This window comes from Neoarius graeffei, chromosome 10 (genome assembly GCF_027579695.1).
Source record: "Neoarius graeffei isolate fNeoGra1 chromosome 10, fNeoGra1.pri, whole genome shotgun sequence".
NCBI classification, from domain to species: domain Eukaryota; kingdom Metazoa; phylum Chordata; class Actinopteri; order Siluriformes; family Ariidae; genus Neoarius; species Neoarius graeffei.
Window position 1 is genome coordinate 58,839,167 of NC_083578.1, and position 104,792 is coordinate 58,943,958.

At 41.9% G+C, this 104,792-nt stretch overlaps 2 protein-coding genes and 1 pseudogene across 2 annotated transcripts; all 3 read left to right on the plus strand.

Moving 5' to 3' along the window:
• Positions 1–729: 729 nt before the first annotated feature.
• gid8a (GID complex subunit 8 homolog a (S. cerevisiae)) lies at positions 730–36,394 on the plus strand. The gene is made up of 5 exons (XM_060931950.1): positions 730–806; positions 1,361–1,510; positions 14,869–15,065; positions 26,223–26,420; positions 34,885–36,394. The coding sequence occupies exons 2-5, from the start codon at positions 1,390–1,392 to the stop codon at positions 35,056–35,058; spliced, it is 690 nt and encodes a 229-aa protein (XP_060787933.1). The 5' UTR covers positions 730–806; positions 1,361–1,389; the 3' UTR covers positions 35,059–36,394.
• Positions 36,395–55,688: 19,294 nt separating this feature from the next.
• slc17a9a (solute carrier family 17 member 9a) lies at positions 55,689–81,334 on the plus strand. Its single transcript, XM_060931952.1, has 13 exons — positions 55,689–55,907; positions 65,446–65,643; positions 68,482–68,621; positions 70,826–70,925; positions 71,139–71,263; positions 71,568–71,673; positions 71,763–71,859; positions 71,987–72,074; positions 74,663–74,697; positions 79,365–79,480; positions 79,709–79,764; positions 79,951–79,980; positions 80,591–81,334. Exons 1-13 carry the CDS (start codon positions 55,792–55,794, stop codon positions 80,758–80,760), a joined length of 1,377 nt encoding a protein of 458 aa, XP_060787935.1. The 5' UTR covers positions 55,689–55,791; the 3' UTR covers positions 80,761–81,334.
• A 2,754-nt stretch (positions 81,335–84,088) lies between these two features.
• Positions 84,089–89,204, plus strand: LOC132893532 (uncharacterized; annotated as a pseudogene).
• The last annotated feature ends 15,588 nt before the right edge of the window (positions 89,205–104,792 follow it).

A 104,792-nucleotide genomic window follows, 5' to 3' on the forward strand; every position in this document is an offset into this window, starting at 1 on the left:
AAAAAACAGGAAAAGAGAGTGTATAATAATAATAATGGCATTTTTTCATGGTATATCAGATATATTCCACTTAGTTAACATGATACTTAACTCATTTTCAACTTGTTCAATATCATGCTAGCTGAATGGAATATATCTGATATACCACTCAACACCAGCAAATATTATTTAAATATGTCACTCAGATCCGCGATGTATTTTGTATGAAAGTAAAACACTTGTGTCAATGTATATATTATATTATGGCAGCATGGTGGCGTAGTGGTTAGCGCTGTCGCCTCACAGCAAGAAGGTCCGGGTTTGAGCCCCATGGCCAGCGAGGGCCTTTCTGTGCGGAGTTTGCATGTTGTCCGCGTGGGTTTCCTCCGGGTGCTCCGGTTTCCGCCAAAGACATGCAGGTTAGGTTAACTGGTGACTCTAAATTGACCGTGAGTGTGAATGGTTGTCTGTGATGTGTCAGCCCTGTGATGACCTGGCGACTTGTCCAGGGTGTACCCTGCCTTTCGCCCATAGTCGGCTGGGATAGGCTCCAGCTTGCCTGCGACCCTGTAGAACAGGATAAAGCGGCTAGAGATAATGAGATGAGATTATATACTCTATGACTGGTTAGAACGTTATTATTCAGTGTGAGTGAGAATAAAGTAGTTCACAAACAACGGATTTGGCAACCTGAACAGCTTTGCCACAGCAACCATGACGTCACTGTTCTGGCCAATCACAAAGCTCCTCTGAAATCTCGTTCTGAACGCCTTATTGTATCGCGTGATTTCAGTCTCAGGCCCACTACCGTCGCCAATACTTATTTTGTAAGTATTTTATCATAAATGAATGTCTTTTATATATTTAGACAACAGAAGCGGACTGTTATCAGGATTATTCATCTGCATGTGCATTTTGCTTCAAGCCTTTTGGGCTTTTTTGTGTCGTTTCAGTGACAGTCGTTTTAAGTTTCAGGCTCGATTGTTTTGATTCCTCTTGAGGCCGCCATTATTTTGGTCACTACTGAGAATAATATCAAACGGGTAGCTTTGTCGCAAATGCATGTTAAAAAGCATTTAAACGCTTCTGGGCGATACCGGTTTAGTTTTTAATGTAAAACTGATTGTCCTGAAGTGAAGTGTCGTTAACCTGCGTTTAACTGCACAACGATACGAGGCTGAAAACACCGCGAAAATACGAAACGCTGCTGCAGCTGCGCTTTCATTCGTTCATTCACTGCTGACCAACTGTTGCATGTCCCTGGCAGGAAAGCCAAGCTGTCTCAGGTCCTTTAAAGGGTGTCCTATAGTTTAAAGCAGAAGCGTTTCTTTTTCAAGATGGCTGTTTTATCTTAGTGCATTGTCTTTCGACTTAAATGCAGTTTTTTCGGAGAAACCACTCCACGGATCCATGATGAGTTATGCGGAAAAGCCTGAAGATGTCACCAAGGAGGAGTGGATGGAGAAACTGAATAATGTGCACATCCAGAGAGCAGATATGAACCGCCTCATCATGAACTATTTAGTAACTGGTATGTAAGTTTTTCATTTGATTATGGGTCTGTCTCAGAAACTGCGTACTGTGGGGGAACCCCACTAAATATACTCAGTCAACAAACTATACGGTTTTGAATGATGAAAGAAATAATACAGATAAAACTAAATCTTTGATGTGAATACTCTGCAGAATTTGGCAAAAATTCTGCAAGTTTGTGGAAAAATGATCTGGGACATGATAAATGGTTGACTACATCACATTCCCTTAAAAAGGTTGTAGTCCACTGAAAAGTCTACAGTTATCACTAATTGTATTTTAAGTTGTAACTTTATACACCCAAGGATTGGTGTGCTCACAGAATAATCATAACCGTAATAAAACATCATGCAAAATATTTGATCACCGTTGTAACTCCATTTTCCACAAACCCAAAACCAATACGATCGTGTGTTTTGATCTAAACGGAAAGCCTCAGGGTCAAGGTCACTACCTCACCAACAGTGGTAACTTAAAATCACTACGCCATATAAAAATTTAGTTATAAATCTACAATTTTGTTTTTTAAAACGAAAGTTGAAAGTTAGGTGTAGAATATGTTTCTTACAGAATGTTACGATGGTAGCTGGTCTTGTATGAATTTCTGAGCTATAAAATGAGTTGTGGTCTATTTTTTACCGTAGCGTGTTATTTGTGTGCGGGGAAGGACACACATTAACAATTTGCATGTGTAGAATGGAATTTTCCACTCCAGCAGTTAGAAGTTGATCGTGCGGTCTTTCTGTTATGCAAGTGATCTGTTCGGACGTTATCATTGAAAAGGTGAGTTTTGACAGTTTTATTTTGTTTTAGTCTTGCAGTATAAGGCAATAGAATGTTTGTTTGTTTCTTTTTCATCTTACTTTCATATTTCGTAGTGTTTGTGTATTTTTGGCCAATATTTTGCAACCATGGTCAATTTAGATCGAACTTTTGATAGAATCTACGGCCAGTCATTTTGCCCCGCCCCCGCCTCGCGCTCCGTCTGGTGCGGTAGTGATGTCCCGTTGCTCGCACGCCGCAGCAGAGACCCGCGCGACCTTCAGCTGGTACAATTGCTGTTCTTTTACCACCGCCGTTATTCTCATCTTTCCGGTGTGTTCTTGATTTTTCCATTGTGTCCTATTTCGCCATATCAAATACCCAAAATGTATCATATTATTCATATTTAACTGAGTAATCAATTCAGTCATCATAACTTGGAATTTTTAACCCAAGCACTCAAAAAGAGGAAATTTATTCAATATTTTCACTCATCTGTGAAGGAGAGGCTTTAATTCTTCATGATGATATTTTATATGTAAATCAATTTTACAAAAGCATTTGAATTGTAATCAAAAAAACTTTCCACAGTGGAGGCCAGATAAAGCAAGATACTATCTTTATTCTTATTAAACATGAAACATTCTTATTATTCAAAAGAAACATTAAGTGTTGGGTAAATGCAAAAAAAAAAAAAGTAAAATTAGAAAATTTATTTTTTGACCATAATGTCCCAAATGAGAGACCAGTTTCTGAGACGGACCCTTATATTCACATTTGTGTGTAGGAATTTGTCTAGATTAATTTTAATATACAAGATGTGTCATGGACTTGTTTATATCCATGGAAATAGTTACTTATGTCCTCATGATAATACTGGAGTCAGTACCTGTTCAAGTCATAATTTTAAATTCAAACAACATAAGGTTGTGTGTTTTTATTCTTTTTCCCTAGAACCGTTAGACTTTGGAACCATCTGCCGAGAACTACTAAGAAAGTAGTTCTTTAGAGACGTTTAAAGTTAAGGCTCTTCAGTACTTAAGTGATTTAATTTGTCATGGTAGTTCTGGGGCTGTCCACTTTCTGCCCAGTTTCTACTAAAATGCTTAAAATGCGAAAATGCGAAAAATTAACATTTTGTTAATCAGTCCTTGAAAAAAAATCTCCCAGTCTTACTTGCCCACTGGGCAAGCAGCACCCGAAACATACTCACCTGAAAAACAATTCCACTTGCCCAGAGCTTTATTTTATTTTGGAGAGGACAGAATGCAATTGATTTTTTTTTTTTTAAATGTAAGTGAAGCAGCATAATTATCATAAATCCACAAAACCGTAACACCAATATATGCAGACACATTCAGAAAGAAAAGTTCTAGTAGTAGAGGAATTAATAATTTAGGGTATATTAAGCTGTAGAGTTTTGAAAGGGTATAATAATAATGCTGGAGCTTTGTTTCTGTTATCAAAGGAACACGGTCCTGTGCAAAGTGTCACTGTGGAACCAGAGTGTAGAAATGAACCTACAGTTCAAGAGAGTTCTACACACACTGAACTTTACAACAGCTGCACGCATGTGTAATGGAAATAAATAGACTAAGGCAGGAAAAACTATTTTGGATCAAATTCTTACTGTCCGTTACACACTGATCAACCCGTGTGACTCAGCTGTGCCTTTGAATCAAGAATAAATGAAGAGGGAACTGAACATTAACTGTTTATTGAAATAATAATAATAATAATAATAATAATTATTATTATTATTATTATTATTATATATTATAACTATAGCTACAACTGGAATGTGCTGATTCTGTTAGTGTTTGTAATTATTGTACCATCCACCATTAGATAAAATTAAAATAAAATCTTACAATATTGTTTGAAAGTCTAGATCGATATATTTTATTTTACAAATAATAACACCAGATATTGTTTTAACAGTAATAAGCATCACTGTATAAATGACAAAGTGCAGATAGCTGTGTAACTAAATGTCCTTGGGGTTGCTGAGACATGGACGAGTGGGAATAAGATCTAGCCCACAGTTCAAGTCAAAGCTCTTTGAGAGTAAATGCTTTGGCTCTTGCAACATTCTTTTTCCAAAAGCTGGTGTCGGGGGGGGAGTCTTTACACAAAGCAGGTTTTCTTGCTTCTGTAGTTTTTTAAAACTGTTCTTCCATGTTGAGATTTTTCGGGAAAAAGAATGTATATTCCAACATGTAGCTAACGCTAGGCCACAAATCTGCACCGTCACTCCAGTCATTTTGAGGAATTTTGTACGGATCATAACCGCTAATAAACTCTGATTTCCGTCTATATCTATCCTGTGCTTCTTTCTGACAAAGATTGTCCAAGTAATCCAGTAGTAGAGCTGCTTTTTTTAGCTGTGGTTTTCTTCGGACAACAGCAGCGGACGCTGGAGATCTCTGCTTGGCTTCAGTATGTGAACAGCCAATCAGCGGGTCCCGTATGTGTTTACGATTTTTATGACACGATTTACAACCAATGGGAGACACCCTTTGTCGGCTGTCCACCAATTACAGGCTCCCGTGCCACAATGGCGGTATGTTGATATAATTTTTATTTTCTAAATATTTATCATTTCATATATTTTGTAACTATCAAAACAATTAGAAAATCGTAATACATACATACATACATACATACATACTGGTTAGAGGTAAGGAACATTATTCAGTGATATCGTTTATTATTAACTCCAATCGTGATATAAAAGTTCCAAGTTTGACACCTGCCTGCTTCAACCGCACTGCTGGCACATGATGTCCTTGACCCTCGTCGCCCTTAGCCAATTGGTATAATTACGTCATTACGTGGACCCCTCTGAGCTGAGCTTTTCCAGTACACTCAAATACATGCATACTTGGACAAATTATAACCAAAAACAAGGAAATTTGAATGATTTCCTCAAAATATTTTTCTACTTGTATATATTGTCATGTTGACGAATAAAACTTTTTAACGTGTTTCCCGTGAAACGAGACGAGCTACTTTAGACTGGTTCTCTGCTCTCTTGGCGCCTGTGTTGCTTAGCACTAATGGCAATCGTCCGATCAGACGACAAAAGTTAAAGTTTTACTCGTCCTTGCACAGACTTTATTAGTCCGAAACGATCGGACATGGGGGTTTTCGAGCATTGTTAATCATTTATTGCTGTTTGTATTAATTTCTAGTTTTGTAGTTTGTCAATTGCCTGTTGACATTTATTGGTATTGTGACCACATGAAAATCCAGGTCAAAAGTCGCATGTCATTCCTCGAGCCAAAATATAAAATGTCTACTCAGATTATAATATGTGGTAGATATTTACAACAAACTGCAAAAAAAAATTCTGAATGGAATAGAAAAATCTGAATGTTTCAAGCATGTAATGTTTTAATTAGTGATGCACCGATGTGAAAATTGTGGCCGATAACCGATAGTAACACTGCTGTTATGGCCGATACCGATATTTACCGATGTCGATATCTCTGTACAGAAAACACATTTTTGATAGTCAAACAAAGAGCAGAGTTATTTTCCAAAACACATTTTTAAAATTTTATTTATTTTCAGAAATTACTGATACATTGTACATCAGTTCATAACTAAAGTACAGTAGTAGGCCTTAAATGGCCATAGCCAAAAGAATAAAAAAGGTAAAATGTGAAAATGGAGCCAGAACAAACAGGACTGAACAGACACTGGTTTTTGCAGTCTTGTGAACTGTAAGTACAGAAGTACTTTTTAAAACTGCCATGTACTTTAGAGTTAAGCCTAAACCTTGGCCTTTCCCAGCTTTGAAAGCAGACGAATGTTGTGCTTAACAAACAGGAGCATTTCTGCTCTCTCTGTACCGATCCTATTTCTCTTTTCACTGATAACATTTGAAGCGGCAGAGAAGAGACGTTCACTATCCACGCTAGTACATGGAGCAGACAGGTACTTGCGTGCCACTGGGGCAAGGGCAGGGAAGCGGCTCATGTTGCTTTGCCAGTACTGCAGCGGGCTCACGTTTCGGGGGATGGTGGGCTCACTCAGGTAACCATGCACCTAAAAGAAATCTAGACAAGTGTATGAATATACATCTCTGGCAAATCATCAGGAAATTATTATTCAACATTTGTATTCATGACACCAAATGAAATAAAATAACTGTTCATTCACCTACCCAATCACTGGCCAGCCCAGTAGACCCATTACAGACCTATCACTGAATTTTAGACTAGACAGACTGCACATAACAATTTTCAATACGGTTCACTTACTTCCAGTTACACTGGCTGCATAATAATCACCATAAATGAAAACTCACACAAACTTGCATTCGAAAGTTAGCTGACAAGTCTGTCAGTGATGGTCAAACAAAACCGCTAACTTTAACGGTAGCCATCTAATCGTTCATTTAACATTACGTTAGCTGCTAACATTTCAATGTGACTCCGTGTCTCAAATCGCGCACTTGAACATTTCAAACACTATGTTTCAGTGCATAGTACGTTCACACTGACAACCACAGCGAAACTACGGTCATCAATCTAAATGTTTGTTTGAGTTGGCGATTTAAACGGTGGTTACGTCCGTCACCTCCGCCAAGTGTTATAAAGCAGTGATCCATTTGGGACAACACTGAACGTGGAAAATGCACAGCAAGTTCTCAGTGCACACTGTGCACTACATTGCAGTGCGCGATTTGAGACACAGCCATGACTACTGCGGTCTGTAACCAGAAATGTTTATACTGCTTTACAATTTTATGTGCAAAGAGCCCAATGAGATGCACCCATGTTAGCCGTGGCATGCACCAGCAATCCTAAAAGTTCAATAATAACTATGGACTGCAATTCTTCATTAGATTTGACCATCAATAAATGATCTGATCGCACAAAGAAATATGAAATACTTCATTTGAATAAAAGACTATTAAAAGATTCTGATTCAAATAGTATAGTAACCTAGCCTACCTGCAAACTCGTTGGACCTGTTGCCTGTTCATCCTGCTCCTTTTCCTCCAGAATTTCATTGAACATGTCCAGGAACGAATGCCCTTCACTTGGCGTACACATCCTCTTTTTTTTTGTGGTTCACCTTCTAGCTCAGCGTCTTCTGCCTCTGGTGTAGGCCCATCTGTGGCACCGGCGCTGGTCGTCGCTGATGCTGTCATCTTGTCCACTTCTTTCTCTAGCTTGTTTTTCGCAGCTTGCTTGAGATCTGCGTCAAAGTAGCGATCTTTATACCTGGGGTCCAGGATTGTTGCCAAGTAGTAGATTTGCTCGGAAAAAGTGGTTTCAAATCTCTTGTTCACGGCTTCAAGCAGTGCAGACTTGGTTGTTTTCACCCCACTGTTGGTTTCAGCTGTCTTGTTCAGAAAACGCTTGAGTGCCACAACAGACGGGATCACGTCAGCAGCTGTAGCTGTATGCGAGCTAATCTCTCTCGTCAATTCTTCAAACGGTGCCAGGAGTGTGGTCATTTTCTCAATGAGACTCCACTGGTTTGTGTCAAGAGATACAGGCAGTCCGTGGTCAGAATCATACATGACCAGTGCGCGCTTCTGTTCCAGGAGAGATGTCATCATCAGGAATGTGCTATTCCAGCGCGTCGGAATGTCCTGTTGTGGCCTCTTGGTCTTCATTCCCATCTCTCTCTGGATGTCTCTCAGCCGAGAGGTAGCAAGGGGGGAGCTTTTGAAATGTCCAATTATTTTTCTCGCTATAGTCAAAGAGTCAACGATGCTTCGCTGGCTTAGTACCGCATCGTGTACTGCTAACTGCCCCAGATGAGCCATACAGCCTAGGCTTTTAACACCACACTCCTCCATCGCCTTCACCATGTTGCGTGCATTGTCTCGAAGCACGACATGCACATTTTCTTTCTGGATTCTCCATTCAGTAAGCATGCCGTCAAACGCACCGGCTATGGCGGTACCTGGAATAAAAGATTAAAAAAACCCCGTTTAATTAAACACAAGGGTTGTTTGTATCGTTTGGGTAGTGTCTAGCTGAGCTACTCTAGTAGTAACTGGTAAGCAGATTAGCATCCTCTGCTTGCTAGCAGCTAACGTAAGCAGTCGTACACAATTATAACGTTGAAACAAGGTAATAACATACCTACCTGTATGCGAGCCGGGGAATTCTTGGGCATGTAACAAGGCTCTCTTCATCTCAAAGTTTTCATTGATCCACTGAGCCGTGAGACTCAACATGCTTGTTTGATTGAGGTCGGAACTCCAGATATCCGTTGTAAAACTGATGTCATTGACATTGCTGTCGAGTAACTTGTGGACATGGGTGGCTACGATATCATGTAAGGCAGGCAGGGCGACATCCGCAAAGTAACGACGACTTGGCTTGTCATAGCGGGGCTCAGCGACCTCAAGCATGTTACTGAATCCTTCGTCTTCCACTACTGAAAATGGTTGGTCATCAACAGCGATCATCTTTGTTATTGCCATGGTCAATGCCTGTTGTTTTGGGTAGTTCTTGTGGAGTTTCTTGGTCTTTTCCAGCGCTTGATCTATGGGGCTGACTGGTGCAGCTGCTGTAGCGTTAGCAGCAGCTTTCTTCCGCTGCTTGTTAGCATTAGCTAGTTTCTCATATGGAGCACTTGCATGTGACGTCACATCCGCTCCAGATTGTAGACAAATGCCATCTTGTCGGTTAAACGGCATATTTCCGCCGTCTTTCCGACACTGACTTTCATTATTTTTCGCCGAAATCTTCAAATATTACCGTGCCACAATGCCGGAGAGTTGCATGGCATATAAATGCCACAACAGGAGAGGTCAGAAAATGGGAAGTTAGTTTCATAGGCTGCCACGGGACCCTGACAGGCGCGCAGAATGGATTGCTGCTATCGGCCGGGCTGATCCAAACAACAAGAACAAGGCATGGGTACCGACTGGAAGGAACGATCACTGGCGCCTGTGCAGTGACCATTTCATCTCAGGTTCGTCATGTATTTATTTCAGTATATCCATGTGGTTATTTGCAGCATAAGTTTATGACTTGCTCTAATAAAAAATTCCGGGAAGTGGGAGCCTGAGAAAAGGGTTGGGGCGGGGTGGATTGGGTCTTTAGTGGTGTGGTACGAAAAAAAACAGTAAAGAACTTTATAAGAATTTACCACTGTCTTAGTAGTAAATCCTTATAAATATAAGGATAAATCCTTATAAGGATTTATAAATAAATATATATGCCATGTATGATTCAACCATAATCGGCTGGTCAGTGCTATGCTAGATACTACTGATATATCTAGCATCAGTTCTAGTGCTCAATACTTAAGTGACTTACCTGTCCAATGAGGATTGTTATTTTCTTCTTTACAAGATGCCACATCTTAGGGGGGCTGACAAATCCTGAATTTCTGTAAAGATAACTGTCCAAAGATTTATAAGCACGCAGTGCTTCATCACTAAACAGCGAGGGAAAGTTGATGAGGTAATTATACACGTCCAGGTATTCTACCTCCGGCAGTTCCATATCCACTGACACGGTCGTGAAAACTACGTCCGGTAAGCCATAAGGGTCACTAATCTGTAGATCGTTTATTTTAGACATATATCTAGTTATCTGTTCATTAGAAAAATGAGCCGTGTAATCCGTCGGTTGAAATTGATCCATTCTGTACACGAGTGCAGCAGTATTCAGCTGTGTTGTTTGCCGACAAGATGGCGGCTGTTAACTTTCCGGTCACGTGACTGCAAGATCTCTATTCTTTGTAGGCTTCGGGATGCTTGTTTTTTAAGTGGGTTATCAAATTGGTTGTATTAAACAATTTGACATGAACTCCCCCTCGCATCACCCGGCCCTCACACTCATTGCATACAGCATAGCGAGGATCCTCTTCAGACACTTTGAAGAATGCCCAGACAGACGACATCGTTGCTCCCTCGTCAAAGTCAAACTGACTTTTTGACTGTTTTTGGTGCCTTGAGTATGTGACGTGTAAATGCGCTCGTTCAAAAACAAACATCCCCGCCCCCACACTCGCATCTAAGGCTACATCCACACGACAACGGCAACGAGATGTTATTTAAAAATATATCGCGTCCAAATGGGCAACGATCAGTAAAATATCTGGTCCATATGGCAACGCAACGCTTGCTGAAAACGATGCAATACACATGCCACACCTCTAGGGGCGCTGTAAGACGGTCCCTTCGGAGACACCAGAACAATAGAAGAAGTAAGGACGCATGGGCATTAACTATTATGCGCGAGACTTCATATTAGCCACAAAGTCAGGAAAATCTGTTCGTAAAATTACATTATAATGACCAAATACAATGAAAAGTATTTTTCCAGTCTCACCTGTGAAAGGTAATCCCATGTGATCCCGTTTGGACGGTACAGTTAAACGCAGCTAATCTTTATTCTCCGCTTTGACCTATCCAATATGGCGGCGAGGATGACGTATGATTCTACGCGGAAGGCGGCGTCTTTAATGGTCCGGAATAAATTGAATGCTACACGTTGATGGATTAATTTGTTGTTTCTCACCTGTGAAAGGTAATCCCATGTGATCTCGTTTGGACGGTAAACCTGTTGGTACAGTTAAACGCAGCACATGAATCTTTATTCTCCGCTTTGACCTGTCCAATATGGCGGCGAGGATGACGTATGATTCTACGCGGAAGGCGGCGTCTTTAATGGTCCGGAATAAATTGAATGCTACACGTTGATGGATTAATTTGCTCTTCTGCGCCCTTTTTGAGGAATGTATTGTAGGACTTACTATAAACCAACATCTGAAGAGGTGAGATCGCTCCTTTTTTTCCCTATTTTTGCTGGCGGGATTGACTCTGCCCTAAGGGCAGAGTCTCTCTCTCACTTTGCACCATTACACAATAAATATTCACAGTGAAAATATTTTGTAAGCGCGTTTCATGAACCAAGTTATAGGATTTGTTGACAACTCGCATCGAGTTCGTTACATTTCTACCCGGCGTGAAGCACTGACAGTCATGTGGTTGTGACGTCATCGTAAACAAATCCGTTCTACTCATCCAGACGACTTCACAACGGCAATGTTGCCAGATCTTTCCACTCTGGAACCCGTTCTCAAAAAGATTGCGTTTTGGGCACCCAAAACGCCGGTGCCGTGTGGACGCCAGGCCTAAACGATAAGCAATTGTATCGGAGTCACCTGAATCCGTTGCCGTGTGGACAGGGCCTAAGTGCCCTAAGCCTACATACACGTCAAACACACGGGAATGGTTATCGGCCTGTTCACATCGGCCCTATTTTGACATCGGAACGATACCGATGTGTAAAAAAAAAAAAAAGACCATATCGGCCGATATTATATCTGCGGCCGATATATTGTGCACCACTAGTTTTAATCTGCTGGGAATTGAATTCTGGTCTAATTCTGTTTATTGCAATCTGATTCCAAATACTCTATAAACATTCCATTCTGTTATGAATCTGAAAAATTATAAATCGCAGCGCACGTATTTTTTTTTAAGTACGTCAACAACGTTACACAAAGATCAATACATAACAGTTGCAAATGTCACTTATTTCCACAGGGTGTCGATAATGGTGGACACTGGTAAAAGTGATCACCATTATCGACACCTCACGTGACTTCTCAAACGTGCGTTTAGATATAAAATGGCGACTGTCAAATGAAAGAGAAACAATGTAGGTTTCGACAAGGAGATCATGAAATATCAGTGAATTTGATAAGTAAAAACATGTCCATGATCTTTCCACCATGCTTACCTGCGATTGATGTCTGGGTTTTCCTTAAATTGCTGATGGCGCTAAAAAAATTTCATCTCTGGTAACAAGCTGTCATCAGATGACAAGCTCAAAGGGCGGGGGGTGTCTTCTGGTTGGTCGATTAACCAATAATAACTGTTAGAACTGAAACTGACCTTTTTGTTAAAAAAAAAATTGGTAAATCTGAAAAGGTGTCTAATTATGGACTGTCGATAATTGTAGCTGCCGCTCTAGTAGTTTTTGTTTAATAGTCAGTGTGATGTTGAATGACTTTTACCGACTTAATAAAGATGAGAAATGAGAATTATGCATATTCTGCCACAATTATGCATATACTTTAATACTTTATCGCTGCTGTGAATTGGCCTTGGAAAACCCTTTACGTGGCAAAATGTTAATATTTGCTTCTTCATATAGTAAGCATAGTTGAACTGAAATAGGTTTCTCTTTTGCATGCATCATAGCTACAGATAAAATTCAAGCCCTGTTGCCCCAAAAGTGAAAAATGAGAACAATTCCTTTAAATATTATGCTCCAGTTCTACTGAAAGGCGTCCTGCATGCCTGTCTTTATTACCTAATGTACTTATGGAAAAACATTTACTACCAAATTTTCAAGAATTATACACTAGGAAATGAATCATCCACAAAAAGAAATGCATCTTCCACATCACCTGAGCTAAAAGTCGCTCATGGCATTTAAATCCATTTAAACTAAATTTTAGACAAAGAATTGCTGATTAATTTAGTCAGTTCTGTTGGTTAATTTTTTATTAAGGCCTTTTTTTTTTTTTTTTTAAGGTGGTTTAAACATTTTAAAACTTTGTTCGACGATGTTTGTGCAGTGTGTGTAATCATGTCTTTGCATTGATGTGATGATCAGGAGTACCTCAGACATTTTGACAGCTGGTATCTGGTCAGAAACAGACTTGATTATGTGCATGTCCACATGTTTCACTGTGGAATGTAACAAACCAAAAATGTGATCAAATCGTGAGAAAAGCACAGTTGGGTAGCAATTGTTTCGGCAGTGTATTTTTATTTCTGTATTAAACTGGCTAATTACATGTTCTCTTTACAGGCAGACCACCAAGACTACTAGTGCATCTCAAAAAATTAGAATACCATGAAAAAGTTCCTTTTTTTTCATAATTTAATTCAAAAAGGTAAACTTTCATATATTCTATATTCATTACATGTAAAGTGAAATATTTAAAGCCTTTTTTGTTTTAATTTTGATGATTATGGCTTATAGCTCATGAAAATCAGAAATCCAGTATCTCAAATTATTAGAATATTCCCTAAGATCAATCAAAAAAAGGATTTACAATCCAGAAATGTCCAACTTCTGAAAAATATATTAATTTATACACTCAATACTTGGTTGGGGCTCCTTTACCATGAATTACTGTATCAATGCGGTGTGGCATGGAGGTGATCAGTCTGCGGCACTGCTGAGGTGTTATTGAAGCCCAGGTTGCTTTGATAGTGGCCTTCAGCATATCTGTATTTTTGGGTTGGGTGTTTCTCATCTTCCTCTTGACAATACCCCATAGATTCTCTATCTATCTGGTTCAGGTCAGGCAAGTTGGCTGGCCAATCAAACACAGTAATATCATGGTCAGCAAACCATTTGGTAGTAGTTTTGGCACTGTGCTAAGTCCTGCTGGAAAAGGAAATCAGCATCTCCAAAAAGCTTGTCAGCAGATGGAAGCATGAAGCGCTCTAAAATCTCCTGGTAGATGGCTGTGTTGACTTTGGACTTGATAAAATACAGTGGACCAACACCAGCAGATGACATGGCACCCCAAATCATCACAGACTGTGGAAACTTCACACGGCTTCAAGCACCTTGGATTCTGTGCCTCTCCACTCTTCCTCCAGACTCTAGAACCGTGATTTCCAAATTAAATGCAAAATGTACTTTCATCTGAAAAGAGGACTTTGGACCACTGAGCAACAGTCCATTTCTTTCTCTCCTTAGCCCAGATAAGACACTTCTGACATTGTCTCTGGCTCAGGAGTAGCTTGATATTAGGAATGTGAAAGTTGTATCCCCTTTTTTGAAGATGTCTGTTCGTGATGGGTCTTGATACACTGACACCAGCCTCAGTCCACTCCTTGTGAAGCTCTCCCAAGTTCTTGAATCAACTTTTCTTGACAATCCTCTCAAGACTGCGGCCATCCCTGTTGCTTGTGCACCTTTTCCAGCCACCCTTTTCAGCAATGACCTTTTGTGGCTTACCCTCCTTGTGGAGGGCATCAGTGATCATCTTCTGGACAACAGTCAAGTCAGCAGTCTTCCCCATGATTGTGGTTGTGTGTACTGAACTAGACCGAGAGATACACTGTGTTCATACTGTTTTACTCAAACTCGAAATGAAAAATTCTAATATTTTGAGATGGGTTTTTTTTGTTTTTGTACTGTATGCCATACTGATTAAAATTAAAACAGAAAAATGCTTGAAAAATTTTAGTTTGTGTAATGAGTCTATAATATATAACTTTCATTTTCTTAAATAACTGATGGAAAATATTGAACTTTTTCACAATATTCTAATTTTTTGAGATGCACTAGTATGCAAAGCTACTCTATAAAATTAATTCCATGTCATTTTGGTAAAATAGTTTTCTTAAAGTAAAGGTTCTAAAAAAAAAAACCTAGGTTTTTATGACAGAATTCCATCATAGTGACAGCTGGCGACTTTTACAGACCACCACGCACATATGAAGTGTTTGAGTTAATAATTTCCACTGTGACTGAAAACCTTACACTATATCATCAAACTGCATTCATGTGACGTGATTTTTTTTTTTTTTAAAAGAATAAATTCCAACTAGATTTATCTGTTTGTTTTTCACAGAGGGTTTTAAGGAGGCTGCAGAGAAGTTCCGGATGGAATCGGGCATTGAGCCCAGTGTGGATCTGGACTCGCTGGATGAGAGGATAAAGATCAGGGAGATGATTCTGAAAGGGCAGATTCAGGAAGCCATCTCTCTCATTAACAGCCTTCATCCAGAACTCTTGGACACCAACCGATATCTGTACTTCCATCTTCAGGTAAGCATGCTGTCGTTTATCATTAACAACATACAGGGATGAGAATTTTCCGACGATCGGCGGATTTCCGACTTTTTCAGACCAAAATGATCGTTTTTGAGCGTGCGCGCGCAACATTAAGGTCTGCATCACGCATCTTAGAATGTGCGCACGCGAGGGAGACTGTGTGCAGTGTTGCCAGATACTGCTAACGTTTTCCATCCCAAAATATGTTCCAAACCCGCCAAAATGCACTTAAAACCGCCCAATGTGGCAACACTGCCTGTGTGCTTGTTCATGTAGCGCATGCCAGACAAAGAGCATCCTGATTGGGTTACTCAGCAAAATAAGCCAATCAACTTTCAGTGTGGGCGGGCTTTTATCTCTTTTCTCGAGGACCGGAGTTTTCAGCTGAGTCAGTGCAGCCTACAGGATCGGCATGGCAGAGAGAGCGTACGTTCGCCCCAAAAAACCAAAGTACAAAACCCACTTCAGCTCAGATTACACAAAAGAATCTCCCTGTCTAATAATAATCTCCCTGTCTAATAATAATCATCTCCCTGTCTAATAATAAAGAAAATAAATAAATAAAAAAAATAGCCAAAAATCATTAGCCCCTGGGCCCTGCCCCCCTGGAACCCCTAGGCCATGGTTTTTTCAGACTTTTTAAATATTTTTCATTCTCATCCCTGAACATACTTAAGGCTGAATACAGAGCATCTTTACTAGGCCTGTCGCAATATTCGATATACTGACTTATCGTATGGTAAATGAAAATGAACTCTTTTTTTTTTTTTTTTTTTTTAACCCCAGTATTGGCATTTATGCGCTGTACATCTACATAGGGAAGTCACCAGAGTATTAGTTTGACCCATTGACTGAATAAAACACCGCACTGTTTTCTGTCGTCTCGCGCAGCTCTCTGTTGGAGGCAGGGCCTCCCAGCATGCAACAGTTATCCAGCCAGGGTATCCACTGAATGGGGGAAAAGACAACAACACGTTGCTCTGTTGTAAAGAACATAGGCGTAGAATTGGGTATGGATGGGTCCCTACCAATATTTCTGATTGAAGAAAAAAAAAAAGTCACACTCCGTGCGCGGTACACAAATGGTTACTGTAGGTTTCCACTGGGCGAAACGCCACACAAAATTCGCTCATGAATATTCGCTCTGGGGGCTTGGTCGCAAAAACAGCAAGCATGTTTGGCTACCATGTCAATTAGCAAGTGCGGTTGCAGTGCAGTGACTGGCTGCTAGCGAGCAAGCTAGCAAACTGTCCTTGAGGAATGTAACATTAGCTTGTAAAATGAATCAGTTAACAACAGTTCGTATTCAGTGTATAAAAATGACGACAACATATGAATATGACTGTTTTCTAAGTTTGTGTGGCATGTAAATAACAATCCGACTTGATACTGACAACTGGTGTTCATTAAGGTCACAAAGGCATTATTAAATCATATCAAATTGTGCTAATGTTGGCTAATATTGCATCGAGTCTTACTTGTGATGTGCCTGTAAACTTTAGCAGCCCGCTAACCCTTAATTTGAAGTGCTTCAGTTAAGACCTGCAGCATGCCCTGACCGAGTTCGTGTAACATGACACATGTAAACAACAATCCAATGGTGATGTGGACATTGTTCATGGCCCAGACACCTTTTAATCAAATAAAACATTTTCACGTAATCAGCATAACAGCCTCCGCCTTCTTGATCAGAAATTTTTGGTTACTCCCGCCTCTCTTTTGAAAACATCGCATACAGAGTCCATACATACGCTGAACTGATTGGTTTTTGAATCAGAATCAGAAACACATTTATTGCCAGGTATGTGGGGACACACGAGGAATTTGACTCCGGTTCACTTGGCTCTCATAGTACAAAACAGATAAAAAGCGTATACACAAACAAGCAAACAACAGCAAAAATAGGTGCATAGTGCAAAGTAATCCAGGTAAGTCAAGTATGGAATAGTTAAATAAATATAAAGTATACATTGTGCACAGAATGACGGTATAAGTGTTCATATATTTTACAAGTGATATTACTGATATATGAATCTGGATTTTAGCTGTTCATCACAGAAAGGATTTCCCTTTTGGTGCAGTATGGTGCATAGTGCAAAGATGAATAGTAAATTTAAATAAGTATAAATATAATATAAGTAACAGTGAGCACAGAATGACAGTATGAGTGTGCAGATATTTTGCAAGTGATATTACTGATATATGAATCTGGATTTTAGCTGTTTATCACAGAGACAGCCTGAGGGAAGAAACTGTTCTTGTGTCTGGTTGTTTTTGCATACAGTGATCTATATCGCCTCCCTGAGGGGAGAAGATTAAACAGATTGTGACCAGGGTGTGATGGGTCCGCAGAGATGTTACCTGCCCGTTTCCTGACTCTGGACAAGTATAAGTCTTGGATGGAGGGCAGGTTGACACCAATTTTCTCTGCAGACCTTATTGTCCGTTGCAGCCTGCTGTTCTCCTGTTTGGTGACCGATCCAAACCAAACCGATATGCATTATATTTCTAATGTATAACGCACGAATCAATGCCATGGTGTGTGTGTGTGTGTGTGTGTGTGTATACACGTATATAATCTCAAATACATGTCATATATGAGTGATTCCACGCTTATGGGTACTGAAATGGGGACATGAACTTATTCACCTAAAACCATTTCTTTTTTTACCATCAGGTCACAAAACATGTAATCTTTAATGAATATGTTAAAAGATAACTTTAATTTTCTGAGATGTAATAAAAACATTTATATGCCAAAGTCAAGCCTATGAGTTCCAAAATGATGTCTGTTACATTACTTCTGTTACGATTGTCCATCTCGCGTCTGTTACAAATTAATTACAATCTAGCTATATACCATGTTAATCTTATTGAAAGAATGTGTATGTTTATTCTACTACACGTTTATTAATTATATTTGCTAAAACATCACCTTCCTATGTTTCAAAAAGTAATTCTACATTGTTAAAATTGAGAATATATATGTCCACAACACTTCTGTTACATTCTGACTTTGGCATATAAATATGTTTTTATTACATCTCAGAAAATTAAAGTTATCTTTTAACATATCGTTCATTAAAGATTACATGTTTTGTGACCTGATGGTAAAAAAAAAGAAATCGTTTTAGGTGAATTTTTAAAAATAAGTTCATGTCCCCATTTCAGTACCCATAAGCGTGGAATCACTCATGTGTGTATCTTTTATAAATGGGGTTAGCTTATCTAATGTAGCATGTTGGGGAGAATCATGGTATCATATCTATATTTCTGATAAAATTTTAGGTATGATACCATGCATAACTCTCCTATTTATTGCTCATTTCATAGGGGGACGGGAATTGCTGGCATGTGCCGCGCGGGAGCGTCTACCCAAATTTTTTAGGCCGAGATGAACTTATACAGTGGTGCTTGAAGGATTGTGGACCCTTCTAGAATTTTCTATATTTCTGCATAAATATGACCTAAAACCTCATCAGATTTTCACAAGTCCTGAAAGTAGATAAAAAGAACCCAGTTAAACAAATGAGACAAAAATATTGTACTTGGTCATTTATTTATTGAGGAAAATGATCCAATTTTACATATCTGTGAGTGGCAAAAGTATGTGAACCTCTAGGATTAGCAGTTCATTTGAAGGTGAAATTAGAGTCCGGTGTTTTCAATCAATGGGATGCCAATCAGGTGTGAGTGGGCACCCTGTTTTATTTAAAGAACAGGGATCTATCAAAGTCTGATCTTCACAACACATGTTTGTGGAAGTGTGTCATGGCACGAACAAAGGAGATTTCTGAGGACCTCAGAAAAAGCGTTGTTGATGCTCATCAGGCTGGAAAAGGTTACAAAACCATCTGTAAAGAGTTTGGACTCCACCAATCCACAGTCAGACAGATTGTGTAGAAATGGAGGAAATTCAAGACCATTGTTACTTTCCCCAGGAGTGGTTGACCAACAAGATCACTCCAAGATCAAGGCATGTAATAGTCAGTGAGGTCACAAAAGACCCCAGGGTAACTTCTAAGCAACTGAGGGCCTCTCTCACATTGGCTAATGTTAATGTTCATCAGGAGAACACTGAACAACAATGGTGTGCATGGCAGAGCTGCAAGGAGAAAGCCACTGCTTTCCAAAAAGAACATTACTGCTTGTCTGCAGTTTGCTAAAGATCACGTGGACAAGCCAGAAGGCTATTGGAAAGATGTTTTGTGGATGGATGAGACCAAAATAGAACTTTTTGGCTTAAATGAGAAGCATTATGTTTGGAGAAAGGAAAACACTGCATTCCAGCATAAGAACCTTATCCCATCTGTGAAACATGGTGGTGGTAGTATCATGGTTTGGGCCTGTTTTGCTGCACCTGGGCCAGGACAACTTGCCATCATTGATGGAACAATGAATTCTGAATTATACCAGCGAATTCTAAAGGAAAATGTCAGGACATCTGTCTATGAACTGAATCTTAAAGGGTGGATCATGCAGCAAGACAACGACCCTAAGCACACAAGTCGTTCCACCAAAGAATGGTTAAAGAAGAATAAAGTTAATGTTTTGGAATGGCCAAGTCAAAGTCCTGACCTTAATCCAATTGAAATGTTGTGGAAGGACCTGAAGCGAGCAGTTCATGTGAGGAAACCCACCAACATCCCAGAGTTGAAGCTGTTCTGTACGGAGGAATGGGCTAAAATTCCTCCAAGCCGGTGTGCAGAACTGATCAACAGTTACCGGAAACGTTTAGTTGCAGTTATTGCTGCACAAGGGGGTCACACCAGATACTGAAAGCAAAGGTTCACATACTTTTGCCACTCACAGGTATGTAATATTTGGATCATTTTCCTCAATAAATAAATGACTAAGTATAATATTTTTGTCTCATTTGTTTAACTGGGTTCTCTTTATCTACTTTTAGGACTTGTGTGAAAATCTGATGATGTTTTAGGTCATATTTATGCAGAAATATAGAAAATTCTAAAGGGTTCACAAACTTTCAAGCACCACTGTAGTTTTTGATTTAAAAAAAATTTCCAATATGTAATGCCAATTGTACATGCCTGTTCTTTAATTCAAAATCACCATCTTGATCTTCAAATTGACCATATGGTATCTGTATTACATTACACAACATCCTGTCCAGATAAAACCTAGTTAGTACACACACCAGTTGAAAGGGAAGTGATAAGTGATGTTGAATGTTGCCTGCTTAATATGCAGGACCTCCTGCTACTATGATAACAACAGAAGAAAGCTTAAGAGAATTGTATGATAGAACTTTTTTCTAGTTTGCACTTCATTTTAAAGGATTAGAGTATTCAAAGACATGAATAGCAAAAATGCAGAAATATAATACTGTAGAGCTCGTTTATATTAAAAGGTGCATTGATTTGTTGAAATCATCAAATGTGAATTGATTAAAAACAAGTCTCTTGTACCATATTAATCATTTTCACCTGGTAGTCCACCAAGAAGGGGAATTTATTTCCAAATAAATTGCAATTTTTTGCTGATAAAATTGATGGTTTTGGGGTAAAAAAAAAAATAGCCAAAAATCATTAGCTCCCATCCCCTGGGCCCCCACCAGGGCTCTGCCCCTGGGCCCCGCTGGGTGCCTGCGGTCCCCAAACCCCCGGCTTTTTTTCCAGACTTTTTAAATATTTTTCATTCTCATCCCTGCATTAGGAAAAGGTCAGTTTCCATAAGATATGAATGTTTTTATTTTATTCAATATATTGAATATATGAAAATTTGAATTATTAATGGAACTGTAAATAACTATGAATTTTAATCGACATTTTTTTAGAAAAACAAGTCATGTTGACAATGAGTAATAACCCGTCCCCGTAAAATGTAGATATTATTTTGAATTAATGCAATACACACATTGATTTTGATACATATTGTTCTATATAATAGTGTTTTTATTTCAATAAGTATTAAAATGGGCATCAGGTGTCTTAATTAACTACAGCTCAGATTACAGGAAATGGGGTGTGTAAGGTCTCATTTTGAAAAAAAATTCCCCGGGAGGTGTCCCCCCGGACCCCCCCTTATTACAGATTTTCTGCTTTTTTTTCATCAGCACCCACTCTCATCCCTGATTTATATATTTTTTATGTTCCACTGTTGAATTGAATAAGTTGACTTTTTAATTAAAGTTTACTGTTCTTTGAAAGTGTGTATTTGCATGATTTTTTTTTTTTACTAGTGGCATAAAATTGTCTTGAAAAGATGGCAACAATAATATCGTTTATCACAATTTCTGAGACAATATATCGTCCAACAAAATTTATCGTGACAGGCCTAATCTTTACAAAGCGTAGTACTGAAATGAGCTTTGAAAATAGCTTTCCGAGAGGAGTATGAAACAAAGAAAATATTTGTATATTGTGGGGGTTTGTTGGCAAGCGTCTTGTATTTTATTTTAAGAACTGAGATGAAACTCAGCTAAAGAAATTGAAAGAAGACTGGGCCAACAATTCTCCAAAACAATGTGAGACTGATGGGCTCTGACAGGAAATGTTTTCATCAGGTGGTGGTTGTTAAAGATGGTTCTTTATTTTTTTCGCAGTCCGGTTTCCATCAAATCCTGCGCTCTGATTGGCTGGCGAGCGGGTCCGTATCCTATGATATGGACCCTGGTTATGGACCTCTGGCGACTCGCTTGTTCACAACAACAAATGTAGTAGCATTTTTTTTTTTTGTCAACATTTATCTTTTTTTTTGTAAGATTTATTTATAAGATTGGCAAAAATGTATAAGATTTTTGATAGCATTTCTCAGGAGAATAGCATTAATTTTACAGCATGGATAGCGATAATGACCGTGTTCACAGCGAAAGCGAGTTTTACTACCCTGAGGAAGAAGAAATAAAGAAAACATTTCAGGAGAAAGCTAAAAACCTGTAACTGTTGCTAACACCGAGCAAAAACATGGCTGAATCCTGAATGACTCCTATTTGTATAAATAGGGGACTACATGGGTGACAAAATGGAGTGTTGTTTTTTTTTTTTTTCCTGCCATGGAAGTGCACTTGTATACCGAGGAGGAAGCCATTTGCATTACAGCCGTGAATGAGGATTCAAAATGGTGTCTCGCCTCGGCTCGGGTTTCCCTTTCGGGCGCTCTCGTTTTCTGTTAGAATTTGGTAAAAAAAAAAATTTAAATATATTATTTACCAGCTTAAGGTCGGTCCGTATGGTGAAATACCGTGACCTCGGTCAGTACTTTCAAGACCTCAGTCACGGTATTTCACAACACGGCCCTCCCAGCTGGTAAATAACGTGTATATGTATGTTACTGAATTGTAGGGTGTACTTATTTTGTCCCACCTGGCTTCCAAATGTTGTTTTACTTTTTTGGGGGAAATGACGAGTGAAATCTGTTTATAGAAGTTGGTGAGGACTACGTAATTGTTATTTAGGCCCTGATGAATAAAAATTTAGAATTGATGGTGTACTTTCTTTTTCCTACGACTGTATAAATTTCTTCCTTGTATGGTCATTTGCTTCACAAAAAAATCACTCGTTTCAAAGCTTAGTAGTTTAAAAAAATTATATATATAATCACTTACATGCCCAGAGAAAGGATATTACACGGATATTACACCACCATGCAGTGTTTTTTATATTGTATAGACAGCCACAAAAAAAAAAAAATACGGAAGTTGATCAAAAGAATTTAAATTTTGAACTTGTTCGACATTGACAGTGCGTGTCTTGTCCGTGGGAAAACACTGGGAGTGACATCGGAGTGAAATATCAGAAAAGATGTCCCTCAGATTCATGATGTACTAGTGCATCTCAAAAAATTAGAATACCATGAAAAAGTTCCTTTTTTTCATAATTTAATTCAAAAAGGTAAACTTTCATATATTCTATATTCATTACATGTAAAGTGAAATATTTAAAGCCTTTTTTGTTTTAATTTTGATGATTATGGCTTATAGCTCATGAAAATCAGAAATCTCTCGTCTCTCGTCTCTCGTCTTCTTCCGCTTTATCCGGGACCGGGTCGCGGAGGCAGCAGTCTAAGCAGGGAAGCCCAAACTTCCCTTTCCCCAGACACCTCGGCCAGCTCCTCGGGAAGAACACCGAGGCGTTCCCAGGCCAGCCGAGAGACATAGTCCCTCCAGCGTGTCCTGGGTCTTCCCCGGGGCCTCCTCCCGGGGGGACATGCCTGGAACACCTCCCCAGGGAGGCGTCCAGGAGGCATCCGAAAAAGATGCCCGAGCCACCTCAGCTGGTTCCTCTCGATGTGGAGCAGCAGCGGCTCTACTCCGAGCTCCTCCCGAGTGACTGTGCTTCTCACCCTATCTCTAAGGGAGCGCCCAGCCACCCTGCGAAGGAAACTCATTTCGGCCGCTTGTATCCGCGATCTTGTTCTTTCGGTCATTACCCAAAGCTCATGACCATAGGTGAGAGTCGGAACGTAGATCGACCGGTAAATTGAGAGCTTCGCCTTTTGGCTCAGCTCCTTCTTCACCACAACGGACCGGTAAAGCGACCGCATCACTGCGGAGGCTGCACCGATCCGCCTGTCGATCTCACGCTCCATCCTTCCCTCACTCGTGAACAAGATCCCGAGATACTTAAACTCCTCCACTTGAGGCAGAACTTCTCCACCAACCTGGAGAGGGCAAGCCACCCTTTTCCGGTCGAGAACCATGGCCTCGGACTTGGAGGTGCTGATTCTCATCCCAGCCGCTTCACACTCGACTGCAAACCGCCCCAGTGCATGCTGAAGGTCCTGGTTTGAAGAAGCCAACAGGACAACATCATCCGCAAAAAGCAGAGATGAAATCCTGTGGTTCCCAAACAGGATTCCTTCTGGCCCCTGGCTGCGCCTAGAAATTCTGTCCATAAAAATTATGAACAGAACCGGTGACAAAGGGCAGCCCTGCCGGAGTCCAACATGCACTGGGAACAGGTCTGACTTACTGCCGGCAATGCGAACCAGACTCCTGCTCCGTTCGTACAGGGACCGGACAGCCCTTAGCAAAGAGCCCCGAACCCCATACTCCCGAAGCACCCCCCACAGAATACTACGGGGGACACGGTCGAATGCCTTCTCCAGATCCACAAAGCACATGTGGACTGGTTGGGCAAACTCCCATGAACCCTCGAGCACCCTATGAAGGGTATAGAGCTGGTCCAGTGTTCCGCGACCAGGACGAAAACCGCATTGTTCCTCCTGGATCCGAGGTTCGACTATTGGTCGAATTCTCCTCTCCAGTACCCTGGAGTAAACCTTCCCTGGGAGGCTGAGAAGTGTGATTCCCCTATAATTGGGGCACACTCTCCGGTCCCCTTTCTTAAAAAGAGGGACCACCACCCCAGTCTGCCACTCCAGAGGCACTGTCCCTGACCGCCACGCGATGTTGCAGAGGCGTGTCAACCAAGACAGCCCCACAACATCCAGAGACTTGAGATACTCAGGGCGGATCTCATCCACCCCCGGTGCCTTGCCACCGAGGAGCTTGCAAACCACCTCAGTGACTTCGGCTTGGGTAATGGACGAGTCCACCTCTGAGTCATCAGCCTCAGTCTCCTCAGAAAATCAGAAATCCAGTATCTCAAATTATTAGAATATTCCCTAAGATCAATCAAAAAAAGGATTTACAATCCAGAAATGTCCAACTTCTGAAAAATATATTAATTTATACACTCAATACTTGGTTGGGGCTCCTTTACCATGAATTACTGTATCAATGCGGTGTGGCATGGAGGTGATCAGTCTGTGGCACTGCTGAGGTGTTATTGAAGCCCAGGTTGCTTTGATAGTGGCCTTCAGCGTATCTGTATTTTTGGGTTGGGTGTTTCTCATCTTCCTCTTGACAATACCCCATAGATTCTCTATCTATCTGGTTCAGGTCAGGCAAGTTGGCTGGCCAATCAAACACAGTCATATCATGGTCAGCAAACCATTTGGTAGTAGTTTTGGCACTGTGGGTAGGTGCTAAGTCCTGCTGGAAAAGGAAATCAGCATCTCCAAAAAGCTCGTCAACAGATGGAAGCATGAAGCGCTCTAAAATCTCCTGGTAGATGGCTGTGTTGACTTTGGACTTGATAAAATACAGTGGACCAACACTAGCAGATGACATGGCACCCCAAATCATCACAGACTGTGGAAACTTCACACTGGGCTTCAAACACCTTGGATTCTGTGCCTCTCCACTCTTCTTCCAGACTCTAGAACCGTGATTTCCAAATTAAATGCAAAATGTACTTTCATCTGAAAAGAGGACTTTGGACCACTGAGCAACAGTCCATTTCTTTCTCTCCTTAGCCCAGATAAGACACTTCTGACACTGTCTCTGGCTCAGGAGTAGCTTGATATTAGGAATGTGAAAGTTGTATCCCCTTTCTTGAAGATGTCTGTTCGTGATGGGTCTTGATACACTGACACCAGCCTCAGTCCATTCCTTGTGAAGCTCTCCCAAGTTCTTGAATCAACTTTTCTTGACAATCCTCTCAAGACTGCGGCCATCCCTGTTGCTTGTGCACCCTTTTCAGCAATGACCTTTTGTGGCTTACCCTCCTTGTGGAGGGCATCAGTGATCATCTTCTGGACAACAGTCAAGTCAGCAGTCTTCCCCATGATTGTGGTTGTGTGTACTGAACTAGACCGAGAGATACACTGTGTTCATACTGTTTTACTCAAACTCGAAATGAAAAATTCTAATATTTTGAGGTTTTTTTTTAATGTTTTTGTACTGTATGCCATACTGATTAAAATTAAAATAGAAAAATGCTTGAAACATTTTAGTTTGTGTAATGAGTCTATAATATATAACATTTTCACTTTCTTAAATAATTGATGGAAAATATTGAACTTTTTCACAATATTCTAATTTTTTGAGATGCACTAGTATGTCGTACGAAAAATGCAAGGTTTTTTAACACAAGATGAGCTTCATCTCTTCAAGTCATCGTGTGATTTTTCTTATGTAGACACCATGCGCAAACAAAAAATGCCCTCACGAGTGAAGAGATTGGAAAATATGTCACAATAGAGCTGTTATTGGCCAATACTCAAGGTTTCAGGGTCAGAAAAAGTGACATCAGGCCATCTCTAATTTAGAGCTGTGAAAGTGGAGATAGGGGACAGTGGCCTTGATTTATGTCTGAAATACTGAAATATTTTCATCTCTTGCAGCAGCAGCATTTGATTGAGTTGATCCGTCTGCGGGAGACTGAGGCTGCATTGGAGTTTGCACAGTCACAACTGGCTGAACAAGGTGAGGAGAGCAGAGAGTGTCTGACTGAGATGGAGAGAACTCTGGCTCTGCTTGCTTTTGACAACCCTGAAGAGTCACCTTTCGGAGATCTTCTTAACATGATGCAGCGACAGAAGGTGAGGGGTGTGTGTGGGTGGGTAGGTAGATAGATAGGTAATATACGCCGTATGGCCAAAAGTATGTTCTCATCATTGGAACTAAAAGGCCCAAACACGGTGCAGTATGACAGTACCCTCATACACAAACCTAAGTTTATAAGACATGCTTTGCCAAGATTGGAGTGGGAGAACTCTAGTGACTTTTTCACAGAACCTTGACTTCAACCCCACTGAACACCTTTTAGAATAATTTTGGAATGCTCTACTGCACCCCAGGACCAGCTAGTGGCCTAGTGGTAGCGTGTCCGCCTCTCGATCGGGAGATCGTGAGTTCTATTCACGGTTGGGTCATACCAAAGACCATCATAAAAATGGTACCTACTACCATCTGGCAAGGCACGCTGCAATAGAGATGCAAGTGGGGAGTTAAACTCTCGTGGTTACCAGAGGACTAGCCCCCCACTGTAACCCTAACTATGTAATAGGCGAGTGGCCGAGGGCTGCGGAAACGGAGATCGGCGCCGCCTGATGCGCCACACGGCGCGGGAAGGACTTTAACTTTTAACTAACTACTGCACCCCAGACCTCCTCACTCATCATTAGTGCTCAATCACACTAATGCTCTTACAGATGAAATGGGTAGTTCGCCACAGACACTTTCCAAAATCTACTGGAAAGCCTTCCCAATAGAGTGGAGGTTATTATAACAGCAAAGTGGAATGAGATGTTCAACAAGCATGTGTGTGTGATGGTCAGATGTCCACAGGTGCCCCCCATTATTTAAAGGAACAACACTAAACAGTTGACTGCCTAGCTCTTCTATAAGCAGAGTCTCCTATTTCCTCATTATTTCTCTTAAACCCTAATTCCAAAAAAAAAAGTTAGGAAGCTGTGTATGTAAATAAAAACAGAATGTGGTGATTTGCAAATCAGAGAAACTCTGTTTCATTGAAAAATGGTACAAAGACAACATAATCCTATTTGAAACTGAGAAATTTTGTTTTGTTTTTTTTTTGAAAAAAATATCTGCTTATTTGGAAATTGATGCCAGCAACACGTTTCAAAAAAAGTTGGGACAGGGGCGTATTTACCACTGTGTCGCATCACCTCTACTTTTAATAACACTCTGTAAATGTTTGGGGAACTGAGGAGACCAATTGCTGTAGTTTTGAAAGAGAAATGTCCCATTCTTGCCTGATATACAATTTCAGTTGCTCAACAGTTCAGGGTCTCTGTAGCGCGGACAATGAGTGGGTGGAGCACAGAGGACGGCAGGACAACGTTTGGAGGTAGTGACAACGTATTTATTAGTAAACTTTTCAGTCTAAATATTCGCAGCACACAGACACACACTCAGCCTCCAATCCCGGGTCGCGCTCTCTCTGCTCTCTCTCAGCCTCCTAAAATAGGGAGCGGTTTACTGGGGAAACACACACAAAACACAGGTTAATTACAGTCAGGTGTAGCGAATCTGCCACTCACCTTCCCCGGCTCCACCCTCCTGTCACAGACCGATGCTTGACCACGCCCCCGCTGCCACATACCCCCACCGCCCGACTCAGGCCGGGCGCCCGTCCGGCCCGCAGCCGACTCCCTCTCCCGTCAAGGGGGGGGGAAGTCCGCCACGACCATCTGCGCCCCCGGCCTGTGGACCACCTTGAAGTTGAAGGGTTGGAGTGCCAGATACCAACGGGTGATCCGCGCGTTGGCATCCTTCATGCGGTGGAGCCACTGGAGGGGCGCGTGGTCCGAACAGAGGGTGAAAGAGCGCCCCAGCAGGTAGTAATGGAGGGCGAGGACCGCCCACTTGATCGCCAGGCACTCTTTCTCAATGGTGCTGTAGCGCCCCTCACGCACTGACAGCTTGCGGCTGATGTATAGGACTGGGCGGTCCTCCCCCTCCACCTGCTGGGACAAAACGGCCCCCAGCCCTCTGTCCGACGCATCCGTCTGCAACAAAAAAGGGAGAGAGAAGTCAGGGGAGTGTAAGAGTGGCCCCCCACACAGTGCAGCCTTTACCTCAGAGAAAGCCCGCTGGCACTGCTCCGTCCACTGGACCGGATCTGGCGCCCCCTTTTTAGTGAGGTCAGTCAGCGGGCTGGTGACGTCCGAATAATTAGGTATAAACCTACGATAGTAGCCAGCCAGCCCCAGGAACTGCCTCACCCCCTTTTTGGTCTTGGGCCTCGGGCAGGCCGCAATCGCTGCCGTCTTATTAATTTGGGGACGCACCTGCCCGTTGCCCAAGTGGAAGCCCAGATACCGTACTTCCACCCGCCCAATCGCACACTTCTTCGGGTTGGCAGTGAGCCCCGCCCGCCTCAGCGACCTAAGGACGGCCCTCAGGTGTTGCAGGTGCCGCTGCCAGTCATTGCTATAAATGATGTCGTCTAGGTACGCGGCCGCATAGGTAGCGTGCGGCCGGAGGACCCGGTCCATCAGCCGCTGAAACGTAGCGGGCGCCCCAAACAGCCCAAACGGAAGTGTGACGAACTGGTGTAAGCCGAACGGTGTGGAAAAGGCCGTTTTCTCTCGGGATAATGGAGTCAAGGGGATCTGCCAATATCCCTTCGTCAAATCCAGTGTCGAGTAAAAGCGAGCCGTGCCTAGTCGATCGAGCAGCTCATCAATACGAGGCATTGGGTACGCGTCGAATTTAGACACCGCGTTGACTTTCCTATAGTCCACACAGAACCGGACCGACCCGTCGGCCTTGGGAACCAAGACCACCGGGCTGCTCCAGTCACTGTGGGACTCCTCGACGATGCCCATTTCGAGCATGGCCTGAAGTTCTTCCCGAACCACCTTTTTTTTGTGTTCGGGTAATCTATAAGGGCGGCTACGCACTACCACCCCCGGGGGCGTCTCTATGTGGTGTTCTATGAGGTTCGTGCGACCGGGCAGGGGCGAGAACACCTCCGAAAACTCGGCCTGCAACTGGGCGACCTCCGCGAGTTGGGTCGGGGAGAGGTGGTCTCCACAGGGGACCGGAGAGGTACGTGATGCCAATGACCCTTTAGGGACCTCCGGCCCCAGCTCCGCTTTCTCCGGAACTACCGACACCAACGCCACGGGGACCTCCTCATTCCAGAGTTTCAGCAGATTGAGGTGGTAGATCTGTAGCGCCCCCTCCCTGTCCGTTCGCCTAACCTCATAGTCGACGTCCCCGACTCGCCGTGTGACCTCAAAGGGTCCTTGCCACTTGGCGATTAATTTGGAGCTCGACGTGGGCAACAGGACGAGAACCTTATCTCCCGGAGTGAACTCTCTAAGGCGCGTGCCCTTGTTGTACAGGCGGGCTTGCCGTTCCTGGGCCTGCCGCAAATTCTCCTGAGTTAGGTGGGTGAGCGTGTGGAGTTTTGCGCGCAGATCCATAACGTACTGAATTTCGTTTTTGCTCTGTGAAGGTCCCTCCTCCCAATTCTCCCGCAGTACATCTAAGATGCCGCGCGGCTTACGCCCGTATAATAATTCAAACGGGGAAAACCCCGTGGAGGCTTGGGGGACCTCTCGCACTGCAAACAACAAGGGTTCGAGCCACTTATCCCAGTTACGTGCGTCCTCACTTACGAATTTTTTAATAATATTCTTGAGGGTGCGATTGAACCGTTCAACTAAACCGTCCGTCTGTGGGTGATAAACGCTGGTGCGGATCGGCTTAATACCTAGTAGCCCATACAGTTCGCTCAGTGTTCGTGACATAAACGAGGTGCCTTGGTCAGTCAGAATCTCTTTCGGGATTCCAACCCGGGAGATGACGTGGAAGAGGGCCTCTGCAATACTGCGTGCTGAGATATTGCGAAGAGGCACCGCTTCCGGGTATCGCGTTGCATAGTCCACCAGAACTAATATAAAGCGGTACCCTCGTGTTGACCGATCTAATGGCCCGACGAGATCCATCCCAATTCTTTCGAACGGGGTCTCGATTAATGGTAGGGGGCGCAAGGGCGCTTTTGGAATGGCCGCTGGATTTACTAACTGGCATTCGCGGCACGCCGTACACCACTTACGGACGTCGCCGCGAATCCCCGGCCAATAGAATCGGGCCATTATCCGGGCGAGTGTCTTATCCTGCCCGAGGTGTCCAGCCATGGGATTAAAGTGGGCCGCCTGGAATACCAATTCCCGGCGGCTCTTTGGAATTAATAACTGGGTGACTCGCTCTTTCGTCTGAGTGTCCTGCGTCACTCGGTATAATCTATCCTTCAAAATGGAAAAATAGGGGAAGGACGGGGTGGCGTTCGGCTGGAGCGCTTGACCATCGATTACTCTCACTTGGTCAAACGCGTGTCGCAGAGTCTCGTCTCGCGATTGTTCCAGTGGGAAATCCACGAGGGATTCCCCAATAGAAAGAGGAGGGGCCTGCGGCTCCTCCCCCTGTCGCGGAGATGACGTAGACGGCTCTGCGACCGCCGCTCCCGCCAAAGCGACACCGGGACCCTCCCCCGTCAACCGGCAGGACCCACTCTTTACTAGGCGTGCCATTAAACCCCGAAATCCCGGCCAATCGGTCCCCAAGATCAAAGAGTGGGTAAGGCGAGGATTAACCGCCGCCTTCACTATAGATTTTTCCCCTCTAAAATATATGTGGACCGACACCAACGGGTAGCTGTGAATATCCCCGTGCACACACAACACCTTCACCCCTTGTGCTCCCCCCAATGCCTCGTCTTGCACCAGGCTTTGGCGGATCGAGGTCTGATTGCAGCCTGAATCCACCAAGGCCTGATATGTAGCCCCTTGTACACTTACCGGTATGCGATACGCTCCGGCCCGATCGAGGGCAGCCTCTGGCGCGTCGGGGATCCGCACCACCGCCCCCACCTCCATCGCTGCACATTGTTGCTGCAGGTGGCCCGGTTCCCCGCAGCGCCAGCAAACCGGCCCGGGCCTCCCCTCTGCAGCTGTGTTCTGGGGCTCACTCACCTGAGGGGGGGGAGAGACAGACACAGAAGGGAGAAATAGGAGGGCACCACGGGTGCGGCGGGCCGGCTGGGGTGGAGCCGGCCCCCGCCTCCGTGGTGGGGGAATGGGGCGGGGACGGGACACAGGAGGAGGGGGGGAAGACAGAGAGAGAGAAGAGGAGACAGAAGACGATGTCATCCGTTGTCCTGCCGCCGGTACAGCCGCCAGATGATCCTCCGCCAGTCCTACGGCCTGATCCAGCGACGCCGGGCGGTGGCACTGGACCCACTCCGCGGTTCCGGCTGGTAAGCGGGCAACGAACTGTTCCAGCGCCACCTGGTCGATGATTCCCTCGGCATCGCGATCTTCGGCCCTCAGCCACCGCCAGCAGGCGTCCCGGAGCTGCTGGCCGAACGCAAACGGGCTGCCTGCTTCCTCCATCCGCAGCGCGCGGAAGCGCTGCCGCTGCTGCTCCGGCGTCCGCCCCACGCGCTGGAGGACGGCCCGGCGAAGGTCGGCGTAGGCCAGCTGGCGGTCGGCGGGGAGCTGTAATGCGGCCAGCTGCGCCTCTCCAGTCAGGAGGGGGAGGAGGCGCGCCGCGCGCTGCTCCATTGGCCACCCCGAGGCTTCGGCGACCTGCTCGAACAAGGTGATGAAAGCCTCGGGGTCGTCCTGCGGGCCCATCTTGGTCACAGTGAGGGGAGACGGGCCCGCGGCCGGGGCGCTGGTGGACCCCGCCGACGCGAGGAGCCGCCGGAACGCCTCTCGATCTTCCTGTTGAGCCAGCACCAGGGCTTCGAAGCGGCGCTCCTGCTCCTTTCGGAGCGTGACGAGTGCCTGGTGCTGGCTCTGCTGAGCCGTGGCGAGGGCGTGGACCAAGTCCGCGAACGGGGAGGATTCCATGGAGCTGTAGCACTGGTGCTCCACCTTTTCCCGGGTTTCGGCACCACTGTAGCGCGGACAATGAGTGGGTGGAGCACAGAGGACGACAGGACAACGTTTGGAGGTAGTGACAACGTATTTATTAGTAAACTTTTCAGTCTAAATATTCGCAGCACACAGACACACACTCAGCCTCCAATCCCAGGTCGCGCTCTCTCTGCTCTCTCTCAGCCTCCTAAAATAGGGAGCGGTTTACTGGGGAAACACACACAAAACACAGGTTAATTACAGTCAGGTGTAGCGAATCTGCCACTCACCTTCCCCGGCTCCACCCTCCTGTCACAGACCGATGCTTGATCACGCCCCCGCTGCCACAGTCTCCTTTGTCGTATTTTTTTGTTTCTTAATGCACCAAATGTTTTAAATAGGAGACAGATCTGGACTGCAGGCAGGCCGCTTTAGCACATGGATTCTCTTACTGCAGTTGTAATGCATGCAGAAAGCGATTTGGCATTGTCTTGCTAAAAGAAGCAGGGCCTTCCCTGAAAAAGATGTCGTCTGGATGGCAGCATGTTGTTCCAAAACCATTCAGCCTTAATGTTGCCTTCCCAGATGTGCAGTCTACCCATGTCATGTGCACTAATGCACCCCATACCATTACCGATTCTGGCTTTTGAATTTTGTGATGTCAAACGGTTCCTCTCTTCTTTAGCCTGGAAGATGCGAGGTCCATGAGTTCCAAAATTAATTTCGAATTTCAATTCATCAGACCACAGGACAGTTTTCCACTTCACCTCAGTCCATCGTAAATGTGCTCAGGCCAAGAGAATGTAGGGGTGGTTCTGGATATTGTTTTTATATATGGTTTTAAATTGCATTTGTGGATGCAGTGACGAACTTTGTTCACAGGCTATAGTTTTCAGAAGTGTTCCTGAGCCCATACAGTGATTTCCACTACAGAATTGTGCCTGCTTTTAATGCAGTGTTGCCTGAGGGCATCCGATGTTGGTTTTCAACCTTGTCTCTTGCATACAGAGATTTCTCCAAATTTTCTGAATGTTTTAATGATAGGTACTGTCTGATGTGATCCCCAAATTCTTTGCAACTTTATTCTTAATTTGTTGCACCATTTGCCCATGCAGTCTTTCACAGAGTGGTGAACCCCTCCCCATCTTTATTTCTGAGAGACTCAAACTCTGTGGGATGCCTTTTTTTTTTTTTTAAATAAGATACCTAATCATGATACTAACCTGTTGCCAATTAACCAGATTTGTTTATTTATTACACAACTTTTCCAGTCTTTTGTTGCCCCAATATAAAACGTTTTGCTGACACTAAATTCCAAATAAGCATAATTAAACAATTACAAATTTCTCAGATTTAACATTTGATATGTTGTCTTTCTACTATTTTCAATGAAATATATGGTTTCCATCATTTGCAAATGACATTTTGTTTTTTATTTAGATGTTCCACAGTGTCCCAATGTTTTTGGAACTGAGGTTGCACAAGATAAAAGGTCTAGAGTTGATTTTAAGTGTGACATTAGTGTTTGGAATCTGGTACCATTAACTCTCAATATGAAGTCCAAAGACCTGTCACTGCTTGTGAAGCAAACCATCATTATGCCAAAAAGTTAAATAAACCAGAGACGGAGAGTTGATTTGGCCCTTCCTAATGTTTTGGCTATTTAGTACATTGATAAAAAGAATGCACTGGTGAACATGAAAAGGGCCCAACCATGGAAAATAACTGTGGTGGTCGTGATAGATTTCTTTCCCTGGTGAAGAAAAACCTTCAGAACATTTGGCCAGATCAAGAATGCCCTGCAGGAGGTAGGTGCATCTGTGCAGTCACTAATCAAAAGAAGGCTTTACCAGAGTAAATACAGAGGGTTTATGACAAGATGTAAACCATTTGTAAGCCTTAAAAGGACCAGGTTTAAGTTTGCCAGAAACATCTAAAAACCATGTATAGTTCTGAAACCTCCCATCGACAAACGAGAAAAGGATCGACCCGAATGACAGGACAAGAAGAGTCTGGAAAAGAGAAACAACTGCTCATGATCTGAAGCATACTCCCTCAGCTTATGGCATTGGCAGGTAGAGCTGCCAGTGGAATTGGTTCCTTTGTGTTTATTGATGTGATTGCTGACCAAAGCATTGGGATGAATTCAGAAGTGTATAGGGTTATGTTATCTGTTCAGATTCAGCCAAATGATTTCAAGTCTCATTGGACAGTGCTTTACAGTACAGATGGACAATGACCCAAAGCGTAATTTGAAAGCAACCCAAGACTTTTTTTAAGGCAGAGAAGTGGAATGTTCTGCAATGGCTGGATCCAATTAGCATGCAATTTGCTGAAGACAAAATAGAAGGCAAAACACCCCAAGAACAAGCAGGAAGTGAAGACAGCTGAAACAAAGGCCTAACAGAGCATTACTAGGGAAGAAACCCAACATATGGTGATGTCTATGGAGTCCAGACATAAGGCAGTCATTGACTGCAAAGTTATTGCAAACAAGTATTAAAATGACAGTTTAATGCATCATTGTTTGTCCAATAACATTGGACAAACAATTTTATAAATAAATCCAATTAATTTTTTAATAGACTGGTGTTAAACTGTTAATTGTCCACAAGGTGGCAGCACTGTGTGTAGAAGGTTGCTGAGTGAAACATGTCTCCTCTTGCAGGTTTGGAGTGAGGTGAACCAGGCAGTACTCGACTATGAGAACAGGGAGTCAACACCAAAACTGGCCAAGCTGCTGAAGCTCTTGTTATGGGCACAGAACGAACTTGATCAAAAAAAAGTCAAATACCCCAAAATGACAGATCTTAGTAAGGGCACAATTGAAGACCCCAAGTAAGAACTGGCAACAATATGGACATCTGTGCTATACTGTAACATTTCCCCCTATTTATAAAGTCAGTGAATGGACCATATATGTATATGAACTAGCAATTTGTTTGCGTCTAATACAAGAGAACTAACTTAACTGTATATTGTATTATATTTTGAAAGCAGATATGCTAATCAAAGTAAATATATCAAATTAATTTAGCTGGACACCCATTTTCAGAATGGAAAAATAATTCTATACTATTGACCTCTTGTTATTTGCAAATATCCACTTCATTTTGTTTTTAAGTACTGGCATTTTATGTTCTGTCTAACTTTTTTTTTTTTTTTTAAATTGACATTCCTTCAGTGCTGCTTTTATGCCCAAGTTAGATGTGAAATCAGCTAATGGTTGTTATTAGGGGTATAACGATCAGACGATTTGGAGCGATGCCTTGAAATTGATGCAATGACTGAGATGAATCGAAGCAATAATTGGTTATTGTCATTAAAATTGGTTAGAAATTGATTAAATAATTCATATTTTTAAACTGATGTGTAAATAAGCTAGCAAGGTGATTTGCTCATTATACCAATACTTAAGTCCTTGTGTACCTTATCACTTGCAAATTAAATGTAGACTTACTCCAGGATCTGAGCAAAGTTGGTCACATGTTGATCAGAGGTTACTAAATCAAATCGTATTGTAGCAGATTCAGTGGAAACATGAAATATCTAACTGTAGCCTAAATAATCAAAGTCGTATTGTGTGGAAGCCTGAAGTTTACACCCCTGGTTACTATGAGAACAGTGAGCTTAAAACTCCTTTTCTATTTGGAAAGGTTCCAGGATCGTTCCACTTTGGAAATCGACACTTAATTTGTTTGAATTTGTGCTTTTTACAATTGGTGTGATGTTGATGGGGACACGGTCTTCTGGTTTTGTCCTGATGATGCTGTGTCTTGTGTTGGTTGGCAGTGTTAAGGTGCGTGTGTGTGTGTGTGTTTTTGTGTTGAGCGAGAATGATACTTGCCTTGTATTTTCACTTGTAATGAAATTGAGCCTGCTTTAATGGTGAGCAATGGAAAATGAACATTTCAAGCAGGTGAATAGGGGCTGGGGTTGTTTTCTCATTTTTCTGTTTTTGTTTTGTAGATTTTCACAACATAAGCTATTTTAATTTTGTGTATTTTTAAATGCCTTGAGAATTTGCTACATCACCCTTTTTATTTTAGATTTGTACATGCTACTGAAGTTTATAGTTTATTTATAGTTGTAATTTTTATTTATTCAACATTCTTCAACCTCTCCTGTTTTTAAATTCAGATTTTCAGGTACAATAAAGTATTTCTTTGAAACAAAAATGTGTCCTACCTTTTTTGTGCCACAAAGATGTGCAGATTTAAGGTTCCAACCATACCTGTCATTCCTGTCCAGTGGTATTTGCTTTCTGGTGGGGTTCCCCTCCCATCCAAATTATTTTAAAAGCTTGGCTTAATTAACTTTAAACATGGCATGAGTGTTGGTGCCAGATGGACTGGTTTGAGTATTTTAGAAACTGGTCAAGTCAACTTTGTCAAATATGCTATACAGTGGTGCTTGAAAGTTTGTGAACCCTTTAGAATTTTCTATATTTCTGCATAAATATGACCTAAAACATCAGATTTTCACACAAGTCCTCAAAGTAGATAAAGAGAACCCAGTTAAACAAATGAGACAAAAATATTATACTTGGTCATTTATTTATTGAGGAAAATGATCCAATATTACATATCTGTGAGTGGCAAAAGTATGTGAGCCTTTGCTTTCAGTATCTGGTGTGACCCCCTTGTGCAGCAATAACTGCAACTAAACATTTCCGGTAACTGTTGATCAGTCCTGCACACCGGCTTGGAGGAATTTTAGCCCATTCCTCCATACAGAACAGCTTCAACTCTGGCATTTTGGTGGGTTTCCTCACATGAACTGCTCGCTTCAGGTCCTTCCACAACATTTTGACTGGATTAAGGTCAGGATTTTGACTTGGCCATTCCAAAACATTAACATTATTCTTCTTTAACCATTCTTTGGTAGAACGACTTGTGTGCTTAGGGTCGTTGTCTTGCTGCATGACCCACCTTCTCTTGAGAGTCAGTTCATGGACAGATGTCCTGACATTTTCCTTTAGAATTTGCTGGTATAATTCAGAATTCATTGTTCCATCAATGATGGCAAGCTGTCCTGGCCCAGATGCAGCAAAACAGGCCCAAACCATGATACTACCACCACCATGTCTCACAGATGGGATAAGGTTCTTATGCTGGAATGCAGTGTTTTCCTTTCTCCAAACATAACGCTTCTCATTTAAACCAAAAAGTTTTATTTTGCTCTCATCCATCCACAAAACATTTTTCCAACAGCCTTCTGGCTTGTCCAAGTGATCTTTAGCAAACTGCAGATGAGCAGCAATGTTCTTTTTGGAGAGCAGTGGCTTTCTCCTTGCAACCCTGCCATGCACACCATTGTTGCTCAGTATTCTCCTGATGGTGGACTCATGAACATTAACATTAGCCAATGTGAGAGAGGCCTTCAGTTGCTTAGAACTTACCCTGGGGTCCTTTGTGACCTCACCGACTATTACATGCCTTGCTCTTGGAGTGATCTTTGTTGGTCGACCACTCCTGGGGAGGGTAGCAATGGTCTTGAATTTCTTCCATTTGTACACAATCTGTCTGACTGTGGATTGGTGGAGTCCAAACTCTTTAGAGATGGTTTTGTAACCTTTTCCAGCCTGATGAGCATCAACAACACTTTTACTGAGGTCCTCAGAAATCTCCTTTCTTCGTGCCATGATACACTTCCACAAACATGTGTTGTGAAGATCAGACTTTGATAGATCCCTGTTCTTTAAATAAAACAGGGTGCCCACTCACACCTGATTGTCATCCCATTGATTGAAAACACCTGACTCTAATTTCACCTTCAAATTAACTGCTTATCATAGAGGTTCACATACTTTTGCCACTCACAGATATGTAATATTGGATCATTTTCCTTAGTAAATAAATTACCAAGTATAATATTTTTGTCTCATTTGTTTAACTGGTTTCTCTTTATTTTTAGGACTTGTGTAAAAATCTGATAATGTTTTAGGTCATATTTATGCAGAAATATAGAAAATTCTAAAGGGTTCACAAACTTCCAAGCACCACTGTACATGCTCGACATGCAGCACAGATGAAATTTCAGTCCTCTCTGACCCACGGTGCAAACAGGCAATGCAATAAATAAAAAGAGAATAATTGAAATAAACAGTATAAACACGCTAGATAAGAACTAGACATAGACTAAACACTCATATAATACACACACGTGTGTGTGTGTGTGTATATATATATATATATATATATATATATATATATATATATATATAATAGTGTGTGTATATATACACACACACTATATATATATATATATATATATATATATATATATATATATATAATAGTGCGTGTATATATACACACACACACTATATATATATATATATATATATATATATATATATATATATATATATATTAGTGTGTGTGTATATATATATATATATATATATATACACACACACACGTGTGTGTGTATATATACACACTATATATTTTATATATATATATATATGTGTGTGTGTATATATACACACTATATATTATATATATGTGTGTGTGTGTGTGTATATATATATATATATATATATATATATATATATATATATATATATATATATACACACACATATATACACGTGTATGTGTGTATATATATAATGTGAGTGATTCCACGCTTATGGGTACTGAAATGGGGACATGAACTTATTTTTAAAAATTCACCTAAAACCATTTCTTTTTTTACCATCAGGTCACAAAACATGTAATCTTTAATGAATGATATGTTAAAAGATAACTTTAATTTTCTGAGATGTAATAAAAACATATTTATATGCCAAAGTCAGAACGTAACAGAAGTGTTGTGGACATATATATATTCTCAATTTTAACAATGTAGAATTACTTTTTGAAACATAGGAAGGTGATGTTTTAGCAAATATAATTAATAAACATGTGTAGTAGAATAAACATACACATTCTTTCAATAAGATTAACATGGTATATAGCTAGATTGTAATTAATTTGTAACAGACGCGAGATGGACAATCGTAACAGAAGTAATGTAACAGACATCATTTTGGAACTCATAGGCTTGACTTTGGCATATAAATATGTTTTTATTACATCTCAGAAAATTAAAGTTATCTTTTAACATATCATTCATTAAAGATTACATGTTTTGTGACCTGATGGTAAAAAAAGAAATGGTTTTAGGTGAATTTTTAAAAATAAGTTCATGTCCCCATTTCAGTACCCATAAGCGTGGAATCACTCATATATTGTGTGTGTATATATATGTGTGTGTGTGTGTGTGTATATGTATGTAATGTATAGGTATAGCAGGTAAACATGATAGAAGCAGTATAAGCAATAAACTAATAGCTGTTAAGGTGAGGTAGTGCGGAATAGTGCAAATGAGTGAGGTAAAGTGAAATGTGCAGTCCCTGAGTTCAGTGTGTTAATGAACGTTGAGTATGTGAGTGTGTGTTTTTTTTTTTGGGGGGGGGGGGGACTGTGAGGGTGACAGATGCTGCAGGGGGGTGTGCGGGCAGAATCTGTGGCAGGGGGCAGAGGGGGGGAGGAGGGGCAGAACAGAGAAGGGAGTTGAGCCTCCTGACCGCCTGGTGAAAGAAACTGTCCTTGAGCCTGCTGGTTTTGGCCCGGAGACTCCGCAGTCTCCTCCCTGGCGGCAGCAGACTGAAGAGGCTGTGAGATGGGAGGGTGGGGTCACCTGCAATCCTGATGGCTTTGCGGATGAGGCAGGAGTTATAGATATCCATAAGAGAAGGGAGAGAGACACCAGTGATCCTCTCCGCTGCTCTCACAATGCTTTGCAGAGTCTTGGAGCAGGCACCATACCACACAGTGATGCAGCTGGTCAGGATGTTCTCGATGGTGCCTCTGTAGAATGTGTGCATGATGGGAGCCGGGACTCTTGCTCTCCTCAGTTTGCGGAGGAAATACAGACGCTGTTGGGCTTTTTTTGGCCAGTGATGTGGTGGTGTTGCTCCAGGACAGGTCTTCAGAGATGTGCACACCCAGAAACTTGGTGCTGCTCACCCTCTCCACTACAGCACCGTCGATAGATAGTGGAGCATGCTGGGTGTGCACTCTCCTGAAGTCCACAACAATCTCCTTTGTCTTTCCACATTCAGGCGGAGATTGTTGTCCTTGCACCACATGGCCAGGCGGCTCACCTCACTCCTGTAGATTGTCTCATCGCCATTGTTGATGAGACCCACCACAGTCATGTCATCCGCAAACTTAATGAAGAGATTAAAGGTGGATGTTGGTGTGCAGTCGTGGGTCAGCAGAGTGAGGAGGAGGGGGCTCAGCACACATCCTTGGGGGACCCCCGTGTTCAATGTGATGGTGCTGGAGGAGTTGCTGCCGACCTGTACAGCCTGTGTTCTCCCCGTCAGGAAGTCCAGCAGCCAGTTGCACAGGGAGGTGTTGAGTCCCAGCTCGTCCAGTTTATGAATGAGCTGCTGAGGAATGTTTGTGTTGAATGCTGAGTTAGTCTATGAACAGCATTCTGACATAGGAGTCTTTTGTCTCCAGGTGTGTGAGGGCTGAGTGGAGGGCAGTGGAGATGGCATCATCAGTCGAACGGTTGGACTGATATGCAAACTGGAAAGGGTCCAGGGCGGGGGGGAGGGCAGACTTGATACGCCGCATGACCAGCCGCTCGAAGCACTTCATGAGGATGGGAGTGAGTGCGACAGGGCAGTAGTCATTGAAGCAGGAAGGAGCCGGCTTCTTTGGGACCGGGATGATGGTGGTGGCTTTGAGGCATGTGGGGACAACAGCCTGGCTCCTGGTTCCTGGTGTCTCTGCTGTCATTGAAGTAGTCAGCAATGTTCCTGGAATACTGTCTCTTGGCCACCCTGATGCCTCGTGACAGGTTGGCCCTAGCTGTCCTCAGGCCCACCTCATCCCCAGCTCTGAAGGCGGCGTTCCGAGCTCTCAGGAGCCTGTGGACTTCCCCTGTCAGCCATGGCTTCTGATTGGCCCGAATGGAGATGGTTCTGGTGACTGTAACATCGTCCATGCACTTCCTCATGTAGGCAGTGACAGTCTCCATGTACTCCTGGAGATCTGTGGTGGTGGTGTAGGTGGCTGCCTGTCTGAACATGCTCCAGTCAGTGGTGGAAAAACAGTCCTGGAGTGCCTCTGAGGACCCCTCTGGCCACACACATATCTGCTTGGTAGCTGGTTTGGTGATTTTAAGCAGAGGCCTGTATGCTGGCATTAGCATAACAGTGGAGTGATCTGAGGCCCCAAGGTGGGGGAGGGGGAGGGCTTTGTAGGCGTCTTTATGCATGGTGTAAACATTGTCCAGAGTATTGTTTCCACATGTGGGAAAGTTGATATGTCCATAGAGTTTTGGAAACACGCTCTTGGGGTTTGCATGGTTGAAATCCCCAGCCAGGATGAGGAAGGCATCTGGGTGGGCTGTCTGCTGCTCACTGATGTGCTGATAGAGTTCATTCAGTGCTTCACTCCTGTTGTTATTGGAGCCGGGAGGGATGTACACTACCGTTCAAAAGTTTGGGGTCACCCAGACAATTTTGTGTTTTCCATGAAAAGTCACACTTTTATTTACCACCATAAGTTGTAAAATGAATAGAAAATATAGTCAAGACATTTTTCTGGCCATTTTGAGCATTTAATCGACCCCACAAATGTGATGCTCCAGAAACTCAATCTGCTCAAAGGAAGGTCAGTTTTATAGCTTCTCTAAAGAGCTAAACTGTTTTCAGCTGTACTAACATGATTGTACAAGGGTTTTCTAATCATCCATTAGCCTTCTGAGGCAATGAGCAAACACATTGTACCATTAGAACACTGGAGTGATAGTTGCTGGAAATGGGCCTCTATACACCTATGGAGATATTGCACCAAAAACCAGACATTTGCAGCTAGAATAGTCATTTACCACATTCGCAATGTATAGAGTGTATTTCTGATTAGTTTAAAGTGATCTTCATTGAAAAGAACAGTGCTTTTCTTTCAAAAATAAGGACATTTCAAAGTGACCCCAAACTTTTGAACAGTAGTGTATAATTGCTACCAGCAATATGGCTGTAAATTCCCTCAGCAGGTAGAATGGCCGGCACTTAATAATTATAAACTCCACCAGTGGTGAGCAGTGTTTGCAGATTTTCCTTGGATTTTCCCACACAACAGTCTCTAGAGTTTACACAGAATGGTGAGGGGGGAGACTTCCTGTGTGTGGAGAGTCTGCAGGTTGAAACACCTTGTTGATAAGAGTGATCAGAGGAGAATGACCAGACTGGTCTGAGCATACAGGAAGTCTACAGTAACTTGATTAAGCACTCTACAACTGTGGTGAGCAGAAAAGCATCCCAGCGTGCACAACACACTAAAACTTAAAGTGCATATTCTGGACCAATAGAGATCTTGCAGTCACGTGACCGGAAAGTACACAGACGCCATCTTGTCGGGCAACAACACAGCTGAATACTGCTGCACTCATGTACAGAATGGATCAATTTCAACCGACGGACTACACGGCTCATTTTTCTAATGAACAGATAACTAGACATATGTCTAAAATAAACGATCTACAGATTAGTGACCCTTATGGCTTTCCGGACGGAGTTTTCACGACTGTGTCAGTGGATATGGAACTGCCAGAGGTGGAATACCCGGACGTGTATAATTACCTCATTAACTTTCCCTCGCTGTTCAGTGGTGAAGCACTGCGTGCTTATAAATCTCTGCACAGTTATCTTTACAGAAATTCAGGATTTGTCAGCGACTCAGATGTGGCATCTTGTAAACAAGAAAATAATCCTCCCTGGATGGGTAAGTCACTTAAGTATTACTAGTACTGCACTGACCAGCCAATTATAGAATAGAATAAGGTAATTCCAGCTGTAATTCCAAATCGTCCGTTTTGTTTACATGGATCTGGCGTTGGAGAGGTAGAGGCTTAGCAGTGGAGGTTTGAGTGGCTGTTTTCTGAGCTTAGTCAACAGGCCGGCTCTACAGCCTCGCTTTTGCTTCCGCTCCCGGCGCCGCCTCCTTTGCTTTGCTTCTGATAACAATCCACGGAGACCCCGCTGGTCTCGCTATCTCGTCCGGAATGTTTTTTTTTTCTTTCTCGTCCGGAATGTTGTGCATGCGATGGAAATCACTACAAACCGTCATTTTCTGCTGGAAACCAATGTCCAGTAAGTCCATACAGTTGTAGTGGATATTGAAGTCCGGTACAGATGAACAACATGCAAAAATGGAGCACTTGCATGTGACGTCACAGCCGATCCAGATTGTGACAAACGCCATCTTGTAGGTCAAATGCCATATTCCGCTTTCTACTTCTGCTTTTACTTCTACCTTTTCTTCTGGAAAACCCTACTATATACAATTCTACTACAACGGCTGCGGCTACAAGCTCTCCCTACCTGTGCACGTTTTTTATGTTTTTTGTGTGTATTTTTGCATGTTGTTCGTCTGTACCGGACTTCAATATCCACTACAGCCATATGGACTTACTGGACATTGGTTTCCAGCAGAAAATGACGGTTTGTAGCGATTTCCATCGCATGCACAACATTCCGGACGAGATAGCGAGACCAGTGGGGTCTCTGTGGATTGTTATCGGAAGCAAAGCGAAGGAGGCGGCGTTGGGAGAGGAAGCAAAAGTGAGGCTGCAGAGCCGGCCTGTTGACTAAGCTCAGAAAACAGCCACTCAAATCTCCACTGCCAAGCCTCTACCTCTCCAACGCCAGATCCATGTAAACAAGACGGACGATTTGGAATTACAGCTGGAATTACCTTATTCTATTCTATAATCGGCTGGTCAGTGCTATACTCAATACTTAAGTGACTTACAAAAAAAAAAAAAAACAACTTAAGCGACTTACCCATCCAATGAGGATTCTTGTTTACAAGATGCCACATCTGAGTCGCTGACAAATCCTGAATTTCTGTAAAGATAACTGTCCAGAGATTTATAAGCATGCAGTGCTTCACCACTGAACAGCGAGGGAAAGTTAATGAGGTAATTATACATGTCTGGGTATTCCGCTGGCAGTTCAAAATCCGGTCGTGAAAACTCCGTCCGGTAAGCCATAAGGGTCACTAATCTGTAGATCGTTTATTTTAGACATATATCTAGTTATCTGTTCATTAGAAAAATGAGCCGTGTAGTCCGTCGGTTGAAATTGATCCATTCTGTACACGAGTGCAGCAGTATTCAGCGGTGTTTTTGACCGACAAGATGGCAGTTGTGTACTTTCCGGTCACGTGACTGCAAGATCTCTATACACACAAAAAACGTGCACAGGTAGGGAGAGCTTGTAGCCACAGCCGTTGTAGTAGAATTGTATATAGTAGGGTTTTCCAGAAGAAAAGGTAGAAGTAGAAGGCGGGAATATGGCGTTGACCGACAAGATGGCATCTGTCACAATCTGGATCGGCTGTGACGTCACATGCAAGTGCTCCATTTCATGGCTTTTTTTTTTTATGAAAGTATGTCCCTTTACACACTCATCCAGAAGGGTAATTTTGCACAAGGCCATCTGTCTACAGCAGAAAAAAAAAACATATCTGGAAAAATCCCAAGGGAGTCTGGAGCCAGATTTGTGACGTCACCTGCGGAAGCGCCAGCAAGCTGCGTGAGCTTTGCACGGTTTAAGTGCACAGCCTGTGTAGATGAAGCGCTCCCATTTCTCTCTCATTGTCCGGTCTTTTGGAAAATGATGAGTACTAATCCCATCAAGGTTGGTGTTGCTACACCCTCCTACAATACATCTGTTAACCATTTTAATTATTTTGCGAGAATGTTGAAGAAATTTGCAGAAAACCACCAGGTTGTTTTCTCATAAACAAACCAGCGCTGACGTAGGATTCAGAGGGAGGTGTCCCGCAGATGACGTCACGAAAATCAATATTTGCTGAGAAATTCAAATGCCAAGTTTTTTCAGAGGCGGACCAATTCGCCTCAAATGGCTTGATTCAACTGAATTTTTCTGGTATTGCGCAAGGTAAAAAAAAAATTGCAGAGAATGCAGAATGTTACAGAGATATGACCAAAGTTTAATATAAAATAGGAGAATTACATTGATCTTGCTCCTGAAATCTGTGGTTGGTAGAAGAGAGCAACTGGACTTGCTTGAAGATTCTTGAAAACATTTCACCTCTCATCCGAAAGGCTTCCTCAGTTCTGTCTGACTAACAGGGAGTATCAGGTATTTATCCTCTCATGGATCATCATAGAATCCGAATCAGAATGCTGATGGCTGCATTGTAGGTGGCTGATAAAAGATGTCTTAGACCCCCACCTCTGTTCAGTGATGGTCGTTCCAGGTTGACAAAAATGAACGATCCTCTCTGGCTAAGGCCAAGTTTACATTAGACCGTATCTGTCTCGTTTTCTTCGCCGATGCACTGTCCGTTTACATTAAAACGCCGGGAAACGGGAATCCGCCAGGGTCCACGTATTCAATCCAGATCGTGTCTGGTCCGGTGCTGTGTAAAAATTGAGAATACGTAGATACGCTGTGCTGAGCTCTAGCTGGCATCGTCATTGGACAACGTCACTGTGACATCCACCTTCCTGATTTGCTGGCGTTGGTCATGTGATGCGACTGCTGAAAAACGGCGCGGACTTCCGCCTTGTATCACCTTTCATTAAAGAGTATAAAAGTATGAAAATACTGCAAATACTGATGCAAATACTGCCCATTGTGTAGTTATGATTGTCTTTAGGCTTGCCATCCTTCCACTTGCAAGTGGTAAGTGACGCGCATGCCCGACATGCACTGAGATCACACACACAGCGGCTCAGTCCCAAATCACTGCTCGTGCACTTCACTCGCGCGCTCTGTGAGCTGCACAGGGCCGGAGTGCGCACCCTCCAGAGGGCACTCGCTGTTCAGGGCGGGGTGATTTGGAGCGCAGGATGCCTGCAGAGCCGAGCGTATCCGTGTATTGGCGTTGCTGTGTGCACGCGAATCGTGTATTGGCGTTGCTGTGTGCACACTAATTGTTTTAAAAACGTTAATCTGATGATCCGCTGATACGGTCTAATGTAAACCCCACCTAAGATGTCTGCCAGTTTTCTGGAAGTCCTCTCACACTCCCGCACCAGTCGAAGGGATCCCATCCCAAAGTGCGTAGAAACATATCTGTGAAGATTCTCAGTCATCCAGGTACATAGTAATCTGTGGTTGGTAGAAGAGAGCAACTGGACTTGCTTGAAGATTCTTGAAAACGTTCCACCTCTCTTCTACCAACCACAGATTACTATGTACCTGGATGACTGAGAATCTTCACAGATATGTTTCTACGCACTTTGGGATGGGATCCCTTCGACTGGTGCGGGAGTGTGAGAGGACTTCCAGAAAACTGGCAGACATCTTAGCCAGAGAGGATCGTTCATTTTTGTCAACCTGGAACGACCATCACTGAACAGAGGTGGGGGTCTAAGACGTCTTTTATCAGCCACCTACAATGCAGCCATCAGCATTCGGATTCTATGATGATCCATGAGAGGATAAATACTTGATACTCCCTATTAGTCAGACAGAACTGAGGAAGCCTTTCGGATGAGAGGCGAAACGTTTTCAAGAATCTTCAAGCAAGTCCAGTTACTCTCTTCTACCAACCACAGATTACTATGTACCTGGATGACTGAGAATCTTCACAGATATCTTGCTCCTGAATTTACCTGTGATAGGCACTTTAAGGTGGATGGGCTACAACAGCAGAAGAGCACATCGGGTTCCACTCCTGTCAGCTAAGAACGAGAATCTGAGACTATCATTTGCATAGACACACACTACCGTTCAAAAGTTTAGGGTCCGTTAGAAATGTCCTCGTTTCTGAGAGAAAACAATTGTTTTGTCTATTAAAATATCAAATTGATCAAAAATACTGTCCAGACATAATTAATGTTGTAAATGACTATGGTAGCTGGAATTGGCTGTTAATGAATGGAATAGCTGCATAAATGTAGAGACTCCCATTATCAGCAACAATTAGTCTTGAGTTCCAATGGAATGCTGTGTTCACTAATGCAAGTCTGTCACTTTAAAAGGTTAATTGATAATTGAAAAAGGGTTTGCTAATGATCTTAGTACAGCTGAAAACAGTTGCACTGATCACTGAAGCGATAAAACCGGGCTTCTTCAGACTAGTTAAGTATCTGGTGCATCAGCAAATGTGGGTTTGACTACTGACGTAAAATGGACAGAAACAAAGCTCTTTCTTCTGAAACTTGTCAGTCTATTCTTGTTCTGAGAAATGAAGGCTATTCCATGTGAGAAACTGCCAAGAAACTGAATATCTCCTACAATGCTGTGTACTATTCCCTTCACAGACCAGCACAAACTGGCTCTAACTGCAATAGAAAGAGGAGTGGAAGGTCCCGATGCACAACTGTGCAAGAGGATAAATTCATTAGTGTGTGTGGTTTGAGAAACCGACACCTCACAGGTTCTCAACTGGCAGCTTCAGTAAATGGGACCTGCAAAAGACCAGTCTCAACATCTGCAGTGAAAAGGCGATGCCGGGAAGCTGGCCTTCTAGTGAGAGCTGCGAAGGAAAAAACTCCTATCTGAGAATGGCCAATAAAAAGAAAAGATTGAGATGGGCAAAACAACACAGATGCTGGACACAGGATGATGTGGAAAAAAGTGTTATGGACAGACAGATCCAAGTTTGAGGTGTTTGTATCACAAAGAAGAACATTTGTGAGATGCAGGCCAAATGAAAAAATGCTGCAGGAGTGCTTGATGCCATCTGTCAAGCATGGGGGAGGTAATGTGATGGTCTGGGGCTGCTTTGGTGGTGGTAAAGTGGGGGATTTGTACAGGGTGAAGGGGACCGTGAAGAAGGAAGGCTTTCACTCCATTTTGCAACACCATGTCATACCCTGTGGATAGCGCTTGATAGGAGTCAATTTTGTCGTACAACAGGACAATGACCCAAAGCACATCTCCAAACTATGCAAGGACTATTTAGAAAAGAAGCAGACACCTTGCATTCTGTCTATGGAGGGGCCAGCACATTCACCGGATCTCAACCCTGTTGCGCTGTTATGGGAGCAGCTTGACCGAATAGTACGTAAGAAGTGCCCATCAAGCCAATCCAACTCATGGGAGGTGCTCCAGGAAGCATGGGGTGAAATCTCATTAGATTACCTCAACAAATTGGCATCTAGAATGCTTAAGGTCTGCTAAGCTGTAATTGTTGCAAATGGAGGATCCTTTGACAAAAGTAAAATTTGGGGAAAAAATATAAACCCAAAACAATTATTTAATCTCATCTCATTATCTCTAGCCACTTTATCCTGTTCTACAGGGTCGCAGGCAAGCTGGAGCCTATCCCAGCTGACTACGGGCGAAAGGCGGGGTACACCCTGGACAAGTCGCCAGGTCATCACAGGGCTGACACATAGACACAGACAACCATTCACACTCACATTCACACCTACGGTCAATTTAGAGTCACCAGTTAACCTAACCTGCATGTCTTTGGACTGTGGGGGAAACCGGAGCACCCGGAGGAAACCCATGCGGACACAGGGAGAACATGCAAACTCCACACAGAAAGGCCCTTGCCGGCCACGGGGCTCGAACCCGGACCTTCTTGCTGTGAGGCGACAGCGCTAACCACTACACCACCGTGCCGCCCACAATTATTTCAAATAAAAATAATTATTTCTAACTTTGTTAAAGCCTATTTCTTATTTATTTTGTAATATTTTCTATTCAAACTCATTTCATGCTTTTTTTTCCTTTTCATGGAAAACAAGGAAATTTCTAACTGACTCGAAACTTTTGAATGGTAGTGTATATATCTTGTGCAAGACACTGTGATCTATCTCTCCATCACAGCCATGAAGCTATTTTATGGGGACCTTAACTAATATTTTGATATATTTTTACTCTGCATGAGTATTATTGAAGTTAGATACTTTTACTTAATTACTTTTCCAAGACCAAAAAAAAAAATTCCTTACAATTTTTTGTTTAGACCTTTATAGTAAAGTACTCATTACAAATAGTCAAGTTTATTTGTATAGCGCTTTTAACAATAAACATTGTCGCAAAGCAGCTTAACAGAATTTGAACGACTTAAAACATGAGCTAATTTTATCCCTAATCTGTCCCCAGTGAGCAAGCCTGTGGCGACGGTGGCATATAACAAAGGTGTTTTCTCTCATCCGGCCAATTACTGTATACTCGTTCATATATGAAAAAATCTCAGATTCATCAAGAAAGACTTGTGCTAATTCATCACATGCAGTGAACAACTTAGGCTAAATAATGTTGATAGCACTAGCTATCCGTGTGTCTGAAGATGCAGTCGCTACCAGACTGCTGCGTTGAACTTGAGGAAGAGTACCTTGGTCCTACCTCAGTAAAATGTTTCAATATGCTGGAGTAAGCAAAAATGAACTGTCTGATTTTTCTTCCCAGAAGGCATGAACTTCATTTAATTAAGAACAACAGTAGCAAAAGCATGGTGAGGCAAAATTTTGCTAATTTTCCAACAATAGCTGGCTATTTACAGTATGTGGCCAAATGTTTGTGGACACCCGACCATCACACCCACCTTTGCATTTTGAACATGAGCATATCTGTGGGAAATTGTGCCAATCCAGCTACAAGAGCATTAATGAGGTCAGGAACTGATGTCAGGTGAGGAGGCCTAGGATGCAGTTTGCTTTTCAATTTGTCCCAAAGGTGTTAAGTGGGGTTGAGGTCAAAGCTGTATGCAGGCTGCTCAAGTTCTTCCACACCACCCCTTGTCAAACCAGATCTTCATGGACCTTGCTTTGTGCACAGGGGCATTGTCATGCTGGAACAGGTTTGGGCCCCTTAATTCCACTGAAGGAAAATGTTAATGAAACAGAATGCAAAGGCATTCTAGACATTTGTGTGCTTCTACAGTGGTGCTTGAAAGTTTGTGAACCCTTTAGAATTTTCTATATTTCTGCATAAATATGACCAAAAACAACATCAGATTTTCAAACAAGTCCTAAAAGTAGATAAAGAGAACCCAGTTAAACAAAGGAGACAAAAATATTATACTTGGTCATTTATTTATTGAGGAAAATGATCCAATATTACATATCTCTGAGGGGCAAAAGTATGTGAACCTCTAGGATTAGGCGTTTATTTGAAGGTGAAATTAGAGTCAGGTGTTTTCAGTCAATGGGATGACAATCAGCTGTGAGTGGGCACCCTGTTTTATTTAAAGAACAGGGATCTATCAAAGTCTGATCTTCACAACACATGTTTATGGAAGTGTATCATGGCATGAACAAAGGAGATTTCTGAGGACCTCAGAAAAAGCATTGTTGATGCTCATCAGGCTGGAAAAGGTTACAAAACCATCTCTAAAGAGTTTGGACTCCACCAATCCACAGTCAGACAGCTTGTGTACAAATGGAGGAAATTCAAGACCATTGTTACCCTCCCCAGGAGTTGCTGACCAACAAAGATCACTCCAAGAGCAAGACGTGTAATAGTCAGCGAGGTCACCAAGGACCCCAGGTTAACTTCTAAGCAACTGAAGGCCTCTCTCACATTAGCTAATGTTTATGAGTCCACCATCAGGAGAACACTGAACAACAATGGTGTGTATGGCACGGTTGCAAGGGGAAAGCCACTGCTCTCCAAAACGAACATTGCTGCTGATCTGCAGTTTGCTAAAGATCACGTGGACAAGCCAGAAGGGTATTGGAAAAATGTTTTGTGGACGGATGAGACCAAAATAGAACATTTTAGTTTAAATGAGAAGCGTTATGTTTGGAGAAAGGAAAACACTGCATTCCAGCATAAGAACCTTATCCCATCTGTGAAACATGGTGGTGGTAGTATGTTTGGGCCTGTTTTGCTGCATCTGGGCCAGGACAGCTTGCCATCACTGATGGAACAATGAATTCTGAATTATACCAGCGGATTCTAAAGGAAAATGTCAGGACATCTGTCCATGAACTGAATCTCAAGAGAAGGTGGGTCATGCAGCAAGACAACGACCCTAAGCACACAAGTTGTTCTACCAAAGAATGGTTAAAGAAGAATAATGTTTTGGAATGGCCAAGTCAAAGTCCTGACCTTAATCCAATCAAAATGTTGTGGAAGGACCTGAAGCGAGCAGTTCATGTGAGGAAACCCACCAACATCCCAGAGCTGAAGCTGTTTTGTACGGAGGAATGGGCTAAAATTCCTCCAAGCCGGTGTGCAGGACTGATCAACAGTTACCAGAAACATTTAGTTGCAGTTATTGCTGCACAAGGGGGTCACACCAGATACTGAAAGCAAAGGTTCACATACTTTTGCCACTCACAGATATGTAATATTGGATCATTTTCCTCAATAAATAAATGACCAAGTATAATATTTTTGTCTGATTTGTTTAACTGGGTTCTCTTTATCTACCTTTAGGACTTGTGTGAAAATCTGATGATGTTTTAGGCCATATTTATGCAGAAATATAGAAAATTCTAAAGGGTTCACAAACTTTCAAGCACCACTGTAACTTTGTAGCAACAGTTCAGGGAAGAACCATATATGGGTGTGTTGGTCAGGTGTCCACAGACTTTTGGCCATATTAAACAAGTTAGCTTGTTTTCTTTGCTAGGCTATACTAGTGTTAGTAGCCAACAGTTTGATTAGGTATACAAATAAAATTCTAGCTAAGGGTAAATATTGGTTTTGTTGCAGGATATTTGATTTTGATTAATTCATGAAACTACATAGTGTTAGTCATGCATATGACCAACAAACTTAGACAAATTTCGAATGTGGTTTCCAGTTTTAAAAAAAAATTGCATTGTTCCTTAAAAATGAGTATCACCTTCTAACAGTTTTGGATCAAATCAGGTTTGATATGAAAACATGCAGTTAATTTAATTTCATCAATAACAAAAAAGATATTTATTTTACTTTTTAATACTTGAGTACATTTAAAAGTAGCAATGTTTTTTTTTCTCATTTGAGGACAATTTACCTGGATACTTCCATTTTTATTTGAGTGAATGATTTAAATGATTTTACTCATGTCTCTACTTTCACTTAAAGCATATACGCAGAGCTATGGCCTCACTTTCATTTATAAATGCCTTGAGACCTCAAGAATGGCACAGGAATAGTTTTAAGCGTTAACAATGAACCTAATATAGTAATTTTTATGATTAAAGTGAATTATATAGGTAACGGTCTGAGTGAATGATATTGACGTCCGTAATGTCACAACAGAAAGGCTATCAGTCTCATCGCCATTTCCGCTATACTAAAACACAGAGCTGACTGCAACTCCGAGCCTCCATTTTGAGCTAATTTATAGCCATGCCACGTAGATGTGTTGCTGGTGGATGCAGCAACATGACAGAAGGTTGATTTAGGTTGCATTCGTGGCACAAGAATGTTCAAACTGCAAAGATTTGGATGCGTTTTGCGAGAAGTTCACGAGCACATTGGGCGCCTACAAAGTGGTCTCTCCTCTGCTCTGCACATTTTACTGAAGACTCATACGAGACCTCTGATCTGTTGAGGAGCGTTGGCTATAAGCCCATATTAAAAGAGGGTGCAGTACCAACAATTAAATAAAACTACAAGAAAAGGAAAGTATTTATTTTATTTATTTTTTAAAAGGAAAGTTCAGTTGCACCAGTTTTCCTGGAGTGTGAGCCAAGGGTTGTTGGTAAAACCCAGGATGGAACGGGACGGGACATATCACTCGGGCAGTGACCTCCCCGCGGTTGTTGCTAAAACCAGTGACACCCCGTTCCATTCCGGGTTTTAGTAATTGCCTGAGCCGAGCAGTAATGGCGGAGTACTCAGTAATGGAGAGAATGGAGAATGAGTGGACCAGCCGTCTGATTTCTTCACTGGATATTGCTGCCATCTCGCCCTTACACGGAAGAAGTGAATGAACGGAGAACTGAACAAACAACTGAAAGTCAGATTCTTTCAAAAACAATTGGCCTTCAAGAAGCGAGAACACAAATGGGTAAGCTCTGACTCTCATTTGGATATAAAACAACAAAAACACTTTGTTTACCTGCATTTAGATTAATACATGTAACTCGTATTGTGTGTTTAAGTTACCGGTATGAGATTATTTAATTTGCTTCAGAATGTGATTGTCTCAGTTCATCTGATTTATTTAATTAGCCTTTTATGTTTTATCAGTGAAAATGCATGCATGTACATGTATATTGCTTTAATAAGAGTCAACCCACAATCACTGAAGTCAAACCAGTCTTAGTTGAGCAAGTCGGTAACAGCATTTCGTACTTTCACCATAAATTTTTATTTATACAACTTTGGTCTATAGCTGTAAAAGGCCTCGGTCTTAAAACCGGTTACCGCAGTGACGTCACGCACTCTGGCTGGCTCAGCGGGGCAGCTTGAATGCCAACTTTGTGGTCGATTTTAACTCTCAAAAATATATATTTTTTATTCCCATTTATGCAGCATACAAGAGTCAAAGGTGGATATATTATCCACTCAGAAATTTATTTAAAAATAAAGGTTCTGCGTATCTCCTTTACAGTGGGGCAAAAAATTATTTAGTCAGCCACCAATTGTGCAAGTTCTCCCACTTAAAAAGATGAGAGAGGCCTGTAATTTTCATCACCTCAACTATGAGAGACAGAATGGGAGGAAAGAATCCAGGAAATCACATTGTAGGATTTTTAATGAATTAATTGGTAAATTCCTCGGTAAAATAAGTATTTGGTCACCTACAAACAAGCAAGATTTCTGGCTCTCACAGACCTGTAACTTCTTCTTTAAGAGTCTCCTCTGTCCTCCACTCGTTACCTGTATTAATGGCACCTGTTTGAACTCATTATCAGTATAAAAGACACCTGTCCACAACCTCAAACAGTCACACTCCAAGCTCCACTATGGCCAAGACCAAAGAGCTGTCAAAGAACACCAGAAACAAAATTGTAGACCTGCACCAGGCTGGGAAGACTGAATCTGCAATAGGTAAGCAGCTTGGTGTGAAGAAATCAACTGTGGGAGCAATTATTAGAAAATGGAAGACATACAAGACCACTGATAATCTCCCTTGATCTGGGGCTCCACGCAAGATCTCACCCCGTGGGGTCAAAATGATCACAAGAACGGCGAGCAAAAATCCTAGAACCACACGGGGGGACCTAGTGAATGACCTGCAGAGTAACAAAGGCTACCATCAGTAACACACTATGCCGCCAGGGACTCAAATCCTGCAGTGCCAGACATGTCCAGGCCCATCTGAAGTTTGCTAGAGAGCATTTGGATGATCCAGAAGAGGACTGGGAGAAAGTCATATGGTTAGATGAAACCGAAATAGAACTTTTTGGTAAAAAAATCAACTTGTCGTGTTTGGAGGAGAAAGAATGCCGAGTTGCATCCAAAGAACACCATACCTACTGTGAAGCATGGGGGTGGAAACATCATGCTTTGGGGCTGTTTTTCTGCAAAGGGACCAGGACGACTGATCCGTGTAAAGGAAAGAATGAATGGGGCCATGTATCGTGAGCTTTTGAGTGAAAACCTCCTTCCATCAGCAAGGGCATTGAAGATGAAACGTGGCTGGGTCTTTCAGCATGACAATGATCCCAAACACACCGCCCGGGCAACGAAGGAGTGGCTTCGTAAGAAGCATTTCAAGGTCCTGGAGTGGCCTAGCCAGTCTCCAGATCTCAACCCCATAGAAAATCTTTGGAGGGAGTTGAAAGTCCGTGTTACCCAGCGACAGCCCCAAAACATCACTGCTCTAGAGGAGATCTGCATGGAGGAATGGGCCAAAATACCAGCAACAGTGTGTGAAAACCTTGTAAAGACTTACAGAAAACGTTTGACCTCTGTCATTGCCAACAAAGGGTATATAACAAAGTATTGAGATGAACTTTTGTTATTGACCAAATACTTATTTTCCACCATAATTTGCAAATAAATTCTTTAAAAATCAGACAATGTGATTTTCTGGATTTTTTTTTCTCATTTTGTCTCTCATAGTTGAGGTATACCTATGATGAAAATTACAGGCCTCTCTCATCTTTTTAAGTGGGAGAACTTGCACAACTGGTGACTGACTAAATACTTTTTTGCCCCACTGTAGGTATTATTTGGTAGTACTTTTTTCCACCCCTGTATTTTTACTCTTCATGATTCTACAGGGGAAAAAAGTGTATTTAAAAGCAGTTATGCTTTGTGTATGAAGGGTTGTGTATCAATAAAAATTAAAGACAATTTTAACTACACTTTGTAACACTGTGCAATGTATAGCTCAATACATTTACTATATCATAGTGATCTACGGTAGTTTATAGTTTATTCATGGTTATGTTTACCATTGTATTTACCAGGTTATTCTTTCACCTTTCCTGTTTTTAAATTCAAATTTTGAGGTACAGTAAAGTTTCTTTGAAACAGAAATGTGTTTGTCCTGCCACTTTGTTGCCCCATGCCGCAGTATTTAAATATGCACATTTAAGGCGTTGCCTACCCAACAGGTTGTTCCTGTACAGAGTTCGTTGTGATGTGATGGTTTTTTTCTCCATCCAGAGTCAGTTGTGTAGCTGCTTTATTCGACACAACACAGTGAGGCTACTGAAGGGAAGTTCATAGAATTGAATGGAACAGAAATTACACAACTTCACTTCACATCTGGATAAAAACATCTGTGAAAAAAGGCATGTCTGCAAGCCCAAGAGAACAGGAGTGAATGAAACTTCTGGACTATGGCCCAGGTGAGTTGGGTTAACAACATTTAATCTGCTGCCCAATTTACGCTTATAAAAGTTAATATTTACATTTTAGAAAGACTAGCAATGTAATAGCCTAATATAATGTAAGCTGTCACTGCATCAGCCTAGATTTTATCCTGCGTGATTAATTTTTCCCCCATCATGAATTGTTATTGTGCATTTCTTTGGGAAATGTGCAAGCAGAACTTGACAGAACAAGGTTTAGTTAAGAACATGTGGGCTCATGTTCATTTCTCTGGAATGTATTTACAGGTTGCCAGATGGTTAGACAGGGGAGAACGGGGTATAATGCACCACTTAGCGTTATACAGAAAAACAAATGTTTATTTCAAACAACAGTTGATATGTACACGTAAGGCTGTTGTGCATCCATAGAAATCAAAACATTATCTTTAACTAATATAGTTTAGAAGTATGACCTGTCGGAGTTAAATTGATCCATGTGAGGATAAAATGTGTCACACCTAAATAAGGAATAAAAAACCCCAATACTTTATAACATTGTAAACTGTACAATTGATTTCAATCTTTAGAAGTTGTCCATTTTTTAAACTTGTAACATTGTTTTGGTGTGTGTGTGTGTGTGTGTGTGTGTGTGTGTGTGTGTGTGTGTGTGTGTGTGCTGGGGTTTGAACCAGCCATCTACTCAATAATAATGATAATAATAACAATACACAATCTGTAAATTTGAGTATTTTGAGTAGTTTTTGCATTTGTATTTCAGTATTCTTCTTATAATACACCAATTTGCCAATGATTACAACTGATGTACAGTACTTCATGCTTTTTAACTGTTTATTGTTACATGTATTGTTTAATGTTACGGAACACCCACAATACTCAAGTCTTTGGAGAGAGAAGTTTGCTTTTGGTTTTCACTGGAACACAACAATTTGTGTTTTTTGTCTTGTTTACCTGAAGAGAGAGAAAAAGAGAGAAGGTAAAGGGAATGGCTGGATATACTGTACAGAAGCTACTAGAATGTCATCAGTAAAAAGAACCATGTTAGGAAGCTTGTTACAAAGTACTGACATTCAATACCCATTACATAAATGTTAAATAAACGTTTCCAAACAGAAAACTTCACAATAACAATGATTAAATGCTTTATTTTTATTTTATTAGCTTTGCCATCACTACTTAAATTAACAAAATAATGTAAATCTGTACAAATAAATTAACTAAAAAAAAAAAATTATGGCAGGGTGACCACAACAGGATTTTCCAATTACTATGGGCCCACAGTATTATTTAAATGAAAAAAAAAAGAAAAAGAAAAAAGTAAGCTAAACATTACAAAGGAAAGTAATCTACCATCACCATAAGACAGGACGTGCAAGGCTACAGACTAAGTTACATTTCAAACATATGGATTTAAAAGTATGAGGGTTGTTACAATCATAATTATTTAAAGCAGAAAATATGGTAATTCAGCATGGTAGATTTGAAAGAGCTAAGATTGTCTATGTTTAAATTCATTTCAGCTTTTCTTTGTTAAACAATGTGTTTTTTTCACCATCATATGTATGAGCTGTTAGTATAAGAAATATAAGTATTAAGAAAGTATATTAGAGCATATGTATAAATATAAACCTATTGTTTACATGAAAGCAGTGTCAGAGCTGTGCTAACTGCAATGTGGAATATATTACATTGTACCACAGTATGCTTAAAGGTTTTAATCTTATTATTTAAGCTTGAGTGTGCATGTGACAAATAAAGGCTTCTTCTTCTAGCAGAGTAGCCAATCAGAACATGCGATTGTTCATATCCAGTGAATGTGGATAGAATAATGAATATTATTTAAATTGGGGTAAGTTGAGCAATTTAAATTGCAAAGTGAGCCATTTGGGGTGCAAATTGTGTGATGCACAACTCGCAACTTGCTTTATGATAGGCTTACAAGGTATTTATAAGTCCCAGTAAGTCAAATCCCCTCTCACACTCAAGACAGCTCCACCTGCATCACTTAGTAATAGGTGCATCCTGGGAATGCTGGTCTTGCAACTGGTTGAGCAAACAGAACACTGTTATCAGGTTATGAAGTAGTCTTTCATTTTCATTCTGAATAGGAGCGATCTTTAAAAGGTAATAGAGAGTCTGGTTACGATTAGTTACTAAGTTTACTAAGTGAACTAAGTTTGAGAACCTGTTGGGGTTAGACGCCCAGCAGATAATATGGACAATGATGTCAAAAGCATACTTCAAACAACTGATGGACAATGTACTGACAGAAGCACCCTAAGGAGTACAGAGCTCCAAGAGGGGAACTCGATGATGATGATGATGATGATGCACTACTAAGGACAAAACCTACAGGCACAGGTAACTTGGCAGAGGGTGCCAAATCCCCCTGGCCATTTGAGACAAGGGATCTACTCGGAGAGAAATTTGCCAAGGTGTTCAGACCACTAGTGAGAGTAGCAGTGGTAAAAGGCTTGCTGGCCATAACAGAATTAATTGCCTTTATGTATCATACTTGAGGCAATGTTGAAAGATCTCAACAAAATGTCTCTGCATTTAATACAGCATACAGTGCTCAGCGTAAATGAGTACACCCCCTTTGAAAAGTAACATTTTAAACAATATCTCAATGAACACAAACAATTTCCAAAATGTTGAAAAGACGAAGTTTAATATAACATCTGTTTAACTTATAACGGGAAAGTAAGGGTAATAATATAAACTTAGATTACACATTTTTCAGTTTTACTCAAATTAGGGTGGTGCAAAAATGAGTACACCCCACAACAAAAACTACTACATCTAGTACTTTGTATGGCCTCCATGATTTTTAATGACGGCACCAAGTCTTCTAGACATGGAATGAACAAGTTGGTGACATTTTGCAACATCAATCTTTTTCCGTTCTTCAACAATGACCTCTTTTAGTGACTGGATGCTGGATGGAGAGTGATACTCAACTTGTCTCTTCAGAATTCCCCATAGGTGTTCGATTGGGTTCAGATCAGGAGACATACTTGGCCACTGAATCACTTTCACCCTGTTCTTCTTCAGAAATCCAACAGTAGCCTTAGATGTGTGTTTAGGATTATTGTCATGTTGGAAAAGCGCACGACGACCAAGGGCATGGAGTAGCATCTTCTCTTTCAGTATAGAGCAATACATCTGTGAATTCATGATGCCATCAATGAAATGCAGCTCCCCGACACCAGCAGCATTCATGCAGCCCCACATAAGGACACTGCCACCACCATGTTTCACTGTAGGCACCATGCATTTTTCTTTGTATTCCTCACCTTTGCGACGCCATACAGTTTGGAAGCCATCAGTTCCAAAAACATGTATCTTGGTCTCATCGCTCCAGAGTATAGAGTCCCAGTAGTCTTCATCTTTGTCAGCATGGGCCCTGGCAAACTCTAGGCAGGCTTTTTTGTGCCTGGGCTTTAGGAGAGGCTTCTTTCGTGGACTGCATCCATGCATGCCATTCCTCTGCAGTGTACGCCATATTGTGTCATGGGAAATAGTCACCCCAGTTTGGCTTTCTATTTCTTTAGATAACTGCAGTGAACTTGCATGCTGATTTTCTTCAACCCTTCTCATCAGAAGACGCTCCTGTCGAGGTGTTAACTTCCGTGGACGACTGTGAGATGGTTACAGTTCTTTAGAATAGTCTTTAGAATAGTCTTTATTGTCCCAAAGGGATATTTGTTTTCACATCAGACAAGTCAATGTTATCAGGTTCAGCATTAATCAGATCTTTGTGACTCACATCTCATAAACAAGTACATACATACATAAACACCATTTACATATACACCTCCACATACTTCCACATACATATACACATATACTCCTAGCTCCTACATATACACCCCCATACTTTCACCAACCCTTCTCATTTACCCAGCTATGCCACCATACATACATTCATTGCCCCACGTACAACATATATCTTCACTCATACTCCACCTCCACATTCCCTAATGTCACCATATTCAAGCATTTTTATAACAAGTATTTTCCCTTCCAGCCCCCTGAGCATATAGCCCCACACTCAGCACCCCCACCCTCCCTCCACAGTTCAACTCCCTTCCTTTTCCGCATGAGGGGTGTATATTTGTCATAAAACTTTTGTTTAATGCAGTGATCGCTGAGGAAACAAAACTTTTCTTGAAATGTGCTTTTTTCCAGTCCAGGGCTCTATATCTGCGGCCAGATGGAAGAAGGATGAAGAACCGGTTCAGAGGGTGGTCAGGGCTGCTTGCTATTGTGCGGGCTAGACGTGTGATGGCTGTGTCATTTGCTTCAGTGAGGCTGGGGGTGGGGAGATGTATTATCTTGGATGCTAAATTAGAGATTTTAATAAGCTTGTTCTTGCTGGTGACAGTTAATATATTAAAGAAACAGGGGGAGCAATAGAGTAGAAGGGGTTGGATGATGCTCTTGTATAGTAGCAGAAGAAGATGGGGGGCAACAGACAGTGATTTTAGTTTGCGTATGATATACAGTCTCTGGTGTGCACGTTTCTGTGTGATGGTAACATGTTCATTGAAGTTTAATTTATTGTCAATTGTGAGACCAAGGTATTTGAAAGTACTGACCTGTTCGACTAGTTGACCGTGAATGGAAATATGAGTAAATCCAGAGGGTGGTGCTGATGCATAGATGACCAGTTCTTTTGTTTTGTCGACGTTGAGTTGGAGGTAGTTGTCAGAGCACCACTGTGCAAAGTCTGTGATGGACTGGTGGTAAGCTGTGATGGAGTTATTTTCTGACAATAATCTGACAATGGCTGTGTCATCTGCATATTTATAGTAAGTGGTGTTGGGTATTGAGCTTTGGCAGTCATTTGTGTAAAGTGTGTACAGAAATGGACTGAGAACGCAACCTTGTTCCATCTTTCTTAAATTTTTGTACCACTTTTGCTACAGTATTCTGACTGATAAGTAAAGCTTTGCTGATCTTCTTGTAGCCTTCACCTTTGTGGTGTAAAGAAATTATTTTCTTTGGGGAATTCTGAAGAGACAAGTTGAGCATCACTCTCCATCCAGCATCCAGTTACTAAAAGAGGTCATTGTTGAAGAATGGAAAAAGATTGATGTTGCAAAATGTTGCCAACTTGTTCATTCCATGCCTAGAAGACTTGGTGCTGTCATTAAAAATCATGGAGGCCATACAAAGTACTAGATGTAGTAGTTTTTGTTGTGGGGTGTATTCATTTTTGCACCACCCTAATTTGAGTAAAACTGAAAAATGTGTAATCTAAGTTTATATTATTACCCTTACTTTCCCGTTATGGGGCAGCACGGTGGTGTAGTGGTTAGCCCTGTCGCCTCACAGCAAGAAGGTCCGGGTTCGAGCCCCGTGACCGGCGAGGGCCTTTCTGTGTGGAGTTTGCATGTTCTCCCCGTGTCCGCGTGGGTTTCCTCCAGGTGCTCCGGTTTCCCCCACAGTCCAAAGACATGCAGGTTAGGTTAACTGGTGACTCTAAATTGACCGTAGGTGTGAATGTGAGTGTGAATGGTTGTCTGTGTCTATGTGTCAGCCCTGTGATGACCTGGCAACTTGTCCAGGGTGTACCCCGCCTTTCGCCCGTAGTCAGCTGGGATAGGCTCCGGCTTGGCTGCGACCCTGTAGAACAGGATAAAGCGGCTAGAGATAATGAGATGAGATGAGACTTTCCCGTTATAAGTTAAACAGATGTTATATGAAATGTCGTCTTTTCAACATTTTGGAAATTGTGTTCATTGAGATATTGTTTAAAATGTTACTTTTCAAAGGGGGTGTACTCATTTATGCTGAGCACTGTATGTCATGACATAAGGATGCAATGCAAATGTCAGTAGGTAGGTATGTGTCCTAGGTCAATCTGCTTGTAACCAGTCATGTTAGATCAGGTGTGCATCACAGAAGCCAAGAGCAGTATAGTAGGTCCAAAACCTTTCAAAATGTAATTCTTTGTGACCAGAGTTATGTGGAAGAACACATTCAATGCTATGGCATGTATGTCAGAATTCAGTGCAGTTCAGGCCACCATCATCTTCAGGATGGCTGTCATGGCCTGTTTAGAGTCTGTCAGGGGTGCATACCAACCAGTAGAGGTCAAGCCAGATTTGTTTCTGGATGCTGCTGAAGTTGGTATTAACATCATGGCTTAGTGGTTAAAGTCTCTGGGATACTGATTTGATTGTTGGGAGCTCAATCCCCAGCACTGCAAAGTTGCCAATCTTGGGCCCTTGAGCAAGGCCTTTAACCCTAACTGCTACTGTACTGCAGTGTATACGTGAGATATAAAGGCTTCAGTTCTCCAACCCCAACTCCAAAAATGTTTGGATGCTATGGAAAACGTAAATAAAAACAGAATGCAATGATTTGCAAATCCTTTTCATATTCAATTGTAGACAATACAAAGACATTGTGTTACATCACCTTTTCTTTTACCAACACTCAGTAAGTGTTTGGGAACTGAGGACACTAATTGTTGAAGTTTTCAACATGAAATTCTTTCCCATTCTTGCTTAATATATGACTTCAGTTGCTTAACAGTCCGGGGTCTCTGTTGTCGTATTTTGTGCTTCATAGTGCACAACACACTATCAGTGGGAGGCAGGCAGACCAGTTTAGCACCCACACTCTTTCACTACAAAACAACACTGTTGTAACACATGCAGAATGTGGCTTGGCATTGTCTTTCTAGAAGAAGCAGGGATGTCCCTGAAAAAAATGTCATCTGGATGGCAGCATATGTTGCCCCAAAACCTGTATGTACCTTTCAGCATTAATGGTACTGATGTGCAAGTTACCGATGCTATCACAGATGTTGACTTTTAAACTTTGTGCTGGTAACAATCTGGATGATCCTTTTCCGCTTTAGCCTGTAGGCTACAATGGCCATGATTTAAAAAAAAAACAGTTCAAAATGTGGGCTCGTCAGACCACAGCACACTTTTACATTCTGTATCATTCCATCTCAGATGAGATTCAGAACAGGTGTCCATAATTAGTACTCAGGTGATGGAGAGCGCTGTGAAGCATCATGAGAGTTGTCGTGCAAGGCATCTTGTGCAGTAAATGAATGTGCAGGTGACGGAGAAAGGGCAATGGATGTGACACAAATAAGCAAATAAATAAATAGTTCTAAAATAGTTTTGTTAGAGCAAAGATTGTTTCTGCTATTGGAATATTTTAATTATTGTTTGTAATGCTTATTTTATTGTATAATTTTTACTCATTTTTATGAAGGGTACCAGGAAGTCTGGAGTGCACTGTACATGATCATTGTCCCTGATAAAACTGGCGATAAGTTGACAGACATCTTAAGTATATGTACTAAACTCAGTTTATTACATATGTTATCAGCACACTCTGTATAGTTCCCTACATCTTTGCTTTATCTATATCTTATTATTATTGAGAGGGTTCACTGAGAGGAATAGCCGACTGTAATTCAGTAACAGAATATACAGTGGTGCTTGAAAGTTTGTGAACCCTTTAGAATTTTCTATATTTCTGCATAAATATGACCTAAAACATCATCAGATTTTCACACAAGTCCTAAAGGTAGATAAAGAGAACCCAGTTAAACAAATGAGACAAAATATTATACTTGGTCATTTATTTATTGAGGAAAATGATCCAATACTACATATCTGTGAGTGGCAAAAGTATGTGAACCTTTGCTTTCAGTATCTGCTGTGACCCCCTTGTGCAGCAATAACTGCAACTAAACGTTTCCGATAACTGTTGATCATTCATGCACACCGGCTTGGAGGAATTTTAGCCCATTCCTCCATACAGAACAGCTTCAACTCTGGGATGTTGGTGGGTTTCCTCACATGAACTGCTCGCTTCAGGTCCTTCCACAACATTTCGATTGGATTAAGGTCAGGACTTTGACTTGGCCATTCCAAAACATTAAGTTTATTGTTCTTTAACCATTCTTTGGTAGAATGAATTGTGTGCTTAGGGTCGTTGTCTTGCTGCATGAACCACCTTCTCTTGAGATTCAATTCATGGACAGATGTCCTGACATTTTCCTTTAGAATTCGCTGGTATAATTCAAAATTCATTGTTCTATCAATGATGGCAAGCCGTCCTAGTCCAGATGCAGCAAAACAGGCCCAAACCATGATACCACCACTATGTTTCACAAATGAGATAAGGTTCTTATGCTGGAATGCAGTGTTTTCCTTTCTCCAAACATAACGCTGCTCATTTAAACCAAAAAGTTCTATTTTGGTCTCATCCATCCACAAAACATTTTTCCAATAGCCTTCTGGCTTGTCCACATGATCCTTAACAAACTGCAGATGAGCAGCAATGTTCTTTTTGGAGAGCAGTGGCTTTCTCCTTGCAATCCTGCCATGCACACCATTGTTGTTCAGTGTTCTCCTGATAGTGGAGTCATGAACATTAACATTATCCAATGTGAGAGAGGCCTTCAGTTGCTTAGAAGTTACCCTGGGGTCCTTTGTGACCTCGCCGACTATTACACACCTTGCTCTTGGAGTGATCTTTGTTGGTCGACCACTCCTGGGGAGGGTAACAATGGTCTTGAATTTCCTCCATTTGTACACAAGCTGTCTGACTGTGGATTGGTAGAGTCCAAACTCTTTAGAGATGGTTTTGTAACCTTTTCCAGCCTGATGAGCATCAACAACGCTTTTTCTGAGGTCCTCAGAAATCTCCTTTGTTCGTGCCATGATACACTTCCACAAACATGTGTTGTGAAGATCAGACTTTGATAGAGCCCTGTTCTTTAAATATAACAGGGTGCCCACTCACACCTGATTGTCATCCCATTGATTGAAAACACCTGACTCTAATTTCACCTTCAAATGAACTGCTAATCCTAGAGGTTCACATACTTTTGCCACTCACAGATATGTAATATTGGATCATTTTCCTCAATAAATAAATTACCAAGTATAATATTTTTGTCTCATTTGTTTACCTGGGTTCTCTTTATCTACTTTTAGGGTTTGTGTGAAAATCTGATGATGTTTTAGGTTATATTTATGCAGAAATATAGAAAATTCTAAAGGATTCACAAACTTTCAAGCACCACTGTACTTAATCCATGTAAGTGCACTGTGAGTTTTTAAAATCAAGGAAGGGTTTAGATTCATGCACGATATCATACAATACAATTGTTTAAAGGAGTATTAGAAATAAAATGAATTGCTATGTATAAATCCTTCTCCTTATCTGAACAGAAAATTACAGAACTTCAGACATGTCAGAATAGATGATTACTGTTTCAACAACGGAGAGGTGCAAAAGACAAAAAACAGCTAAGCTATCAATGCTACTAAAAATTGTTAGTTGATGATGATGGTCTGACTCGTCGCATGCGACGAATGCCCTCCTCCTTGCGACGAATATCCTCCTCAGATCCTTCAGTGACGATGGCACTGATGACTGATGAGTCCGATGCGAGTTAGTTAGTTAGTTAGTAGTAAAAGTAGGAGTATGATGAGGAGGAGGCATAATGGCATCCCTTTGTAGCATTATAGTTCCTTAAAATCAATCCATTTGTTTTCCACTGATGCTATAGGTCACTTGTGCAGACATGGACTCTGATGCTGCTGTTGGTCACCTGCCTGCTGTACTGGGCACGAATGGCCATGCCAGTTTGTGCAGTTACTATGGCAAAGCAGTTTGGTTGGGACAAGATGGAGTCTGGATTGGTGCTGGGTGTCTTCTTTTGGGGCTACTGCTTCACACAGGTGTTCGGAGGCCATGTCAGTGATAAGTAGGTAACATTGAGATGAGAAATAAGAAAAATGGATGCTGCTCTTTATTATTTATAAAAGAATCTTCTTGGCTAAATTGGGCTTAAATTTAGAAAAGACATTGCTTTTCATGCATATCAATGAGCCTTGAGCACTCATGACCCTGTTGCCAGTTCACTGGTTATCCTTCCTTGGACCACTTTTGGTATATACAAACCACTATATACCAAGAATACAATAACCCACAAAACATGACATTTTGGAGATGCTCTGACTCAGTCATCTAGCCATCACAGATGAACATATCAACTAACTGTTTTCTCTCTCTCTCTCTCTCTCTCTCTCTCTCTCTCTCTCTCTCTCTCTCTCTCTGTGTATATAAATACATTGTATTTTGTGTGTTGATTTTAACGTGAATGTCCATTTGGGCCAAATTCAGTAACTGCAGATAGTACAGTACATACAGTACATATACACTGATCAGCCGCCATAATAAAACCATGAACAAGTGAAGTCAATAATATTGATAATCTCATTACAATGGCACTTGTCAAGGGGTGGGAGCTATTAGGCAGCGAGAGAACAGTCAGTTCTTGAAGTTGATGTGTTGGAAGCAGGAAAAATGGGCAAGCGTAAGGATCTGAGTGACTTTGACAAAGGCCAAATTGCGATGGCTAGATGACTGGGTCCGAGCATCTCCAAAATGCCACATCTTGCGGAGTGTTCCCGGTATCCAGTGGTTAGTATCTACCAAAGGTGGTCCAAGGACCTACCGGCGACATTGATTCGCATGGGGCACAAAGGCTAGCCAACAGTGGCGGCTGCTGGTTTTTAAAACAGGGGAAGCCCGTTTTACGCATTCATCGTAAAACCTGTAGGCCGGATATCAAAGCATAGAAAGGTGTGCCCCATTAGCATAGTGAACTAGACAACCCTACCTAGTGGCAGAAAGTATTTTTGCTTGTACATTTCATGTTATAGTCTGGCTTGCCAGGCTAGTGCCTCATATCCTTAATCAAAAATATCAAACATCCAAAAATCACTGGCTATTCAACGAAGAGCCTTGAACATCATACCCTGATATGCAACACAGAGTCTTTAACACAACACCCAGCTGTGCAACACATCCTTGAACATCTTCTGCAACACAGTCTGGAAATTCATAACCAGGTAGGCTATGCAACACACAGAACCTTGAATATTATACCCAGGTATAACCTATAACACAGAGCCCACCATTCTCTTAACATTACTGAACAATATACACACTTCAGATTCATGAACATTATATGATGCACACTATTTATACACAAATTCTCCCCTCCGCTCCTTTTCCAGAAAATGGTCTGTGACCCTGTCATACTAGCTGGTTGCGCTTTCCAGAGACTTCACCAATTTCTGTTAGCAGCTAGCACTGCAGATCCCAATAAGGCTCAAGCTAGCCTACAACCAGATTGAACTACAAATGAAATAAACGAGTGAATTCGCGAATGATCAAACTGATAGAATGGATGAAAGTTAACGGAGCACAACGAGTAATATTTACATTTATTTACAAAGTAATGTACAGAGACATCAATGAGAAGAAACGTTTATATGAAAAGAAAGTCGGACAGCACTTTGGCACACGACTACACTTTCTCGACATCCGCTGGGGACTGACTGATCATACTTCCGTGTTCCTCGCCGACGCCGAAGTACAGAGCCCGCCCTCCTCATGTCTTTCAAACACTACCTCCAATAATCCTTCATCAGCCTGGCTTCTTGTCCCTCCCACTGTCTCGTTTAGTCCCAGAGAAGCCCGGCTTCCCTGGAAGTGACGATTTTGTCGATTTTAACCAATAACAACTAGCCGAAATTGGCTGTTCAGAGCCCTCTCATAGACTGCAACGGATACCCGGCTGCCAGCCATAGAGCCCATTGAAATAAGAAAGGTTACAGCCAGTGTTGCCAGATTGGGCGGTTTTAAGTGCATTTTGGCGGGTTTTGAACATATTTTGGCTGGAAAACGTCAGCAGTATCTGGCAACGCTGGTTACAGCCTGGCAGCAAAGGTGATTCTCATAGCGAACTGCAAGTTCGTCAGACATCGCTCAAATAAGTTACAGGATAGTTATGAATGTAAATACAATCTTGGGCATATATTATGTTATGCAAGTTATTGTTTTAATGAGAATTCAACGTCGTAGATGCCACAGTTTGGGGAGAGAATTTTAGGGGAAGCTCAGCTTCCCTTGTTGTCTCTGAGAAATCGCCCCTGCTAGCCAATATAGTCCAGTCCCACAGAAGAGCTACTGTAGCACAAACTGCTGAAAAAAGGTAATGCTGGCTAAAACAGAAAGGTGTCAGCATTCACTTTTTCAGCAGTTTGTGCGACAGTAGCTCCCCACAAGATTTGCCATTTTGGAGATGCTCAGACCCAGTCAACTAGCCATTGCAATTTGGCCCTTGTCAGAGTTGCTCAGATCTTTACACTTGCCCACTTTTTCTGCTTCTAACACATCAACTTCAAGAACTGACTGTTCTCTTGCTGCCTCATATATCCCAACCCCTGACAGGTGCCGTTGTAACAACATGATCAATGTAATTCACTTCACCTGTCAGTGGTTTTAATGTTGTGGCTGATCAGTGTATATGCAAACTAAACCCTCCTGCAAAGTTTTGTAGCCTTACAAAAAGGTAGACTTTTTTACACCAGGCAATGATACGGTATATTATTAAGCAGGTTGGAAAGGTTAAATCTTAAATATGATCATCTCTTAATGGCTCGGTGGAATTTTGTTTCTGTCCTTTATCAAAAAGAACTTTGTAATTGTTTCCAGACAAAAGTTAACACAAATGACGCAAATACTTTGACAGAATTGGTGGTGAGAGAGTCCTGATAATATCCACATCTTCCTGGGCAACTATGACAGTCCTAACTCCTCTTCTGGTCAAAATGGGGTTCCCACCACTCATCACCCTCACGCTATCCAGGTTCTCCATGGGGGTGCTGCAAGGTGAGCAGATAGAGACATAGATGACAGTCAAATGAAGAAGGAGACTGTGTGTGTGTGTGTGTGTGTGTGTGTGTGTGTGTGTGTGTGTGTGTGTGTGTGTGTGTGTGAGAGAGAGAGAGATTGAAAGTGTTGTTAATGTGGAAAACTGAATACTGATCTGCTACATTTTGGGGCAGGGGTTTCTTTTAGCCTAATGGAAATTGGTGGAAAAAGAATTATTTAGTCCATGCTTTGTATGATAAACCCTCTACATGCAGTTCCACCGACTGATTCCTGAGGTCAGAATGCACAATGCCCAGGAAATATCACATTATTAAAAATAAATTTACCTGTCAGCAGGTCCAGGTTTACATTCCCTGCTCTCTTAAAGCTATATGGTCTTTCAATTTCATAAAATCGGTGAAATTTAGTTCACTCTGAAATTTGGTCATTGTGATATGTTTATTTCCGCAATATCTCCAAAAAAAAAAACAACCCCCCACAGGCCATTCTATGGCTGGGAAGTTATTTAATTTGAGGGGATTCCCAAGCAAATAATGTGCATGAAATCGCTCGCTTCGCAAAGTCAAGCAGACAGAGGAAGTCCGTGTGCGCATGCGCAGGTTTATCATCATCTTCTTTTGGGTTTTATGGCAGCTGGCATCCACAATGTTGCATTACTGCCATCTACAGGTTTACCTTGACCATGCACTGTTGTCATTCTGTCACTAAACGAGCAGCTGATCACACTGAGGTGCTCGCTGACTGCCGATATTTGTTAGTTTGGTCCTGCATTTCTTTTCCTTCACAACATAATGTCTTTTCTTCTTGCTTTCCGTTACTGTAGTCAGTCTTTCACATGTCATTCGCACACTCACGCCCTCTGTTGTTCTCTCCTGTTTCAAATTTGTATCCCATGGGGGCGTCGTGGCTTGGGTGGATGGGGCGCCGTGCCGTGGATCCGGGGACCCGGGTTCGGTTCCAGCCCGGGGTCATTTCCCGGTCCCTCCCCATCTCTCTCTCTCTCTCCCACTTGTTTCCTGTCTCTGCACTGTCCTATCCAATGGGGGTGAAAAAAGCCCAAAAAAATCTTTAAAAAAAAAAGAAAAAATCCATCTTTAAAAAAAAAAAAAATTGTATCCCATAACGCCTTGCACAAACGAGAAAAGCCCACCACGTGATGTATGACATAATATCTTGAATTGGGTCATGGTGAAGCAAGAAAAAATAATGGAGGATTTAGGGCCACATGGCCCGAAATTCATTAATTGTTCTATTAAAAAAAAAAACTAATACAATTGGAAGTCTGTGATTCGAATTCAGTAGCTTTTGGTCCACTAAACAAAAATAATTGGGTGCCAGGGAAAATTCTTTTTATGACCTGCACTTGAAAAATCTGAAAGGCAGTCTACCTTTAATAGTAGTTACTGAATAATATGCTTGAAGATGAATAAATACCGGGGGCTTGACTTCATATCTGCAATTTTAGAAGAAAAATAAAGTACATACATTATGCAAGGAATAAAACATGATGGCCATGCTGTCACAGGAAAATAATCAATGCTGGGGTAGTGTGATAAGGATTGATCACAAGCATACAGTGTGTGTTTAGTTAGTCCAATTAGTGCTGTCAGGTTATTATTGGAATAATGTTTTAAGGTATGATGTTGTAACTGAGGTTATATACAGGGTGTTTCAAAAAAAAATTAATGATATTTGAGATGTAAATATCCCAGAAACTGCAGTATAGGCAAATAAAACTGAACAGACTTAATGTTGAGCAATATAAGATTTATTCCTCAAAATTTGATTGAGAAATCCAAAGGCATGTGGATTCCATGAACGATTTCACAAATTTTCAATATGCGCACCGCCTGAGACACAGACATACAGGCAGCCTTCCTCTTTGAACTTTTTGTACCATGTCCAAATCTGCATTGCAGTGGGTGCATTTTTAGAGAATTCTCTCATAAACGCATGCTGTACAGTTTGTTCGGCTGTGTTCAAGCGTACTCCAACACACAAAATGCCTTTTCTTTTCCAGTGAATTGCATTTCTATGCTTAAAAAGTTAAAAACAAAAACATTAAGCATAGAAATTTTATCTGTTTCCATGCATGCTGTTAAAATTTGAGGTCAGTTGAACGAGAATTGGCAAAGTTATTAGAGTGTGAAATGATATCAAATTTTTTGAAACACCTTGTATTATCCTCTCATGTGTTGTAGGTGTTCACTACCCATCTCTAAACAGCATTTATGCACAGCGTGTGGCTGAGGGTGAGAGGGGCTTTTTGATTAGTACATTAGGCTGTGGCAGCTACCTGGGGTGAGTGCTCATGAAACACAATTAGACACACTCGTAGGAAAAAATAAATAAGAAATTACAAATATTTATTTGAATTTCATTACTTACATCTGTCAAATGATATAGAAGTGTAATTGGAAAGGTTCTCCTAAGCACTGAAGCAATTTTACGCTTGGGCGAATTTAGCTTGGCCACCAAGCTGTTTATTCATGCTGTTTTTTCTTGCTGTAACAGTGTGCTCATGGTCGGGGGACTGGGGTCTGTCATGCTGGAGTGGTACAGCTGGGAAAGTGTATTCTATGTTCCTGGTGTCCTGTCCATGCTATGGGCCTGCTGTGTATGGAGATGGCTACCCAGAGGTACAGTAGAGTATCAATATTTGTGGCAATGTTTCTCTCATTTTTGGTCAGCATTTGAAGGATTTGAGGGTCCTTTGAGCAACTCCAACTTTATTGCCCCAGTTGTAATTCACCTAACTCATGGCCTAGTTCTGTTTATATTAAAGCATTCTTATTTTGATATGATTGAGCTTTTATAGTGTTGCTATTGTATGATTGATTTATAATGATTTGATCATTCATCAATAGCCAACAACACGGTAGTATAAGTGGATTGGAGTCTTACAGGTATTTATGTTTGTGTGTGTTCACTGAAACCATACAGGACCAATAATCACATCGGATTCTTCATGGAGTAACTCTGGGTCTGCATCTCAAGCAACAATTTCACGGACCTTTTGGTGTCATCTTTTAAAGCAGCCCTGTGTGTGGTGAGCTAAAGTCACAAAAGACTTTTTTTGTGTGTGTGTTTTTTCATGCTTAAGGAGGAGACAATGCTTTCTGTCTCTTTTTGTCTCAGGGCTATGATTATTGCACTTGTCTGCCACAACAGTGTACATTTCACACTTCTGTCATGGCTACCAACATTCTTCAATGAGACATATCCTCATGCAGAGGTAATTAAGTCTTTGGGACATTTCTTTATGGGGCATTGTGTTTTATCCTAAATGACCTTAAATTTCTGTTTTCTTTATTTATTTGCCTATTGGCTTCACTATTTGATGTTCATCGAATATAATACAGAACTGGGTGTTTAATGTGATCCCCTCACTTGTGGCTCTGCCTTCTTCCTTGTTTGGAGGCTGTATGTCGGATCATCTCATCAGAAAAGGTGCAATATCTCAATCTCTTTTCTTTCTTTAATTGTTGCAAAGTTTTGTTTTTTTTTAAGTAAGCTATATAGTACTAGAACCACTACCTTGAGCATATGTTTTATAAAGCATTTATTTTTTTAAACCCCCCCACCCCCACACATACCTTTTTATACCCAATTTGAGCTTACACATTTACACAGCTCCCACAGCTACCAAGTGTGTACCGTACAGTGAAAGCTAAAATGTGCTTCCTCAAAGACACGTGAACAAAACAAATGCTTCTTTCTGAACTGCTGTTCACGCTGCATCACAGGGCAGCACAAGACACTCAGAGCAAAGCACTCTCTGCACTGTTCTGCATACAAGAACTTATAGATGCCAAGAATTGGCTACTGTCACTGTAACTGACAGGAGAGAGCATCCAGAGTGTATGGCCAATTTTCCTCTCTTGTCTCCAAGTCATGGGTGGCTCTGGCATTGTCAGGATTTGAACTTGCAATCTCTTGATAAGATGAACACTTGTGTCAATCAAGAGCCTTGTTTAATTTTCTTAAATGCATTTAGAAATGTATATTACTAAGATATATTGCTATCAAGTCATATACAGTGGTGCTTGAAAGTTTGTGAACCCTTTAGAATTTTCTATATTTCTGCATAAATATGACCTAAAACATCAGATTTTCACACAAGTCCTAAAAGTAGATAAATAAAGAGAACCCAGTTAAACAAATGAGACAAAAATATTATACTTGGTCATTTATTTATTGAGGAAAATGATCCAGTATTACATATCTGTGAGTGGCAAAAGTATGTGAACCTCTAGGATTAGCAGTTCATTTGAAGGTGAAATTAGAGTCAGGTGTTTTCAATCAGTGGGTTGACAATCAGGTGTGAGTGGGCACCCTGTTTTATTTAAAGAACAGGGATCTATCAAAGTCTGATCTTCACAACACGTTTGTGGAAGTGTATCATGGCACGAACAAAGGGGATTTCTGAGGACCTCAGAAAAAGTGTTGTTGATGCTCATCAGGCTGGAAAAGGTTACAAAACCATCTCTAAAGAGTTTGGACTCCACCAATCCACAGTCAGACAGATTGTGTACAAATGGAGGAAATTCAAGACCATTGTTACCCTCCCCAGGAGTGGTCGACCAACAAAGATCACTCCAAGAGCAAGGCGTGTAATAGTCGGCGAGGTCACAAAGGACCCCAGGGTAACTTCTAAGCAACTGAAGGCCTCTCTCACATTGGATAATGTTCATGTTCATGAGTCCACCATCAGGAGAACACTGAACAACAATGGTGTGCATGGCAGGGTTGCAAGGAGAAAGCCACTGCTCTCCAAAAAGAACATTGCTGCTCGTCTGCAGTTTGCTAACGATCATGTGGACAAGCCAGAAGGCTATTGGAAAAATGTTTTGTGGATGGATGAGACCAAAATAGAACTTTTTGGTTTAAATGAGAAGCGTTATGTTTGGAGAAAGGAAAACACTGCATTCCAGCAGTATTCCAGATGGAACAATGAATTCTGAATTATACCAGCAAATTCTAAAGGAAAATGTCAGGACATCTGTCCATGAACTGAATCTCAAGCGAAAGTGGGTCATACAGCAAGACAATGACCCTAAGTACACAAGTCGTTCTACCAAAGAATGGTTAAAGAACAATAAAGTTAATGTTTTGGAATGCCCAAGTCAAAATCCTGACCTTAATCCAATCGAAATGTTGTGGAAGGACCTGAAGCGAGCAGTTCATGTGAGGAAACCCACCAAAATCCCAGAGTTGAAGCTGTTCTGTATGGAGGAATGGGCTCAAATTCCTCCAAGCCGGTGTGCAGGACTGATCAACAGTTACCGGAAACGTTTAGTTGCAGTTATTGCTGCACAAGGGGGTCACACCAGATACTGAAAGCAAAGGTTCACATACTTTTGCCACTCACAGCTATGTAATATTGGATCATATTCCTCAATAAATAAATGACCAAGTATAATATTTTTGTCTCATTTGTTTAACTGGGTTCTCTTTATCTACTTTTAGGACTTGTGTGAAAATCTGAGGTTGTTTTAGGTCATATTTATGCAGAAATATAGAAAATTTTAAAGGGTTCACAAACTTTCAAGCACCACTGCAACTTTGTGGCAACAGTTCAGGGAAGAACATGGGTGTGTTGGTCAGGTGTCCACAGACTTTTGGCCATATCAAACAAGTTAGCCTGTTTTCTTTGCTAGGCTATACTAGCGTTAGTAGCCAACAGTTTGATTAGGTATACAAATAAAATTCTAGCTAAGGGTAAATATTGGTTTTGTTGCAGGATATTTGATTTTGATTAATTCATGAAACTATTTAGTGTTAGCCATGCATATGACCAGCAAACTTACACAAATTTGAATGTTGTTTCCAGTTTTAAAAAAAAAATTGCATCGTTCCTTAAAAATGAGCATCACCTTCTAACAGTTTTGGATCAAGTCAGGTTTGATATGAAAACATGCCATTAATTAATCAATAGTCATCATATTAATGCAGAAATATAGAAAATTCTAAAGGGTTCACAAACTTTCAAGCACCACTGTAGCTGTGAAATTGATGATGCATTTGTGTTTGCATAGGTTTTGGTACAGCTACTATCAGAAAATTAATGCAGGTAGGCAAAAGCAAGCATTACTACCTTATTTTACACATACATTTATACACATCCACATAATTATTTAATAATTTTATTATTTACTAAGGGTGGCATGGTGGTGCAGTGGTTAGCACTGTCACCTCACAGCAAGAAGGTTCTGGGTTCAAACCTCATGGGCGACTGGGGCCTTTCTGTGTGGAGTTTGCATGTTCTCCCCGTGCCTGTGTGGGTTTCCTTTGGGTGCTCCAGATTCTGGTTCCTCCCACAGTCCAAAAACATGTGGATTAGGTCAACTGCCACACTAAATTGCCCATAAGTATGAATGGTTGTGTGTCTCGGTATTAGCCTTGGGATAGATTGGCGACCTGCCTAGGGTGTACCCCACTTCTCACCCAAAGTCAGCTGGGATTGGCTCCTGCTTCCCCTGTGGCCCTGATGGGTAAGTGGTATAGCTAATGGATGGATGGATTATTTACTACTACTACTACTACTACTAATAATAATAATAATAATAATAATAATTTGCATAACACTTGTTCATTTTGAGTCCAGAATCTCAGACTGTTATAGAAAAAAGATAAACATATAAAGGTATCTACAACCCCAATTCCAAAAATGTTGGGACAAAGTACAAATTATAAATAAAAACGGAATGCAATAATTTACAAATCTCAAAAACTGATATTGTATTCACAATAGAACATAGACAACATATCAAATGTCAAAAGTGAGACATTTTGAAATTTCATGCCAAATATTGGCTCATTTGAAATTTCATGACAGCAACACATCTCAAAGTTGGGACAGGGGCAATAAGAGGCTGGAAAAGTTAAAGGTACAAAAAAGGAACAGCTGGAGGACCAAATTGCAACTCATTAGGTCAATTGGCAATAGGTCATTAACATGACTGGGTATAAAAAGAGCATCTTGGAGTGGCAGCGTCTCTCAGAAGTAAAGATTGGAAGAGGATCACCAATCCCCCTAATTCTGCGCCGACAAATAGTGGAGCAATATCAGAAAGGAGTTCGACAGTGTAAAATTGCAAAGAGTTTGAACATATCATCATCTACAGTGCATAATATCATCAAAAGATTCAGAGAATCTGGAAGAATCTCTGTGCGTAAGGGTCAAGGCCGGAAAACCATACTGGGCGCCTGTGATCTTCGGGCCCTTAGACTGCACTGCATCACATACAGGCATGCTTCTGTATTGGAAATCACAAAATGGACTCAGGAATATTTCCAGAGAACATTATCTGTGAACACAATTCACCGTGCCATCTGCCGTTGCCAGCTAAAACTCTATAGTTCAAAGAAGCCGTATCTAAACATGATCCAGAAGCGCAAACGTCTTCTCTGGGCCAAGGCTCATTTAAAATGGACTGTGGCAAAGTGGAAAACTGTTCTGTGGTCAGACGAATCAAAATGTGAGGTTCTTTATGGAAATCAGGGACGCCGTGTCATTCGGACTAAAGAGGAGAAGGACGACCCAAGTTGTTATCAGCGCTCAGTTCAGAAGCCTGCATCTCTGATGGTATGGGGTTGCATTAGTGCGTGTGGCATGGGCAGCTTACACATCTGGAAAGACACCATCAGTGCTGAAAGGTATATCCAGGTTCAAGAGCAACATATGCTCCCATCCAGACGACGTCTCTTTCAGGGAAGACCTTGCATTTTCCAACATGACAATGCCAAACCACATACTGCATCAATTACAGCATCATGGCTGCGTAGAAGAAGGGTCCGGGTACTGAACTGGCCAGCCTGCAGTCCAGATCTTTCACCCATAGAAAACATTTGGTGCATCATAAAATGGAAGATACGACAAAAAAGACCTAAGACAGTTGAGCAACTAGAATCCTACATTAGACAAGAATGGGTTAACATTCCTATCCCTAAACTTGAGCAACTTGTCTCCTCAGTCCCCAGACATTTACAGACTGTTGTAAAGAGAAAAGGGGATGTCTCACAGTGGTAAACATGGCCTTGTCCCAACTTTTTTGAGATGTGTTGTTGTCATGAAATTTAAAATCACCTAAGTTTTCTCTTTAAATTATCAATTTTCTTAGTTTAAACATTTGATATGTCATCTATGTTCTATTCTGAATAAAATATGGAATTTTGAAACTTCCACATCATTGCATTCCGTTTTTATTTACAATTTGTACTTTGTCCCAACTTTTTTGGAATCGGGGTTGTATGATAAAACACATACTATATGGTATATAGAGTACATCTGTGTAAATCATGGAAAATTAAATAAAATGGTACACTCAATAACTGCAAAAAGACCAGTTAAACAAGCATATTTTATTCTAGATTTATTTCTGTGGAAGAAATTTCACCTTAACTTTGTGTTTATAATGTTGTCTACTTAAGAAGAAGAACAGCTTTATTCATCACACGTACACTTGTGAAATTCCTCTCTGCATTTAACCCATCTGAAGCAGTATGCACACACATGAGCAATGAGCACACACATACCCAAAGCAGTGGGCAGCCATGCTAACAGTGCCCAGGGAGCAGTTGGGGGTTAGATGCCTCGCTCCAGGGCACCTCAGCCTAAGGCTGGCCCATGTTAACCTAACCGCACGTCTCTGAACTGTGGGGGAAACCGGAGCACCTGAAGGAAACCCATGCAGACACGGGGAGAACATGAGAACTCCACACAGAAAGGCCCCCGTTGGCCGCTGGGCTCAAACCCAGAACCTTCTTGCTGTGAAGCAACAGTGCTAACCACTACACCACCGTGCCGCCAAGTTTAGTTCAATGCGAGTTTCGAACAGTAGATCTGCTTTAGCTGAGTGAAGTTCTTAAAATGGGTTAAATTGCTCTGAGATATCAACAAGCTATGCTACAACTGAGTCTTGTAGGGCTTTAAATGTAATTTGTGCTTGTAGTCAGTGTACAACTTGTAGAATAGGTAGTCATTGTAAGTGGAAAAAAATGCTCTAAAATTCTTTTCCTAGTAAGGGCATGTAAAGCTGAAGTCTAAATTATCAAAGGCTTAGAGTTGCACAGGCCATTGACCAGAAAATTATTGCAATAATGACAGCTCAACTTTGTACGTGGAACAAGATACAAACTGCTTTGCCTGTACTTAGTAACATTTTAAAGTTTACAATTCAGCATTTGGCTTGATCAGCACGTTAACATTACTGCTTAAATGTTATTAAACAGCTGTCACAAAAGAAGTCACAGATGTCACTCAACAGTTGAAAGCCTACGGCAAGTAGCCAAATGTATTTTGACAAGATATACCGTAACTTGTGCACAGACACGTAGACAATTACCATTTAAACCACAAAGAGCTCCACTGTGAACCAGGCATAGACAATCATCTCTAACGAAGACTGTTGGAGCTACAGGTTTTAGCTGTTGAATAAGATTGCTACACCTTATTTATGTCAAGGCTTATTTATGATTTTAACAGTAATTACCTCTGTGCAAGTTGTTGGGTAATATATTAAACTGCAGAGCTGCATTGTTTTTAGGCAATCAGCTTTTTGAGCACATGGTTGTGACAACCATATTGTGTTTATTAACAGCTCTTATATGATATATCCATCCATTATCTGTAGCTGCTTATCCTGTTCTACAGGGTTGCAGGCAAGTTGGAGCCTATCCCAGCTGAAGCCTATCCCAGCTGACTATGGGCGAGAGGCGGGGTACACCCTGGACAAGTGGCCAGGTTATTGCAGGGCTGACACAGAGACAAACAACCATTCACACTCACATCTATGGTCAATTTAGAGCCACCAGTTAACCTAAGCTGCATGTCTTTGGACTGTGGGGGAAACTGGAGCACCCAGAGGAAACCCACGCAGACACGGGGAGAGCATGCAAACTCCACACAGAAAAGCCCTTGCCGGCCGCTGGGCTCGAACCCAGGACCTTCTTACTGTGAGTTGACAGTGCTAACCACTACACCACCGTGCTGCCCCTTATATGATATAATATTCCTTAAAACTTAATATCTTTCCTTTGATCATCACTGTAGTTACTGACTAATTCAGAATTCATAGTAATGAATACTTAAGATAAATAACTGATTAACATGCAAAGAGTTTATCCAGAAATCTGAGAGTGTATCTGTGTATTTGAACACCATGATATAGTGAATGTGTGCGATGTAAGATTTGTTATTGACATCTCATCTCATTTCATTATCTCTAGCCGCTTTATCCTGTTCTACAGGGTCGCAGGCAAGCTGGAGCCTATCCCAGCTGACTATGGGCGAGAGGCGAGATACACCCTGGACAAGTCGCCAGGTCATCACAGGGCTGACACATAGACACAGATAACCATTCACACTCACATTCACACCTACGGTCAATTTAGAGCCACCAGTTAACCTAACCTGCATGTCTTTGGACTGTGGGGGAAACCGGAGCACCCAGAGGAAACCCACGCGGACACGGGGAGAACATGCAAACTCCACACAGAAAGGCCCTCGCCGGCCACGGGGCTCGAACCCGGACCTTCTTGTTGTGAGGCGACAGCGCTAACCATTACACCACCATGCCGCCCGTTATTGACGTCTATTTTGTAAATTATTGACTTATGTTTTAAGATCAAACACCAATATTGTAAAAAGTGTTGGAAGTTTTACAGGTGTGTGTGTGTGTGTTTGTTTGTTTGTTTGTTTGTTTGTTTGTTTGTTTGTTTGTTTGTTTGTTTGTTTAGTTCTGCTCAATGGGAATTGGGAGCGTCTTCATTTATTTGTTGTGTAAGGCTACCACATTTCTCCATGCTGTGGTCTTTGTCTCAGTAGCCTTTGGCCTGTCCACCTTCAATAGCAGGTCAGAACTGGGTTCCACAACCATTTACTATACTTTATTATATGTTATATGCTTATATTGTTAGAAATAGATATTGGCTGAAAATGTAAGTTATTCCCATAATAACAATATCCAAAAATTAAAATATAAAAGTAAAAATGGATAGTATTGTATATCCTCTGAAAGGATAAGCTGATACAATCGTGAAGCTTACGGTTCTTTAAACACTACATGTCTGTGTCCATCTAGTGGTGCAGCTGTGAATTTGCATGATTTAGCTCCATCATGTGCTGGAGCTCTCTTTGGTCAGTCTGCCATTTACTAAGTTACTAATATGTCTGTACAGTAATTGTGTTTATTAGTTATAGTAATTCACTACATTTTATAACTCTCTATTTGACACTCATTTCTTCCAGTTTTTGCATCTGTTTTCACTTAAAATTTTTGTTTACGCTCGAAAAGCACATTTGCTTGTCTTTCTTTTTTTACAGGTATTATGAACACATGTGCTGCATTTACAAGTAAGTCAAGAAAGATTAGACAAACCAAAAGTCCCTATTATAAACATGAGTTAATAGTCTAGCATACTCTGAACTGGAAGATTTATATATTTTATTGTTAACTGTCATTTAACTAATTTGAATTACAAATTTCTATTTGCCAAATATGATTTCATGTCATGTTATGTGCCATTAAAAATAAGTTTTACAATGAAATATTGCTTAAAATTAACAATATTGTTGAAAAGTTGTATCTGCTTTGACCTTATTGACGATTAAGACTTTGTGCATCAATAATTTAATCACAAACCGAGCCTTATACAGTATTTACAAGGTCTTGTAATATCTGAACTAAACAGATCAATTAAAAATGAGTGTGTCCAATGAATACTTAACCACATCAAATCAGCTTTTCCGACTTCAAGGTCAAATTCAACATGAGTGTTTAATTCTGAGCTATAAAAGCCACAGATGTGTTGTACTGCTTCTGGTAAATATATCCCAGTGAATGAGAGTGCCTTCTGACTAACAGAAGTAACTTAGAGTTAAAGAAAGTTTTGTATGCTTTCCTTAAGTATGATTGATATGTTATTTTCATCTAATCCCCCCCCCCCCCCCATGGACTCCCTAGGTGTACTAATGGTTTACATCTCAGGATACCTGATTGAGGTCACTGGGTCCTGGCTAACTGTATTCAGCTACCTCATTTTGGTGAATTTTGTTGGTGTAGCCGTATTTATTATATTTGGTGAAGCAAAGCCGGTGGACGGAGTAGATCAGACTCCTATGACATGCATCTAAATACAGCATTTTCATTTTATAAACAAATATGTCCTGTTTATGTACTTATGGATACCTAAATTGACATCATAAAGAAAAGTCCTCCAAAAAAGTCTGTATATGTGGTTATGAAAACAACGATTTCTGTGCCATGATTTGTGTCCAAAAATTTTTATTTGGTATTTTCATTTTCAAGAGCCCTGGGACCAGCAGCCACAAAATAACCCCAAAGTATCAATCATACATCAAACACGACCATTTTATTACAGGTATCAGCTATTTTCTTTCTATTGCAGTCCTCATTTTTCACCACGATTCAAGATTCAAAGGTTTATTTGTCACAAGCACATTCATAACAGATACAAAGGTGCAGTGAAATGAGATGCAGCAGCTCTGAAGACAATGCATAGCAAAACAATAAATAGACTATACTATATGATGGGTGTAGGGTAAGGTGGAGCGCAAGAAAACGCACACAAGAGCATACAAAAATACACACATGAAAAAGTAGGTATGTATCTGGCTATGCAATTATATACATCATTGTTTATGCATATTTATGTACATACATTAAACTCTTCAGTGCATGTGCAAATGTTCCATGTGTGACACATATGAGCGATGTGTTGGTACTGTATGACCACAACACATGCTGCCATTTGAGGTCGCTATAGCCACTACATACTGTTGATTTCTCTCAGGAAGGGCTTTTCTTGCAAACATACCAAATAGTTGTTGCTATGGAAATGAAATTTAAGGATCATTTTTGAAGCATTCATTCAGCAGTGTAATTTCTAAACTTTTTATTTTTATTGGGCTGTGTGTAATAATAATAATTGTAAATGCTTATGTATTGTAGATTACCTGGCTTGTGCAGGTCTTTGTTAGGTTTCCTCATGATGGTGGAGGTTAAAGGGATTTTATGTGTACAACCTCCCAGCAGGATGCACCCCAAGCTTCTCAAAATGAATGAATAACAGGACAGAATTTATTCATATACACATATACTACACTCTATGGCCAAAAGTTTGGGAACACAATACCACATCTCTGAAGTCACGCCAGGCTGCCACATCTCCCATAAGCTCTCCATCTCTGCGTCACTTTTATGTGGGAAAACAGTTGATGATTCCCTTGGTAATCTTCTCACCTCATCTCATTATCTCTAGCCGCTTTATCCTGTTCTACAGGGTCACAGGCAAGCTGGAGCCTATCCCAGCTGACTATGGGCGAAAGGCGGGGTACACCCTGGACAAGTCACCAGGTCATCACAGGGCTGACACATAGACACAGACAACCATTCACACTCACATTCATACCTACGGTCAATTTAGAGTCACCAGTTAACCTAACCTGCATGTCTTTGGACTGTGGGGGAAACCGGAGCACCCGGAAGAAATCCACGCGGACACGGGGAGAACATGCAAACTCCACACAGAAACGCCCTCGCCAGTCACGGGGCTCGAACCCAGACCTTCTTGCTGTGAGGCGACAGCGCTAACCACTACACCACTGTGCTGCCCGGCCCCTGACATGTAGGAGCTAATTACAGTCAAAATAAAATCCATGTCTCCGAAGTTGTGCAAGTGCATTGCCACGTCTCCCACAAGCTATCTGCCTCGACATTGGTTTGTTTGACAGTCAATGATTGATTCCCTCCGCGAGGTGGTTGTTGTTTCATTCTTCACAATACCAGCAGAACTGTTGAAGTTTTGGCTTTGCAGGTCCATGATGTGCAGGTGGGTAATTAAGTAATTATAATAGAATGAATATTTATAATACAGCCACAAATGGCAATGATGGGCTCTCACACCTGCAGTAGTATCACCAGATTAACACAACATTTAAAAGAGTTATTTATTTTATTTTTTTAGCAAGCATGCAAAATACCTCCCAACATCAGTGAATTGACATTGTGTTTTAACCACAGAAACCAACATGGCGAGCCTTGTCTGCAGTGGGGCTCAATTCCCTGTTGTGCCCTTGTTTGTAAAAGTGGCTAAACCATTATGTACAATTTCTTACCATTTCCCAGCTACACCACACAACATGCCCAAATCACTTGGTGAGGCATTGTGTCTGTGAAGATTCTCAATCATCCAGGTCATAGTAAACTGTGGGTGGTAGAAATGGGCAACTGGACTTGCTTGAAAATTCTTGAAAACGTTTCACCTCTCGTCCAAAAGGCTTCCTCAGTTCTGTCTGACTACTATCAGAAAATTAATGCAGGTAGGCAAAAGCAAGCATTACTACCTTATTTTACACATACATTTATACACATCCACATAATTATTTAATAATTTTATTATTTACTAAGGGTGGCATGGTGGTGCAGTGGTTAGCACTGTCACCTCACAGCAAGAAGGTTCTGGGTTCAAACCTCATGGGCAATCCTTTGATCACCCTAATGACTCGCCGTTCACACCCAGCCTCCAGTGACCCACACCAACATGATGCCTCAATGACACCTTAGATGAGCTGGTCATCAGAATTCTGATTCTGATTCTGATCCAGGAGAAGATAAATATCTGATACTCCCTATTAGTCAGACAGAACTGAGGAAGCCTTTTGGACGAGAGGTGAAACGTTTTCAAGAATTTTCAAACAAGTCCAGTTGCCCATTTCTACCACCCACAGTTTGGTGAGGCATTGGCAAACAAACACAAATATTACTGTTAAATTCTTGTTCATTGCATCTTTAGACAATATAAATATCACTGCCATGATCCTAATTAAAACTACAAGAAAAAGCAAAACATTTTAACATATAAATCTCCTTATGTTCAATGGCTACTGCATACATTGAAACCTAATCTTTACACATCACCTGTTCCTGTAACTTTCAGTAGTACCATCCACCCCTTTTATCCATCCATCAATCTATTATCTGTAACTGCTTATCCTGTGCAGGGTCGCAGGCAAGCTGGAACCTATCCCAGTTGACTATGGGCAAGAGGCAGGGTACACCCTGGACAAGTCGCCAGATCATCGCAGGGCTGACACATAGAGAGACACAACCATTCACATTCACACCTATGGTCAATTTAAAGCCACCAATTAACCTAACCTACATGCCGATGACTGTCTTCAGGGCCTGAAAGTCCCACTCTGCCTCCTGAGTCCAGCGAACTGTGTCAGGTTCACCCAATCCAGTCAAATCTAAGAGGGGGGAGACAAAAGAAGACAAGTTTAGCACAAAACATCCATAGTACCCTGCCAGCCCAAAAAGGAACATACCTGCTTTTTGGTAGTGGGCCAGGGTAGTGTTTAACTGCTTCCACTTTCTTCTCCTGTGGCAACCCCTGGCCAATGCTGTAGCCCAGGTACTGTGTCCCCGGTGACATTTACAATGGTTTGCCCACAGCCCAGCCTTTGGGAGTTCAGCCAGCACTTGCTGGAGGTGATCAAGGTAATCCAGCCAGGTGGCAGGTTGGATGACAACACTGTCCAGGCATGCTGCAACATATGCTCAGTGGGGTTTGAGGATGGTGGCTGAAGGTGTGAGGTGAACTTGCCAATATCTCTTTTTCAGGTTGAGTGTGGAGATGAACCCAGACCCTCCCCAAGCGCTCCATGAGTTCACCCACTCTTAGCATGGGTTAGCTGTCAAACTTCAGTACTTCATTCAGCTTCCTGAAGTCGTTGCATAGGCTTCTATTGGGTTTGGGAATGACAATGACAGGGCTGGATCAGGGATTGGTGCTCAATGGTGCTATTGTGCAGCAGTTGAGCTACTTCTGCCACAATAGAGATCTTGCAGTCACGTGACCGGAATGTAAACAGCTGCCATCTTGTCGGTAAAAAACACAGCTGAATACTGCTGCACTTGTATACAAAATGGATCAATTTCAACCGACGGACTACACGGCTCATTTTTCTAATGAACAGATAATTAGATATATGTCTAAAATAAATGACCTACAGATTAGTGACCCTTATCGCTTACCGGACGTAGTTTTCATGACCGTGTCAGTGGATATTGAAGTGCCGGAGGTGGAATACCCAGACGTATAATTACCTCATTAACTTTCCCTCGCTGTTCAGTGGTGAAGCACTGCGTGCTTATAAATCTCTGGACAGTTATCTTTACAGAAATTCAGGATTTGTCAGCCGCCCTCAGATGTGGCATCTTGTAAACAAGAAAATAACAATCCTCATTGGACGGGTAAGTCACTTAAGTATTACTAGTACTGATACTAGATATATCAGTAGTATCTAGTATAGCACTGACCAGCCGATTATAGAATAGAATAAGGTAATTCCAGCTGTAATTCCAAATCGTCCGTCTTGTTTACCATGGATCTGGCGTTGGAGAGGTAGAGGCTTGGCAGTGGAGATTTGAGTGGCTGTTTTCTGAGCTTAGTCAACAGGACGGCTCTGCCTGCAGCCTCGCTTTTGCTTCCTCTCCTGACGCCGCCTCCTTCGCCTGCCAGACCCGATAACAATCCACGGAGACCCCGCTGGTCTCGCTATCTCGTCCGGAATGTTGTGCATGCGATGGAAATCGCTACAAACCATCATTTTCTGCTGGAAACCAATGTCCAGTAAGTCCATACGGTTGTAGTGGACATTGAAGTCCGGTACAGACGAACAACACGCAAAAATACACACAAAAAACATAAAAAAAATGTGCACAGGTAGGGAGAGCTTGTAGCTGCAGCCGTTGTAGTATAATTGTATATAGTAGGGTTTTCCAGAAGAAAAGATAGAAGTAGAAGGCGGAAATATGGCGTTTGACCGACAAGATGGTGTTTGTTATAATCTGGATCGGCTGTGACGTCACATGCAAGATCTCTATAGCCTGGCAATAGACCTCTTGCAGTCACGTGACCGAATCCCAGCTGGAATGTAAACAGCCGCCATCTTGTCGGTCAACAACACAGCTGAATATAACCGACGGACTACACGGCTCATTTTTCTAATGAACAGATAACTAGATGTATGTCTAAAATAAACGACCTACAGATTAGTGACCCTTATCGATTACCGGACATAGTTTTCACGACCGTGTCAGTGGATATGGAACTGCCAGAGGTGGAATACCCAGATGTGTATAATTACCTCATTAACTTTCCCTCGCTGTTCAGTGGTGAAGCACTGCGTGCTTATAAATCTCTGGACAGTTATCTTTACAGAAATTCAGGATTTGTCAGCCCCCCTCAGATGTGGCATCTTGTAAACAAGAAAATAACAATCCTCATTGGACGGGTAAGTCACTTAAGTATTGAGTACTAGTACTGATACTAGATATATCAGTAGTATCTAGTATAGCACTGACCAGCCGATTATAGAATAGAATAGAAAAAGGTAATTCCAGCTGTAATTCCAAATCGTCCATCTTGTTTACCATGGATCTGGCGTTGGAGAGGTAGAGGCTTGGCAGTGGAGGTTTGAGTGGCTGTTTTCTGAGCTTAGTCAACAGGCCGACTCTGCCTGCAGCCTCGCGTTTGCTTCCTCTCCTGACGCCGCCTCCTTCGCCTGCCAGACCCGATAACAATCCACGGAGACCCCGCTGGTCTCGCTATCTCATCCGGAATGTTGTGCATGCGATGGAAATCGCTACAAACCATCATTTTCTGCTGGAAACCAATGTCCAGTAAGTCCATACGGTTGTAGTGGATATTGAAGTCCGGTACAGACGAACAACACGCAAAAATACACACAAAAAACATAAAAAAACGTGCACAGGTAGGGAGAGCTTGTAGCCGCAGCATCCCCATCATGCGCCGCCATATCCACTATTATGGTTGAATATTTTATATTATCAGTTAGATCAAGTATCAGTAGTCTATCACTATTACTGTATATATGGTATACCTGATAGCAGCAATCCATTTTGCATGCCTGTCAGGGTCCCGTGGCAGCCTACTGTCAAGTGTATGTGAGCATCATGGGTTTCCCACACTTGAAAGGGAAGGACTTGGACACAGGATTCCACTCGTCTTATGTTTTATTAATTTTCAGTGGAGTTGACGTTGTAGTAGAATTGTATATAGTAGGGTTTTCCAGAAGAAAAGGTAGAAGTAGAAGGCGGAAATATGGCATTTGACCGACAAGATGGCGTCTGTTTACAATCTGGATCGGCTGTGACGTCACATGCAAGTGGTGTATAGGCTTCTGGAACTTGATAGGGCCGCTGACGCACCACAACTCCTGGTGGTGTCTTCATGTTATGTTCTAGGAGGTGGGTCCACCCTTCTTCTGAGTACATGTCCTTATGCTGCTCTGCCCATTCACAGAGCTCTTGTGGTTGTGTAGGGGTAAGTTCCTGTCCTTTGTGGACCTGCTTACATGCTGGGGTTTCTGTTGGGGTGGGGAAGAGAAAGCTGAGAGCACCAGCACAGGCTCAACCCAACATTTCTGCAAATTAATGTGGTACAATTGGTTAGGTGTATGCTTACCTGGCTGCTGCAGGCAGTAGTTCACTGGGCCTGCTCTCTCTGTGATGGTGTGGGAGCCTTGTCAGCAGACCAAGAATTTGCAGTTGCCACTGGGCAGGAGCAGGAACACATGGTCGCCTGGTTTGAACTCCTGGGGTTATGCAGTGTGGTTGTAGCTCCATTATTTCTTCCTTTGGGCCACCTGCATGTGATTCTTGATGGGCGCCACCTGTTTGATGTACTGTTGCATACTCCAGTACTGACAAGAACAAGGATGGTTGCTCCTCCCAGGGCTCCTTAGCCACATCAAGCAGGCCCTGGGGTCTTCTGTCAAATAGGAGCTCAAACAGAGTGAATCCTGTTGATGCTTGAGTGATCTCCTGAATGGTGAACAACACATACGGAAGGAGTAGGTTCAAGTTACAATCTTCTTCATCACAGCATCCTTTTGAGAGTTTGATTAAAGCGTGTGCGTGTGTATGTGTGTAAGACTACACTTCTCTCTGTCAGTGAGGCACTTCTCCATGCAGCACATGCTGCCTCCCTCTCTTCTGTCCTGATTCTCTTAGACCTTTTTGCTGCATTTGCCACAGTTGATCACCCCATCCTTCTGTCATCCCTATCAGCACTGGGGATCTGCGGGACAGCCCTGAATTGGTTCAAGTCGTACCTCTCCAGTCACTCTTTCCAGGTTATCTTGGCTGATACAGTATTGGCACCACACCCACTTACCACTGGTGTCCCCCAAGGGCCATTCCTTGGTCTGCTTTTCTTCTCCCTCTACACCCAGTCGCTCAGCCTGATTATCTCTGCTCATGGTCTATCTTACCCCTGCTATGCAGATGAAACTCAGTTGTTTCTCTCTTTTCCTGCTTCTGATACACAGGTCTCCGCTCGCATCTCTGCTTGCCTGTGTGACATTCAGAGCTGGATGGACAACCATCACCTGAAGCTCAACCCAGGCAAGACAGAGGTGATCTACATTCAAGCTCCATCCTCCCCACCCTTGGACTTCAATATCTCCCTGAGTGATATCTCTGTCACCTCCACCAAGTCCAAATAACCTAAGGGTGGTGTTCGACGACAGACTCTCCTCTTCTGCAAACATCACTGCAGTGACCTGGATATGTAGATTCTTCCTTTACAACATCCAAAGGATCCGTCCTTTTCTCATCACCTACTCTACTCGGCTCTTGGTCCAAGCGCTGACCCTCTACCACATGGAATACTGCAACTCTCTTCTCGCCAGCCTCCCAGCATCTGCCATCAGACCCCGGCAGCTCATACAGAACGCTGCAGCCTGCTTGGTCTACAACCTCCCTCATTCTCTGCTTGCTGCCCTTCGCTGGCTGCCTGTTGCAGCTTGCATCAAATGTAAGACATTGGTGCTAGCTTACCAGGCAGTCAAGGGGTCAGGTCTAGCATATGTCCAGAGACTGATCTGACCCTACACCCCAGCCAGATCCCTATGCTCCACTGTTATTGGTTGCCTGGCCCCGCTTCCGCTCTGCTCCTGCCCAGCCCACTCAAGACTGCTGTCTGTCCTGGCTCCCCGTTGGTGGAATGACCTTCCCATCGAGGTCAGAATTGCCAACTCCCTGATCACCTTCAAGCGCAGACTGAAGACCCACCACTTCAAGCTGCACTTCTCCCCTGCTTCCCTGCCCACTGTGTAATCACGTAGCTGTCCTAGCTGTCTTGACCAACCCAGGCTGTGTACTGTCTAGCCTGGTCATCATGACTTGGTGTTAGCCACTGGGGTTTTTATTTTTCTTTATTTAGTTGTACTTTCTCAGCTCATTTGTATGGTTGGCTTGTTTTCCTTGGCTGTTTGCTGATTGTTGTTACTTCAACAGAATGTTATACTAGGTGTTATGTTATTCCATCACTTGTACATTTGGTACTAGAATTTTCTTGTTTAAAAGTTCAGCACTTCTTGTATCTCTCACTCACTCACACACACACACACACACACACACACACACACACACACACGAGGGTAAGTCAAATTGAAAAAAATCTTTATTTATGAAAATAACAAAGGTATTTCTCTACATATCCTCCATTTAAGTCTAAACATTTCTGCAAGTGGTGTTTCCATTGGAGAATTCCTTCTTTGTAGAATTCTGGGGGATGTCTTTCACACCTTTTGAAATTATAACATCTGTCTTAGAACTTTTTGACTTACCCTCATATATATATATATATATATATATATATGGGCGGCACGGTGGTGTAGTGGTTAGCGCTGTCGCCTCACAGCAAGAAGGTCCTGGGCTCGAGCCCCGGGGCCGGCGAGGGCCTTTCTGTGTGGAGTTTGCATGTTCTCCCCGTGTCCGCGTGGGTTTCCTCCGGGTGCTCCGGTTTCCCCCACAGTCCAAAGACATGCAGGTTAGGTTAACTGGTGACTCTAAATTGACCGTAGGTGTGAATGTGAGTGTGAATGGTTGTCTGTGTCTATGTGTCAGCCCTGTGATGACCTGGCGGCTTGTCCAGGGTGTACCCCGCCTTTCGCCCATAGTCAGCTGGGATAGGCTCCAGCTTGCCTCCGACCCTGTAGAAGGATAAAGCGGCTAGAGATAATGAGATGAGAATGAGATATATATATATATATTTGTGTGTGTGTGTGTGTATCAGGGCTTTACATTAGCATCTGCCCACCCGCCAAATGCGGGTAAAATTCGGCTGGCAGGTAATGACTTTAGTTCCACTAGCCACTTTGGCAGGTGATTTATTCTGTGGTATGACAATATATTTTAACTGTAGTTTTCTCTGAAGGCATCTGATATAATAAATGCATTGCAATGTAATATTATGCACCTACAACTCCCATGAGTACCTGCATAAACATTCTGACATGCTAGAATTGTTGAGAACGTACTTTAACGTCTCAGATAAAATCAATGATACGGTAACCTGCGGTTAATGAATGAAGCAACAAAGTTGCTGACGACTGACAAGCACACTATGTGGCGGCATATAGCTGGAGTTTCAAACCCTGCTGCTCAGGAAAAAAAGGGGCAGAGATGAGCAGGGCTGGAGCAGCATTTTAAAATCACCGAGGTCCATGATGTGCAAAGCATGCACCGAAAAATGTTCACCATATTTAAATGAGAGGGTGAATTACACGCCACACGAGATCTATTCCTGAAATTACTTTTAATGGTGTTTGAACTGAATATCATCAGTTTTGAAAAAAAATCATGTATGTGGCAAGAGTAAGAATAATTTAAGCTTGTTTAATGGTTTAATCTGGCCCAAGCAATGAGGACAAAAGATACCCTAACCGTGTAGCCTATGGAACTAAGATACATTAACAATCTGGCATCCCTTACACCTACACACAAAAAAAAAAATTCTGGGAAAAAAATCAGTATACACCACCATGTTTTAAGCAAAGTTATCCAAGACAAACATAAGTTTAAACCTTCCCCTCTATTGCTTTGGCTTATCGAATGATTTATTTCTAAAATCACAAACAAGGCAGGCTACAACTGCGCTGCTTTGAAAATGTAAATTTAACAGCTTGATGAAAGTGCGTTGATGGTTCCCATGGAAACCCTGTGTCTCCTGCACTGCGTTCCTCCCCCGAGTCGTGCGCTCATTCGCTTTTGTGTTCTTGGTCTCAGAGCCGCACCAAACAGACACAGAAGACAGAATCAACGTTTAACATAATTAACAATGCACTTTTTACGGAGACGTTTTAATCTTATTCTTTATTTTCTTTATCCAGTTCAATATTTAGCATACAAATGTATTTGCAGCTCTTAAAAATGACCGAGGTCCGGCCCTTGGGGGCCTCAGAGCTGGCTACGGCCATGGAGATGAACAAGACGCTAATAGGAAGATAAGACAGTTGAATGACAAATGGAAGTTCAGGCGAGATTGGCTAGTTCATAGCAAAACTGAAAATACCCTGTACTGTGAAGACTGTAGAAAGTCTGGCAAAGATAGGCACCAGTAATTTCAAACTCAAAACTATAAAGGACCACAAAAAGTCAAATGCACACATAGGTACTATAACATCAAAACCGGCAAAGAAGGCTGGTTCACTACAGGACAGCATTGCTTTCAGTCCCTGGCTGTCATGAAGTCGGCTGAGCTGGAGAGGATGGAGCTGCTGTTTAGAAATGTTCACGCGATTGGAAAGAAGTTGATCCACCCCAGCTATCAACTTATGGCCTGCTGGAAGCCTCAGGTCATGAAGACCATTTTTCATGGACCATTCAGACTCATCTGATGATGAATGTAATGAGGACATTTAATGTCTCTCTCTACACATTTTCTCACACACACACACACACACACACACACACACAATATTAATAGATAATACATAATATACATAATAATACTTGATAATGGGGTGGCACAGTGGTGTAGTGGTTAGCGCTGTTGCCTCACAGCAAGAAGGTCTGGGTTTGAGCCCCGTGGCTGGCGACGGCCTTTCTGTGTGGAGTTTGCATGTTCTCCCCGTGTCCGCTTGGGTTTCCTCCGGGTGCTCTGGTTTCCCCCACAGTCCAAAGAAATGCAGGTTAGGTTAACTGGTGACTCCAAATTGACTGTAGGTGTGAATGTGAATGGTTGTCTGTGTCTATGTGTCAGCCCTGTGATGACCTGGCGACTTGTCCAGGGTGTACCCCGCCTTTCGCCCGTAGTCAGCTGGGATAGGCTCCAGCTTGCCTGCAACCCTGTAGAACAGGATAAAGCGGCTAGAGATAATGAGATGAGATACTTGATAATACACATAATACTCATCTCATCTCATTATCTCGAGCCGCTTTATCCTGTTCTACAGGGTTGCAGGCAAGCTGGAGCCTATCCTAGCTGACTACGAGCGAAAGGTGGGGTACACCCTGGACAAGTCACCAGGTCATCACAGGGCTGGCACATAGACACAGACAACCATTCACACTCACATTCACACCTACGGTCAATTTAGAGTCACCAGTTAACCTAACCTGCATGTCTTTGGACTGTGGGGGAAACCGGAGCACCCGGAGGAAACCCACGCGGACACGGGGAGAACATGCAAACTCCGCACAGAAAGCCCCTCGTCGGGCACTGGGCTCAAACCCAGAACCTTCTTGCTGTGAGGCGACAGCACTAACCACTACACCACCGTGCCGCACACATAATACTTGCATATCAAAACATCAAATGTTTTTCAATTATAAATGTTTTGAATTGGACTTTTAATATTAGAATCAGTTCAGTTGTACTGAATGTTATTTTTCATATTATACGATATTTCATATTGTAAGGGGCTTGAATTTGAGTTCAATAAACAGAATACTCTGTTTATATTTTTGTCTGAATTGGTTGCATGTTTTCATATAGGGATTTACCTTAACAGCACTGAATACTTGAGTTCTACTGTAGAGATACATTATACACTGCCATTCATAATTAAATCTAGATCTTCCGAACTTTAACATATCATGGTGAAGAAAAAACTGCAATTTCCTGGCAACAAAATTGTGGCTAGTGAAAAGGATGAATGGCTAGGGACTCAGGAAAACCACTAGCCACAGTGGCTGGTGAGCAAAAAAGTTAATGTATGGATATATATATATATCCATCCATTATCTGTAGCCGCTTATCCTGTCCTACAGGGTCTCAGGCAAGCTGGAGCCTATCCCAGCTGACTGTGGGCGAGAGGCGGGGTACACTCTGGATAAGTCGCCAGGTCATCGCAGGGCTGACACATAGGTGGGGTTTACATTAGACCGTATCAGCGGATCATCAGATTAACGTTTTTAAAACGATTAGTGTGCACACAGCAACACCAATACACGATTTGCGTGCACACAGCAACACCAATACACGGATACGCTCGGCTCCGCAGGCATCCTGCGCTCCAAATCACTCCGCCCTGAACAGCGAGTGCCCTCTGGAGGGTGCGCACTCCGGCCCTGCGCAGCTCACAGAGCGCAAGAGTGAAGTGCACAAGCATTGATTCGGGACTGAGCCGCTGTGTGTGTGATCCCAGCGCATATCACTTACCACTTGCAAGTGGAAGGATGGCAAGCCTAAAGACAATCATAACTACACAATGGGCAGTATTTGCATCAGTATTTGCAGTATTTTCATACTTTTATACCATACTTTTATCATACTTTTATCACCTTTCAGTTAATGAAAGGTAATACAAGGCGGAAGTCCGCGCCGTTTTTCAGCAGTCGCGTCACATGACCAATGCCAGCGAATCAGGAAGGTGGATGTCACAGTGACGTTGTCCAATGACGACGCCAGCTAGAGCTCAGCACAGCGTATCCGCATATCCTCAATGTTTACACAGCACCAGACCAGACACGATCTGGATTGAATACGTGGACCCTGGCGGATTCCCGTTTCCCGGCGTTTCCAGGCGTTTTAATGTAAACGGACAGTGCATCCGCGAAGAAAACGAGACAGATACGATCTAATGTAAACTTGGCCATAGACACAGACAACCATTCACACTCACACCTACGGTCAATTTAGAGTCACCAATTAGCCTAACCTGCATGTCTTTGGACTGTGGGGGAAACCGGAGCACCCGGAGGAAACCCACACAGACACGGGGAGAACATGCAAACTCCACACAGAAAGGCCCTTGTCGGCCGCTGGGCTTGAACCCAGGACCTTCTTGCTGTGAGGCGACAGTGCTAACCACCGCGCCGCCTATATATATATATATATATATATATATATATATATATATATAACAATTAGGGCGGCACGGTGGTGTAGTGGTTAGCACTGTCGCCTCACAGCAAGAAGGTCCGGGTTCGAGCCCCGTGGCCGGCGAGGGCCTTTCTGTGTGGAGTTTGCATGTTCTCCCCGTGTCCGCGTGGGTTTCCTCCGGGTGCTCCGGTTTCCCCCACAGTCCAAAGACATGCAGGTTAGGTTAACTGGTGACTCTAAATTGACCGTAGGTGTGAATGTGAGTGTGAATGGTTGTCTGTGTCTATGTGTCAGCCCTGTGATGACCTGGCGACTTGTCCAGGGTGTACCCCGCCTTTCGCCCGTAGTCAGCTGGGATAGGCTCCAGCTTGCCTGCGACCCTGTAGAAGGATAAAGCGGCTAGAGATAATGAGATGAGATGAGATAAAACAATTAGAATATTGTTAAAAAGTTCAATATTTTCCATCATTTATTTAAGAAAGTGAAAATGTATTATTTTCTAGACTCATTACATGTAAACTAAAATGTTTCAAGTATTTTTCTATTTTAATTTTTAGAATTATGGCCCACCATGCAAAAAATAAAAATTAACATCTCAACATATGAGTATTTCATTTTGAGTTTGAGTAAAACGGTATAAATGCCATGTGTCTCTTGGTCTACTTCAGTACATACAACCACAATAATGGGGAAAACTACTGACTTGACAGTTGTCCAGAAGACGATCATCGACACCCTCTAAAAGGAGGGTAAGCTACAGAAGGTCATTGCTGAAAAGGTTGGCTGGAAAAGGTGAACAAGCAACAGGGATGACTGCAGCCTTGAGAGGACTGTTAAGAAAAGTTGATTCAAGAACTTTGGAGAGCTTCATAAGGAGTGGACTGAGGCCCTGTCCACACGGCAACGGATTCAGGTGAATCTGATAAAATTGTTTATCGTTTCGGCCTGGCGTCCATACGGCACCAGCGTTTTGGGTGCCCCAAAATGATATTTTTTGAGAACGGGTTCCAGAGTGGAAAAATCTGGCAACGGCGCCATTGCGAAGTCATCTGGATGAGTAGAACAGATTTCTTTACGATGACGTCACAACCACATGACTAGAACAAGCAGCACTCTCGCTGTTTTGTATGAACCACTGCATTGCATTCACTTTTGTATACAGCTTTTCTTTTAAATAAACAAGTAACTGAATCATTTCTTGAATTTCTTTTTTTTTATTGGATAAGACTTCTTTTCAAAATGTTCACACACAATATAAAGTTATATAAATTATATAAAAATGCTTTTCAAAATGTTCACACACAATAAGAAAATTAAGTTATATAAAACTATGCACACTAATAAAACTAATTTGTACACACAGAAGGCACGATTTCCTCGCGTAGTTGCAGCCATCTTCTTGTTGTTGTGTGTTTGTTCCTGTGAGTACTTCACGCCGGGTAGAAGAAGGGGTTTATGCAGTGGTGTAGTGGAGATTTTTAAAGTGGGGGTACGCGATTCGTGACGTCTCCCCTTCTCCCCTCCCCTCTCTCTCTCTCTCCTTCTGTTCCTCTCCCTTGCCCCATTCCCCCACCGCGGAGGCGGGGGCCGGCTCCACCCCATTCATTTCTATGGAATTAATTGAAAAAAAAGCACTTTTTCAAACATCCGCTGCTCTGGCATGCTTTCACCTAGAGACGTGATTCAAACTCTAAAACGTAGGAAAACTTCTCCTCTGTGGATCTGGCATTCAACTTTTCTGCTAGGTTCTACACTTTCGGATCAGTCCCGGCTCAAACGCCATGTGGGTTCCGGGAGAAAATCCGGCTTTATAATGGGTGTCTATTGCGTTACACACCAGTGGAGCTCGTTTAGTTAGAGTGTAGAGAGCTTGAAAAAATAGCTCAAACTTTCTCGCTTAAACTGTGTTTTCAGCCACAAATTTCACTCTACAGACATGATTTTCTCAAAAGTAGTAGTCACACTTGTCCTGATTCACACAATGTGTCTACCTAACCGATAGAATTTACAGTTTTTGAATGAGAAGCCTCAAACTGAGGAGAGTGCAGCCGAGAGGCCTCATTGACACCCATTATAAATGTGACAGAAAAGTCACTCATTTTTAACTCGCTCTAGTGTCCTCACTTTTAACACTACAGACAAAAAAATTACATCAGTGTATTCAGGAGACCCTTGTAGCGCTCACTGTGAAAGAATTTTGTGAATAGCTGCTTTCGTTTTTGAGTTATTCGTCATTGTTCGAGGCCTGCTCCTGAGCAAAAAACAGCAGAAAACTGACAAGATCTTGTGTGACTTAGCGCTCCTGCTCAGGCCCGTCGCCATGCTGACTGGGGCCAGTGAGGGAGCGGGGGGGGGGGGGCTGCTGTCTCAAGCACACACATAATCATTGTAGCGTCATAGCAGGTCACACATTCACGGCCAGCAAACATGCGTGACCAAATTGCTTCGCGCACTGCATCCTCTCACAATTTCCAGCAGGGGAATTGTCACCTTGGGAGAAGTGGGTGGACGGCGTACCCCCGCGTACCACGCCCACTACACCCCTGGGTTTATGCGCATGCGTCCTACTTCTTCTATTGTTCTGTTGTCTCCGATGGGACCGTCTTACAGCGCATGTAGAGGTGTGGCATGTGTATTGCATCGTTTTCAGCAAGCGTTGCGTTGCCATATATACCTGATATTTTATTGATCCATTGCCCATGTGGACGCAATATTTTTTTAAATAAAATCTCATTGCCGTTCTCGTGTGGATGTAGCCTGAAACTGATGTCAGTGCATCAAGAGCCATCATGCACAGATGTCTTCAGGAAAGGGGCTACAACTGTTGTATTCCTAATATCAAGCCATTCCTGAACCAAAGACAACGTCAGAAGCATCTTATCTGGGCTAAGGAACTGGACTATTGCTCAGATATGAGAATGTGTTTAGTTGAAGGCTAATACCAGTGTGGGTGCAATCAGTTAATTATTGAAATTAAGTGATCAATCTCGTTAAATCAGTCTCATTAAATTTGAAGGTTAATAATTAAAACGAATCAATCCCATTGAATCGTTTTACTTTGACTCATTTGAATTGAATCATACCATAGGATCACTCATTTGAAGTGAATCATTCAGTGAATCGTTCATTGAATCATTTAGTGAATCGTTCAATGAATCATTTAGTGAATCGTTCAATGAATCATTTAGTGAATCGTTCAATGAATCATTTAGTGAATCATTTAGTGAATCGTACCATTAATCGTTTAGTGAATCGTTCAATGAATCATTTAGTGAATCTCATCTCATCTCATCTCATTATCTCTAGCCGCTTTATCCTGTTCTACAGGGTCGCAGGCAAGCTGGAGCCTATCCCAGCTGACTACGGGCGAAAGGCGGGGTACACCCTGGACAAGTCGCCAGGTCATCACAGGGCTGACACATAGACACAGACAACCAGTCACACTCACATTCACACCTACGGTCAATTTAGAGTCACCAGTTAACCTAACCTGCATGTCTTTGGACTGTGGGAGAAACCGGAGCACCCGGAGGAAACCCACGCGGACACGGGGAGAACATGCAAACTCCACACAGAAAGGCCCTCGCCGGCCACAGGGCTCGAACCTGGACCTTCTTGCTGTGAGGCGACAGCGCTAACCACTACACCACCGTGCCGCCCCATTTAGTGAATCATACCAATGAATCATTTAGTGAATCATTTAGTGAATCGTTCAATGAATCGTTTAGTGAATCATTTAGTGAATCACACCATTAATCCTGGTGCTTAATAATAAGTTACCAAACAGCTAGATTATGGTATATTTCCAAATTATTACAATCACTTACCACATTACATAACTTTTATATGCACCCTTTTGAATTCGAGGGAGATTGGGGACTTCATATTGTTCACACAAATAAACACAGTTTGTTTAATAAATGAATTTATTATAACAAAGATAAAAATAATAAATCAATATATACAAGCAGTGAGGTGTGTATGTACATGTGTGGTGTGTGTGTATGGCCTAGCTTGTTGCTAGCTAAAACAAAAGAATGTTATCTAAGTAGAACAAAAGATTAGCTCTGTTGCTAATGCGTGCTTGTGTGTGTGTGAAGGACTTGACCATGTGTTTAGCCTCGTGTAGCTAACTACACATGGTGGAGGCCTAGATTAGCCTTGTGTTGCTAGTGTGTTTGTGAAGGGCCCTATGGCCTAGCTAAAGTGTGTTTGTTAGGCCTGGTGAGGCCTACTGAGCACGTGTTGCTAAAGACAAAGGGAAGCTATCTAAAGTGTATCAGGCCTGGTCAGGCCTGTTGAACACGTGTTTTCTCAGTAACAAAAAGATTCCACACTCATAACATTACCAAACTCACTGAAACCTTGATAAGGTCAAAATGTATGATAAGGAAATTAGTGTTAGTCAGAATAAGAGAGGGAGAAGGAGCATGCCAGCCTATCTATTAAACAATTGAGAGAACATAGAACCAAAATAAATCAACACGCTGTGTGTTTAACAGTGTAACAATAAACCTGGGTTTAAATTCACACTATTTCAGTAAAAGCAAATCCCTAAGACTATCTTAATTATGCCCAAATGCCAAAATCTTACTTAATCCTGCCTTTAGCAAGATATGAAGAAATATTCGCCGGTGTAGTCTCGGGCCTCGCCGTGGGAGCACGTGAGCCGCTCGTGATGGAGGCGTAGAAACTTTCGGGTCCAGCGGAGCACTTGGGTGGTTCCCGTAGAAAGCAGAGGATTCTTGGTCCGAACCTCAGCGTTCGTGAGGAAAAGTCTCTGATCAGAATAAGATGCACAGCGCTTTTGAGTTAAAAAGGATTCAATCGCTTCTTAACTTTTAACTGCCTGGGCTGCACTCGTGACGTCACTTCTAATACAAGTAAACCGGTTGTAACTCAGGTTGAGTTTAAAGATCGCGCGACTCTAGAGTTTACCTTTGCCAAGGGTAAGAAAGAAAATCGCGCTGAGTGATGGATCTTGCAAGAAAGAAGACGTCTTTTTGGGTGGAGAGCATCCCTTTTGTGCGTCTAGACTCATCGGAATCCGGCCGCGAGAGACAAAATGGAAGCGTTGTCCCATTGTTTTATGTGCGCATGGCGGACTGATGTAGATGATCCCGCCCACGTGTGACGTAGGTCACACGGAAGTTGCCTGGGAATTGTAGTTCTGACACAAGATGGCGGCATGATACCTACACCAGTGGGAAATGTGTTTGACATCAGAGCTGCAACAACACATGCCAGAAGTCAGAAACACAGATCCAGATTGGCCAAGTCAGGAACACAGCCTCTGATTGGTCAACAAACTCCTTAAGGGATGGCTAACAGCTATGCCAACATTCTATGTTAACACGGAAGAATGTATAAATAATCACAGAAGACATTCAATAACTGTGTTATGTTCTGTCACATACAAATGGGTCGATCTCTAAAATTCCAAATGGAGCTTGATTATTCCTAAGCATGCCATTTTTATAAGCCAGGGCACAGCAGGGAGTTGAACCCTGTTCCAGACAAGGGCTTCCATTTTGATTTATGTGGTTAGAACACTTTAGCAGTGTTGTTACTTCACTGATGTTGGGACGTATTTTGCATGCTTACTAAAAAAAACCCTAATTCGTTTAAATGTTGTGTTGTGTTAATCTGATGATAGCACTGCAGGTGCCAGGGCCCATCATCCCTGCTTGCAACTCTATTATAACTATGCATTCTATTAAAATTACTTATTACATAATTATTTCGACAGACAGGTAGATAGATTCTTTCATTCATTCTTTCCTTTTTCTTTCTTTTTCTTTTCTTTTTTCTTTATTGATTCCAGCGGAAATTTAGGACAGAGCTACTGGCCTTGGCACGGGGATGTGGAAGTAATATAACCTGGGCTAGAAAGTAGACTGGTGTATGCAAATTTTTGTCCATGAATATTAGTTTTAACTGTTATGAAACGCTCCAGGATTCTGGAATTGGCCCATTTTACTGCCCTCTTTTGTATATTTGGGATTTACATTTGAAGGAGACAACAGTGTTTGAGGTTCACTGTCTGTCAGTTTCATGTACTGAACTCTCTTTTTTCAACTATGCCAAGGTAAATACAGATTTCCATTCTATGGCACCTTTAATTTCGTATGTCTTTTTGCACTTTATTTTTTAATTTGTTAATATATGTTGAATGTTATAACTTTGTCTTTGTACCAAAGTCCTTTGCTGCTGTAGCAAATTTCCCTTTGGGGCTTAGTAAAGTACATCTATCTATTAGTCTATCTATCTAAATCCTTAGAGAGAGGCAAAAAGTGTTTTTGAAAGATGCTAATATGTTTACATTTTTTCAGAATATTACCATATTTAGATGAGGCAACTTTTCATGTTCTCCACTTGTTCACTCTGGGTTCTTCCGGTTTCCCCACCAGTGTATTCTCACCTCTGGCCAGTGTTCCCAGGATAGACTTCAGAAACACAGTAGCTTCCTGCCGGCTTTATTTGGTTCAGTGTAAATCAATAAAGCTGGAATATTGAGGTGCCTTCTTTACACCAATATTATGGAATATATGTATAAAAAGAGCTACGGTGTCTCTGACCATGATAAAGCAATTACTGAAAATGAATGAATGAATATACTATTGTTTTAAAAAGTTCTTATGAAAATTATTTTTATTACAAGGGAGGAAAGCCCTTTCTCAAATTCTTGGAGAGGAAGATTTGGATCATTTTTTGATCAATGTTTATATTTCGTACAAACATTTATTTTTCATTCTCTTGAAGGGTGGTAATAATTCTAGAGATGACTGTACCTTTTTTAGAGATTAACCTGAGGCGATTGGTAAACCCCAACGCTAAACTTAAATTCCTGCATAGGCAGACCAGACAATTTGACATGGCTACCAAAAAGCTTTTAATGTCAGCTCTAATACAGTGTAATTTTGATTATGCCAGTGCTTCTTGGTACTCTGGTCTTACCAAGAAAAAGCAAGATAGTCTGCAAACAACTCAGAACAAAATAGTTCGATATCTACTCAGTGCCTCTCCAAGGACCAGTGGTCGAGTAGTAAAATCAAACCGGGGGGGATGGTGAAATTTTTAGTCGTGTGTCGACCCATCGGTCGGTCCATCAGTGAGAAACTGGTTTGCTTTTAGGAGGGTTTGCACACAACGTAGGTCTGTGGACCTTGTTCATTTACCAGACATACATTATTTTGTGCTGATAAAGTACACACTGTGTACCCTTTTTATTGTTGTAAAAAACATACTACACTGGTATTTTACTGTAAAACATGCACAGTGTGGATGTCATGTGTCATATTTAGTCAGTCTCCTGGCTGACATACCTACCACATTCTCCATATTAGGGTGAAATGCAGATGACAAATTTGAAGTGTAACTTCATAGTCATGGGAGGCTCCTTTTAAATCGTTTGGTAAATAATTTATTAAAACCTCAGCAGGCAATGTAAATGAACAACTGAATCTTTTCATATCAAGTCAATAGAATTTTTATTCAAAGCTGAACATTGGGAACATTGAGTTAAATACAGAGGTAGGTAGGTAACCAATAAGCAGGCATCTTTGAAAAGTTTCTTTGGAAAGGGGAAAAGGCCATTGAGGAGACAGAAGAAGAGCCTATGACGAAGAAAAAGAAAACTGCATTTTAGCAGACACTTTGTTGAGTCCTACACCAATCCTGCTCTGCCTTACATGTTGTGACCGGCTCTCTAATGAGGCAATGAAGCCTACAAAACTGCTAGTGTCATTTATTTCAGCCTTCCTGTCTTGAATAACACTTTTTGTTGCCTGAAGAATAACAAACGAACGTCCAGGCTGATTAAAGGAATGGCCTTATACAAGAAATCAAAGCTAACATGAACCTGAGTAAGCTATCGATAGCTGGCTAGACTCCAAACTAACATTCATTATGATAGCTGTGTTGTTATCTGCCACCCACAAATTAGGCTACATATCGGGAACTTTACAGCATGATAGTGGGCTCACAGAAAGTGTGACTGATATTCGTAACTCTTGACTTACCTCCTGAAATGTTTTTTCTTGCGATCTTAAATCCGAACTTGCTTAGGTCTTGCTGTCCACTCCGCTTTGCCATGATGCTGCAATCCGCTGCTGTCACTGACGCTGAATGAAATAAAAAATAACGGAACCCCAACTGAATGTCACCTCCTCAAACGCTTCGCTTGCGCGTGCCCTCTCTCGCGGTAGCTTATTGTAGCTCAGTTTCAGCAAAGCTACGTGGAATGGCATTTCTAATTCCAATGTTAAATAGAAGTAATGTCCACATTTATTGATAAAATTGCTCAAGGGAAGGGAGGGGGGATGCCCATTTTAGAGGGGGGATGATTTTGGCCATTTTTTATTCCAGGGGGGATGGCATCCCCCCCATCCCCCCTCAACTCGAGTACAGCCTAGGACCCATATAGGTCATGTTGAGTTTGAGCAGGTCAAGATGTTGCCAGTGAGCAAACAACTTAAATTACATCACATGCACAACATTATTCATGGTAATGCTCCACAATATCTAACATCTGCCTTCATTCCAAATTCTTCATGCCATAATACCCGTTCAGGCCCCCTCTCCCTGTTTATCCCTCCTGTTAGATCTTTTGGACAGCCCTCTTTCACATACAGTGGTGCTTGAAAGTTTGTGAACCCTTTAGAATTTTCTATATTTCTGCATAAATATGACCTAAAACATCATCGGATTTTCACACAAGTCCTAAAAGTAGAGAAAGAGAACCCAGTTAAACAAATGAGACAGAAATATTATACTTGCTCGTTTATTTATTGAAGAAAATGATCCAATATTACATATCTGTGAGTGGCAAAAGTATGTGAACCTTTGCTTTCAGTATCTTGTGTGACCCCCTTGTGCAGCGATAACTGCAACTAAACGTTTCCGGTAACTGTTGATCAGTCCTGCACACCGGGTTGGAGGAATTTTAGCCCATTCCTCCATACAGAACAGCTTCAACTCTGGGATGTTGGTGGGTTTCCTCACATGAACTGCTTGCTTCAGGTCCTTCCACAACATTTTGATTGGATTAAAGTCAGGACTTTGACTTGGCCATTCCAAAACATTAACTTTATTCTTCTTTAACCATTCTTTGGTAGAACGACTTGTGTGCTTAGGACCGTTGTCTTGCTGCATGGCCCACCTTCTCTTGAGATTCAGTTCATGGACAGATGTCCTGACATTTTCCTTTAGAATTCACTGGTATAATTCAGAATTCATTGTTCCATCAATGATGGCAAGCCATCCTGGCCCAGATGCAGCAAAACAGGCCCAAACCATGATACTACCACCACCATGTTTCACAGATGGGATAAGGTTCTTATGCTGGAATGCAGTGTTTTCCTTTCTCCAAACATAACGCTTCTCATTTAAATCAAAAATTCTATTTTGGTCTCATCCGTCCACAAAACATTTGTCCAATAGCCTTCTGGCTTGTCCACATGATCTTTAACAGACTGTAGACAAGCAGAAATGTTCTTTTTGGAGAGCAGTGGCTTTCTCCTTGCAGCCCTGCCATGCACACCATTGTTGTTCAGTGTTTTCCTGATGGTGGACTCATGAACATTAACATTAGCCAATGTGAGAGAGGCCTTCAGTTGCTTAGAAGTTACCCTGGGGTCCTTTGTGACCTCGCCGACTATTACACACCTTGCTCTTGGAGTGATCTTTGTTGGTCGCCCACTCCTGGGGAGGGTAACAATGGTCTTGAGTTTCCTCCATTTGTACACAGTCTGTCTGTCTGTGGATTGGTGGAGTCCAAACTCTTTAGAGATGGTTTTGTAATGTTTTCCAGCCTGATGAGCATCAGCAACACTTTGTCTGAGGTCCTCAGAAATCTCCTTTGTTCGTGCCATGATACACTTCCACAAACGTGTTGTGAAGATCAGACTTTGATAGATCCTTGTTCTTTAAATAAAACAGGGTGCCCACTCACACCTGATTGTCATCTCATTGATTGAAAACACCTGACTCTAATTTCACCTTCAAATTAACTGCTAATCCTAGAGGTTCACATACTTTTGCCACTCACAGATATGTAATATTGGATCATTTTCCTCAATAAATAAATGACCAAGTATAATATTTTTGTCTCATTTGTTTAACTGGGTTCTCTTTATCTACCTTTAGGACTTGTGTGAAAATCCGATGATGTTTTAGGTCATATTTATGCAGAAATATAGAAAATTCTAAAGGGTTCACAAACTTTCAAGCACCACTGTATACTGGTGCTTGCCTTTGGAATGGTTTACCTAGTCATATACAGTCTCAGTCTTCCAAAGTGCTGTCAAACATCTAGTCCAAACCTTTTTATCTCAACAGCTTTTAGAGGAAGAACTCAAACCTTTTGTTATGTTATAATCTAACTAGTCTTCTGTTATTATATTGTCTTTGTCCTGTTAATTTTGATACAGGTATTTACTCGTATTTTGCACTAAGTACTTTTGTACAGTATTATCCATCCATTATCTGTAGCTGTTTATCCTGTGCAGGGTCGCAGGCAAGCTGGAGCCTATCCCAGCTGACTATGGATGAGAGGCGGGGTACACCCTGGACAAGTCGCCAGGCTATCGCACTATTGACACATAGACAAACAACCATTCACATTCACACCTATGGTCAATTTAGAGCCACCAGTTAGCCTAACCTGCATGTCTTTGGACTGTGGGGGAAACCAGAACACCTGGAGGAAATCCACACGGACAGGGGAAGAACATGCAAACTCCACACAGAAAGGCCTTCGCCAGCCGCTGGGCTCGAACCCAGGACCTTCTTGCTGTGAGGCGACAGCGCTAAGCACTACACCACCGTGCTGCCCTACAGTATTATCTTTTATAGTTATGTGTCTATGTGTCAGCCCTGTGATGACCTGGCGACTTGTCCCCGCCTTTCGCCCGTAGTCAGCTGGGATAGGCTCCAGCTTGCCTGCGGCCCTGTAGAACAGGATAAAGCGGCTAGAGATAATTAGATGAGATTATCATAATATTT

Excerpts from the sequence above, each read along its gene's own strand:
- gid8a (XM_060931950.1), top strand. The coding sequence starts at position 1,390 with ATGATGAGTTATGCGGAAAAGCCTGAAGATGTCACCAAGGAGGAGTGG. Across the intron at positions 1,511-14,868 it reads CATGAACTATTTAGTAACTG|AGGGTTTTAAGGAGGCTGCA; the intron begins GTATGTAAGTTT and ends TGTTTTTCACAG. Across the intron at positions 15,066-26,222 it reads ATCTGTACTTCCATCTTCAG|CAGCAGCATTTGATTGAGTT; the intron begins GTAAGCATGCTG and ends CATCTCTTGCAG.
- slc17a9a (XM_060931952.1), top strand. The coding sequence starts at position 55,792 with ATGGAACAGAAATTACACAACTTCACTTCACATCTGGATAAAAACATC. Across the intron at positions 68,622-70,825 it reads CTCCATGGGGGTGCTGCAAG|GTGTTCACTACCCATCTCTA; the intron begins GTGAGCAGATAG and ends CATGTGTTGTAG. Across the intron at positions 79,765-79,950 it reads ATGTGCTGGAGCTCTCTTTG|GTATTATGAACACATGTGCT; the intron begins GTCAGTCTGCCA and ends CTTTTTTTACAG.